The sequence below is a fragment of the Centropristis striata genome, chromosome 23, assembly GCF_030273125.1.
Source record: "Centropristis striata isolate RG_2023a ecotype Rhode Island chromosome 23, C.striata_1.0, whole genome shotgun sequence".
In the NCBI taxonomy this organism is placed as follows: domain Eukaryota; kingdom Metazoa; phylum Chordata; class Actinopteri; order Perciformes; family Serranidae; genus Centropristis; species Centropristis striata.
This window is the reverse complement of record NC_081539.1, coordinates 28,755,774-28,899,952: the sequence shown is the minus strand read 5'-3', so window position 1 is coordinate 28,899,952 and position 144,179 is coordinate 28,755,774. Positions and strand designations below refer to the sequence as shown.

At 38.5% G+C, this 144,179-nt stretch overlaps 2 protein-coding genes across 4 annotated transcripts in view; one reads left to right on the top strand and one right to left on the bottom strand.

Moving 5' to 3' along the window:
* LOC131962384 (WD repeat-containing protein 37-like) overlaps positions 1 to 19,664 on the top strand; it is a 36,501-nt gene extending 16,837 nt beyond the window's left edge. For all 3 annotated transcript variants that reach the window (XM_059327384.1, XM_059327385.1, XM_059327383.1), the window contains exons 7-14: positions 387 to 458; positions 792 to 836; positions 1,027 to 1,103; positions 1,386 to 1,620; positions 4,386 to 4,527; positions 14,258 to 14,392; positions 16,672 to 16,786; positions 16,868 to 19,664. In XM_059327384.1, the coding sequence (XP_059183367.1) occupies positions 387 to 458; positions 792 to 836; positions 1,027 to 1,103; positions 1,386 to 1,620; positions 4,386 to 4,527; positions 14,258 to 14,392; positions 16,672 to 16,786; positions 16,868 to 16,999 (953 nt within the window). In that variant the 3' untranslated portion in view covers positions 17,000 to 19,664. The remainder of the gene's footprint in view (positions 1 to 386; positions 459 to 791; positions 837 to 1,026; positions 1,104 to 1,385; positions 1,621 to 4,385; positions 4,528 to 14,257; positions 14,393 to 16,671; positions 16,787 to 16,867) is intronic.
* A 9,745-nt stretch (positions 19,665 to 29,409) lies between these two features.
* On the bottom strand, positions 29,410 to 133,122 carry adarb2 (adenosine deaminase RNA specific B2 (inactive)). Its single transcript, XM_059326818.1, has 9 exons — positions 133,038 to 133,122; positions 131,186 to 132,138; positions 86,541 to 86,655; positions 67,953 to 68,121; positions 59,826 to 59,977; positions 55,266 to 55,434; positions 45,447 to 45,628; positions 33,034 to 33,215; positions 29,410 to 30,073 (listed from the first exon to the last, which is right to left on the bottom strand). The coding sequence occupies exons 1-9, from the start codon at positions 133,111 to 133,113 to the stop codon at positions 29,897 to 29,899; spliced, it is 2,175 nt and encodes a 724-aa protein (XP_059182801.1). The 5' UTR covers positions 133,114 to 133,122; the 3' UTR covers positions 29,410 to 29,896.
* Positions 133,123 to 144,179: the final 11,057 nt, after the last annotated feature.

Here is a 144,179-nt window from a genome sequence, read left to right as displayed (position 1 = left end):
GGGGGCTTAGAGAGATGTCAGGTTGCTTTTTGTTTTGTTATTTCTATCATCTGCCACTGCAACAAATGTAAGAAGCTCTAGCGGAAATAAATAAATAAATAAGCTGCTCAGTTTGTGTTTCTTATATGTGTTGTACACTACTGGTTCTCAGTTGATCTGTACTGTTTCTTTTATGCATTGAATAAAATATAAACTAGCCCAAAACTTGCCACTTAGTCAGGATTTGTCACTTTACTGACATGATAGAAAAGAGGTCCCTTGAGGAAATAGGTTGTTATACACAATCTCACCATAGTGGTCCAGATCTGAATCTATGTTGTATAACAAGCTTAAATCATAACCTGTCAATAGGAGCATGTTGTTCAGTTCTCCTCTCTAATTCACAGATCACTCAGCTCTGTTGTGGAGTATAGAGACTGGGAAATGTCTGCTGAGATATGCTGGCCATGCAGGATCAGGTAATAAAACATTCATAAGAAACTGAATTAAATACTTGTATTTGTCCTCACACATGTTGACATTTCAGAGTACATGTTGAGATTAGTCTGAGGCACTGTGGCATTGATGCTTTGTATATTAAGGTTACATTTTTATGATATTTTCAGTATCATCATCAGTAGGAATTGGTTAAAATTCTACCACAAAAACTAAAAAAATGGCATTTCTTAAATACTTATAATGATAATTCATGGTGAAAGTTCAGTTCAGTCCTGTCCTGTTTTTTTTGTTCAACTCTAGTAATAGATGTCATGTTTGTACATGTCTCATCATCATTGTTCTCACGCCCACAGTCAACTCCATCAAGTTCCACCCCACGGAGCAGATGGCCCTCACAGGTGTGTATTTAAATGCATGTGTGTTTATTCAGTTGAATTTATTAGATTATTTTTGTATCAACATGCTAATTCTCTTCATAATTTATGAATATTTGACCATCTCTTCCCTGCTTCTGTCGTCTCCAGCAGTTAGGACTCAGTAGATGTGAATGTGCTGTGTGTTTGCTGATGTGTACTTGTGTTTCCACAGCCTCTGGAGATCAGACGGCTCACATCTGGCGCTACATGGTGCAGCTTCCTGCCCCCCAGCCACCACCAGATGTCAGTGTAAGTAGCTCCCCGATCTCCTCTCTGAGTTCCTACTGGAACTTCTTGGTGTGTCATTGAGACTTGAGAGGTCTAATTTCTGTCAAATCTGCCGTTTATTAAATTTGCCAAGTCAGTGAATATTAGGAACATTTACAAATGGGTCACTTAACCCCCATGGTTAATTCATCAACAACATGAAATCCTAGCTGTCACAATTTTTTATAAAAAATAAAAAAAGCATTACTGCAAACATCTGCGTGCAGTAACTGAACTTCTGTCTGTCCTTGTTTAAACCCATAGGCTCTATGTGATGACGACCAGGACTCGTCAGACAGAGAAGAAGGTGAAGTTGATGGTGAAGGGCCTTGTGAGGTCCCCACCGTCCGGGTCGCTACGGCAACCCTGAAGAGCCATCAGGGTGTAGTGATCGCAGCTGACTGGCTGGTTGGAGGCAGACAGGTGGTGACCGCTTCCTGGGACCGGGCCGCCAACCTGTACGAGGTAGAGACGTCTGAACTGGTTCACGCACTTACTGGTATGTAAAATGGCTCACTTATTATTTTATTGTTTTATATAGTATTTATAGCACAATCTGATGTGTTTGTATTAGGGGTGCACCGATCAATCGATCGGCGCCGATTTCCTTAATTTTGCGGGATCGGCGATCGGCCGATTCTTTTACGTCAAACCGATCTTATCTACCTCGATAATAACCCCCCACTGGCGAAGCTGTGCTCCCAACTTTGTTGCTAAATTGAGCAACTTTTCAGACCCCCTTAGCGACTATTTTTCAAGAAAGCGACTGGAGACAAATCCAGCGACTCCTTCTTACTCTTCTTAACGAGCCGTTTGTTTACAACAAGTACAGACGTTCTGTTTCTTCTTCTACAGTTTGTTTCTTCTTCTACAGTTTGGCATCTAGCGCGCCACACTGTATCATCAAATGCTATGCTGCCCCCATGTGGAAGGCACCAGTAATACAACTTTTTTTCCTTCCAGATATGATGAACTATTCGATTTTTTTGATTTAATGACTATATGAATATTGGAAAATCGATGCCCTCCCTAGTTGTCTGTATGTTGTACTATAATGAAACCAAAAACTCAGTTCTTTTGTTAGTTTGTCCTGTAAATTGTTGCTATTTATTTTAAGTTCAGTATTTTATTAACTACCTTAGACATTGTAATTTCCTTTATTTGTTAAAGAAAAATACTGCTGTGTTATTGTTTTTCAATAAAATAAGATTCAAACATTGAAGGTTCAGTTAGTTCAGAGTTATAAAAAAATCGGTATCGGCAGGTCAGGCTTTTTAAAAATCAGAAAATTGCAATCGGTGCACCCCTAGTTTGTATTGTCACAGAGGCCAGTGAGAAATCTGTGAAATAGGTGGAGCAGAAGGTTTTGCCAGTATTCATATTTTTCTAAGTTAGTTTTAATTTCTTCACAAGTACTAAACTCGAGGTGTATACTGTATATTGTGTGTCAACAAATAATGTTGCCTTACTTTAATGTAGGTCTTTTAGTTGGAAATGTATTTTAATTGGTGCAGAAGTTTTGGCAGGTAGAAGAAAAGGAAAACCTTTTTCTTACCTCTTCTTAAGTCATGAACACAGCAGAGAAAACTATTTGAAACAGACTTTTAAAATGGATCACCAGAATTTAGTTTATAGTTTGCATTGATTATTTGTTCTGTGGTTTGGTTCATTTTTGCACAAAGGACAAGTATAATTTGGAATTTGTGTGTCTTTTATGTGATTATCATTTTATCATGTCATTCAACTAGATGTAATCCAGCATTCAAGCAATTATAATCTCACTCCCAGATTAACACCAACACAAAGCAAGCACTTTTTTTCTTATTTAAGCCAAACATGAAAAAAAACAAAACTTTTTTTTACAGGAATGCCTATAGCACAATGTTTTATTGCTAAGTGATTTATATTAGAAGTGCAAAAGGCCCACATCTACTTCTTTTTGTAGCTTTCAGTGAAGAGGTAACAAGTTACTGAGTTTAAATGGCAGACAAAATGGGCTGCCTGTTCATTTTATGGAGCAGTTTGTGAACCAAATTGGCTGTTGTTCTTTTCGTTTCCCAGACTAAACAGGAAGAAACCACCGTTTCATCTACTACACAATGCAACAAATAGTCTGAGCAGACTGTGCTGCAGGAGTTGGTTAGAGAAATTTAATAGACAGTTTGTGCCTCCTGTAGCACTTTAAACATCGTTATTTTCAGCACTGTGCTGTTTTTTGGTTCCAGTAAATGTAGCGAAGCTCTGACTGACATGCTACTTTCTCATTGTAGCAACTATATACAGTCATGGCCAAAAATATTGGCACCCCTGCACTTCTGCCAGATAATGCACCACTTCTCCCAGACAATTGTTGCAATTACAAATGCTTTGGTATTCACATGTTTATTGCTTTTGTTTGTCCTTCAGGGAGAACGTCCTGTGGACAGATAAGACCAAAGTAAAGGTTTTTGGTAAAGCACATCATTGTACTGTTTACAGAAAATGAAATGAGGCCTTCAAAGAAAAGAACATGGTCCCTATGGAAAAACATGGTGGAGGTTCACTGATGTTTTGGGGTTGCTTTGCTGCTTCTGGCACTGGATGCCTTGACTGTGTGCATAGCATCATGAAATCTGAAGACTACCAAAGAATTTTGGGGCGCAATGTAGGGCCCAGGGTCAGAAAGCTGGGTCTTCGTCAGAGGTCAGGGGTCTTCCAGCAGGACAATGACCCAAAGCACACTTCAAAAAACACCCAGAAATGGTTGAAGACAAAGCGCTGGAGGGTTCTGAAGTGGCCAGCAATGAGTCCAGATCTAAATCCCATAGAACACCTATGGAGAGATCTCTAAACAGCAGTTGGGAGAAGGCACCCTTCAAACCTGAGAGACATGGAGCAGTTGGCAAAAGAAGAGTGGTCCAAAATTCCAGTAGAGATGTGTAAGAAACTCATTGATGGTTACAGGAAGTGATTGATTTCAGTTATTTTTTTCCAAAGAGTGTGCTACCAAATATTAAGTTGAGGGTGCCAATAATTTTGTCCAGTCCATTTTTGGAGTTCTGTGTGGAATTATCAGATTTGGCTTTTTTTTTCTCTGCTTGTTTTGTGTTGTTCCAATGCAAACAAAAGCAATAAACATGTGAATACCAAAGCATTTGCAATTGCAACAATTGTCTGGGACAAGTGGTGCATTATCTGACAGAAGTGCAGGGGTGCCAATATTTTTGGCCATGACTGTATCTTGTAATATGGTGTACAAACTAATTTACACATCTGTGTATGCAGGACATGACCAGGAGCTGACCCACTGCTGTACCCACCCCACCCAGCGGCTGGTGGTCACTTCATCCAGAGACACCACCTTCAGACTGTGGGACTTCAGAGACCCGTCCATCCACTCTGTCAACGTCTTCCAGGGACACACTGAGTAAGTCAATTCAATTCAATTCAATTCAATTCAATTGGCTTTATTGGCATGACGTAACAATGTACAGTACAGGCCAAAAGTTTGGACACACCCATCTCATTCAATGCATTTTTCTTTATTTTCATGACTATTTACATTGTAGATTCTCACTGAAGGCACCAAAACTATGAATGAACACATATGGAATTATGTACTTAACAAAAAAGTGTGAAATAACTGAAAACATGTCTTGTATTTTAGATTCCTCAAAGTAACCACCCTTTGCTTACTAGAATATAAGACATGTTTTCAGTTATTTCACACTTTTTTGTTAAGTACATAATTCCACATGTGTTCATTAATAGTTTTGATGAATTTACAATGTAAATAGTCATGAAAATAAAGGAAAAACATTGAATGAGAAGGTGTGTCCAAACTTTTGGTCTGTACTGTACATATTGCCAAAGCAAGCATCAGAAAACAAGATAACAAGATAAGGAAAGCAATATTTACAATAAATTATTATAATTCTGTTATTCATTTTAAAAGAAAAGAAAAACTAATAACAAAAGTCTGTCTCTCATAAACACACACACACTTGGATGAGACATCATTGACCCATGGTGATGAGTTTCTGCAGTATTTATTTAGCCCACAGGGTGGTGCTGTAACATCTCTCTGCTCTGACAATCCCTCCAGTACTTTCTGCTTTTTTTTTTTTTTACCGTTTTTCCTTTTACAGTGCCACATTAATTTACAGACCCTGTTGCTCTAAGCCAAATCCTCCACTTGCCTCTCATTCATTACTGAGCACTTCTCCTCACTTCGACGGTTTGCTTCTCTTTCTCTTCCTACCTCTCTCTCCCTCGCTCTCCTGTTCATTTATCTGTCCGTTTCTGCGTTAATCCCCCACTCTGTGTAATTTGGCACTTCGCTCGCTGTTAACACTCAATTGCAGACGCTCATTTCAAAACGATGACTGTCAGGCTTGTCTGTGGCTTTCAATGGCAGCGCTCCTTAAAAGGCGTAAGAAGAGTGTGTGTGTGTGTTTTTGTGTGTGTATGTGTGTGTGTGCGTGTTTATGTGCATGTCTACATGTGTGTGCTGGCTGGCTGGTACTCTCTGGCTGCCATTGATTGCAAGTGGAGGGATTACATAGAGCTCATTATGTACGACCCCAACATGTATAATTCCTGCAGATCCCACTCTAATTCTCTCCCATAGACAATTGGTATAATGAGATTAAGCACCAGTGTTTCACAGTTAACGAAAGCCCCCCCCCTCCTCTCCTTTCCTTCCTTCCATTCTTCTTTCTTCCCGAGTGGCCGTCGATGGTCTTTAAAACTGCCTCATTTTTCCTTCTGTGTTGCATTAAAAGCAGAAAACTTACACAGACTGCTGTCTCGCCTAAAAACAGATAAAACAGTTTGAGAGAGACTGAAGAAAACTGTTAGAAACTGTTAACTGTTTAGCTGCAGTATGTTAGAGTTAGAGTAGTGCCACTTGACAACTTCTGTCTTCTCAGTCTGAGTGAGGAAGTAATGAGTAACCAACATCAGCTGACATCAGAGATGTTTAACTAACTTGAACAGATCATTTTGTGTCGATCAGCTACATGATTAATCAACTAGTTGTTGCAGTTGTAGTTGCATCATTTAGATCAGGGGTCTCAAACTCAAATTACCTGGGGGCCGCTGGAGGCAGTATCAAAATGACCAAAAAAAGACACAAAATTACAGAAAAAGACAAAATGACTGAAAAAACACTACATTACGTTAAAAAAATTACGTTAAAAAGACACAAAATGACCAAAAAAATACACAAAATGACCCAAAAAAAATACACAAAGTGACCAAAAAGACACAAAATGACAGAAAAAAACTAAATTACTCAAAAAAGACACACAATTACCAAAAAAGACACAAAATTATTAAAAAAAGACAAAATTATTTAAAAAAAGACAAAATTACCCCATAAAAGGGACCTTCCACACACAACACAGTAAAGTGCCATTCATATAAAACTCACATTAAACTTTCATATCAAGGTGGGGGCCACAAAATATCGTGACGAGGGCCGCAATTGGCCCGTGGGCCGCGAGTTTGAGACCCATGATTTAGATCGTTTCCAAAGGCAGTGATGCTGCCATTAGCAAAATGTAAAAAGCTCCTCATAACTTTTCACTTCAGTGTCATTTTGTATTGGCAGTGATGCAGCAGTGTGTTTGTATGTGTGTTTTATTTTTGGATGTGTGAGTGTGAAAAGGCTACAACTAATGATTGTTTCTATTATCAATTAATGTACCGAATATTTTCTCATTACAGAAGTACCAGGTTTAAACAGAATAAATGCAATTTGAATGTCAACATTATGAATGACGCTTCAAAGCTTTGACTTGTTCAGTAAAATGTCCACAGTCGTGTCCAAAATGACCCCTAAAAATCTCTTATTTTGTCCGATCAAAAGCCGAGAACCCACTTTATTGTTTGACCAGCAAATACTAACATTTGGAATCAGAACTGAAGCTGTAGCCATTCAATTGTTGCATAAAACATAAAACACATAAAAAAATTATTTACTTTTTATTTGATTTTTCTTAGTAACATACACATAAGTGCCAGTGGGCACAAGAACATACAACATAACATAAACATAAACATAACATAACAAGGGGAGGATTGTGCATTAAGTAAAACAGCAGAGTCGACATAAGCACATCATACATAAAAATATAAGGATGCTGCTTGAAAATAGCGAAGCTATTAAAAATAAAATCTTAATAGAGGGTTTGATCTTATCTTTGCGATCTACATGAAATCAGGTCTTACAGTGAACACATAGCTGAGCCATTTTGACCAGTTCTCTTCAAAAATATCAGTTTGGTTTCTTTAAATGTAATTCTCTCCATAACATATATATTGTAAATTACATCAATCCAATCATTTATTGTTGGTTTGTCTTTCTTGAGCCATTTCCTGGTCAGAGCCTTTTTACCTCCCACTAACAACACTCTAAAAACATTACTTTTAATTAATAAATCAACAGAAAAACAAGTTGGTAACTATATCAGATAATCGATTGACAGTTTATCATCATTTAAAGTGAAATGAGGACATGACGAGGATGGGTTAGATAAGGGAAAGGAGAGTATTGTTGTGTTGTATACTGTACTGTATGTTTGTTTTTGTTTGGGGTTCCATCATAAAAGGTCACATCAACAATCAGCCAAATTTATTTGACTCCTCCTCCATGCTTTTCCCACTTTACATCTTGTCCTTGCCAGATCATACAACAATAGCAGGTTGCTGTCAACCTGCCATTCCTCTTGCTAATTGTCCAGAATCTCCAATATGGCATAATAACATGGCATAAATGGCACAATCTCCACTTCCCTCCTGTGGAAATGGCAGAGGAGAGGGAAGTGTGAATGGTCTAATAGGCAGCAGAGGCTGAGAGCTGGAGGGGAGACAGCCTCTCCTTTCCACAGTCTTCACCGGCAATTACAGCTAACTCTCCCTGACAGTGAACCGCGGCAGCTAAAAGTGCAGCATACAGCCCCTATCCCACCATCCCGCCATAATTGCAGAGTAATGACAACTGCACGTGAGCTAACAAAACAGCCGAGAGCAAACGAGAAGTGACAGCGGACTTGCTCTACAAACGGAACGCCATGTTACGTTTGTCTCTCCCGCCATCGACGGCTCTCGGAGACGTTTGATTGCAGCTGATAGAAATGCCCATTCGTGTGTGTGTGTGTGTGTGTGTGTGTGTGTGTGTGTGTGTGTGTGTGTGTGTGCTTTGGGGGTGGTGACTGTATGCAGATCTGACATCTTGTCTCTGGAGGAATACACCAGCACTTACCAGGTCCTCAGCGACTTGTCAGTTTTGCTGCAGCACAGCAAAAATACCAGAGTGCTCTAAAACCTCTTAGTCTTCTCTACCTGAATTGTTTCATTTACATTTTTTACCTTTTTAGGCATTTGGCTTTGGCTCTCATCTGCTTGCGTGCATTGTAATATTCCTTGAGATTTTCATAAATTTATACATAAGTCATTAAAAGCACTCATTAGGAAGGAGGATCTGGATCACAGCCAGTGTCAGAACAAACACTCCGGTTTAGCTAGCAGGCTAATGCATGACGATGGAGGAAATGACAGCCAGGACTCAGATCTCTGTTTGTTCTGCAACACTGCTGGTTGTTTACCAGCGTTTCACCGAGATGTGCCATTTGTCCCATGTTTTGTCAAAATCAATAATTTCTCTCATAATTTCTCTCTCATTTATAAATAACATTATTCTGAAAGCCTTAAAAAGTCTGAGAACACTGCAATCATCACATCATACTTTGAAGAACAGCACTTAATTTGTTCTATAAAAGGCCTGTCTGAGGGTCGGCTGAAATGATGTTTCTGCTGCTCATTGTATACTGATTCTTATCTATGATTTACTAAGTTATGCATTGAAAGCCACTGTGCACTTTTCTACAGTAAATAGTTTCCAGTTACACTGACGTTAAATGCTAGAATTGACAGCAGTGTCTGTCTAACGCTACAGAGTCAGATTAGCGCCTTTTGAGGACATATACAATGAAACGCTAACAATAAATATTGTATTTCACCTCCATGGTATGTTGTTTTGTAGTACGTTTTTTTTAGTTAACTGAAGTTATGGACAGTATCTGGTATTTGGTGCTTTTTTTTGGTACCACCTCAAGCTGAGCAGATACTAGATACAGAGTATCATTACTAGAATTGTCACTTGTCATATGATGCAACCATTTTTTTCTTAATTCAACCCAGATTTTTAAAAGTGGCAGCCTGCAAAAGCACACTGCAATCAATTGACAAAGGACAGATGTTCCTCTATAAACTTCATTTGAGAAAAATAAGTAGCACACAGACATATAGACCTACACTTATCTGATATCCTATCATTAAGATCCTGGTTTACCTTTGACATAACAGCAGTTTTCTATTGATGTGTCTGCATGTACACTACTGGTCAAAAGTTTTAGAACACACCAACTTTTCCAGAATTTACTTGAAAATGATGCAGTTTAATGTCTCAGTGTACTCTGAAATGAATGCACATTTGCAACATTTAAAATTCTTTATTGAGCATGATAGTGTTTTGAAAATAAAAAAAGATTCAAAATCACATTTTATGTTGAACTAAAGGACTAAAAAAAGACACAAAATGACCAAAAAAAGACACAAAATGACAAAAAAAGACACTAAAAGACACAAAATGACCAAAAAAAGACACAAAATGACAAAAAAAGACACTAAAAGACACAAAATGACTTACAAAGACATGAAAAGAATTCAAAAATGGACAAAATAGTTGTTAACCCATTTCTTGTTCCCTGAAAAAGGCCTACTTGTATAATTCTGAAATGTACATTATTTTTCAGTTTTGGTTAAGCTTACCTTTTTTTATTTACCTCTGGCAGTTCACCACTTACCTTCGTACCCTTTCAAGCTGTTCATTTGACTTGAACTGCTTGAATTTTAATAGAAAATGGAAAAATTGGGGTGTTCTAAAACTTTTGACCGGTAGTGTATTTACTACCTTTGTGTCACATTCAGCATAGAATGGATACATTTCTCAACACAGACGATTCATTTTATTATATACAATAGCCATTAACTATTATACAAATTATTTCTCCTGTCCGACCACAGCAGTTCATCAACCCCACTCTTTATATTTGTCCTTATAATCCACAAACAAAAGAAAATCGGCCACCATCACAGCGTTAACTAAAGATGGTGGGATTTGTTAATTTGATCTTCGTCTCAAATGCATACAGATGCATGTTGTGAAGCAATGAGCCTCGGCTGTGAGAGCGATCATTTTAATTTGAAGAGGGAAAAACTGACTAAGAGCTTTCGTCTCAGTAAAGATGAAGCGGGGTAATTTTAAGCTGTAATTGCACAAAGTCTTTATAATTGGTGAAATAAGATTTCTGTTCATTGTGGAGGCTTAAGCTTCAGGTAAGACCTGGGTTGTGACTGACACATTGTAACTCTTAACACTGTAATAAAGTACGCCTTTGAAAAAAGGTTTGGACAGAAACAGTGGCGGTTCTAGACCAGTTCTACTGTGGGGGCCAAGCAGGGGCCAGTGTTTAATCAGAGGGGCACATTAAAAAAAACGGCAAAGATGATATTTAAGCATTCAAAAACCTTTATTTTAGCTTATTTAAAAATCTCATTTAAGTATATTTGGAAGATACAAATACATTGATTTAAATAATGAGACTCACCAACAATAACGGTTATTTTTGACATTTTTCATTTTTGTGACTAAGTACGTTTTATTTCATTTTGAAAGTGCAGTACAGTGAGAATTATCTTTTTATTTTTTATTTACACAAGCTTTTATTGCACAATTAAACTATTATACAATGGACACATTCTGGGTTCCTTATGTGTACATTGAGATGTTGTTTGAACAAAAAATACAGTACAGGCCAAAAGTTTGGACACACCTTCTCATTCAATGCGTTTCCTTTATTTTCATGACTATTGACATTGTAAATTCATCAAAACTATTAATGAACACATGTGGAATTATGTACTTAACAAAAAAGTGTGAAATAACTGAAAACATGTCTTATATTCTAGTAAGCAAAGGGTGGCTACTTTGAGGAATCTAAAATACAAGACATGTTTTCAGTTATTTCACACTTTTTTTGTTAAGTACATAATTCCATATGTGTTCATTCATAGTTTTGATGCCTTCAGTGAGAATCTACAATGTAAATAGTCATGAAAATAAAGAAAATGCATTGAATGAGAAGGTGTGTCCAAACTTTTGGCCTGTACTGTACATTTGGAAGATACAAATACATTGATTGAAACAATGAGACTCACCAACAATAACAGTTATTTTTGACATTTCTCATTTTTGTGACTAAGTACTTACGGGAGTAATAGAAATTCTCAGATCTAAGTTGTTTGATGTACTATGGTTGACTAATAAGAAAATAAGTAAATAAATAATGATAATAATAATACATATTTATTTGACATTAAGTGGCTATATATAGAGAGATACAATTTCTTATTTTGAAGTGTTGAGTATCAGGGGAGAGGCCTAGATAAGTATTTTATACTTCAGCCTACTCCCTTTTTTTCCCGAACCAAAATAACATAAGGAAATGAACCAGAAAACTGGTTCTTATTTCTATCTTATTACTTAGACGGGGCAGATGCTGTAGGCCCCTGTGTAGAACTGCCACTGGACAGAAAACCACAAACGGAGGTATGAAGTCTCCTCCCGTCTTACCTCATCTCCCAGAGCAAGTGTAGTAGAAAAAATATCTGACCTCTTGTGCACCACCTTCATGGTGCTGAGGGACCTTTGGGCTTCCTGTTAGGGATTCATTCAGCTCACCTTAACTCCTGTGACTGTAGAAAGGTCCCATGATTCTCTCTCTCTCTCTTCTTCCCAACACAGGGAGTCGTGACCTTGGCTGTCAGGCTCACTGCAGAGACGCCATTAAGTAACAGTGAATATCTCCCTCCCTCCTCACCACCCATTCAACAAACCCTTTAACCTTAATCAACCTTTTAATCAATTACCTTGTCTGATTACGCTCCCCACATTCCTCCCACCTAGCACACCTCCTGTCTTTCCTTTCTTTGTCTCTCTCTCTTGTATTCCCATGGGGGCTGTTCCCCGCAATGTCAGAGGGCGCCTGTAACTATAGAGCAGTTTCCTTGAGCCACAGCCCTTCTAATAGGACAAAGTTTAGTCCCGTAATTAGCCCTTAATGCCACGTCAATTTGAATTAGGAGGGCCGACAGTTTTAGAAAGAAAACTAGATGTGGAACTGTGGACAATGCTTGTGTGTGAGGGGACACTGCTCAATGCTAATCTTAATCAAGAATCTGAGCTTTTTTGTAAAACTTCCCTTCACAGATGAACAGGCACAAAAGGAGGGAAAGAAGAAAAAACCATTACAGTAGTGCCTAACACACAGTAATAGATTGGAAATATTAAAGGTCTATTAAATGAATGGCTAGGCCTGACCATAGTGCTATCATGTGGAGCAGTGCATCACGGCTGGTTGGATGAAGGCCGTGTGAGGACGGGATGCTGTATGCATATAAAGAACATTTCTGCCTCGTTGTGCCAAACACAGCTGATGATGGTGAGAAGAGAGCTGGAAATGGTTAGATACAAGTCAAGCTTAAATGTTGAAACACCAAAAAATATTGGATTAGCTGAAAATGAAGTTGAAATAGTTAGCTGAAACAATAAATAAAGTTGAAATAGTAAGCAATTAATAATGTTGAAATAGTGAGTTGAAGGTAAGGAATAAACAGTTTATATACTCATTTAATAGTAATTCATACTATTAATGCAATGTAACTAACTCTGATTCTTGTCTATTATTATGTATATATATATATATATATACATATATAATATATCTATTATATTATTATTATTGATGTCAGACAAAAAAAGTTGCACCCTGAGATGTTTAAGTATACAGAGCCGGCCCAAGCCTCCATGGGGCCCTAAGCAGAATTCGTTTTTTGGGGCCCTCTATTTCTGCCAATAACATTGATTGATTTGTCAGCCTGATGTGTCTTTACACATTTATGGGGGTGGTCCAGTTAATAACATAAATAATACCAATGCAATAATAATTTATGTAGGGTTGATTGACACAACGATCCAAATGGTAAAACATATTAAAAAAAACTATATTATACGTATATATTTTAGTAAAAGTGTCATCTGGTTTATTATATTTGGCTTCAAAAAACTGCAACAGCAATGTGCAGCAAACAATTTGTGCAAACAACAAATCTCAAACTATATATAGTAGACGGATGCAAAAACAACTAGCTAATTTGCTATTAACGGGTACACAAATGTCTTCGATAAACAATCCATTACCAAGACAACATACCTTTATCTTATTCTTTTCTCTGCCCTTGAAGGATATGTCCTTTTTGCTACAATATTTTGCCTCCAACTACCTGTGATTTGGATGTGCAGTGCACAATAAAATAAAAAATATTGTTTTGAATTGCACTTGGGGGCCCCCTAGTGGCCACGGGGCCCTAAGCAGTCGCTTAGTTCGCTTATGCCTTGGGCCGGCTCTGTTAGTATAGCTACCATGTTATGGAAGAAGTCTGTGACAGTGAACACATTTTTATCATACCAAGATATCTATAGGCATGTTGCCAAACTCTAGCTTGGACCCCTTATTTATTCTTCCATAAGTAATTCAAGTGGCGAGGCAGGATACAACTCTGTATTTCTTGTAGTTACCTGCTAACTACACACTATCATCTACTCCTGACAACACAAATGCCTTTGATGGCGTGATCCCTTTTAAATCATCATTTTAACCCAACAAGTTTCAAGCCTGATCCTGTGAAGGTGATAACTTGTAAGGTTTAAAACTGTGGAATCACAGTGATAATCTTCTGTGGACCTGACTCATCCTCTCTAGGTTCTACTATTGTTAATACCTTTAACGCGTTTTAATAAATCCCTGTGAAAAAATGTGTTAACCTGTCCTATCTTTTAGCCGTATGAGTAATCAGCTGCAGCGTGACGAGACTGACTATAAATAACTACTTCTGAAACTTGAGTATTCGAAGAACTGGAATACTATTCTTGTGTCTCACTGCACCTTAATGTGGAGGACACATGAATCCCTTTGAACACACAAGAGAATGTATAACATTGTATGTATAACAACTGTTGTCTGTCTTTTCAGCACGGTGACGTCGGCAGTGTTCACGGTGGGTGACAACGTGGTTTCAGGGAGTGATGACCGCACCGTCAAGGTGTGGGATCTGAAGAACATGAGGTCGCCCATAGCAACCATCCGCACTGACTCCGCTGTGAACAGGTAAAAGACTCGACGCGACTGGACGAGGCACAAACAGTCGGCAAGATATTAACACCAGAGTATACTATGTCATAACAAAGTCATGGTGAAGAATGTCATGAAAAGTCATGGCATAATATGCCATAAAAGGTTTAGTATGCCATTAAAAAAAAAAAAGTATGTGATGAAGTCAAAATATAGTACCTCATAAAAATCATGAAAGAGTCACGGTAAAGTATGCCTTTAAAATTAAAAAAAAAATGTCATATAGAGCAGTAGTTCTCAACCTTTTTGAGTCGCGACCCCCAATTTAACATCCATGTTGTCGCTCACTGAACAGAATCTCACACGCACAGTTCAGATCACCCAAAAAAGAAACAAAATGACCAAAAAAAGGAAACAAAATGACCAAAAAAGACATAAAATTACCAAAAATAGACACAAAATGACCAAAAAAAGGAACAAATTGACCAAAAAAGACATAAAATGACCAAAAAAAGACACAAAAGGAGAAAAAAAACAAACACAAAATGACCAAAAAAGACAAAATTACCAAAAATAGACACAAAATGACCAAAAAGACACAAATTGACCAAAAAAGACACAAAATGACCCCAAAAAGAAACAAAATTACCAAAAATAGGAAACAAAATGACCAAAAAAAGACACAAAATGACCACAAAAAGACACAAAATGACCAAAAAAGACACAAAATGAGTAAAAAAACAAACACAAAATGACCAAAAAAAGACATTAAGTGACGAAAAAGACTAAAACACATTAACACATGAACACTTTAACACAGTGGAGACAGAGCTGACTTCCAAAATGATTTGGCGACCCCCAGAAATCATCTCGCGACCCCAATTGGGGTCCCGACCCCAAGGTTGAGAACAACTGATATAGAGTATAGAAAGACATCGGGAATCACAAAAAAGTAATTGTATAGTATGTTGTTAAAAATGGCAAAAAAATCATAGTAAAGTATGTTGTTGAAAATAAATATGTATAAATGTAAGAATATCATAATGTCGTTTGCCAGAAATATGCACCATACCTAAAGTCATAATATAGGTTTTAAGTTCTTTATTGTCATTCAAAGCAAAGCCTTCTTCTCCAAGCAGTAAATGTGAAGATCTTCTAGCTGACTTCCTAACAATAGCTCTTACCTTCAGTTGAGGTTTCCCTGTGGAGAAGTGTCTCATGGTGTCCAATCTTTAAAAAAAAAAAAAAAAAAAAAACCCAACCAAATTCTGAAACTTCTTAGATTAATCTTTTGTTGCCAGTCTTCTTGTACGGCCAATGTACAATTGGTGGGGCGACCTCATAGTTAGTGATGGCTGATTGAGGCTTTGTTGAAGCTTCGACACTTTATACAAAACATGGTTCATTACTCGAAGCTTCAATGACACACAGTGCTCCAGTAGGACCTCTAGTGGTCAATAAAATGAAGTGCAATGGAGACATGTCATTGATTGGTTCATGGATTTGTTTTCAACTACACTAGACACTAAATTTGACTATTTTTGACAAAAATTGACATAGTAAAGTATGTAGTTCTAAATCAAATGTAGTCGTAGTCTAGTATGTCATTCAAAATCATACAAGAAAAATCATGTAAAACACTCATTGCATAGTATTTTGTTCAAAATCATCAATATTACTGTATTTTCTGCAATTAGATGGGGAGAACCCATGGTTTCCCCATTTGATGTCCTGGCAACAAAATATGAGCCTGATAGACAGTGAATTTGATCCTCACTGTCCGCTTTTAAAAGGAATCTTAAAACCCATTTTTATTCACTGGCTTTTAACTTAACATGAGCCTTTGCTCTGTTTTATTTTTTGTTTTTTGTGGTTTTTAAAAATTAAGATTAATTTTAAAATTGAGATTAATTTTAAAACCCACTTTTATTTACTGTTTTTTTGTTTTACCCAGCATGAGACTCGCTTTGTTTTTAGTTGTTTTTGCATGTTCTTTGTTTTTATTGTTGGTCTGTCCTGCCATGTACAGCACTTTGTATCAGCTAATGCTGTCTTAACCCATTGAAGCCTGGAAAGCGGATACGTCGTTTTGTAGTATTTGTATAAGCTCTCAAATACTTTTTGAATTTCATTTCTATCTGCTACAGAGGCTGAAAAATCTATTATTTAGTAGGAAGAGTTGACACTTCTGTTGAATTTCCAGAAAAACTTCAGGTTTTAGGGGCTGATTTTAAAATCGCCCAGAGGTTTTACAGGAAGTTTTAGGCGTCAATGGGTTAAAGGGCTATATCAATAAAGTTGATTTGATTTTTCAGGATAAGCGTCTCTGCCAACCAAAGGATCATCGCTCTGCCACATGACAATCGACAAGTCCGCCTGTTTGACATGAGTGGAGTGAGACTGGCCAGACTTCCACGCAGCAACAGAATGGTAAGGGAGGGAAGGTTTGCTTTTGATCAGCCAATCAGAATCTTTTAAAACTTCAACTTTAAATGTGTGTGCACTGTGCAGGGTCACAGGCGGATGGTGTGTTGTACGGCGTGGAACGAGGAGAACCAGTCGTGCAATCTGTTCACCTGCGGCTTCGACCGACAGGCCATCGGCTGGAATATCAACATCCCCGCCCTGCTGCAGGAGAAGTGAAGCCACTGACAGGAAAAGGAGGAGACGGTTCACATAAACATTGTAATCTGTGGCCTCGCACATGCTAGTTTGCTTAAAGTGTTTACCCAGTGAAGCATTTTAGCTGTCATGTATTTAATAGATTTCTACCTGCTGAAATATGTGAAAAATGTTACTTTTAAAGATGCAGCTATAGCATACAATATATTCCCCAGATGGATTACTCTTAACTTATTGTGTACATCTGTCGTAGAAACCTGCAGAACATCTAGTGTTAGATTCCAACATTTTAAAGTGCAAGTGTGTGTGTGAGGCCACAGCGCCGATCTCCTGTATTCGGCCCTTACACTTATTTAGCATGCGTTGTGAATTGTGACCTGGCTCGGCTGATTCTTTGTTTTAAAGTATATATTTGACTCCACAGTCATAGGCTGCTGCCCACATCACTGTTGTTTAGTTGCTGCTGAACAGTCGCTCTTGCATGTAGATAATCTTGTTTTGCAAATGTTACATGTAAAGATGTGAGAGAACAATTATTATGCCAGGAGAGTTTGTAGAATACGATATAAAGAAGTTGTGTATATATTATGTCGTGGCCTGATTAAGTGACCTGTGTTGCAGGTTGTTGCTATTTCATGGATTAAGTGTCTTACAGTGATCTACCTGTTGAGGGTGGCAGAGATAGTGTGGTTCTGTGAAATGTTTTTATCCTTTTAGTCAGACTTGAAATATTTTTCATCATGGAACAAAACATAATATTCAGGGTAACACGTTATAATAACCATCAAAATAGTGAATACACATAATAGTTAGTTAGAACTTTTAGTTAATTTTTGTTTTACTGTAAACAAACCACAACAGTAACAGTTTACTGTTGCTCACAACATTTTATATATCACAAATCAAGTATTTGTTAATGATTACTAAATAAAGATATTATTGCTGCACAAATATTCACTTTTTTTGATGAAAAAATGTAAAGGGGCCAAATTAATGTAAACATAAATAAAAACCGAATGCATCAAATTCAGAATTCAGAGGGTATATTTTCTAAAAAAAAAAAGTTTTTATCACTTTGAACATTAAATATATTGTCTTTGTGAAGTTTCCAATAGAATATGTCACAAAGGAGAAGGAAATTGTCATTTTATCACTATAGTTTTATTTATGTTTCACACAATGGCCAACTTTCTAAAAAATACATATTTTACAAATCCCGTATATTGTTTATAAAATGTGTGCAATACTAAACTGTTAAAATAATGAATTAAAAACCTTATAAATGATCTTTTCATTGTTAAACAGTAACATAACTTTAATAGTGATGGTTATTATTAAGTGTTACCTTATCAGGCCTGCCACATCAGCTGCATTCAGTCTTAAACTGTTTCCTTCTGTTTGACAGTTTCACTCTAATATTTAAGTCCTTGCCTTTCATGCTTTCAATTCAAAGCCAGCCTCCATGTTTTCATTTTCTCGTCATTTTTTTTGAAAGATACTGTAACTTTGCCTTGTTCTGTGTTTACAGTAGGAGTTAATTTTAAAGTGTTGCTTTATTCTGCCTCTCTATCAGACTGCAAAGTTTTAAGAGCATAGCAATAACAGGGAAACGACTGCACTTCTGTTGGGATGTGTTCAACGTGATCATGATCTCGTGTTCCCTACGTGTTGCAGGTTTAGGTGTCACTACTTTTAGCCATAATTACATAATTACTCTCTGTGTGTCGGTGAAATACACACCCATTCTTTTCCGCCTGTTGCCAACTCGGAGCCCTGTGTTGCTGTAGTGTATCATCCCAAGTGAACTTGTTGGTTACTGCTCATTTCTGTGCTTCAGTAACAGCCTGTCAATGTCAAGTTCTACATTGAACCCTTAGCCTTGTATGACCTCTTGGACCTTTTGTTGTAGAAATCTGTGAGAAGCACTCTTTTTTCCAAATTCAGAAGCAATAACCCAGCTCCTTTATGTTTCTGGTGCTCAGATTGAAGCCTGTTTCTGTCTCAGAAGTCCGTGAACATGACTTGAAATACACACTGAATCTCAGTTTGAGAACTAGAAGAACTGGGCTCCTCCAGAATCCTGATAAACTCTATATTTGTTCCACTTGTGCAATATCCTAAACATGAAGTCATGCTGTAGTTTTGGATCTTCAGATGTTTAACTTATTTCAGTGCTGTAATAAACCCCATAAAATGACTTTATGTACTTGTGTGACTGGTGTAGATGTAGCTCAGTGTTCATACTGTAGGTATATGCAGAATTTACCCCAAAGTTGGCTTCAGACTTCACTGCTGTAGAGTCAGTTTGAAGTAGCATGAACCTAAAAATAAAAAAAAAACGTATTGAAATGCCTTACACATTGCATTGAAAATGGTGCATTAGCCTTATCCATCTGAGCATCAATGCACGTTTCCAAATGCTTGTTAAATAACTAGTTGTGTTCCACTGCAACGTGCGATAGGATTTTTATTCCCGTTTCATTCGGGGAACTCAATCTCACGCCCACTGATATCAATGTCATTTTAACCTGCAGGTAGAAAGGCAAGTCCGATTTACACCCCACATATGAATTCCAACTCGGAGGAAATATGATTTTGGATTGATACATTTAATTATTGTGTGCCAGATTGGAGGGGGGTAAAAAAAAAAAGTGGATAGGCTTCGCTTCATTGTCGCGAATCATATTCACCTCAAACTTCATTATGTGATCTACTTTGCATACCTTATTGTGACGGGTACGTGCTCTCTGACACTTTCCAATAAAATGTGTGATTTCCTTTCCCAGTCTCTCATGTCTCTTTTTCATCTTGTTTAACACAATCCCTCTCACCCTTTTATTCAGTTTAATAAGATATATATCAATTTAAAAATCACACTTCATTCATATGGATGTAAATCCGGTAGGTTGGAATAATAGAGTCTGGTGTTAATGAATAAGGAGACCAGAAGGTGCATTAATATTTATACTGAGTGCAAACAGGAACTTTATTTTAACCTGGGGTTATTTTTTTTAGTTTGTGTGAGGTTTTGTTGTTTAGTTTACACTGTTCAACTCAGTTGGCATGTAAAGACTTTCTAACATTTGGTGAGACCTTACGATTGAAATGGGTTAAATCAGAATGGTAGCTTTTGTCTAAGCCTTTTCAGTAGGAAAAACTCAAGTTATAATCAGTGGTGGAGAAGTATTCAAATCCATCAAGTAAAAGTACTAATTGCACTAACTGCAGTATTACTTCACTACAAGTAAAAAGTCCTGCATTCAAAACTGATTCCTCTTCACACTGCTCCACCCAACCAAACCATAAAATCAAATGGCCACAATATACATATATATTTCTACATTTCCCCCCTTTTTATTTATTTATTTTCCTCTACCTTTCTTTTTTGTCTTTGTTTCTATCATTATTTTTGTCAATACTTAATTTGAAAATGAAAAAAACGAAAAATTGCAGGTTTAAAGTTCAAAGTGAGTTTCAGCTCTTTGTTGTAATGTTGCGGTTCACTCTCGCTGCTCTCAGTCAGTTTTGTTTTCAGAGGAAAAGTACTGTAAACTACCTGCTCAATGCAGTAAGACATGGTCAGAGATAAGCTGGTGGAGCATTTATCAACTAAATATTTCCCTCTGGAGTTAGTGGAGACCAAATGTAGAGCTAAAAGAGAGTTACTTTTCAACGTACAAAGACACAAAGAAAATGAAACCTACAACAAACAGGTCACAGGGTATGAAAGGGTTAGGGTTATAAAAAGGCGATGAGGCGACACCAATGAAATAGGAACTCTCTGGTGAGTGCAACAATTCCTCTGAAAAGAGTATAGGCCAAACAGGTGATGAGTTATGAAAGGGGCGTGGCTACCATAAATGGGCTGTAGGATACACGTTCACTCGTTATGAAAAGGGGCGGGGTAATCAATCACCCGTAAAACAGCGACTCTGCTGAGTTCACTGACACCTGATACAAGTCTCTACGACAAACGGTTCATTAGTTATGAAAGGGGGTGTGGTTAAAGCATAAGGGGCAGGACAGGTGAAATATTGTTAAATTTGAGGCAGATTGGACAATGTATGATCAAGTTATACAGTCTCGTGTTTTAAGGAGAAATGCCATATTTTACTGTCATGCCAAACCCATATAGTGTGATGATTGGTAAAGCTTTTAATAACTTTTGATCCCAAAGGCCTTATGATGGTGCTGACCAAGTCTGAAGTCGATCGGATTAAATCTGTAGGAGGAGTTTGTTAAAGTATGCGACGTGGAAATAGCAAAAAAAAATGCCTAAAACGCCATATTCGATTAAAGATGGCTGACTTCCTGTTTGGGCTAGGTGTAAAACATGTTACTTCCTGTTGCCAGTATGGGGCGCTATGACTATGTGTCAATATTGAGATGTGGATGTGTTCAGGCATGGACCCTCATCACATGTGAGACATTTGGGACACATTGGACAAAGTATGGTCAAGTTATTCAGTCTCGTGTTTTATGGAGAAATGCCATATTTTACTGTCATGCCAAACCCATATAGTGTGATGATTGGTAAAGCTTTTAATATCTTTTGATGGTACTGACCAAGTTTGAAGTCAATTGGATTAAATCTGTAGGAGGAGTTTGTTAAAGTATGCGACATGGTCGGACAAAGTATGGACAAGTTATAACAATCTTGTGTTTTATGGCGAAACAACATGTTTTGCCGCCACACCCACACAGTGTGATGATATTCCCATTCAATAGGTGCTTGGGCCCTAATAAGACAATACGTCAATTTCAATAAATGTATAAATTTTTTGTTCACATTTTTGACATCCCATAATATGTTTTTCTGTCATATCTGACCATATTATGCTCTAATGTGTATCAACAGGCTTTAATTTTAAGCAATTTTAATAAAATGAGTAACACTATTGTTAAGTAACTGCTGATGGGAAAATAACTTACTGTTTGCGAACAAGTTCACCATATCATCTAAAAAGTTGAAAATGTTAGTGTTGTGTTTATAACTTGTTTCTGCTGCCCCCCAGTGGCCAACAACTGAAACAGGTTTAAATAAATCTGTATAAACGGAGAGGTTAAGGCAGACCTGGGCATTGGGCGGCCCGCGGGCCACATCCGGCCCGTTGGCTGTCCTTGTCCGGCCCGCATGAGGTTACCCAAAAATTAGAAATCAATACAACCGCAGTGCTTTTATTTTAAAGGCGATTTACGTATAAGTTAACCGAGTTACCGAGGTACCTTGTCAAAAACACCTCAAAAGTTAATAAATTAACAATTAACAAGTTAATAAATTCCTTGGTCACCTTGTGAATTCACAAAAACAATAGCAAACATTATCATTAGCACTTGAGCAAACAAGCACTTTTACCATAGTTAAGACAACAAATATAGCCACTAATATATATGACAGAAGAAAATAAACTCTAACAAACCTTGTGTCCTGTCAGTCAGCCACTATAGAAGCCTTTTCATACTTTATATCAACTTTATATAAATTACAACGCACTCATTATTTACCGTTCGTTTTTCATTTAACCGTTCCACCTGTTACTTCCTGTCACTACCTTTCAAAATTAAAGCACTCGTTTCACACTGGACGGCACCTTTTCAAAATAAAAGCATCACAACAGTGTAAAACGCCTAGAAAATGTACATATATATATATATATATATATATATATATATATATATATATATATATATATATATATATATATATATTTGATTTACTCCACATTAACAGTCTTATCATAACATGTATTGTTATCAGTAGCAGCTCAAAACCAGATAATGTACTGTATTTCATAAAGCGGTTAAATTAATATTGAGCAGAATTTAGTTCAGAGTTTTGGTCCGGCCCCTGTAACCTTTGTGGTATTGGTCATGTGGCCCCTTGGGAAAATTAATTGCCCAGCCCTGGGTTAAGGGGTGAAATCTCTATTTGATAGAACTTATGACAAACTTTTCAATATCTGAAACATGAAAAGAGCCAGGGACTAGACACTGGCTGACTCAATCCCAAAAGGCAGGAATTATTTCACAATGTAATAAATATATTAATCCATAATGAATACATTTTTAAAGTTTAAACAAATATTTCAAAAACTAAAGTACAATCACCTCAAGTACAACACTTATTATACAGGGTTCCTATGGGTGCTGGAAATTCTGGAAAACACTTGAAGTGCTTAGATTTTTAATAAAGTGCATAAAACTGCTTGAAATGTAGGCTACATCTGATTCTAAGTCTATTTTGAAAATAGGTGAAACCTTTTTAACTTTGTTTTCCTTAGATGTGTCAACCTTCTGCAAATTGCTGTCATCAAACACAGTTTGGGTTGTTTATAGCACAATTACAACAAAGTTAATGCTTTTAAGTGAAATAACTAATATACTCTTGGTATATATGTGATTTACCATAGCCGTAAAGTGTCGGAAAAGCTTAAAATTGCACCTTGAAAAATGCTTTGATTGTGCCAAAAAAAGGGGGATTTTTATACAAGTGTTTAAGAATACTGAAGATACTGGACTATTCCAAAAAGCAGTTATGATTCCTGTGTGTCAGTCTAAGCCTACATGGTGAAATAGTGTCATACTTAGTGTGTTATGGCTCTTAGATTTCATTGAGAAGCAGCATGACACTGGGAGAGAATATTCTGTGCAGTTTTACCTCTCTGTCCTCGTCCATTAGATTATAGCTGGCTGGCCGTGACCAGCCACTGGAGCAAATTGTCAATTATGATGTTTATTGTAGAGCGCACAGTCGACTCCATGGCCTTAGGGGGAAGGGTGGATGCTGCTGAGGAGGCATACCTTCTCCTCTCCCCCTCTTCCTCGCTTCATTCTTCCTCCAGGCTAATTTGGTGGCTGGTCTGTGTGACACCTGCCACCGAGTCAAATAGAGATAACCATTTCCTCGTGGATTTCCCCTGGGAGGAGGAGGAGGAGGAGGAGGAGGAGGAGGAGGAGGAGGAGGCCTCTCTAATATTTGTCTGGATGCTCCTGAGGACCAGCGCTGACTATAGACCAAGGTTATAATAGTTTTGGATTTTTCATTAGTTTTAGTTTTAATTTCGTTGTCAATTTTTGTTTTCTAATTCAGTTAGTTTTAGTTAGTTTTTAGAGTGAGTTTGCTAGTTTTGATTAGTTTTATTTTTTGGAAAATGCTTAGTTTTAGTTTAGTTTTTATTAGTTTTAGTGTTAGTTTTAGTTGTTTTGTAATGGGGTATTTGTTTCAAATTCAGATTCAAAAAGGTCACAATGAATGTTCCCCGTTTGTCATTTTTTTCTTGTGAATTTGTCGCTTTTTTCTAGTAAATTTGTGACTTTTTTCTAGTAAATTTGTGATTTTTTCCCCCATAAATTTGTCACTTTTTTCTTGTGAATTTGTCACTTTTTTCCTTGTAAATCTGATAATTTTTTTAATTAGTTTTAGTTTAGTTGTAGTTGTTTTGTAATGGGGTATTTGTTGGGTGCCAGATTCAATAAGGTCACAAGAAATGTTTCCTTTATTTCCTTTGTCTGATCCATCTCAGCCCCAATAAGTTTATTAAGTCATAAAACCAAATAGATGAAATTGATTTCATATCAACCAAAAAGGTTTACATATGAAAAAAGTTGACAAAGACGAAAACTAAAGACATTTTCACTATAATTTTAATTAGTTTTAGTTAGTTTTGTAACCACAAAATACAGTTTCAGTTAATTATCGTTTTTTCAAAAACTCTCGTTTTTATTTTTATTTCAGTTAACGAAAATGTGTTTTCAATTCTAGTTTTCGTTATTTTGTTAACTATAATAACCTTGCTACAGACAGGTGGAAATGGCCCAATATCATGTGCTAATTATTGGATTTATGTATATTTGTTATGTGACATACAAACTATTATACATTTAATGTTCTGACATCAAAATCTGATGAATTAAAAAACTATCAAGACAAAGTAAAATTACAAGATTTTGTGGTTTTATTCACATATACAGTACAAACATTCACTTTTTATTTGTTACTGAAGTGCAATTTACAGACCTTAGCAGCAATTCTTCATATACTTTAATTTACATGATAATTAGACATTTTAGGATCTCTTTCACATCTTTGTCAACATCTTTTATACATATGTACACTCTTAGATACAATATTGCCATTCAGACATGCCTTATATTTATTATCTCTCAAAATAAAATCTGTTTTCATGGCTCATACAGCCATTATGAAACATGGTGTGAAGCAGTGAGGAATGTTGTTACCTGTGTTGACAAACCATGTCATGTGTGAAGTTATGGAGCGTAGGCTGACGATGACCACTCAAACACACATCTGCAACATGTGAAACAAACACTGAACCTCTGTTCTGATACACACAGACAGGACCTACACAACATCTGATCTTAAGGTGGAAACAAAGGAGCAGACAACAAGACTTTCTGACAACTGACCGAAAATTCAAGCTGCCTCAGGTGAGGCTGGTTGACCAACCAGCTCCTGGAAACCTCAACAAATGCAAGGCCTGCTCTATGAACTCATGTTGACTTGTGCTTTTGCATCAAATTCTAGTCTTATGACCCAAATTTAGCATTTTTTAAATTGTGTTCACATAGGGCAGGGGTGTCAAACTCTCAAATTTGGCCCGCAGTGTAATTTTATTTGGCCCGGGAGGCAATACCAAATTATTATATAATTATTGTACTATAAAAGCTGACCCGCCGGTATTATACGGCGCATTTACCGCGAATACTACAAATCCCACAATGCCCTGCTGTTGTTTTGGCGCGTCAATCAGGACAGGACCCAGAAACGCTCCTCTGTGACAGTCGTCATAGCAACCTCAAGCTAGAGCTGTCTCCCAGCTACCCCTTCCCAAAAATGGAGAAAAGAAAGGCAGAATTTATTAACCTGTTGAAAAAGTTTATTTTGATATTTAAATCAGAAGGATGCAAATAGAAAAGAGGCATAGGATTTTTATTTAATTTTTATTTAATAAATTAATGACATTGATGTGTTTTTTATTTGAAATTTGATTTGCATGTCAACACTATTTAGTTATATATTGTATGTTTATAAGCGTTGCTGGTTCCATATTTAATGTTAAAGCAAAACATGTTTGGTATATATTAAAAGGTTTATTTGTTCAATGTTGGCCCGCGATTTTATTCAAGTTTTAAATTTTTGCCCATTGTGTATTTGAGTTTGACACACCTGACATTTTCAAGATTTTATTTTTACTCTAAATACCACAAACTAACTGAAAGACAGAAAATCTGGAGCCAGATACTATTTCAGCATAGAAGTACCATTACGTCTCTGCTAGGGAAGGGCATGTTCTGATTTGTAATTTGCAGCAGGTGCTCTTAGATTTAATGGATATGTGATTACTGCAGCATCTACAGCCCATACATGTGCTGTGTGATGTATTTGACAGTTCAGCGTATCTTGTGTTGTTGTGTGTAAAAATCTTTTGGATTGGGAGGAGTGGTGATGGCATTTTACACAACGTTTAAATCACAAGATGGGTATCAAATATTGTAGAAAAGGGTAAATGAAGTACTTTATTGGTATGGGTATATACCCATATATATATATATATATATATATATATCTGCCCAAGGTTTATCCGGCTATGTTGCAAACACATCCTTTACTGTAATATCTTTAGAATTTTCCCTTTACATGACATAAGAAGTGAATGTCTTCCAGAATTTGAATTGTGTCACAATGAAAAGCCCTTAAAGTGGCATCATGGGACATAAAAATGCCAGTGAAACATGAGATACTAATATATTTGTGGTAGTGTCATTGTTGAAAGACTACGCCACCGTACCTCAGGGTTAGGGTTACCTTTAAAGATATTATTTAAGGGGCCTTGTTTTCTCTATCAGATTCTTTTTTATGAAGTATGACAGGAACAAAGGGATTGCAAACCAGTTTAGTTATTTCAGAAGAGTTTTCTGTATTTGAGCAAATAAATCTGTATGTTAACTCACTGGTTTAAAGTGGGTGTGGCTTTTTTTTTTTTTTTTTTAGAAAAAGTCAAGATAACGCAGACCAGCACATAAAGGTACTGACACAAAGCATCAAGGCTGCTCCCCTTTGGGGGACAGAAAAACAAAACTGGTTTAGATGTCAGATGGCAGTTTTATAGATTGATCAGCCTGTTCGGTCTTGATCAATCCGATCAATCCCTGTCCAACACAGTGGGTGGATAATGCTTTTCCTTACATATTGAACTGAATCACCAGTTAGCTTTGGGATAAGTAATTTGGATTATTCCGTTTATTTGTTTCACAACCCGCAACACAAAAGCTTTACTTTATTTCCCGTTTCTCTCTTTATGTGACAGTGCCGTTCTTTTCTAGCCTCGTGACCAATCAAACTGCAGCACTCTTGTCTTATTTGCTAAGCAGATTGGTCTGGTTCAGACAGATTTCCAGCCATCCTGGCCTCACGACTGTTTATCTCATATAAAGTAGCTGTGATGTGATGACTGACATCCAGCGTAACTGCCTAAACTCAGATCAAAGTGTCAGACGAGGCAGCACTGATCAAATATGAATCAAGATATTTTAGTGACTGTTTAGCTTGAATTTGAGAAAGTTTGTGACCAGGCCGCCACGTGTTTCCTGCTTGAAAAAGGACTGAGCACCGCCCTAACTTGCATGTATCACTCATGCTATGTCACACGATTGGTCGCTCTGATTGGTTGTAGGTATTTTAGTCTTTGACCACTGATAATGCCCTTTAGAAATCAAAAATAAAGAGAGGGGTTTCAGACTAATAAGCTAATTTTGCACCCAAAAGGGAGCACAGTCTTGCCGATTTGGTGCTTGATGATGCGATGCCGATCTGCTCTGTCCTGTTCTGTAAGAAATACTGTAACCAAATTGAATTTTTAGGGACGGTAAAACTTTCAAAATATTACATTTACAGCTCTGCAATGCAGGCCAATATCCAAGATGTATTAACCCATTGAAGCCTGGAAAGCGGATACGTCGTTTTGTAGTATTTGTATAAGCTCTCAAATACTTTTTGAATTTCATTTCTATCTGCTACAGAGGCTGAAAAATCTATTATTTAGTAGAAGCGTTGACACTTCTGTTGAATTTCCAGAAAAACTTCAGGTTTTAGGGGCTTATTTTAAAATCGCCCAGAGGTTTTACAGGCATTTTAGGCATCAATGGGTTAAAGACCTGTGAATGAATGGGGAGCCAGATGTCTCTTGTGTAAATCTGCTGTGTGTCAAAACATCTTCCTCACACACTGACCTCCATGGAAGATCTCTTTCTAAAGGTCAATCAGCCAGACAGACAGTCAACAATTTGGTTTGGTACTGTATCCTCACTGGAGCACAGAATGTTGCCAGAACAGGAGCTCAGCAGGAGCAGGACGAGAAAACAGGAAACAGGAAAGGAAAGCACCACTAGATGTCACTCTCACTACTCAGATGTTACTGCTGACTGAGCCGTGCTGGTGGCTGCTTTGGGTGCCTCGTCTAAAAATCCTTGAAGAGAATACAGCAATGACAGAACAACACAGTCATGGATCACAATGAATATCAACATTTAGTGCTGCATAAAAAACCACACACAGTGTGTATGTTTACATCAGGAAATATGCAGGGACATAAAAATAGTGTGAGGTGCAAATGTACATGGTGTGTATCCACCTTGCAGATTTTTCATCTTACATGAGGGTTCTGTGTGGAGAATGGCTTTCAAAATTAAATCCCTGGGCTTATAAAACTTTCCACCGCCTCGACTATTATCTGTTTAGGGCGGTCATGACCACAGAGTGAAAGCACAAGTCGATCGGGTCAACGAGGCCTCGCTAATGAGTCACGACCCAAGTCGCTCTTATTGGTGACGGGCTTCGATTCAGGTGTAAGAAAGTGGAAACAACAGGCTGATAGCTGAGGTCAACCAGGTCACAAGACAGGAAGAGAAAGGGAAAATATATCTGCTATGAAAGAGAGGAAACAACCAAACCACTCCCCTTCCCTCCATCATCACCTCCACCTGTATTTAGGCACGGCTGTGTTTATGCACCTCCATTCTTCTCCTCCTCTCTTCCCCGTGGGGTGAGGATGGGAGGGGGGAAAAAAGAGGGTGTATTAACCTGTCGTCATGTCGTGTTAACCTCCGCCGCGCTTGAAAGACAGGGGAGGGAAGCAAAGAGGAGAGAGTGACAAAGAGGAGGTGAGGAGGGGGGGGAGAAAATGGAAAGAGGGCAAGGAGTGAGAGATGAAGACAAAAGGAGGAGGAAGTCAAAGGGTGAGTCAGAGAAGGAGGACAAAGATAGAAATGAGAGAGGGAAGGTGAGGCGATGGTGTATCCTTCTCTTTTTCTCACTCTCTCATCCCGTCGCTCCCCTTCCTCTTCTTCTATCACCCGTCACCCTGACAGGGCTGGTAATTGGACGTGGACCTCTCTCTCTCTCTCTTTTCTCTCTTTCTCTGTCTCTCTCCCCCGTGGCTGTACTCCTCAGCGGGAGCCTTGGGGCCCGGAAATAGCTGATGACAAGATAGTGGCTGCCTTTCATTCTGCTCAAGGTTACCCCAGCCTTCCTTGACAGCTGAAGAGGAGGGTATTTAGGTGTGTGTTTGCTTAAAATGTGTTTTTTGTGCGTTTTAAAGAAGGGAAAGTCAAACAAAGGGTCCATCTTTGTATGTCTGTTTCCTTTTCAGCTTGTCCAGGTGACCTTCCTGTTGTCGTCTTTCTGTCGGGCGACACATCCAGAATGACACACACTCACACACACCGTGGTGATAGCCTTGAGTTTAGAGGTCGCCGTGAGACACTTCCAGGTATAAAGGTGTGATGCAGGATGTTGGTAAAGAGCATGGAGTCATCTTACCCTAAAAAAATAAAGGTTAAACAAACACACACTCTGTTTTGCTCACACACACACACACACACGCACACACACACTCTCCCTCAGACTGACAGCAGAAACTGCTCCTGCTCGGGCGGTTTCTTGACCCAGGTACCGAGGCCCGTTTCCTGCAGAGATCTGAACCACTGCTGCTTCACTGTCTGGTAAGGACGTGCCGCCATCTTGGCCTCGCAGTACATAAGCTGGCGGTCCGCAGAGCCGGACACGTGGATCCCTGACTGAAGAGGGCGAGCGGGCAAAGGGAGAAAGACAGAAAGAGAGAGAGAGAGGGAGAAATACGGAGTCAGATTAGACACAGACAGACATGAAGATATGAAGGGAAAACAAAGAGAGGAATAAAGCCGGGGCAGAGAGGCTAAAGGTTTCATAAAGGGGGGAGAGAGAAGAAGAAGAGCGAGCAAAACAAAACGAATGAGCCGGCACAAATGCATTTGGGTGGGGCTGGGAGGTGGCGGGGTGGTGGGGGGGCTTCAACAGCTGTGTAATCTCCCCATTTAAATTTCACAAGCAATTGAACATTCTCTGTGCTTTTTGTGCATTCCTATTGTCGCGAGGGGAAACAATGAAGATCGGCGGAGAGACAAGTGGGGAGAGAGAGAGGGAGAGAGCAAAAGTTTCTTTTAGAGATTAGTGCGACTGCTCTTGCGTGGCCCTTATATACGGCGCGCAGGGAGCACTTAGGGTGGGGGCCTCCTCGAGTACTTCTCCAAATAATTATGGTTTCATAGTCATTATGCTTAACGGCCGCCATTTGGCGATGCAGGCACTGTCTGTTACATAAAGTTTCAGAATGGAAATGAAAGTGCAGCGGGTCTGTGTGCTGACGTTAAAGATCCGAGCTGCCAGTTTTTGATAAGCCGCATAGAGAGCAGATGTTGCCGGGCCGACAAATTTATCTACGGCAGAGAGGAAATTCCACATATCGTTCACAGAGCGCTCACCTGCAGCCGCAGCGCTCTGGGACTCTGGCTTTAACACAGCTGAGTGGCTGTTGGCATGCATCTCTACAGTTAATGTTTCTCTATTATTGTGTCTATGTGCTTTGATGAAGGATTCCATATTGTTTCTGACAACAACTGAGTAATGCCTCTTGCTTTCCAGCAGAGGAGCGTTTACAGGGAGTGCATGTGGAGCCGAGTCGTGAAACAGACATTTATTCATATGAAAATGTGACTATTGTTTTGGCTCGGATTAATTAAATAGCACATCATAATATTTTCCAGCAAGTAAAAGATACACTGTGGAAGGTGGATTTTAATTAACATTTAAATTAGTGTGACTTTTTTCACAGCAGATATTTCGACATGTCATAACAAGCAAAGCACATTGTAATTAATAATATTAATAATGGCTGTATTCCACTGAGTTGTGCCAGTGCCCTTTCTATTGTGCATTCTGGTGCTCTGTAAAGGGACAAAGTGAAAAAAAATCACATTATTTTTCTCACACTCTGTCTGTATATACATGTAATCATCTTCTGCCTGTAACAATTCGTTTTAGAAGCTGGTAATTTAAGCCCATCTCTTGAGAATTTCCATCTGCTTTGATTGGTCAGTGTTTATGTGTCTGGAGGCTACAGACAGTCAGTAATAAGATGGCTCACTAACCAGTTGTTTCCCTTTTTCTGCATCATATGGGTTCAGCCACTGCCATGGCCCTTTAGGAGACAAGTGGCAGGTTCTGTGTCTAATTACTCCAATTGGAGAAGTGACACAAATTATGACCAATTCTTTCACCTCAAAGTCACCAAAGTAAATATTAGAACCATTAGACGTTTTACAACACCAATTTCCTGAGGATTCTGACATTTTTCAGATGGACAAATCAGGAGAAAATCAACTTTGTTTGAGACCTTTCTCTATCTTAGCGACAAACTCTCGCAAGATTTGGCCACACAGATAGCATTAGCATCAGGCAAACTGTGTCAAAATAAAGTGAATGTCAACTAACGTTTCATAGAACTTCAAATACGCCCACTTGGGAAACAGGAAGTCAATACCATTTCATACCATTAGAGCAGCTTGTAATGTATCGTCTTTACTTTTAAATACTTTCAGTGGAACGCTACATTTGTCAAAACTTTTTGGTGTTCACTCACATTATTGACTCACTTAATAAGGTTTAAATCTAAGCTAAGCTAAAGAGTGGGCAAGTCTCCAAATGGAAGACTTGAAGGCAATTTCATTGGATTTTCATCTTGAAATCAAGAGAATCTTTTGATATTAGCCTAAATTTTAAGCCCCCTTCTGACAACCTAGCATGACATGGTTGCTACCAATGCATGTCTTAGGCCAGGGATTCCCAAAGTGTGGTGCGTGTACCCCTGGGGGTGCGCGAGCTGCCTCTAGGGGGTGCGCGATATGAAAAAATTAATGGCGGTCTGATAATTACACAATTACATTTTTCCCCCCACAAAATAATGACGTGTAAATAAACATTTGCTTTGTAAAATCTAAAATCAAAAACTGTAATATTAATTAACTAATAAATGCAGGCTATTCAAAATGCACTTCATTTTAAAATAAAGCGTCGTCCATTTTTCCAGCCTGTGTTATGATGACGGGTTGTTTAGCGCCACGCTCATTTAAACTTGCTGCATTTTTTGTTCAACGCGGCTCAAAATATTATAACAGTTTCCCCAACTCATCTGCTTTCTGCCTCTGATCCTGAGCCTGTCATCATCCTCTTTGCTCTTAAAAGTGGAAGCTTGCACATAACTTTGTTGCATTATATTGAAACTGTGTTTCAGATTAATTCATATACGAGAGCTCATTGTTGTGATCGTGATTATTTTATTATATGTGTGTTCTGGTCATTTGAGCATGATTAAACATGCTGCCTTTAATATGGCTATAAAAAAGCTTATTGCTTTTTGTTTTTTTGAAGGTGTGGGGGATTGGGCGTGCGTCAACATGGTTGGGACGTAGAAGGGGGTGCATGGCTAAAAAAGTTTGGGAACCGCTGTCTAGTTTTATATATGATAAAAGTATCTCCATTCAGTCTCTAAAACAGATATCCTACAGCTACAGGGTTTTAAAGACAGTTGGCTGAGATCTATGTGGACCAGAGGGGGGTCCAGGCTTTATATTACAGGGACACTGGCCGTCCCTTAGAACTGCCATTGCATAGATTATCTCACCCCATTCAAACATCATTCCCTGTGGATGTTTGCCCTCACCTTGCGGTAAAGTCTGTTCCAGCGGGTAAACAGGGCGTGCTTGCAGAGACGTGAGGGTGTCCCTGAGTCCCGTCTCCGTCCGGTGGCTGTGTTGACCACCTCCAACTGTGCATCACCCAGCGTCCAGTTGACACTCACACACGAGGCCTTCCCCGGCTGCTGGTACTCGGCACTGCTCAGCCCTACAGGGGAGACAACACAGGGAGAGGGTTTAATCTCTTACAGTGAAGGTATTCCCTCTGGGTGATCCAATTTTTTTCTTTAATGTGTAAAACAAAACATGTCGTAAAAGTGTTTCAAAATCTAATGCACTGCGTGAGTTAAACAAGTATCTGAGTGGGAATTTGAAAATTTCCCGTCAAACCTCGACTTTGTTGTGTCGTTTAACCTTCCTTCACCCTTCTCCCGCTCTCTCCCTGAGGCTAATGGCAGACATAAAGTTTTGCAGCGCTGCAAAAAGCCAAGTCGACCTGGGTCTGAAACTGCATGGCTGTTAATATGAAGCTTTGATATAGCCTCAGTGAGGTGGGAGCGGGAGGGCTATTGAGCATATAAGCATCGTGTTCCTGTTTCCTTTGTATGAGTGCTTGTCTGCTTTTAAGTTCCAGTAGTTTACAGTGTTTGGATGTTTCCAGTTATGTATGCCATAAATATTATCCTCAGTCACAAAGATGAAGCCTCCCTTACAGTGGACCCTCTGTCCCGCCCTCTCCACCTTCTTTCTCTGAAATAATTAGCATCGCTAGCAAAGCACACAAAGTGATCAGTCGAGGAAAGCGAAAGAGAGAGAGAGAGATAAAGGGGAAGTGGAGGTGAGTGACTGTCACATTGGGTGAGAATTAGCTGTCTGCATGAGGATCCTGGGTGTTGAGACAGTGCTGGGTGTTTGCCGGAGACGGAGCTGACAGCAGAATGAAAAACGAATGAGGGCTCAGGGCAAAAATATCCTTTACAGGCCACCATGGGTGTTTCGTGGAGCCAGTTTACCAATATGTCCTGGTTAAGGAAAATGGAGAATTTGTGATTCAGTATTTGAGGTTTGGGAACACCCAAGTGTACAGCCTGGAGCAGTTGATGCTGAACCACATACTGCTTGGGGATGGAGTGAGGAAACATGCCTGCCAGAGGTCTCCAGCAGTGATAAAGAGCCTTACGATTTTATTTATTTTTACAGGGAAACAGAGCTCTGTGTATGTGCCATGGTGAGCCAAAAGGATAGTTTTCAACTGCTGTCCCAAATGCTAAGTTAGCAATAAAAGGTAAAAGGGTTTTGTGATTAACCATTAACATTTCAGTTCAATCTGAAAGAACAGTAAGACATGTGGGGATATAATCCACTCCCATGCCAAGAGTGAGATGAGAAATGTGATAGCAGTCATGTCTGCACAGTGAGTATGAAGCTAGCTTGGCTAGCTTAGCTTAGCATAACGACTGGAAATGCAGAACCTGTTAGCTTGGCTCTGTCTGAAGAGAACAAAATCTGCCTCGCTAACTAGATAGCCCAACTAATGTTATGTGTTTCATTTTTAAGGTGCCCCTGTTTTGTTATCTTTAAGTTAGCATAACATTAGCTAGCTTATCTCCAGATGAGTATGTAGTTAGCATTTGGCTTGTAGATATGAAGGTCCCGCCTGATTTAAAGCTTCTACATTCTGTAGACGCTTACCAGTTACGCACCGACATCACTGACCGTAATAGGTGGCAAGTTATTAACCATTGTTATTGATCATTCTTCATCTCCTAATTTGTGAGGATCAATATCATTCTATCCTCCAAAAAAGCCACCGCCATCCAAGAATGCTCCACAATTAATCTTCCCTTTAGTGTTAGTGAGCTTTCTCAAGTTCTGTTACACTTCCATTAGACCAGGAGCCAGGCCTGTTTCCAGTAGTTATGCAAAGCTAAGCTAAGCTAAGCTAAGCTAAGCAAACTGCTGAAACTAGGTCCACATTTGCCATAAAAGTGTTACCATGTACAGTCTGTAAAGCCCTTTGAGGCAAATCTGTGATTTGTGATTTTGGGCTATATAAATAAAATTGATTTGATTTATCTATCTTATCTTGCTTTTGGCCGGCAAATATGCATATTTCCCAAAATGTTGTACTATTTCTAAATATTATTAATAAAACAAAACGACTTACAGAAAAGAGCAAATTGCTCATCTGTATGGCAGGCTAGCTAGTAGCTGATGTCTATGTTTCCTTGCTTTGAAGCTGAAACGGTATGATTTAAGGTGCCTATTTTCAATTTGTTACATTGTGTTTTTTAGCACAGATGTGTTGTTTTACTTGCTGAATTGTGAAAAATACTACAATGTAGGAGAATGATGAGTACAACATGTGTAACGGTGGCAGAGGCACACCTAAAATGTAGCATCTAGGCTAACAAAATCTTACAGTTAAGTGCTGCTTGAACATTATATCCACTCTAAATCTGTAAAACTGTCTTCACAAAGGGATCGCTGTCTTGGATTTCACCTTGACTTCCAACCCAGTTATTTATTATATCATGCAATGTTAAAGGTGCCTTCACAGAAAATCAGCAGACGGGTTCTGTGTGACGGGTGAACAACAGTTGCTTCTGATCTCACCGTCTGACAGACAGCTTGTTATAGTACAATACCTGATGTACAATACCGCAATACATGCCTGCAGATCATCTCCCTCCTTGCCATACTCATTTTCCCGTCTTCACTCTTCCATTCACCAATCTCAGCTCTTCTTTTCTGTAGCTCCTTGGAGCTGGAATGAATTGCCTGCCACAGTAACAATCCTCCAAGTCTCTTATTACCCATCTCTTCTCTCTTGTGGAGACGCACCTCTTTGAACAAAAGACTCTCCTATCCATCCTGCCTTTTTCCTTTTCTCTCGCTCCATTCATGGCTCATTTCATCCCTTCAATGGACTTGACTCCTCTGTTTCTGTAATAGCCAATTTGATTTTTCCCTCATTGAAGACTTGATCAATTTCTCTTCTGGGAAGTGTTTGGCAGACATGAAAGAGGCAGAATTAGAGCCTTTGGTTATGGGATTCATAGCTGTAACATAACAGTACACATAGCCGCCGCTTAATATCTGAGGCTTGTGTAGAGCCTCAGCATAGACTGTGTGCTGCTTATGTGTACACACTGCATCCATCCTGCTTTACTGTAGTCCTGCAGGGGTTTAAGTGTGGGGGTGGAGCAGCAGAGGAGGAGTGGTGAAGCAACAGGTATATGAAAAGATGTCTGTGTGATGTCTGAAATGCTTTGCTTTTTCGCCATTTAATATTTGCCTTCTGCATTAAAGTGCAAAAATAACAATTCCATTAAAAAAAATATACTGGCGCACAAAATAAACGTCCCTTGTGTATAAAGTGATCTCTTTTTTGCCTTCTATAGCATTTCAGCACCATCTGCTTAGAGCAAATAACTACATACAACATAATGTACTGTATATATCATTTTGAGCTACCTTCTTCCACAATCAAATATCTACTGGATACTTTCCACAATCAACTCCAAAAACACTTTCTACACACAGCACAAGCTGGTTGCCTGTTCTTTTCTGTGAGTTCTTACAGGACTTAACTGGAAAATCTTATTTTCTTGATACATGCTGCATCCAGGATGTATATAAATATTACATCCTATAAGGTCTAACTCTAGTGAATGTATTACTTGAGTCCCTTTCACACATGCACTGTGACACTGAACGTATCTAGCTGTTACTTGGCACAGCTGAATGTGAGAAGGTATCAGTTGGACTGGACATTTAACAGACTTTACCCTTTACACCATATCTCTAACAAAAATATTGTAATATTTAATGGTAAAATTTTTAATTTATGCAGCATTTATAAAGTATTTTCTTGTCAATTATATGGCAGAACAGCGTTTCTTTTGATGGAAAAACTTTTTAGACAAGCATTTTTACAGTAAAAATATGGAATAAAATGGCAATCTTAAATCATTTTACCGTAATATTAGAAAAAGTTGCACCGTATTTATTACGATAAAGATCTGGCAACCACAGCTGCCGTTTTTTTACCGTAAAAACAGGTTTTTTTTTTTACAGTGTATTTCCAGTGAGTGAGAACGCATCTGACACTGACAATCTCCTTTTGTGGCAGATTTCAGAGAATAAAACAGCTTTCATAAGACTTTCCAGCAGGTTGACTTCAGTAAAGAGTAAGGGATCAAATTTGAGATTGAACAAAGTGGGATTCACCGAGAAAAAACTCAATCAACTGCAATATTTCAAAAGCTGTTAACAACCATTATTAGTGTTTCTATTGTCGTGTAGATTCTTCTTATCCAGAAACGACAAAGCCGCCACAGTTTCTGTTCACGCTGCGGTGGAAGCGAACAGCAGGGCGAGAGTGAAGGACGAGTCGGCCCATCGATGTGTTCGGCCCTCGGGGTTCAGGTGGAGCTGCTTTGGCGGAGCGCGATAAGCCCGGGCCCTGCCATCCCCAGGAATTTCCTCTAGGGGTGTTGCTTTTAAATAACCCTGGACACACAATAGCCAGGGAGCTCATCAGAGCCAATGAAAGGATGGAGGAGGTGGGGGAGGTACGCACACAGACACATGAATGCAACCTCTTTTTCTTTATTCCTCTCCTGCCTTTCTGTCTCTCTCCCCCTCAGCCTGTCTCTCTCTCTGTCCGAGCTCCCTTCACATTGAATGGCTGTCTGATAAAGGGCTGTGATTACATTGATTTGGTGTAGGGCCATCTCCACTGTCTGTCCATCTTCCTTCCTCTCTCCCTTTCCTTTACCCTTCTACCCTTCAACAGACTGGAGCTCCTCGCAGTACTGCAGGTGCAAAGATTTGACAGTGTGCAATGTGTGAACACACAGAAAACACACATCATTGTGAGGCGTGTCAGAGGGGAGGAGGAGACCACCTATGTTCTTAGTAAAGAGGACGTCGGAAGGTAAAGGGCATGTCTATATCATTCATCCAGAGGTGGGCAGAGTAGCCAAAAAATGTACTCAAGTAAAAGTACTGTTACTTAAGATTATAATTACTCAAGTAAAAGTAAAAGTACTCATAAAAATAATAACTCAAGTGAGAGTAAAAAAGTATGCAGTGAAAAGACTACTCAATTACTCAAGAGTACAAGTACTGCGTTTTCTCCGGATTTCTTTTTGAAAGCAACACAAACGGTATAAAATAGTAGCAAACAACATATAAAACAGCAATCTTCAAACTAAAGATACAATATATTGCCATAAGTTGCAAAGGGTGGACCGACATCATATTAAACCCTATGGTTTAAGAATGGGATGTTACTTTAGTTCATATGTGAGTCAAGGCAGGTGACGGGACGTTAAAAAGTGCGCGTTCACTGTTGCTATGGCTATGACCAACATGACAACACTTGTCATCTGACCCAAGTAGCTGCATTTGATTGGCAAGATCATTTTCTAATGTTTTTTATTGGTTGAAAGCTGAAGACGAAAAAAAAAAAGTACCGTTCCTTCTTCAAATATATACTCAAGTAAAAGTAAAAGTATGGTCCAAAAAAACTACTCCTAAAATTACAATTTATCTAAAAAGTTACTCAAGTATTTGTAACGGAGTAAATGTAGTGCGTTACTACCCACCTCTGCATTCATCAACACAAAAAACCCTAAGAAACACTAAGAAAATTGAAAAAAACCCAATCTATATCCACATATTCCTAGCCCCCATGATACCTCGCAGGGGCAAGACTTCCAGCGCATCCTGTCACTTTACCAGAACCTTTTACACTACTTTAACAAAGTGCTATGCTAATCGTCTTTTTAGGAGTAATTGGGAAATTAAATGTACAGTAGGAACTCGAGGACGCACCACCTGTTAAACCTCAAACAGGATAATATGATCAGAGTTCTACCTTCTACTACTGAGCGATGGGGAGACAACCTAAATAGTCTAGACGGATTTCAGAATAAAGGCCTCCTATAAGAAGTGAGGAGCATTTATGGGTACAAGTCGGGAACCGGCCTACCTTACATATCTCAAGGGTGCTGAGTCCAAAAAAAATGGTTCCCAAGCGAAATTTTGAGTTTTTGACCTTCTCATTTGTATCAAATGGCCACCAAATTGCCCATCTTGCACAGTCATTGGCCCATTTCCCCTTAGTTTTTTTGTGAGTAGGCAATCAAAGATGAGGAAATTAAGTTTCTGGATCTATAGTCTAGAGTCAGAGCAAGGATATAGTGGAGGCTCAGTGCCTTTTTTATGTATATATATGTATGCAAAATACCAACTGAACATTTAAAAGTGATATTGATTGAATATTTATGTCGGCCTTAAAAAAAACACACAAATAATGCCTAATTTCACCTTAAAAGTTGGTATTTTGCATATATATAAATATACATAAAAAAGACACTGAGCCTCCACTATATCCTTGCTCTGACCCTAGACTATAGATCCAGAAACTTAATTTCCTCATCTTTGATTGCCTACTTACAAAAAAGATAGGCACTGAGCAAGATGGGCAATTTGGCCGCCATATTGATATGCAAATTAGAAGGTCAAAAACTCAAAATTTCGCTTGGGAACCATTTTTTTTAATTCAGCACCCTTGAAATATGTAAGGTAGGCTGGTTCCTGACTTGTACCCATAAATGCTCCTCACTTTCACTTTTTGGACAATTCCGTCTAGACTAAAATAAGTGGCATCAGATAATGTACACTACCATTGACTCTATTGCTACACACCACAGAGGAGATTGTGCAAGAAGAAGACAAGAGTAAAAAACATTAGCAGTTTACAACCAAAATTCCCAAAATGCTGGGACAATGTGTAATACCTACATAAATAACAGAATGCATCAAATTCAGAATTCACAAAAAAACAAACCTTTATCAGTTTGAACATGAAATAAATGGTCTTTTTACAGTTTTCAACTGAATATATGTCCCATTTTTTAGGGGGATTGGGATTGTATGTGTATGCTATATTTAGCAGATTTTTCACTGCTTTATCTTGACATCAGACAACCCTTAATGATGAGGAACTGAAGCCGTTATATTCATCTGCTCTGTTTAAAGCCACCAGACACCTTTGAAAAAAATGTTTTACCTCACAAAACACTGGAGTTGCTGGAGTTGGAGGTAAAATTACTGTTCTTGTCAAAGGATTCTGGGGGCTTTGAAGAGAGCTTTGATGGATAAAGCAGCTTCTGTTCTGTCGAAAAGGCTGTCAAGGTAAAACAGTCAAAATATTAAAAAAATATTCTATAGTCTAAATATAGCCTAAACTTAAACTGATATTGATTTATTAGGTGAGACTTTTTTTTTTGTCCATGCTAAGCTTCTGTGTCTGACTATGGTTAGTACCTACTGTTTACCCCCCTTAAAAAATCTGGACTATCCAACAAAAACAAAGCAGTTTTTGGTTAATTGGCAGTTAGCCACTAGGGCTAACTAGCTTACTGCTACTTCAGCTATCTCACTGGAAGTTCCACCCATAATACTTTCTACAGTAGCATCCCAGAGAAAAGGGTGAATACAGTAGTATTTAAAATAACTCTGTGCTTCCTGTGAGGTTTATTATAATTAGTGTGAATAATATAGCACTATATGATTGATGAACACATGGATCAACACTGTCAACTTTCAAGTCACATCTCAAAACACACCTGTTTAGACTAGCTTATCCCTAATATATTCATCATTTTTAAATTACAATTTTTCTCTGTACTGTTTCAGTGTTGTTTATTATTACTGTCATTGTTGTCTTTATTGTTCTAATTTGTAATTGTCTCATTGTTGTTTATTATTACTGCCATTGCTGTTTTATTATTATTGTTTTGTTTTTAATTGTTTATTGTAAGGTGACCTTGAGAGTCCTGAAAGGCGCATATAAATAAAATGCATTATTATTATTATTATTATTATTATTATTATCATGCCCTACAATTTTCCAAACATTAACGGCAGCATTAACCCCTTAACGCCTGAATTTATATAGCTGTATATAAAAAAATGTTTTATGTGTGTTTTTGCCTTTAAGTAGATGGTAAATAATGTTGAGATTATTAATTTCACTTTTGCACAAAAAATAAATAGAAATTTTGGTATGTTGCAAATTTGCGACAACAGGCATAATGGTCAATAATAGGATAACAATAACACAGTGATATAACAGTGAAAAAACAATGTTTTATTTATTCACCCTCGTTTATTTATATAAACCTGCAACAGCAGGTATTCAACCGGCATTGGGGGAATGCAGACGCTATCTCGGCTGGTTGACTGAGTCAAACGGTTTGTCGCATATTTGCGACAGCAGGCGTTAAGGGGTTAAATATCTGAAATCAAAGATTCTGTTCAGGACAACTCCAATGACTCCATTCAAAAGGCCATTGAACAAATCATGAGAAATGCTCACTGAGGCCTTGGTCGGAGGATCCAATGATAAATTTGTCCCGGCGATCATCACCAGAGGACAATTCAGTCAAATTATCAATCTTGATGAGGATAGGCCTCACAAAATATTCATCCTCATGGCAACCAATTACCCGGAGCAGAGCCCTGCAACGCAAAGCGCTCCTATGCCCTTCAAGACTTGAAACCTGATAAAAGTATATGAAGAATGTATCAAATGTATCCATTGTGTGCGTTTGAGATGATATATATGACACATTTATAGTTGGTAGTTCTTAATATGTGATTGTCACTGTCTCTGTTCTCATCAGTGATCCTGAGCAACAAGATGTGCCCTACATCGCTGAGCGTCTCTGTCGCTCACACACACTGACTGGCCTAGATCTGAAGTGATGGTTGATGCAGTTTCTACAAGTTGGGTGTCATTCAGATCCTCTTCCAGCATTCATCTTTGCTACAAACGAAAGCCTCAGGTCTCTGTGGAGCCCTGGAGGCAGACGTGCCAGACAACTTCATAGCTGTTGCTTGTCTGGCTGGCACAATGCAACTGTAGAGGAGCAGGGGTACATGAGTTTGTTAAGTGTGTGTGTGTGTGTGTGGGTAGGTGTTCCATGTGTGATCTGTTGCGATTCATTTGCTGACACATTTATTAAAAAGAACCTCTGAAAATAGATACTGTATACATATGGCCCAGGATCTCTGTATGCGATGGCCCCATCTGAGAGATCGTTTTATTTAGCACAGACAGGTATGTCACCGTTAAAGGTGACAATAGAAAGCACAATAAAAAAACGTTCAGGGAACATAACTTTCACGAGACCAAGCAGGTCAATCAACCAACTGGTATAATCCTGGATTCACTATGCAGGACATCCCTAAAAGACTCTCTCTCAATTCTCTCTTATGACCCATTAGAAGTGTGTGGCAGTGTCTGTATCTGCAGAAAGCCTGCACTGTGCCTATATATACACTACTGGTCAAAGGTTTTAGAACACACCAACTTTTCCAGAATTTAATTGAAAATTAAACTCAGTGTACACTGAAATTAATGCACTAATGCACATTTGCAACATTTAAAATTCTTTATTGAGCATGATAGTGATTTGAAAGTAAAAAAAAGATTCAAAATCACATTTTATGTTGGACTAAAGGACTAAAAAAAGACACAAAATGACCAAAAAAAGACACAAAATGACAAAAAAAGACACCAAAAGACACAAAATGACTAAAAAAAGACACAAAATGACCAAAAAAAGACACAAAATGACACAAAATGACCAAAAAAAGACACAAAATGACAAAAAAGACACCAAAGGACACAAAATGACCAAAAAAAGACACAAAATGACTTACACAGACGTGAAAAGAATTCAAAAATGGATAAAATAGCCCAAGACTCCATAGAGTTAAGTTGTTAACCCATTTCTTGTTCCCTGAAAAAGGCCTACTTGTATAATTCTGAAATGTACATTATTTTCCAGTTTTGGTTAAGCTTACCTTTTTTTATTTACCTCTGGCAGTTCACCACTTACCTTTGTACCCTTTCTAGCTGTTCATTTGACTTGAACTGCTTGAATTTCAATAAAAAACTGGAAAAACTGGGGTGTTCTAAAACTTTTGACCGGTAGTGTATACATTTTTTTTATTTTGTTGTTAGGACATTCTGAATGCTTTCTTTGCTTCATGCCCTTTGACACAGTGGTGCAAAAACAAAAACAAATGCTAACACAATTAGGCCTATAGCGTGGCAAAATGCCCCAAAAATGAGAGTGAATGTGGGGTTTCAATTTACTTTTGTTGAGTCAAGGAGTACAAACAATAGCACATAATGTATAAACATTAAGTTACAATTTCTGCATAGTATGCCTTTAAAAAGTGGTTTTCAGCCAAGTTGTTCAAGGGCAGCATATAAGAAAAGAGTAAATATTGGACACAAACACTACTCCATGAATTATAATGTGTTGTGGTTGTGTAAATAGGTGACCATATTAACTTTAAAAGTGATAATATATCAATCTTGTGGTCACAGCTGGTTACTGCTACCCTAAAGTAGCAAAAAACTTTTATCTGTAATAACAGAACAAAGCTTGCAGCTAAACAATGTGATCTGTCATCTTGCAGCTACTGTTTACTTTTGTTGTGCATTGTGCAAAGCCCTCCATTGATGACACATCCTTGATTACAATGGCTTACCAAGGTTGCAAGAATCCTGAACTGAAGCCAGAAACTTTTGAGACACAAATTTGACATTTTTGATTGTTCAGGGACCACTTCAAAATAGAGACGAAGCATTCAGCAGCAGGTGTAGTGAAAGGGCTTGTGAATTCATTTCAATGGCCCACTTTCTTGTGTAAAGACAAAATGTATGTATTCCTAAATGTAATTTGTCTAAACCAGTGATTCCCAACCTTTTTCCACAATTTTACCAATTACCGATCTGCTGTTCTTTCACTGAAAAAAAAATCACAGTAAGTGGTTGTTTTTTATTTGCTTCAAACCTTTTGTATTCCTATTTATACTGTTATGATGCATTTGAGCATGAAATATGTTAAGTTACTGCACTGTAAACATTTAAAAAATTGCAGTTTCATCATACCTGGTTAAATGCACGCTCCTATATGTCCCCTGTGGTAATGTCCATGAAAAATTGTGGCCCCCTCCAGCATTTAAATTGCCCATCCCTGACTTATATGCTAAATTACTTTTGAAAAACGCAGATATTCAAACTTGCATGAAGCCTTGCCATGTGTTGTGAGTTTGTAGATTGGCTTTTTTTCAAATTTATAGGTATAGATGTATATATTTAACCCATCAGATTTATTACACCCTTTAAAATCAAGAGGGCTTCGCGACCCCCCTAATAATATTAACTTTATTGACCTGGACCTCCACTGTAAAAATGAAAAATTTAGAAAAATCTGCAAGAAACAGTCGCGGAGAACTTGACTATGAAGGCATATTAAGGCCAAGTATGAATAAAAATAATAGTTATTTTTCTAGAAAAAAGTTGCAAATTTACTAGATTAAAGTGGCAAATCTACAAGAAAAAAAGTCGCAGATTTAAGAGATTTAAAGTAGCAAATCTGCGCAGAAAAGTTGCAGATTTACGAGAAAAAAGTGGGGAAAAGCAACTTTTTTCTCGCAGATTCACCACTTTAAATCTCATAAATCTGCACATTTTTTCTCGTAGATTTGTCACTTTAATCTCGTAAACTTTTTTCTCAAAATATTACCCCCCTCCCCCGGGTCCGTATATTTTTTTTACACTTTCTGGCTGTATGTAATATCCTCCAATAGGGTTGAAATTTGGAATGTGCAAGTATTTCAATGAGTGCCCTATTAAGGGTTAAGAGGTAAAAATTTACACTTACACCACTGGTCAAAAGTTTTAGAACACACCAACTTTTCCAGAATTTAATTGAAATCACAATTTTATCACAAAATCACATTTTATGTTGAACTAAAGGACTAAAAAAAGACACAAAATGACACAAAAAAAGACACAAAATGACAAAAAAAGACACAAAATGACAAAAAAAAGACATGAAAAGAATTCAAAATAGCCCAAGACTCCATAGAGTTAAGTTGTTAATCCATTTCTTGTTCCCTGAAAAAGGCCTACTTGTATAATTCTGAAATGTACATTATTTTTCAGTTTTGGTTAAGCTTACCTTTTTTTATTTACCTCTGGCAGTTCACCACTTACCTTTGTACCCTTTCAAGCTGTTCATTTGACTTGAACTGCTTGAATTTCAATAAAAAATGTAAAAATTGGGGTGTTCTAAAACTTTTGACCGGTAGTGTATATGCTAAATTACTTTTGAAAAAGCAGACATTCAAACTTGCATGAAGCCTTGCCATGTGTTGTGAGTTTGTAGATTGGCTTTTTTTCCCCCAAATGTATAGGTATAGATGTATATATTTAACCCATCAGATTTATTACACCCCTTAAAATCAAGAGGGCTTCCCGACCCCCCGTGGGTCTTTGGGAATCACTGGTCTAAACCACAGAGACTGGCTGGTGTCTGACTGGGTGTGGCAGTCGTACCGCTGAGCAGGGGCTGGTTGCGTCTGTGCGTGACGGGCAGTGGGCCCAGGCGCTCCTGCCGCTGGTTCAGAACTCGGCCCAGATGGCCCGTGTGGCGCAGGCTGCCGACAGTCACGCTGTGCAGGTACACCGGCTCCACAAAGTGGCTTAGCAGCGCCCCCTGCAGGCCCAGGATGTTCCATCTGAGGGGGGAGAGAAGAAAGATGTAAAAAAATATGAACTAATTAGAGAAGCATATTTCAAAAAATTTGAATCCGTCAAAAAAGGTTTTTTAAAATGGTCAGATGAGGAAAAACTGCCGCTCCTCCTCGGGGAAGAGTCACAGAGCTGTAGATTAGATTAGCAGCAGTCTATGTTTCTGCCTGTCAATTTTGTGTCTTTTTTTTGTCATTTTGTGTCTTTTTTAATAATTCTTTCTTTTTTATATAATTTTGTCTTTTTTTGGTCATTTTGTGTCTTTTTAAAATAATTTTGTGTCTTTTTTGTAATTTTCTGTCTTTTTTGGTAATACTGTGTCTTTTTTGGTCATTCTGTTTCTTTTTAAAGTAATTTAGTTTTTTTCTGTCAGTTTGTGTGTTTTTTGGGTCAATTTGTGTCTTTTGTAATTTTGTGTCTTTTTTGGTCATTTTGTGTCTTTTTTTTTTAGTAATTTTGTGTCTTTTTTGTCATCTTGTGTCTTTTTTTTGTAATTTTGTGTCTTTTTTGGTCATTTTGTGTGTTTTTTTAAGTAATTTAGTTTTTTTAGATTAGCAGCAGTCTATGTTTCTGCCTGTCACACACTGAGGGACAGCCAGTGACACACAGCTGTTGGTTGTTTTGTTTTTATTTTTTTTATTTTATCTTTTCTTCTTTTTTTTTACTGGGACAGTTAGATTGTATGAATTATATATTGATTGTAAATATTGTTCAATGATTGTAAATATTGCTTTCTTTTATTGTTATTAGTTTTTCTTTTCTTTTAAAATGAATGGCCAGGTCATTCTTGAAAAAGAGATTTTAATCTCAATGAATTTTACCTGGTTAAATAAAGGATATTGATTGATTGATTGATTGATTGAATAACAGAATTATAATAATTTATTGTAAATATTGCTTTCCTTATCTTGTTATCTTTTTTTCTGATGCTTGCTTTGGCAATATATACATTGCTACGTCATGCCAATAAAGCCAATTGAATTGAATTGAATTGAAAGTCAGTAAAAAAAGAGGTACCATGGTTTCAAAAGTAGATGAGGAGGGGAAGGTGAGGGACATTTTTTTTACGAAAATGTGAGTGAGAATGAAAAAAAGATTGAGGGATGGCAAAAGTTGGGGGGGAGGGAGAATGTGTAGAAAGAGAGATAGAATCAGGGCGGGAAAGGAGGAAAAAGGGGAGTGATGAGTAGAGAGAGAAAGGGTAAAAAAAAAAAGAGAGAGACAGATGTGAGAGCTTCAATGACAGGTAGAGACAATTTGATCATTATCTTGATGTGGGACGTGATGAATAACAGCAACTGGGCTGACAACACACACACACACACACACACACACACACACACGTAATCTGACAGGCACACACGTCCTCGTCTCCCATTTTCCCTGGTTCAGAGACACAAAGCATCATCACCACCACCTACAACAACACTGCCAAAGGTCAGTCCATCAGCATTCACTACATGGAACAACACATTACCATGTGTGCATTCATCAGTGCCATTGAGGTTAATGCACTGCAGGCAAGCTTCCGTCGATTGCTCAACGCGCGGGGCGATCACCTCAGGATTTGTTTAGGGAGATCCACGAGTGACACGAAATCACTGTGAGGCTAATCCTGCCAGCTGATACTGTAGCCAGCTGGTCATGTGCCACCTACTATTGAAATCTCCTCTATTTAACCAGCAGATGCTAATTTATGGATGGAAAATGATAATTACCGTGTTTATTATCATTCCTGCCCTTCATAGAGAGAGAGAGAGCCTGCTGTGTGCTCTCTGGTGCACTGGACTAATGAACTTATGCGAGGCACAATCAAAGCCTCGACATTATGCTACTAATTTTTAGATCATTGTTCTTTTTGTTAATCAATGTCTCTTTATCATGGATGCAATTACGGCGGCTGCTTGTGTTTTTGTTTTTTTCCTCTTGCCGACTTAATAATCACTCATTACGGCTTCTTCCCGAGCAGTCAATTAACATCAACGGCTTTCTGGGAATCACTAAATGGGGCTCACGAAGCAGCAGCGGCGGCGGCCGCCTGCCTCCGCTTTACCTGCAATCTGTCAGCAAGATCTGTCCTTCCCTCTCAAACAGAAAGGAGGAGCTTTGTTCAAAAAAGCACACACACACACACACACTCACACACAACCTCCACCAAAACAGAAATAGTTTAGCCTGAAATATTAATTTACCCAGAAAGCGACACCGTGAATCAGAAACATCTTCTAATCTCATGCAAGAAAAGACAGCCATCTGGCTTGGGTATGTGAATTTAAAGAGAGGAGAGGGGAGAGACCTCTTCTCTCTCTCCCTCTCCGTCTCTCTACATCTATCCTTTCTTCCCTCCCCCGGTAAACGCCGACCATTAAAGTAATGTGTTCATCTGCATAAAACTGCAGTGGAATGGAGAACATCATCGTTATATGAAAGCCATTTAGGCCCCTCAATTAAATCCAGCTGTCGACTTCAAATCAAATATTAGCAAAAGGAGCTGCATCAGGCCTGGCTTAAGAAAACAAAATGATGATCATCAGGTGAAGCAATGATGGGGTGAGACATTACATATTATCGAAAAAATGTTTATGATAAGAGCAAAGATCCTAAAATCCCTTATGGGCAAAGCTGAACTAACTATAATTAAGTGCTGGAACTGAAGGAAGTGGGGAAATAAAAAAGTAATGGGAGGTTGCAAAATGAGTGTGACAGAGGACAAGAAGAGTATCCAGAGGATCACTTTAAGACTGCAGCACTGTGTGTGTGTGTGTGTGTGTGTGTGTGTTCTTGTACTTCCTACATAGTGAGGACCGGAACACGTTTTTAACCAACAGAGTGAGGACATTTTTGCAAAGTGAGGACATTTCGGCCAGTCCTCACTTCTTTAAAGGCTTTTTTGAGATTTCAGACTTTGTTTAAGGGTTAAAGGTTACATGATGATGATAATTAACTGAAAATGTCGTTCATTTTTGTCTTTGTCCACTTTTTTCATACATGATGAAGATGGATCAGACAAAGGGAATAAAGGCAAAATTTACTGTGACCTCTTTTAATCTCCCACCCAGCAAATACCCCATTACAGAAAACTAAAACTAATAAAAACTTAACTTAAACTAAAGCATTTAAAAAAAAAATACTAAACTAAAACTAGCAAACTCATTCTAAAAACTCATTAAAACTAATTCACAACAGAAATTCACAATGAAATTAAAACTAAAACTAATGAAAAATCCAAACTATTATAACCTTGCAAGGGAATTCACTGTTCCAATGAGGGTCCTCACAAAGATAGAAGTACAAGAATGTGTGTGTGTGTGTGTGTGTGTGTGTGTGTGTGTCTGCGGTCCTAAGCTCCTCTCAGTTCCACCCTCCACCCTGACCTTGATAAACTGGCCCTTGGTGACCCACTCACTTTAACGACGGCCACCCATCATTTACAGCGATATAAAAAAAAAAAAACGGAAAAGAGGAGGCTGTGGAGCAAAGAGAGTGCGTCTGCCGTCCGGCCTGGCGGGATAAAGGGGAGGAGATGGTGTAAGGGAAGAAAAGCAGGGTGTCCCTTCTCCCTCCCCCGTCACTCTATTTTTTTGTAAAGTAATTGCTTTCACCCCCGTTGGTGACCTGGGTAGATTTAATCACACCATCTCCAGCCCTGGCCAACTGAATCAAATTGGTCAAATTAACAGCGGCTCCACAGGAGAAGGGTTCACCTCCCTCTCTCCCTCTATGTGTGTGTTTGTGCCAATCCTTTCACACACACACACACACACACACACACACACACACAACAGCGGCTCAGCTGTGGTCCTGTATGGCTCAGTTGGCACAGTGCGGTGCTTACTAAGCTAAATTCATGGGTTAAGTTCCTGTTGGGGCCCAGTCCTGGCAGTATAACTGGGACTTTATTAAAAATCAATTTCAGATGTGTTAGAAAAGGCAACATCAAGGGTGGAAGTGAAGAATTACTGTTGCGGAGTACCTTGATTGTGTATTTTAAGCTTGGCTGGACGGTTCACCACTTTGATTTCATGTACGCACCATAATCACATTATCATAACTTCTTTTTGTACCTGATTTGTTCAGGTCCTTTCATAGTTTTAAATATGCCCGGTCTTCTTATTTTGAGTTAAACTGCACATGTTTCAGATAATATTATGTCATATTTATTTTATATTTTTTTATTTTTAAAAATGCAATTTCAATTTACAATAATATTATGTTACTTCTTTCAGTCTTACTAGGCTAATGTTATGGCCAACTTGTGGCCATTGAGACGTTGTGATTATTCTTGTGTTCATTTTTTGTTTGTTATGTTTGTGTTGATGCCTGCTGTCTTTGTTGTTGTATGTCTATAAATTGTTTAGTGTTTTGTTTTGTAATGTACTTTAGGACCCCCTCGAAAACGAGAGGATTCCTCTCAAGGGGTTTATCCTACTCAATAAAAATTTCTGAATGAATGAATATCCACTGACCAATGGGCTATCCTGACCTCAACCAGCTGTTAGCGACTTCACAAAGTAGCCACACCCTAAAGCAGGGGTCCCCAAACTTTTTTCGGTGGGGGCCACATCAACTTTTCTTTCTATAACAGGAAATGATATGGGCCAATGATAAGTGACCACCAGTGTTATTGTGTAAATATAACGATAATTTGTTGGCCTTGGCACCACCTGTTGGTTTGCAAAAAAGTAATAAAAAGTATTCAAATGTTTATTTGAAGTACCACATATATTCCTTTTATTTTGTAGAAAATGAAAACACAAGCTGATGCCAGTTCACAATGATTTTGTAACAGGTAGAGGTGAAAATAGATTCTGCATTCAGAATCTATTTTCCGTTTCCACATTTTGTTGTTGTTTGTTAGCTTGCCTTGCCCGCGAAAAGATCAGAATATACCATTGTGTGAGGGGGTGAAAATTAGCTACTACTGTAAATAATTCACAACTAAGGTCAATTTTAATTAGAACGCCTAGCTTAATCATTACATGTGGATATTTTATAAATAAATATATAATAAATGCAATTTAAAAAAAACAGGCCATGTTTAGAGGGATTGTTTGGGATAGTTAAGTGGGCCACTCCAATTGCTTTGGCGGGCCGGAAGTGGCCCGCGGGCCGTAGTTTGGGGACCCCTGCCCTAAAGCATACCCTTGTTATCATCTATTTTACTCTTAATGGGAACATTATTCACTAAATGAACACCATGCTGTATTGAAGACTTAAAAAGACAGATTGAGAACAATAACTCATTAGGAAAATGTTTAAGGAGACAGTAAATCAAGTGAGAATCATTTATGGAATCTGAATTTATTTTGCAGCCAATGGAGCCGCCCCCTGCTGGCCATGACAGAGAATGTATATGATATGGTGTTTTTGAATGTACTGTATTCAAAACTAAACTCATTGTGAAGTTTATGGTCTGCAACTGGACAAGAAACAAATAGTCTAGACGGATTTCAGAATAAAGGCCTCCTGTAAGAAGTGAGGAGCATTTATGGGTACAAGTCAGGAACTGGCCTACCTTACATATCTCAAGGGTGCTGAGTCCAAAAAAAATGGTTCCCAAGTGAAATTTTGAGTTTTTGACCTTCTAATTTGTATCAAATGGCCACCAAATTGCCCATCTTGCACAGTCATTGGACCATTTCCCCTTAGTTTTTTTGTAAGTAGGCAATCAAGATGAGGAAATTAAGTTTCTGGATCTATAGTCTAGGGTCAGAGCAAGGATATAGTGGAGGCTCAGTGTCTTTTTTATGCATATATATGCAATATATATATATATATATATATATATATATATATATACATATATATATATATATATATATACATATATATGCAAAATACCAACTGGAACATTTAAAAGTGATTGATTGAATATTTATGTCAACCTTAAAAAATGACACAAATAATGCTTAATTTCACCTTAAAAGTTGGTATTTTGCATATATGTATAAATATACATAAAAAAAGACACTGAGCCTCCACTATATCCTTGCTCTGACCCTAGACTATAGATCCAGAAACTTAATTTCCTCATCAAAACGGAAAATGGTCCAACAATTGAGCAAGATGGGCAATTTGGCCGCCATTTTGATATGCAAATGAGAAGGTCAAAAACTCAAAATTTCGCTTGGGAACCATTTTTTTTTGATTCAGCACCCTTGAAATAAGTAAAGTAGGCCGGTTCCTGACTTGTACCCATAAATTCTCCTCACTTTCACTTTTTGGACAATTCTGTCTAGGCTAAAAGAGCCTCTGTAAACACAGTGTGTGAACAGCTAAAATAATACATATTTATTCATTCATTAGTTATCACCTCTAATGGTGTCCCCTCACCATTTCAGATTTAGGACCTATGGTTACACATATGATTCAGTAAGGGAGCAGTGTTATGAATATGTGTGTAGATGTTTGTGTAGATATCTCCCTCTGCCTGTGAAGATGTTTCAGTGTGTACACACTGATGCCTTCACTCCTCACACATATAGACAGTGTGAAAATGGAGGCGGGAGAGCAAAGCTGTCCACATTTAGCGTCGCCGTCTGTCCTGCACTGGCTTGCCAACATGCAACGATACATTAAGAACATACACAGGCTCCTTTGTGTTTTTGTTCTATGTGTAAGGTACGAGTGATTCACTGACACAGAGCCGGAATAATGAAATTATTTCAAAACTTTATTTCAAATTTTGATTGTTTCATAGCACCAACATTTTTTTTTTGATACTGTATATTCATATTTATTCTGCACTGGAATTCTATTCTACTCCTTAATACATACTCCTTCTTTAGACACTTTATTTTTTATTGTATTTTATTGTATTTTTTATATTTTATTGCTTGAAGTATGCCTAGGTTGTTCTTTTTTATTTAATTGTGTTGTCATTGTCTCTGTGTGTAATGCTGCTGCTACACTGTAATTTCCCAGCTTGGGGTAAATAAAGTCTATCTCTCTATCTCTCTATCTATCTATCTATCTATCTATCTATCTATCTATCTATCTATCTATCTATCTATCTATCTATCTATCTATCTATCTATCTATCTATCTATCTATCTATCTATCTATCTATCCATCCATCCATCCATCCATCCATCCATCCATCCATCCATCCATCCATCCATCTATCTATCTATCTATCTATCTATCTATCTATCTATCTATCTATCTATCTATCTATCTAAACAAAACCACTTGGTACTTTTGTGAAAGCCTACAGAACATTTTTTGTAAGAAACCTTATACTTCCATTTTTGGCATGTAAAGGTAAATATGACTAATATCTTAGCTTGAGGAGAGTCAGACTACAGACCTGGAGATTAAAACAATGACAAGATTAATATATAAACTCATTAGAATGGGATTACCAGCCAAAGTTACATATGGGAAATCAATAATCACCATGCAGACGTCAAAGATTTCATATACAGCATGGCTCATGAGAACACACTACGCATCTACGCACACAGATGCACCAAGGTAAATATCAGACAAACTTCTACATGACTCCCATTTAAACAGGGATCACTCCTCCTCATAAGGAAGATAATCTCTTCATAAAGTTAACCTTTTAATCAATCCTTGTACCTTTCTTTTCTGACGTAGGCCAGAGACCTCCTGGGTGAAGGATGTGTCCATCACATGGTTTGCTAGGCTTTGTGTTAGCTTCTGGCTTTACCATATCAGCACAATTCCTTTACTAATAAAAACTATATAACTATATCAACTTTATTTATTTATAGAGCCCTTTAAGACAACATTAGCTGATAAAAAGTGCTGTACATGACAGGACAGACCTACAATAAAAACAAAACAAGCAAAAACAACTAAAACAAAGCGAGTCTCATGCTGGGTAAAAACCAATGAATAAAAGTGGGTTTTAAAATGAATCTCAATTTTAAAATTAGTCTTAATTTTAAAATTAATCTTAATTTTAAAAAACCACAAAGAACAAATAAAAACAAATAAAAACAGAACAAAGGCTCATGTTGAGTTAAAAGCCAGTGAATAAAAATGGGTTTTAAGATTCCTTTTAAAAGCGGATATAACTATAATAACTGCAATGCTCAATAGGGGTGGGATTGGAAATGAAGAAATTATATTGAAGGGCTTTGTCAGAACTTCTCTGACTGTTTTATTTACATTCAAAAAAATAAATGACACAAATTAAATATAAAGTCTGACTCAAAATTGCAAAACAGTGAAAAGAAGCATTTTTTTGATATAATTCAATAGAAAACTTGAGTTTGTCTCAGCAAAAAACATCAAGTACAGCATTTTATCTGACAAGAAAGTGATTTTATTTCCAGTTTAACCAAACCAAGTGAAACCGTCTCTAATCTAGTGTTGACCCACTTGACAGATAACAAAATCAACAAGTGAAATGAAGCGGAATATAAAGGGAGAGTTTTGATGTTCTACAGAAAGTGTGCAACAAAGAAAAACAACCCTAAACCCAGAGAGTACAAACATTTTGGTAACACTTTCTATGAAGACTACATCTATAGTGCATTATGAGCGCATTCATAGTGAATTATAATGCTCATTATAATCAATCATAATGCATTATGACTGCATTCATAAACACATATAAAGCTTCATGATGCACTATATCAACAGTTATAAATATAGCTTATAATGACTTATAAATCCAAGTGTCTTATGAGTGCTCTTGACTGGTTATACACTACAGGCTATAATGCAGTATAGCTAATCATGATGTTTCATGATTCATCATGATTAGCTATACTGCATTATAGATGCGTCTATATGAACCTCACTTTACTTAAAGCATACATTGATCATTTATTTATACTTATGGCATCCTATAAGTCCTTATAACAATTGATTGTTGAGGTGTGTGTATAGAGGGGTATGAGTAGTTGTAATGTATTATAAGCCTCATCAGTCAGCCTGTAATTTATAACCAGTCAAGAGCACTCATAAGACACTTGGATTTATAAGTCATTATAAGCTATATTTATAACTGTTGATATAGTGCATCATGAAGCTTCATATGTGTTTATGAATGCAGTCATAATGTATTATGATTGATTATAATGAGCATTATAATTCACTATGAATGCGCTCATAATGCACTATAGATGTAGTCTTCATAGAAAGTGTTACCAATATAGATAGATAGATAGATAGATAGATAGACTTTATTTATCCCAAGCTGGGAAATGACAGTGTAGCAGCAGCATTACACACAGAGACAATAACAACACAATTAAGTAAAAAGAACAACCTAGGCATACTTCAAGCAATAAAATATAAAAAAACAATAAAAATACAATAAAATATAAAGTGTCTAAAGAAGGAGTAGAATAGAATTCCAGTGCAGAATAAATATGAATATACAGTATAAAAATGTTGGTGCTATGAAACAAATAAGGTGCAATGAACAGTGTGCATAAAAACACATAAAGTGCATAGACAGTATGTAATGAACCAGGTTATTATTTGTTATTGTACAGTGTGATGGCATGTGGCAGGAAAGATTTTTTATATCTGTCCCTATGACAGCGGAGCTGGAGCAGCCTGTGAGAGAAGGTGCTCCGCTGTCTTTCTACTGTGTATATGTGTAATATTTTTAACCCTGAGGTAACATCTGACAGCACTGACCTGGTGATCTTGTCCGTGCAGGACATGGTGATGAGCTGCTCGCCCTGTAAGACGCCGTCCCACGTCTGGACGGGCCCCCGACATCGCACCGGCACCGTCCCCTCGCCGGACTCGATTTTGGTCCGCAGGTGGCTGCGGTGTTTCCTCATGAGGTGTCTGCTGCTGTGTACTGCCAACACAACACAACACATACAACCACAGTCTGAGCTTCATCACTCTGCATTATGTCATTTCTTATTACCCGGCTTTGCTGGATACCCAATGTAATTAGCTATTAATGAAGTCTGTTATTCCTAAATAACACAAAGCAGATTCACATTTAATCACGTCAATAAGCTGCCAAGATTCATTTTGTAGACTTCTGATCAAATTTACTGAAAAAGCACCAGGTCACAAAGACACGAGGTAAACTAGTCTGGAAACAGTCCACATTTTTAATGTCTAATGGAAAATGATCCACTATATAAGACACATTAGCTCTTAAGTGTTTCATTCTCTGTATAATTAGGGATGTTCTCAGCTACTAATTATTAGTGTTCACGTGGAACTAGCTGCATGTAATTAGAAAAATGTAAAGGTTGTAATATTATGGTCGGCTGATAAACAATAAAACATCACTGTTATATATTGCAAAAAGATGACAGGTACAGTTTCCAGTGAAGGACAAACATTGCGACTCCTTTCAAAGGAAAAGTTTAAATGAGGTTAACAGCTTCATTTAGGGAATTAAATGTATTATCTTGGGACCGTTGACTGCCTAATTGTTAATGAAGTAATCATTTGACTGGATTGTTGCTGGATGTACAGAGCAGCCTGCGGTTTGGAGGGAAGGAGAACTTTCCTGGTTAAAGCAGTTTTGATGCACTCTTGATGAACTTTTATAACCACGTATATTAGGCATTGTATAACATAGTATTGTATAGATAACAGACAGTACAACCCTTGTCTTTTTAACTCTGTTAGTGGGAACACTTGATCTGTTTAAACCCCTTTAATGCCATCAGTTGAAGTATATGCCATAGTTCACTGCTTTACTTTGCTGTCAGACTGAATCCGTTATCTTCTTTTCAAAGCCAAAATCACTAATGTTACCTTTCAAAACACAGGAGTTGCTGGCCTACTGCTGCCTCAATTGATTCGTTTGTTAATATTAGAACCTGGTCTCACAGGAATCCGTGAAATAGCCACGGATTTGCTTAACTCAAAATCCGTGGAATAGCCACGGAATCACTCAAATTTCCGTGAAACTGACACGGATTTCGCTACAATGCAAATTAATGACAGTCATATCCCGTGGCTATTCCATGGATATTTGTTCCTATTGGTTTGTTCCAAGTCACGTGACTTTCAAGGTTCCGGCGGTCAGAACAAAAAACATGGCGGACAGTTCTCTCATTTTTTGTGAAAAAATCTATATTTTGACTTAGTTTCTGCATAAAAATGGATTTTGATCACATTTCAAGCGAGAAATATAAATGATTTATTTTCTAAATATTCACTCAGTGAATGTACATAATCACTTTGTATGTTGGAATAGCCACGGGATATGACTGTCATTAACTTGCATTGTAGCGAAATCCGTGTCAGTTTCACGGAAATTTGCATGATTCCGTGGCTATTCCACGGATTTTGAGTTAAGCAAATCCGTGGCTATTTCACGGATTCCTGTGAGACCAGGTTGTAATATTATCACGTGAATTTGGTGTTTTAAAGGGTTAGTCTGGATTCAGCAAAGTGCCACAATAACACAAAAAATCTGACCAATCAAGGCAGCAGTATACCAGGAAGTCTTGTGTTCTGTGAGGTAAAATGACTTTACTTCCTTGGCTGACAGCAAGGAAAAACAAAGAAAGTATTTTAAATATGGGGTATACTTAAACTTCTTTTAGGTTGCTAAAATAGGTTTATTGCTGACCCCATTCACAGCAGGGCATTGTTAGCTTCTGTGTTGTTACTATTAACTGGAGGTAATACACTGTCTATGGATAAGTACCTTATGCAACCCCACTTCAAAGAATCAGAACTAGCCCTTTAATATTGCTAATATATGTGTACAAAATTCAACAACAGTCCATTACATAACATAAGAGAAAGAAACAGACTGTCCACACTTTAAGGAAGAAGGTAACAATCAAACAGAGGCACAAGATAAATTATAGATTGTTTCTCTTGCTTTTACTAAAATCACAATATGGAGACTGGTGTACAGAAATAATCACTGTTTTTGTTTTAATAACCTCTCGTTTCTTTCGGCTTAAACTCTCCTTCTCTCTTCCTCCATGGCTGTTGCTTCTGCTGATGTGACAGCAGCTAAAAATTAAGCCCCGACTTCCAGCTCAGAAATGTTTAAGAACAGTCGGGAAAAGGTACTAAGTAATTTTCTAATCTCTGAGAGCGCACTGCAGAACATTTAAGAGGTTTAATGACCACAAACGTCAAGTTCAAAGGCTTCTCCAATGACAGCGTCATCTTTTTTTTCCTCTCTCTCTTTCCATCCTTACTGGTTTCATGGAAATCTCACCATGCACTGCTCTGTAGTGTATATTCATAGAGCTGAATAGCTGCTTCAGTCTGTGATGAAAGCAGGGGGGGTATATACATTCTACTGATGGAAACTGCAGTCCAGATTACATTTCTGAACTCGTAGGGCACCAGAAAAATGCTGGGCAAACCGTCTAAATGAATATACAATTTATTTTCAGTGGGTAAGCAATAAAATGTCATCTAGTCAGCACAGCGTGGCTGAAAGAGGCCAAAGCAGGGATGTGACATGAAAAGGATGCCAGCTTCTCAACATTGTCTGGAGGAGAAAAAAAAGCAGAGCAGTGGCTTTCAAAATATCTGCCAGAGAAAATGATCTCTCTATAAACCTGAGAGACTGGCTGAGAGAATGAGATGGTTTAGAACATGGGTCTCAAACTCGCGGCCCGCGGGCCAATTGCGGCCCTCAAGACGATATTTTGTGGCCCCCACCTTGATATGAAAGTTTAATGGGGAAGGTCCCTTTAATTACTTATTTTGGTAATTTTGTGTCTCTTTTTTTGGTATTTGTGTCTTTTTTAATAATTTTGTGTCTTTTTTTGGTAATTCTGTGTCTTTCTTTGGTCATTTTGTGTCTTTTTCAAATCATTTTGTGTCTTTTTTTTCTAATTATGTGGGTTTTTTGGTCATTTTGTGTCTTTTTTGGGGTCATTTTGTGTCTTTTTTAAATTATTTTGTGTCTTTTTTGGTAATTCTATGTATTTTTTCGTCATTTGGTGTCTTTGCGGCCCCCAGGTAATTTGAGTTTGAGACCCCTGGTTTAGAACATGCCAGTGATTATATTGAAGAGAAATGCATTGTGTGTATTTAACCCATAAGAACCCACGGTGACACCCGTGTAACAAACACTTCAAATCTTCCAGTGACTGGAAACAGAAATGTAAAAAAATAGTAGCTAACTTCAAAAAGCTTATTTTTTGTTCTGAGTTCCGAAGTTTAAACCCATTTAACAATTCTAATCTGTTAATAGGGAACTGAACAAATTAAAGTCACAATTTTGATATATGTTATGGAGATGCAAACAAAAAGGCAAATGGTTCTATGTTTTTATTTATTATTGAATTATTATTATTTAGTTACTTAAAAACAAATCTGAAAAATATCTAGTTGTTAAATAGCACTATTAATGTCACAATTTTGATAAATGTTGTGGAGATGCAAAGAAAAAGGCAACTCTGTGTTTCTGTAAGCAGAAAATGTGTCTATTTTTTTATTTAAAAAATAATAAATATCAGAAACATAAATACCACAAACGCCCAATGTATCATATATATGTCACATCTCAGATCTTTGACATTTAGTTCTATGTGGTCCACTTGCTCTGTGATATATCCCCCATAATTAAAAATTTTTTTCTTTAAGGATAACTGGGTCTGGGTTCTTATGTACGGAAGCCCTGAACCGCAAGTGAAGAATTTTTTTTTTGAGATGTTATCTTGTTATTTCAAGATCATATCTCGTTATTTCAAGATAATATCTAATTATTTCGAGATAATACACATATGTAAAAAAAAAAAAAAAAGAATTAAAAAAAAAAAAATCTTCCAAAATTTTTTTTTTCTTCAGATATTATCTCATTATTTCAAGATAATATCTCGTAATTGGGAGATAATATTTCGTTATTTCGAGATAATATCTCGTTATTTCGAGATAACAAAATAATAATTTTTTATTTATTTTTTTATTATTATTTTTTTTACATAGGTGTGTTATCTCGAAATAACGAGATATTATCTCGAAATAATGAGATAATATCTGAAGAAAAAAAAAATTTGGGAAGATTTTTTTTTTTTAATTCTTATTTTTTTTTTTTACATATGTGTATTATCTCGAAATAATGAGATATTATCTTGAAATAACGAGATATGATCTCAAAATAACAAGATAACATCTAAAAAAAAAATTTCTTCACTTGCGGTTCAGGGCTTCCGTACTTATGGGTTAAAATCACATTAGTTGAATCTTTTCTGAGCATTGTCAACCTGTGTTAAACATAAGAAACAGAGTCTGGTGTCTTACGGTCAGTGGTGATTTCATAGGGTGAGTTAAGCCTCCCGTCTCCACACGGCGACGTGCTTATGTACATGTGGAAATGGACGTTGTCTCTCAACCTGTAGCCGCACTCCTTGTGCCTCACAAATATCGACTCCTCCCAGTCCTCCGGCCTTTTACTTCAAGAGAAAAGGGAAAAAAAACAAGTACAAGGGAGACTGATGAGAAAGGTAGCACCATTCATCACAGCATAGGAAATAGATTTCCACTGTTTCGTTTCTAATGATGAAGTGAGGCAGAGACGGAGAAAGATGGACACTGGCCCTCTCTCTGACCACGGTCCATTCTCCTGATGTCAGACAGACATTACTCAGCCTGTCCAAAACGTCTCAGGGGAAACAGGGGGAGTGAGTTTAACCTATGGTCTATACATGCTTTGCATTTGAGTCATGACAGTGTCACCATGGAGGTCATTAGCTTAGTTATAATAATGGTTGAATATAAAACAGTCAAGCAAGAAAATGAGAATTATGTGCTTAAGTGTTAACTGTATTAATGTAAACAGTTTCACAGCTACTGCCATGGTATCAAAGTCAAACTCAGTGTAGAATACAGGACTAGAACAGTGGCTCTCAACCTTTTTGAGTGGCGACCCAATTTAACATGCATGTTGTCTGCGACCCCCCCTCACTGAACAGAATTTCACACGCACAGTTCAGATCAAATAAAGACACAAAATGACCCAAAAATACATAAAATTAAGCAGAAAAGGACTCAATTGACCAAAAAATGACCACAAAAATACACAAATTGACCAAAAAAGACACAAAATGACCCAAAAAAGACACAAAATGACGCAAAAAAGACACAAAATGAACCAAAAAAGAAACAAAATGACCAAAAAAAGACACAAATTGTCTAAAAAAAAGACACAGAATGACCAAAAAAGACACAAAATGACAAAAAAAGACACAAATTGTCTAAAAAAAAGACACAAAATGATGCAAAAAAGACACAAAATGACCCAAAAAAGAAACAAAATGACCAAAAAAAGACACAAATTGTCTAAAAAAAAAGACACAAAATGACCAAAAAAGACACAAAATGACAAAAAAAGACACAAATTGTCTAAAAAAAGACACAAAATGACCAAAAAAGACACAAATTGACCAAAAAAATGATTTAAAAAAAAGGACACAAAATTACCAGAAAAAGACATTAAATGACCAAAAAGACTAAAACACATTAACACATGAACACTTTAACACAGTGGAGACAGAGCTGACTTTCAAAATGATTTGGTGACCCCCAGAAATCATCTTGCGACCCCAATTAGGGTCGGGACCCCAAGGTTGAGAGACGATGGACTAGAAGACAGCAGCGCAGCAGGAGCAGCGATGTCTGTGTGGACGTTACACGTGTAAAAGCCGTGCAGTACTGTCTTTAACCCTTTGATGCACAACATGGGTCTAAAGTGACCCGACAGAGTTTTTATGTTCTATATCTTTGCAATAATTCATCATTCAGTATTCCAGGTTTTCCTCAATTAGTTTGTTTTTGATCATCATACATCTTAATTTTTATGTTTTCCTTTATTCATTTTTAAATAAAATACGTTTTTCTGTCACTACTCTTCTAATACACAACATGGGTGAAAAATGAGCCATATCCATTTTTTTTTTAGCTAAGTAGCTTGTTAAGCTAACTTCTTGGCTAAGTATTTAGCTAAGTAGCTTGCTAAGCTAACTACTTAGCTAACTTCTTGGCTAAGTAGTTAGCTAAGTAGTTAGCTTAGCAAGCTACTTAGCCAAGTAGTTAGCTATGTAATAATACAAAAACTTTTTTTCTTCATAAATTATGAGAAGCAAAATGATCTGTTGTTATCAAAACAAGATCTTTAAAGAATACTAAGAATATTCAATCATAAAATAAGTTGATATCAAAAGATAGAGCACACAGCAAGCAATAAATAACATGGGGAATGAATGCGGGTCACTTTTGACCCATGTTGTGCATCAAAGGGTTAAGACAGTTCAGTCACAAGCTTAGACAAGTTTTGTCTATCCATCAATAATAACCTGAATGCTTTCAATATGGCCGACTTGGTGACACATAATCTAAATAAAAAACCTGGGTCATTGTTTCTGCTTTCATCACTCACATACACACAAGTATGAAAACATTACAAATAGTATATTCAAACTCAGCTGCACTCTTTATATAACCTCTCCTTCGTCTCCGATGTCCTTTCGCTGAGTATAAATATGGCAGTTGTGGCATTTTGTTTGGTCATTTCATGATGAGTTATCTTCCCCATTAGCCATTTTACTCAGCTGCAAAGTCTCAGTACCTGCCATCCAGCATTGTGCGAAGACAAAAAGTCAGTGCTGTGTATGCAAATATGACATTCAACGATCTAGACTTCTAGCCACTAATCTGATGAATCAGCCTTGCTATCGAGCTCCTCGGGGAGCTCAAAAACATAATATATGCCCACACACTGGAGGCAGTTAGGAGTCAAAACTCATCAAGACGGTCTCTTGATACTGGTGAAAAGCTTGGTGAGTTTGTGTGCACTGGAGCCCACTGTAGATATTGCAATGGTACACAAAGTAGATGCATTTAAAAAAGTGCTAAAAACAAATAGGCCATTGAGACCCTGAGCTGAACCAGTTGAGTGTGTGATGGTATGCTTAGTTAGCTGGAGAGAACAGCACACATATGGCTCGTTGATTATTGAAAAGTCTCTGGTGAACAAAACGCTGCTGTTTCCATGGAGCTTATTATAGAGGGGAGAGCATTCTTTGGCACTGCAGCAGGAGGTCACAACAAACAAGATATTTAATGCTATTAAGTATGCATAATGTAAGGAACTGAATATTAAATAGTTGGAGGCACCTTGAAATCTAAAGTACATTAAACTTATTCATCCTGTTGGCAGCAGTCTAACTTAATGATAGAAGTTAGATTTGCATCAGTGGACATTTACTCAAGCACTGTGATTCAGCAAAATGTAAAGTATTCCTATATTTCTGCCACTTTATATCATATTACTGGACTACAAGAAATGGGTTAACAACTTAACTCTATGGAGTCTTGGGCTATTTTGTCAAATTTTTAATTCTTTTCATGTCTTTGTAAGTCATTTTGTGTCTTTTTTTAGTCATTTACTGTCTTTATGTGTCTTTTTGGTCATTTTGTGTCTTTTTTTAGTCCTTTAGTCCAACATAAAATGTGATTTTGAATCTTTTTTTTACTTTCAAAACACTATCATGCTCAATAAAGAATTTTAAATGTTGCAAATGTGCATGTCTGTCACAGGAAATATCTATTTATATGTTACCATCATACTGTTTCATTTATTGATTAAATATGATTCACAATGCAAAAATCTAAATGGCCTAATGTACACTACTGGTCAAAAGTTTTAGAACACAGAGGCAAATATTGCATTTATTACTCCACTATATTTATCTGAAAGTTCCTAGGTTAAGATTTTTCAGACAAAGAATATGATCATTGTATCAGGTGAGAGGAATTGTTAAAGAATAAACCACCAAACAAGAATATGAAACAGGAATTATAATCCCATTCTATAATATAGAATAATGCCCTAACCCTTACACTGAAATGGACAAATCTGATGCAGAATAAGCGCTTTTATTTTTAATACTAGAGAATTTTCATAATTGAGCCACTATTACAGGCTTATGTTATGACTGAATAACTACTAAAATTAGCTTACATTTAGCAACCTTAAAGTCCAACTGAGATCACATTTATTCATTGGTACTTGCAGTGAAAGAAAATGTCAATGTTTTTAAATGTATTGTTAGTTTTTGATTATTCCTAAAATGAAGGAAAAGGGTATTTTGGGAAATATTAGAATTGCTGCTATTTATCTCAGCCAGCTGGAGGGTGGTGCTCTGTGTTTGATTGACAGTACAGGTGTTACACCGTAGAGCAGTAGTTCTCAACCTTTTTGAGTCGCGACCCCCAATTTAACATGCTTGTTGTCCACGACCCCCCCTCACTGAACAGAATCTCACACGCACAGTTCAGATCACCCAAAAAAGAAACAAAATGACCAAAAAAAGGAAACAAATGACCAAAAAAAGACACAAAATGACCAGTAAAGACACAAAATGACCAAAAAGGACACAAAATGACCAAAAAGGACACAAAATGACAAAAAAAGTACACAAATTGACCAAAAAAAGAAACAAAATAACCCCAAAAAGACAAAAAATACCAAAAAAAGACACAAAATGACCACAAAATGACAAAAACAAGACACAAAATGACCAGAAAAGACACAAAATGACTAAAAAAAGACACAAAATGACTAAAAAGAACACAAAATGACCAAAAAAAGACATTAAGTGACCAAAAAGACGAAAACACATTAACACATTAACACAGTGGAGACAGAGCTGACTTCCAAATGATTTGGCGACCCCCAGAAATCATCTCGCGACCCCAATTGGGGTCCCGACCCCAAGGTTGAGAACAGCTACCGTAGAGAACAAGAGATAAAATACACAAACGTGTGCTGTAGTGTACATGTCATAGGTAGACAACTTGGTGCTAGTGTTACTGAATAGTAAGGACCACACCAACATCTAACTGGACCCAAGTGACATCTGTCTGACCTGTAATCTAGCGTTGGAGGACCACTTTTCCCCAGTGAATGATTGTCTGGTGGCTCATTCAACAAGCTAAGGTGAAGGACAGGACGTGTTGCCGTAGTTACGAGACGAGAAAAATGTTTACACAATATGCTTGGAGTTCAAATGTTTGGGTCGTGAGAACAATGTCGGCTCAGTGTGACCGTCTGCTCTGCCTATGACAGAAACTGTGATGGTACTGGCTGTATTATCAGGTCTGCCTCTATGTAGAGCATGGGTCTCAAACTCAAATTACCTGGGGGCCGCTGGAGGCAGTATCAAAATGGCCAAAAAAAGATACAAAATTACTATAAAAAAGACAGAGAAAAATAAAAATACTAAAAAAGACACAAAATGACCCAAAAAATACACAAAGTGACCAAAAAAAGACACAAAATGACTGAAAAACCCTAAATTACTTTAAAAAGACACAAAATGACCCAAAAAAAGACACAAAATGACCCAAAAAATACAACAAAATTATTAGGAAAAGACACAAAATTATTAGGAAAAGACACAAAATTAACAAAAAAATACACAAAATTAACAAAAAAAGACACAAAATTAAAAGTACAAAGTAACAACAACACGGCAGATAATAAACGGTCCGGTAGCAGCTGCCTTTCTTTTTGTTAACGTCATCATAGAAACAAGTGAAACAAAGCTCCAGCTGGAGCAATAAAGGGACCTTCCACATACAACACGGTAAAGTGCCATTTATATAAAACTCACATTGACTTTCATATCAAGATGGGGGCCACAAAATATCGTCACGAGGGCCACAATTGGCCCGCGGGCCGCATGTTTGAGACCCATGATGTAGATGGATACAGGAGCAGTATTCTGTCAAATTCTGCAAAACTAATGGCCACCATCCTATGAAATAGAAATTTCTCCCTACAGGATTCAGATTGTTTCTCAAAGGTGAACACAGGACAAGTGATTAACAGAGCAGATATGGAAATTCAGCTTACTTTCAGTTGAACTCTAAGCTACTGCAGCAAGCAGCAAAACCTTTGAGTGCACTGAACTGAGGGAGGGTGTGCTTCATTACAAATTATTTCACCTTTTTATCTGTTAGAGGATGTGTTAATTCTGCTTTCCAAAGTTAATTTTGCTTCAAGTACATTTTGCAAGACTTAATACTTATAAGGGAGGGCACGTTATATTCCTACTTTTAAGGGATCTGAATAAGTTTTTTACCACATGATCCAACATGATCCTGATGGAACAACTGTATTATTATTATTATTATTTATTTTATTTGATAGGGACAATGCAGTTAGCATACATACAGGGCATGCATCTGATGTGCTGCATATAGAGATATAGCTTTAGCTAATTTTCAACTCCTGTCCCTCGTTGGGCTTTTACAACTACATATACAAAATCACAATACTATAAAAATCCAATATACAATTACCCCATCTACAAAATAGAATAAAATTACATACTATAAATACTATAAAAATACAATATACATTTACCCTGAGAAAAAAATAAATAAAAAATAAACCCTGTATAAATATAGCTTAGAGTTTAACAGCTACACATTATTCAAATCAACATCAATTTTGGTTTAAGGCCGATATAATTTATTTTTAATAAAGTCAATTGACAGACATTAAATGGGCAACAATGCTCATAATCTATTACTAGCTAAAGTCATTTTTTGACCAATGCTTTTTGTGTTTTTTTTTCCTTTCTTCTGTAATAATAAACTAAATATCTTTGGGTTATATAATCAGCTGATGAATTGATAATAAAATATATTGTCAGTTGCAGCCCTCCTTTGTTTTATTATTAAAATGGGAATGATGGAAGTCTCTTTCTTCATACACTTCCACAATGGATGATTTAAGGCCTATCTTTATCCGCGTAAGGTAAAATAATAACCACAACCATTCAGTGCAATTCTTTCATTAACCCTCTATGGTACGGTGTTGCCCTCAGACAACATTCCCATTTTTGGCCTGTCAAATATCTACAATGCATGTTTTTGAGTGATGCATTTTTTTTAAAAAGAGGGAAGGGCAGTGGCGGTTCTACACAGGGGCCTCCAGGGGCCACTGCCCCTGTGAAGAAGCCTTTGGCCCCTGCTGTGGCCCCTGTGTCAAATTGTTCAAACAATATCTCATTGTACACAAAAGGAACCCAGAATGCGTACATTGTGTAATAGTTTAACTCTATGGCGTCTTATAGGGCTATTTTGTCCATTTTTTAATCCTTTTCATGTCTTTACGTGTCTTTGTAAGTCATTTTGTGTCTTTTTTGGTCATCTGTGTCTTTTTTTGGTCATTTTGTGTCTTTTTTCGTCATTTTTATGTCTTCTGTGGGTTTTTTTTTTGTTTTTCTGTCCTCTCATTTTGTGTCTTTTTTTGGTCATTTTGTGTCTTTTTTTGTCATTTTAATGTCTTCTGTGTTTTTTTTTGTGTTATTCTGTCCTCTCATTTTGTGTCTTTTTTGGTCATTTTGTGTCTTTTTTGGTCATTTTGTGTCTTTTTTTGTCATTTTTATGTCTTTTTCAAGACATTCAAAGATTTTGAATGCTAATGTGCCCCTCTGATTAAACACTGGCCCCTCCTTGGCCCCCACAGTAAAACTGGTCTAGAACCGCCACTGGGGAAGGGTATAGGAAACCAAAAGCAATGCTTTAATTTGTCACATGATCCCCAGGAGGTCATATTAAAACCCTATTTTGCAGACTTTTCCAAAGGAAACCGCTTTGCCATTTTGTGTCACACAGAATCACTCAAAACGTCATTTTGTGGCCCTTTTCCATCTGGAAAAAATATATTCCTACTGATAGGTGAGTAAACCATCATTTTTGATAGTTTCATACCCTTAGACTGTTGAAGACAATCATTTCAATGGGCTGTTGGTTCAATGGTTCAATGTTTCCTACAGGCAACATTCAGACAAGACACCCATTAAAAAAGTTCCTTTTATAATGTTTTTAAATTTAAAATGATATGTATTGTACCCTATTGGAGCTACTGCATCTTTTACAAATGTTTATCAAATGATGTTAAAATTAATTTAAAAAACTTTCTTTTTCACTTGTGTACCGTTATGGTACAATGTTGCCTACGGGAAACAAACCCCAAAAACTTCCACAAATTTTTTTTTAAATACAATTTCTTCAGATTATGTTTATTTAGTCTATTTTAAGACAAAAAAACACTCAAAACATATTTTTCCTAACTGGCATTATAATGTGTACCATAAAGGGTTAATATAACATTCCATTAATGTCCTATTGAGGCTGAAATGGAGTCTGCTAACATGTTTATGTCAGCAGAGAAGCATGAGATGAAGGTGATTGATTTGTCAATAATAAGCCAGCCTTCCAAATGACCAATCGACTAGTTACAGCGAGCATTATCCGGCTATTTCAGGGAATTAACAATGTAAATGCCACAGGGCTTCAAAGCTGCAGAACACTTGAATAACATCTTAAAGAAACAGCGTCAGACAGAGCTCTTACCTCAAGAAGAGTTCTAGTTGAGAGTAGAGGAAGCGTATGAGCGCTCTGCGGGCCGTCACCTCAGCGTGACAGTCGTTGACCACCTGTCCCTGGTCGCTCAGGTACTCCCCGTTGATACACTTGGTGCCCGTGGATAGCGCCACCACCTGGGCGTGCCTCAGGTCCAGACCTGTTGAACAATTATAAAGAGAGTGTTCGCCTTATTTTGCTTGTCATACGTTCCATTGACTACATTGATTCCTTAATCCAAGAGTTTAATAGAGGCCCTCAGTGTTTAATATCCTTGTCCTTTCTTCACCTTTCTGTCTGTGGGAGGCATTTTGTCACCATTAAGAAAGAACATAGTGACATCCACAAAGGAAGAGACAGACTTACATTGCTGAGAAAGCTGAACTTAACTACAACAAACCAAAAGTAAGTGGCAAAAGGGGAAAAGCCAAGCTGCTCAGACAATAAATGTCACTAATATTTCTTTATTTGTGATATTGTATATTTTTAAATTTATGTATAGTGGATGAAGACTCATTTTTGGAAAAATAAATCACATGATATACATTAAAAAAAAAAATCTGTTTAATTTACGGTAAAATACCGGCAGCTGTGGTTGCCAGAACATCACCGTAAAAAATACAGTGAGCGTATGTTAATGTAAATATCAGCAAAAACTGTAATTTATACAGAATAATCCCATTACTTTTAGGATAATTGTGTCATCATGGTATTTCTCCATTAACTTTACATGGAAATTTTATATTTTTACAGCAAAACTGTGTGTTTTCTACAGTTTATGGCGGTAGAATTTAAAGTTTTATACTATTCTTTGATTTACAGTAACTAAAAGTATCTACTACGGTGATGTACAATGTTTAATTTTACGACCTATTTTTGATGCAATTTGACAGTTTTTTGCTGTAATTTCCACAAACATTTTTAACAGTGTACCTTAAACACGTGTAGGCTTCAATTTAAGAATTTCTGGGGAAAAAAAAGCCACAGTTGCCATGAGATCTTTTCCAGACTAAAGACAGAAATCTGGAATAAGGGATGCATTAATCATCAAGAAAGTCATGCTCATCGTACCTCCACACTCTGCACCTGTGCACTTTTTAAGACTTTCAGACATTACCAACTTGGCCTAAGGAAGAAGTGAATGTACATTTGGCATAATTATGTCAAAATGTTCTCACACTACTTTGAAGAAAACACTACCAGACAGTTAAGTGGAATAAAATAAAATAAAGGAATCGGTAAGAAAATATAAGTCAAACTAAAATAAAAAAGCCAAAACAATGCAACCATTACCAGCAATGACTGGATGGCAAAACAGACCTCAGACTGAAGTTGGTCTCTAAGTTGATCAAAAAGCTGGAGGAGTTCCCTTTGCTAATACAGTGAAACGAAAAGGAAAACTAAGAGGACAAGGAGGTAGAAAGGTCATCCTGACAGATAACTTTGGGTTATTTTCATACAGTTCTCTGAGGAGCATGAGTGAGCGTCTCTTCAGAAGCTCCTATCACACCACAGCAGCCAGGATTAGCTGGATCCAAGGAGTGAGGGGGAGAAGAGACCCACCACCTATAAACCTGGCTGGCCCCCTGCTCTGTTCACCTTATAACATTCAGCTGCACAGTAGAAAGGCTTGAGTCCAAGAGGGATACTTTTCATCAAATTTACTCTGAAAACCAAGTTCAACCAATGCTCTGTGACTTTGTGGTTGCTTTAACCCTCTGAGGCCCACCAATGTTGAGTTTTTTTTTAGGTTTTGTAAAAACCCAACACTGGTCTTCAATGAATAACAACCACCAAATAAGAATAGAGTCCTCAGATACAAAAAAAGACAATATGTCCAAACAAATTTCAATATACACTACCGGTCAAAAGTTTTAGAACACCCCAGTTTTTCCAGTTTTTTATTGAAATTCAAGCAGTTCAAGTCAAATGAACAGCTTGAAAGGGTACAAAGGTAAGTGGTGAACTGCCAGAGGTAAATAAAAAAAGGTAAGCTTGACCAAAACTGGAAAATAATGTACATTTCAGAATTATTCAAGTAGGCCTTTTTTCAGGGAACAAGAAATGGGTTAACAACTTAACTCTATGGAGTCTTGGGCTATTTTGTCCATTTTTTAATTATTTTCATGTCTTTGTAAGTCATTTTGCGTCTTTTTTTGGTCATTTTGTGTCTTTTTTTAGTCATTTTGTGTCTTTTGGTGTCTTTTTTTTGTCATTTTGTGTCTTTTTTTAGTCCTTTAGTCCAACATAAAATGCGATTTTAAATCTTTTTTTACTTTCAAAACACTATCATGCTTAATAAAGAATTTTAAATGTTGCAAATGTGCATTAATTTCAGAGTACACTGAGACATTAAATCAATTTTAAATGCATCATTTTCAATTAAATTCTGGAAAAGTTGGTGTGTTCTAAAACTTTTGACCAGTAGTGTATGAACATGGAGAAATTATAGAGAACTGATGTACGCCCATTATAATTCATGTCTTTAAGCCTGAAAATGAAATAAACAGGTGAGTTACATAAAAATGAATCCCCTGTAAAGTTGAAACTAATGGGGAAATTAACTTTTTTGTACCAGGTGTTTAGTATAGGGTTCTATGGGGACTGACTAACTTTTGGAGCAAGCCTCAAGTGGCCATTCTAGGTTGCCATTTGATCTACAGCTACCTGGGAAGCTTTTCTCTGGCCTCAGTAAATGTTATACCTTTGAAAGACAAGACACTGATCAGAGAAGCACACCTTCTATGTCCTTTGTGGGTGATATCCTGGGTTGCAGATATAAGCATCTTGAACATCAAATGCAGTGAGCCAATCAGAAAGGCCTAGAAAACACAGCAGAGAGCCAGACTCGCTCTCCACAAAAAAGTAGTCTGTCAGACCAGCTGCTTCTTCCACCTGAACGCAACAGGAGGTAGCATGGCCACTCCAGGAGCGTTCCTGCAGAAAACACCTTCATTATATACGATAGGTCCGATAGGGAATCTGTGCCACAGCAGTGATGGCATGCACTTTTTGAGCAAACTTAACATCCTCCTTTTCTACTGCTTTGCATCTACTTGACAGCTGCATAAGATCAGGGTCCTGGGATGTTTCGGCAGGACCATCACTGACTCATTAACTATTACGTTTTTTCATTTCTCAGGCCCCGTTTACACGAGGACGCTCGTGGGTAAAAACGACAAAATATTTTATGGGAAGTACCTTTCGTTTAGACGGTGACGGCGTTTTGGGGGCTTAAAAACGCAAAAATCTGAAACCACCCTCCAAAGTGGAAAAGTTAAATCCTCTCCTCCGTAGCGTGTCGTCTACACTGACAAGACACAAAACTCTGATCTGATCTGCTCACGTCACGTATGTGTTTACGTCACATACATGCTCCAGGACAGGAAATAAAGAAACGTGGGATTATTTCCATGGTGGGACCTTCAAGCTGCTCTGGCAGCTCTAATAAACTTACAGGAGTCTTTCCACCAAATGTACAGGATATGTACAGATAGTATTAGTGAACAGAGAAGGATCTGGAATTACCTCCATCACATTCTGGATGCAGCAATTGGTCGGAGGCGAGCCAGACGGCTGTGAACGAGACCTGGGAGATCTAGTGATGGTGGAGAACTTTGTGGAAGGAGTAGCTGATGAAAATGTGTGGTGTGAAAACTTCTGCATGCCCAAAGATGCTCTTATGGCTTTAAGTGATGCCGCCTGGCTGCATACAATCCAATTTCACACACTTTTGTGTCATCGTATGCACGCAGATTTCCTCCCGAAAACGCTCGTCTAAACGAGGAATAAAAAGTGAAGACGCGACGCCACTTTTGCATCTTCTGTTCAGACCGTCCTCGTATAAACCGGGCCTTAATTTCTACCAAAGAGCAGATTTTCAGCAAGAATGGGGTGTTAGGGCTTGGAAAGCCATCATTGAGTCTTTACAGGACAAATATGTTGTACCAGTCAATAATGGAGCATCTTGAGGAGGAACCAAGTATAGTAGAATAAGTATCCAAACTGGATATTTGCCACAGTCTGCTACTTGAAGCTGGCTATCTGGAGGTTTATGGGAAAACGGTCTTTACCCTACCTGACACTTAAGGCCTTGGTTCCACCTGATTCTGTCTGGATAGTGAAAGAAAGCTCTAAAGAGGTCACTGTAGCTGCATTCTCAATGTCAGACATGAAGCAAACGCTATGAGGGAGATCACAGACCAGAGTCATTCTGTCTCCTGTTGGTTTTCCTTTAAGAAAAAGACACTTTTTTCAGTGAGGATTTGAGGCCAGTGCAGGGCCATGTGAGAACCCGACTGACTGACAGATAGACAGAGGTGGTGCAGGGGTGGGGGGGGGGACTGGATCAGCACGTTAACGGCATGCCATTCCTTCCTAGGCTGCCACAAATCTCTCCCATCGCCTCTGAAAGTCAGGCTTCACTGGCTCCTGGCAGACCTGCAGGCATCGCCGGCCCGGCACATGAGCTTTTATCAGCCTCGGCCCAGATGGCACTGCGGCAGTAGAGTCCTGACACCTCCACTGATGAGGAATGGGAAGGAGGGCAAGGGAGGAAAAAGTTAAGGGAGGGAGGAGTGTGTGTGGTGTGTGTGTGTGTGTGTGGGCAGTTGAGGTAAAAAGAGCATAGAGAAGAAGAAAGGAAAGTCTAATGCAAGGTGGAACAAGTTTAAATTTACTCTCAAAACTAGAGAAGAAAACTTCAAATAATATTCATCTTAAAAAAGAATATTGAATGGACTTTTAAACTCTCAAATAAATGTGCTGGACTATTTGAATAATAGCTTCAGTATGAGACGAAACCTGATTGTCTAGAAAGTGTAATTTTTAAAATTTCCTAGACAATAAGTGTCTGTAGACTGAAACAATTTCACTTTTTTAATGGAGAGATTGACTTTATTTCTCTGAGTTTCAAGTCAGTGAAACACAAAATGAATCAGGCTTATTCATCACACAACTTAAATGGTATCACTTAAATCTGCAATAATGATTGTTTTCGCTACTCGGAGACAGAAGAACACTGACACATCTTTTCAATTGATATGGCAACATTATTCACCAACAGTTGCTTATTTAGACATCTAGCAGCAACATTAGCATTCATTCAGCCATGTTTTGTTGTGTTGAATTTAAGTCTTATTCACTTGTTTGGTCTTCATCAACTCCTGAGGAAAATATGTGTCCCTTAACCTGCTAAATTCTCCACTATATTCACCAGCTAGGCTCTAACTAGCCTTTGTCACTAGCCTTTTTGTTACTTAAGCCAGTAGTTCTCAACCTTTTTGAGTCGCGACCCCCAATTTAACATGCATGTTGTCTGCGACCCCCACTCACTGAACAGAATCTCACAGTTCAGATCAGACAAACTCAGATGATATGATGAATTCTGGACAAATAATGAAGCAGACAACAACTAAAACATCTCTCTGTCTGAGCATTTATATGTATTTTTGTAACAGTCAGCTTCAAGCCAGAGACTCCTTGTGAAGTAATAACTTGCTACTTTGGGATTCGTCAGAAAAGACACAAAATTACCCAAAAAGTAATCAAATTGACAAAAAAATTACATAAAATTAAGCAAAAAAGGACTCAAATTGACCCCAAAATGACAAAAAATGACCACAAAAAGACACAAAATGACCAAAAAAAGACACAAAATGATCAAAAAAAGACACAAAATGACCAAAAAGACACAAAATGACAAAAAAAATAAAAGACAAAAAAAGACATTAAATTACCAAAAAGACTAAAACACATGAACACTTTAACACAGTGGAGACAGAGCTGACTTCCAAAATGATTTGGGGACCCCCAGAAATCATCTCGCGACCCCAATTGGGGTCGGGACCCCAAGGTTGAGAATAGCTGACTTAAGCCACAAAGTCTGTAGGTCTCTGTTCAAGCAGTGCTAGGACATCATTCCAGTTGAGTTCTCACCAAGTTGTACAAACAGAATACCTAACCAAAATAAAATGATTCAATAGCCTCAAATCTGTTTACATGAATGGAATGTGGCAAAAAAAATAAAATAAATACAAAGGCATACTTATCTATTAGCAATGCGGAAGGAGTCAGACCAACATGTCTCTGGATAGGCACACAACCAATCAGAGCCATGAAGCATGTGACCCAGTGATGCTGAGTGACACAAGCAAGTTGGGGCAGTGCTTGGTCTGTTTCAGAGCAGGAAACGAATGGCAGCCTGGTCACAAACTTTCTCAAATTACACCTTAACAGGGCGGCTGTGGCTCGACTGGTAGAGTGGTCGCCTACTGATCGGATGGTTGGTGGTTTGACCCCAGACCATGGCAGCTACATGTCGAAGTATCCTTGAGCAAGATTCTGAACCCCAAATTGCTCCTGATGCTGCGTTCGTTGGTGTATGAATGAATTCCCAATGGTGGCAGGTGGGACCAGTGTGCCCTGGTAGCCCCTAACACCAGTATGAATGTAAGTGAATGGGTGTTTTGGATAGTTTTGGAATTTTCATTAGTTTTAGTTTTAATTTCGTTGTGAATTCTTTTCTTCAAATTCAGTTAGTTTTAGGTAGTTTTTAGAGTGAGTTTTCTAGTTTTAGTTTAGTTTTTAGTTTTTGAAAATGCTTAGTTTAAGTTTAGTTTTTATTAGTTTTAGTGTTAGTTTTAGTTATTTTGTAATTGGCTATATGTTGGGTGCCAGATTGAAAGAGGTCATAATACATTTTTCCTTTATTTCCTTTGGTTTATCCATCTCAGCCCCAATAAGGTTATTAACTCTTATAGTTCCAGGTGTTTTGAATATTGGTTGGAGTGTAGACATCCAAGTGAAATGAAAAAAGTTGACAAAAACGAAAACTAAGGACATTTTCACTATAATTTTAGTTAGTTTTGTAACCACACAATACAGTTTCAGTTAGTTATCGTTTTTTAAAAAACTCTAGTTTTTATTTTTATTTCAGTTAACAAAAATGTTTTTTCAATTCTAGTTTTCGTTATTTCATTAGTTTTCGTTAACTATAATAACCTTGGTGTAAAGCGCTTTGGATAAAATCGCTATATAAGTGCAGTCAATTTACCTAAAAAATACTTTCTAAATAGGAAACGCAGGAACAGAATCTTGATTCATATCGCCACTTTGTTTAACAATTTAATTTGAGTTTTGTGAGTTACCGTAATGATGGAAATCTGTTTGAATCCAGGAGCAAATACAACATGACCTCGGCAGATTCGACTGGTTTCCAGGCAGCACTACCACCAGCAAGTAGAGGCGTCATGGCACTTTTATCATTGTTAATACAAACATAAATATGTTGTTACTTTGTATGAGTGGTTTAAATGGTTAGGACTGTTTTTACGAAGAGTTTTTTTGAGTATAATTGAACCTACATAAGAGACTGGCAGTAATACAAATGATGAGAATCCTCTTGTCATTTGTTTACAGGTCTCCATATATATCCTTTTATAAATCAAACCTTGAAACAGGCTTCGAAGCACCAATTGAGGATACCGAGATGAGAAAAAAGAAATGCTCTTGTTGTAAATAATACAAGTTCATGTCTACCACTCCTCTTGTTAGTCACTGTACATTTATTCACTTATCTGTTCGACGAGCATCACACCTTTGTTGAGGTGCAGACAAGTCATTAACATAACAATATATATGCGGTAAACACTGCTTCAGAAACACATCCTGTGCCTGCTGCTGGGCAGAATGATTAGTTGAATATGTTGAGAATGTGAGATCATTTCCATCAACACTTGGACCAAACTATTAAATCATCTTTTAGCGGGTTTGGTGGAATTATCACTCATGGAGGAATAGTAAATTAAGGGCTAGAAAAGAGCAGGTTAAACCTACTGCACAATAAACATACAATATTTATGACTGTACAGCACCATAAAACTCTATATCATGAGTTCAACTATTCCCTGTAAGCAGTGCACCCCAATTCCTTCTCGGTGATAAAGCAAGTTCTAAAAGGTAACAGACTCAACCAATTTCATTCTCCTGCTTTTCCTTGCCGTTCCACTTTGCGATTGTTTAGATCAATTTTGCAGTGGATAATTTCTGCTGCGCTGCTCACTACCCTGCCATGAAATTGGCACTGAGGTTGCCTTCAGTTTGCAAGAGACAGGAGAGGAGGAGGAGGAGGAGGAGGAGGAGAGATGAATGGAATAGAGATAGAGAGAGAGACAGTGAGAGAGGTAGAAAAAGAGAGACGCACACACAGAAGAGATAGAGAGCCCCACAGGCAGTGTGCTGTTTTTAAACCAGGAATAATCAGCTGCATCACAGAAACACAAAAAAGAGAGGGTCAAAAGGAACAAGGTAGAGTGGAGTCAAAGGCCTGAGGCTCTCTTCACACACAAATACATCTGTTACTGGTGATTCAAAGATGTCACACCCCAGGATAACAGCACTGTCAAAAAGCATGTACATCACAGACTGAGACCTGGAACTACTCACTATGGCAACTGCACTATACTATTCAGTGCACAATAGTCAATGGCCTTTAACAGGAAGACAAAGCACACACAGCCTCACTATGGCAACCGAGGAGGTAAACACACTTTGTGACAGCCCATGGAACAGAAATGCACATAGGTATTTATTTAACACTGTATTTTGATGGCTGCTCCAGAATCGGCTGCACCTAAGTGGAGGGAAAAGTGAGCTTGGGGTTGTGGTAACAATCAAGCAAAGCTGTGCAATTTTCCTGTCAAATATTAAAGGGAATTTGTGCAGGCATTGCCAGGTCAAAGGTATGAGCAAATTGCACTTATATTCAAGTGATTGACACTGAGAAAAATCCTATTCACGATATTACCAGCCTTCTTTTGAGGCTCAGCTGGCCAATTTGAACTGATTTGAATGTACATTAAATTCAGCCATGGGGATTCTGGTTTCCTCTTGAGAGAAGCTTTGGTAGCAGATCTGTACCAAACTGCTGCACCCATTAGAGAACTGCTTGATTAATTGACATAGAAGAAAGAAAACATTTCATTGGTCATGACTGATGTAAACACTTACACAAATTATATTCTTCCTAAGCAACCCTGCTTTTAACTGTGACACATAACTATGTGCACTTGCACTGTGTGCCTTTGATTGCAGTCATGAAAATAGATTTGAGTTTCCTTTCACAAAGCAGGGCATTACGACCTCTCTGCTCTGAAAAATAAAGACTAAGGTAAAACTGGAAATATTTGTGCTGAACTCTTTGATTTTTTTTTTTTTTTACTTCTGTTAGAACGTGAGTCATCATATTTATCAAACAGCTACAGCATATGTATTATTTCTGTGATTCTGCTTAATGTTGCATTACTTCCACCACACAACACTGGTTCTCCACTTGCTCTGTCTGCATGTTGGCACCAGGCTGCATCACACTGCATTACACACTCTGCAGCAGACCGCTCATTTAGGCTGTGAGACCAGACACACTCACCTAAATGTATATGTTGATTTGAGAAGCCAGGCCTCGGATTTTCTTTGGGGAAAACAGAGTATGGTGTAGCGAGGTCATTGGTGTCAACCAGGGACAGTGGTGGTAGAAGTATTCAGATCCTTTACTTAAGTAAAAGTACTTATACAACACTGTGAAATTACTCCACTTCAAGTAAAAGTCCTGCATTCAAAACTTACTGAAGTAAAAGTACAAAAGTATCAGCATCAAAATGTACTTAAAGTATCAAAAGTAAAAGTACGCGTTGCAGAGTGGACCCACTCAGATTGTTTTGTATATTCCAGATATATTATTAGAATATTTGGACTGATACATTTATGTGAGAAGTATTTTAATTTTGTCAAGATAGGACTAATTTTATGTACTTAATATACTGTTATGAGGTTTAATTAAAAAAATGTCTAATCACTTTAAATGTATCGTGTTTTTTGTGTTAAATCTTAACCTGAAAAGTAACTAAAGCTGTCAGTTAAATGTAGTGGAGTAAAAACTTCAATATTTGCCTCTAAATGTAGTGGAGTAGAAGTATAAAGTTACATAAAATGGAAATACTCAAGTAAAGTACAAGTTCCTCAAAATTTTACTTAAGTACAGTACTTGAGTAAATGTACTTAGTTACTTTCCACCATTGACCAGGGACACACAAGGGGAAAAGGAACAATCAATGACTACGCTGCAGGCAGGATGTGTCCTGGGTTGAGGTGATATATCCAGACTTTTAGTCTCCTATAGGTGTCAAGCTCCTAAAACACTGGATCCTACAGTAGTTTGACATTAACTTTTTTTCAGCCACTCTGCATTTGAAGTGCTACAATTTTATTTTTGGAAATTATATTTTATTTGAATAGTTGGCTATGATGTGCTTCAATTTAATCAAAGAATTTCATGATCACTGTAAACCAGCTATTCTCAACCTTGGGGTCGGGACCCCAGTTGGGGTCGCAAGATGATTTTTGGGGGTCGCCAAATCATTTTGGAAGTCAGCTCTGTCTCCACTGTGTTAAAGTATTCATGTGTTTTAGTCTTTTTGGTCATTTTGTGTCTTTTTTTGGTCTTTTTGTTTCATTTTTTTGGTCATTTTGTGTCTTTTTTGGTCAATTTGTGTCTTTTTATAGTCATTTTGTGTCTTTTTTTATCACTTTGTGTCTTTTTTTATCATTTTGTGGCCAATTTGTGTCTTTTTTGGTAATTTGTGTCTTTTTTGGTCAATTTGTGTCTTTTTTTAGTCATTTTGTTTCTTTTTTGGGTGATCTGAACTGTGCCAGTCTGTGCTAACCCTATGTCAGATTGTGTTCAGTGAGCGGGGGTCGCGGACAACATGCATGTTAAATTGGGGGTCGCGACTCAAAAAGGTTGAGAACTACTGCTGTAAACAACCAGATCACAACTTATTTGACTGCTAGTTAGTTTCCAGATTAATATATTTATTACAAATAAGAAGAAATAATTCCTGCCTTTTGAGCATGAGTCAGCCAGTGTCTAATCCCTGGCTCTTGTCATGTTTCAGATATTGAAAAGTTTGTCAACAGTTCTATCAAAGAGAGATTTCACCCCTTCACCTCTCCATTTATACAGATTTATTTAAACCTGTTTCAGTTGTTGGCCACTGGGGGGCAGCAGAAACAAGTTATAAACACAACACTAACATTTTAAACTTTTTAGACGATATGGTGAACTTGTTCGCAAACAGTAAGTTATTTTCCCATCAGCAGTTACTTAACAATAGTATTACTCATTTTATTAAAATTGCTTAAAATGGCCCAATTATAGTCTGTTGATACACATTAGAGCATAATATGGTCAGATATGACAGAAAAACATATTATGGAATGTCAAAAATTTGAACGAAAAATACATTTATTGAAATTGACCTAGTGACCTATTGTCTTATTAGGGCACACTGTGTGGGCGTGGCGGCAAAATATGTTGTTTCGTCATAAAACACGAGATTGTTATAACTTGACCATACTTTGTCTAATCTGTCCCAAATTTCTCACTTGTGATGAGGATCCATGCCCGAACACATCCACATTTCAATATTGACACATTGATTTTCGAACATGGTCTCACAGAAATCCGTGGAATAGCCACGGAATCACTTAAATTTCCGTGAAACTGACACGGATTTCGCTACAATGCAAGTTAATATTTTTCCTATTGGTTTGTTCCAAGTCACCTGACTTTTAAGGTCCTGGCGGTCAGAACAAAAAACATGGCAGACAGTTCTCTCATTTTTAGTGAAAAAAATCAATATTTTGACTTAGTTTCTGCATAAAAATGGATTTTGATCACATTTCTAGCGAGAAATATGTTTTATTTTCTAAATATTCACTCAGTGAATGTACATAATCACTTTGTATGTTGGAATAGCCACGGGATATGACTGTCATTAACTTGCATTGCAGCGAAATCCGTGTCAGTTTCACGGAAATTTGAGTGATTCCGTGGCTATTCCACGGATTTTGAGTTAAGCGAAATCCGTGGCTATTTCACGGATTCCTGTGAGATCATGTTGTGATTTTCACTTTTAACCACACACATTGCAGCCTTTTTTCCTCTCACAAAAACACACACACACACACACACACACACACACACACACCCTCTTCCTCGTCTTTTTCTATCTCAAACACAAACACACACCACTCAATATTCCATGTCTCTTGGTGTCTTGCTCCCTGACCGACTTCTCGGCAGACCTAGATATTTAGCAGGCTAGATATCTGGAAAGTGTTGGTGATGCATTGGCGAGGCGCTTGGCTTGTGTCTGTGAACAGTTCACACAAGGTGATCTCGCTCACCGAGCCAACAGGCCAATGATTTGCCTCTGATTTGTTGGGGAATTCCAAAAACTGTTGGCGAGTGGATAATCAGAGCTAAAGTCTGGTAGTGTGAACTAGCTTCAAATGTCTACAGCTTTAAGACTCTACACCTCCAGTTTGTATTGCAGGCAATCTGCTAAATATTTTAGTCTCAAACCCATGACATCATCATAAAGCTTCCTGGAAAGCTAGAGAAGACATTAAAAACTGTTTTCACAGGCTGAATAGTAATGTTCATGGCGTGTTAATTGAAAATCATGTGCAAAAGTGGTAAGGTGCCCCTTTGATTTGTCACATACATTAATAAAGTTACCCTGGATTTTCCCACATCTCTCACAGGAGAGAAAACTCAGTTTGAGATTGGTGGTGATGATTTAAATTTTAGGGTGTTAAGGCATGTAACATACTGTAACAAGCAGTGTACAACAGGAATGCTAATAAGGACATTAATTATCCACACTTGTGGGGATCCACTAAAAATAGGCAGGGATTCCAACACAATGATGCCTGAAGTCTTCTATTGCCAAGTTCCTCCTGAGAAAATGTGTCCTTTTGCACTTGCAACCCCTCCAACTATTCATTTTTTTATATTTTCAGGTGCTTCAACTTTGCTTGAATATTTCCATTAAAGGTATTTAATATGTCTGTTCCGACACGTTTCTTAGGTTTAAATGCACTTCTGTATTACTTCACTGCATTTATTTTACTGCTTCTGGTATTTTAATACATTACTGAATAATATACTGCACACAATCCATTTCACTAATTCATTTTTGTCTTTCTTCAACTTTTTGAAACCTGTTTTAATGGAAGTGTTACACAATTTCTACTTTTACAGTATTTCATGTACATATGTACGTATGTATATCTTTTTATTTCAGTGAAATCCCTTATTATGTCTTTTTCAGATCCTCACACTTATTTCTTGAAGATATCTATAGGAAACTGGCTGAAATAATCTTCCAAGACTGGCAGATTTTGTTTATTTTAAAAAATGTCTTTGAGAGTCAATAAGTACTTTATAATTACTTTGTAAGGTTTAGTGATATTTTGCTGTGCAAAACATTAAAAATTGGTCAAATAAAATAGTGGATTTGTCAAACATTATTTTAAATTAACTTGATTTAACTTGTATTTTCTTAACCCTTTATCAGGCAAAGAACTATATTTGGTAACTTCAGGTAATATTTCGAGAAAAAAGTTGCAAATTTACTAGATTAAAGTGGCAAATCTACAAGAAAAAAAAATCGCAGATTTAAGAGATTTAAAGTGGCAAATCTGCGCGAAAAAAGTCGCAGATTTATGAGAAAAAAGTGGGAAAAAAGCAACTTTTTTCTCCCAGATTCACCACTTTAACCCTTAATAGGGCACTCATTGAAATATTTGCAAATTCCAGATTTTAACCCTAGATAATATTGGAGGGTATTACATACAGCCAGAATGTGTAAAAAAAACATACGAAAATAATATTTTGAGAAAAAAGTTTAGGAGATTAAAGGGGCAAATCCATGAGAAAAAAATGCGTAGATTTGTGAGATTTAAAGTGGTGAATCTGTGAGAAAAAAGTTGCTTATTCCCACTTGTTTCTTATAAATCTGCGACTTTTTTCGCACAGATTTGCTACTTTAAATCTCTTAAATCTGCGACTTTTTTTCTTGTAGATTTGCCACTTTAATCTAGTAAATTTGCAACTTTTTTCTCGAAATATTCCCCGAAGTTACCAAATATAGTTCTTTGCCTGATAAAGGGTTAATAATTTATGTGCAAAGTTTTCATGGTGGATTTGAGGCGGATCGATGACGCTTCAAATAAATAAGTACAAGAAACTGACTTGCATGAAGGGAGTTACACTTTTACTTTTGAAACTTTTTGGTGCTGGTTTTTAGTTTACAAAATAATATTTCATAAAGAAGATTTTTCTGTAAGAGGTAACCTCTAAACCCTACACAGCTATTGAAAACCAGAATGACTCATATTCAGAATTCAGAGTTTATATTTACAAAAAACTAAAGTTTTCAATTGAATATATGTCAAAAACAAAAGGAACCAAATGATGGCGTTTTGTTTTATTTACATTTTTGACAACAGCCAACGATTTTGGAATTGGGTTTGTACATCTTTCAAGTAAAAAGTGATTACAAATCGCTAAGACAATTTTACTGGCAATCATTATTAGGAACGACGGAAAAATCCATAAAAATGACACGACCATGAACTTCATGAACAGTGATCCATTATTACACAAGGAAACTGCAATTGACAGACGCTGCGAATCTATTATCTGAATCCCTTTATTCTCTATGGTTATAAAACAGGGAAATGTTTCCTAATAAGCCTGCCATTATCTCTGAGCACCATAAAGCAGATATTAAAACATTTTCTTTTAAAGCAGAATGAGCTCTCAAGGTCAACTTTAGTAAACTCGATTTTTATGCCATTTAGGTTAAGCTCCATAAATCCTATCTTTCTTCTTTCATCACAAGATGTTGGATGATTGCACTGAATGTCATCCAGCGTGTGTCGTTTGAATAACAGAAAATCTGTGTAAAATGCTCAGCACTTGCAGAGAATATAAAAAACAACTTGGCGAGAGCAGAGACTGCACCCTGTTGAATCTTTATTAGCTTTAACAGGCAACTGCTCTGAACATATAAGGGTGTCTTTGTGAAATGCTGCTGAAGCTCTCAAATCTCTCTCTCTGCTGCAACACACCCTGGGTACATCTCTGCTAATTTTTTTGCCTCTTAGCAAGCTGTTTTGTTGCCGGATGTGATTATTGAACGTTAAAATTTGCGGCAGCCGGAAAACCAGATAAAGAGTAGAGAAAAATCCCTGTTTGAAAATGGATATGCAGACTAAGAACCATAGCTTAACCGTCATTTGTAATCAACTTGTTTGAAACCCTTTGCTCTCATCTCTTTCTTTGAGCCCCTGTGGTATTTTTCCCCACTCGGAGTCTCATCACCCTGCTGAATAAAAAAGCCTCAGAAGAAGCTTCTCTCATCCCAGCCAACAAACATTAAAAAAAAAAAAAAAACAGTAGGAAAGGGGGTCTTTTTTAGAATTTTCCATGTGGACGTTCCTGATTTTTCATGTCTCTGAGCACATCTGAACACTGTTTACCATCTCCACGCAACCCAATGCTATCTCAGATCGATTCAAATGAGATTTTCCACACTATTTGACAATGTGTGCTGGAGGTTTATTTTGGCGGTGGTCTCGCAGCTCTCAGCCTGGTGGTGGCGAGGCTAATCTCACTCAGGTTTGGGCTCAACTGTCTCGGCGGGACTCCAAGAAGGGCGCGGGGGGTTCGCTGTCTGTCTACGGTTCAAAGACGGACCCTGATTAATATTCTTGAGGGAAAAGCAGAGGCATGAGACAGAGAGAGAGAGAGAGAGGGGCAGGGTGGGGGGAGACAGAACAGGACTCCCCAGTGTTCCTGTCAAGTTTGGTGTCTGACTGCAGCGACGCCGGCCACCACACCGCTGCTGCTGCTGCCTCGCTGCAAATACTTGGCAGCCCTACGTCTGGATATCTGAAGATAACGTGTGCTATTAATAAACAAACAGAAGCAATTACTGGGAGGCAGAGGAGAGGAGAGGGATTGGATTAGGTCAGGATGAGCGCCGGTCTCACTGAAGTCTAAACTGATGAGCTGCAGCACTCCAAAGACAGCAGAGATACCAATCCCTCCTCACTGACCCCTGCCCCCCCCACAGCCTGCAGCCACACAGGGAGATAACACTCTGTGTGTGTGTGTGTGGATATGTGGCTGTGCAGGACTCCACACTTGCAGACCTGTGTGCATTTGTGTGTGTATGGTCATTTTCTGTATTTGAACCACAGAAAAAGAAAAGGCTCATGTTTTGTAGTATTACTCACACTGTATGTTTCTATCAAACAAAACTGCTTCACCTGTTTATTTTAGTTGTAGTAGTTCCATTTGTTGGGGTTAGGTGATTATTTTGGATTGTGTTAGTGTATTTTGGAATGTGCCAAATGTTGTGTGAGCATTACTTTTAGAATTTCACAGTTTATGTTAAATGATGATTGATTTAGGCCCTGCAGTGGGTATCAGGCTCTTAGGTTTATTTAGCCTTCTGGCGGGGAAACCATTCTCTAGCAATGATATAAAATACATTTAAACTGTCTTTGAATCAACTAAGCAAAGAGCAGGCCAACAACTAAGTCACTTGACCAGTATACTTGTATTCTATCTGCTCAGGCCAAACTACAATGACTGGCCCCTCTGGCTCCACAGGCCTCTTCTGAACGCCTTGGCCCACGCAGCTGTCCAACCACTAGTTCCACCAGCCTTACAAACAGCCAACGGTTATCACCGCCTCTGTTAAATATTGTGTACATGAATCATGTCCCTTGACCCGTCTTGCAAAATGTAACAGAAAATTTGTTTCAATATGAACTTCTGCGTGAGTGTGCAGGCAAGTCTACAGGGTCATTAGGTGGGCACCCTCTCATAAACGGGTGTTTTCATTGAGTTGGGCCCACGACACTGACTCACTGGCTCTACAGCGTGTTCCAGCATCCCAGAACCACCCCCAATTACCTGCACCCACACACTCCACACAGCAAGCTACTCACACTACAGTTTGTCAACAACATTATTAGTTTACATCATCACCTAATATTATGTCCGCTAACAACATGTTAAGCTCAGTAGAATGTTGCAAACTATGGTGGCCACCAAACACACCAAACAATCCTCCTCAGCCAGCTACAAAACATTCAGGTCACCAGCTAACAACAACAGCTAACACCATGTTAAGCTAGCTAACACCAATGACTCATAACAGCAGTTAACAACAACTAACGGCTACATTTAACAGCAGCTAATAACATGCTAAGCTAGCTAACTCCAATTACTAATAACAAGAGTTAACAACAGCATTTAACAACAACAGCTAACACCATGTTAAGCTAGCTAACTCCAATGACTCATAACAACAGTTAATAACAACTAACGGCTACATTTAACAGCAGCTAATAACATGCTAAGCTAGCTAATTCCAATGACTAATAACAAGAGTTAACAACAGCATTTAACAACAACAGCTAATATAACGCTAAGCTAGCTAACATCATTGATAACAGTTAACAACAATAACTAAAAGCAATGTTTAACAACAGCTAATCAGGTGTTCAGCTAGATAAATCCTATGACTAAGGTAACAACAACAGCTAATTAAATGTTAGAATAAAGTGCTGCAGGGATGAGATTTCTTTTTATAGAACAACCCAGAAGTTAGCATCGACCTGGTTCCCTCAATAAATCAGAAAATAAGCTTTGTGGCAAACAAATTTATATAATAATTACACGTCTTCCCAAATGAACACAACTGTTTTCTTAAAGCGGAAATGCAATCGCTGGAATTAAAAAACGTATTTCAGATTTACTGTTTTGTACTGATTTTTATATTAAACAAGTCTAAATTCTAGGCCTAATTGTTTGGCAAAAACGAGTAGTTTGCATAATACATGTGACATTGATCTGTGTCTGTTGTGAATACGCCGGCAGGATTTTTTCCCTTGGATAGCGCTACAGTCTGCAAGCGCTAAATGACTGCAAAACTAAAAAGTTAACTTCAAATGCATGACAGTGTTCCATAAACAGCAGATTAGAAAAACATGACGGCTTGTTTTGCACAAATGTCATGTGAGATGATCGTGGGCTTTATGCATGCATCAGTGCACATATTGTGTTAGGAGAGATGTGAAATGTGCCAAGGTTTGTAAATACTGTATGGGTCTGTGTGTGTTGTGTATATGTGGGGGGCCCTGTAATGTGCAACAAACACCACACATGAAAAATGAATGTGTAGTAATAACTCATTGTTTCATGCTGCAGGAGAACAGCAGTGTGAAGCTTCCTCCTCCTCACTGTTCCTTCAATGTGTCACTCAGTTGGGTTTCAGATTAAGTTTTAAGCTGATCTAGTTAAGATTTCCACTGTGGCATCTGGAACTCCTGTCAACGCTGCCTGAGCACAGCAAGTCCAGCATGCAGTGGGGATGACTGACACTCAGAACCGTGTCTCATTCTCCTCAGAGGCTCTGAATAGTCAATAATTCATCAGGGAAGGTATATTCTCCTACACGAGTGCAAGGTACAGCAAGCAGTGGAGCCTCTCTCTCTTCCCACCCTCAGTTTGTCATTTCTCTCTCAATCTAGAATTCCTTCCCCTTCCCATTTCTTGTCCTCTGTCTCTCTCTCTCTTACCTCACTCACTCTCTCTATATTGCAGCACTTCAATAATGCAAAGGGATATATAAAAGTCAATGAAATTTGCCATACCTCGGGTCATTACGATGCCTGCCAGGGATTTGTGTCGAGCGTGCGCAGGACTGCAGCCGCCCACCAGCGACCGGTACTTCTCCCTCACCAAGTGGAATATTGAATCGGCAAAGTCCTGAAAAACACAATCGCTCCCTTAATTTCTACTGGAAACAATCTATGGAGACTGACTTCACAGGTTTCATTTTGCTCTATAATATTCCATTTCCCTAATCTTTTCAGGTGATGCAGTGAGTTTTTGGGAGACTGGCCCGAACTTACCTTTAGCTATAAGTAAATGCATAAATTAGGCAACATTCGGTAACACTTTCTATGAAGACTACATCTATAGTGCATTATGAGCGCATTCATAGTGAATTATAATGCTCATTATAATCAATCATAATGCATTATGACTGCACTCATAAACACATATAAAACTTCATGATGCACTATATCAACAGTGATAAATATAGCTTATAATGACTTATAAATCCAAGTGTCTTATGAGTGCTCTTGACTGGTGATAAACTACAGGCTGACTGATGAGGCTTATAATACATTACAACTACTCATACCCCTCTATACACACACCTCAACAATCAATTGTTATAAGGACTCATAGGATGCCATAAGTATAAATAAATGATCAATGTATGCTTTAAGTAAAGTGAGGTTCATATAGACGCATCTATAATGCAGTATAGCTAATCATGATGTTTCATTGTTGGCGTTAAGTAAAGTGTAACACATTTTCATGCATTTAAAAGAAGCTATGCTGCATCATAAGTCATTTCGTCAGATACCAAATATAGAGAATTACACTTATGGCATCCTATGAGTCCTTATAACAATTGATTGTTGAGGTGTGTGTATAGAGGGGTATGAGTAGTTGTAATGTATTATAAGCCTCATCAGTCAGCCTGTAGTTTATAACCAGTCAAGAGCACTCATAAGACACTTGGATTTATAAGTCATTATAAGCTATATTTATAACTGTTGATATAGTGCATCATGAAGCTGTATATGTGTTTATGAGTGCAGTCATAATGCATTATGATTGATTATAATGAGCATTATAATTCACTATGAATGCGCTCATAATGCACTATAGATGTAGTCTTCATAGAAAGTGTTACCCAACATTCTCTGTACATTATTGTCATGATGTTTCCACACAACCATACAGCACGGTGAATAATAGTAGCATGACCAACAGAAAGAACACGAAGGTTATTGGCATGACATTTTGCCAAATGCCACCTAGTAACAAAAAACTACACTTCCTATACTTCTACACATATTGAAAATACAATCTGAATCATTTTATACAGGTAAGATTACTGGAGGAACGACTGGAGGTGAGAAATGTATGTATTCCTCTAGAGCTTACCGTCTGCCCTTGGGAAACACTTTTTACTTACATATATACAGTGAAAGTGCACCCCTGGTATTCTCACAGCACAAAACTGCCAATATCCTACTATCACTCAACATAGTGTATCTGTAGGGGACACATAGAGTGGATTTAGTGTCTCATCACTTAAAGGTTAAGGTGACCAAAGGGACATTTACTCTATTATCTGTATATTTTATCTTTCTTGATATAAATAGATAGATGAGAAGAGACTTGCTTTTAAAGGATACATATGATGCAAATGTTTTAAGCCTAGTTTGCTCTGATTAGCTTGCAAGACAAATATATAATATTGTTCTAAATATGGGCAATGTGCATTTTTCAGTGAATTTATCATTCTAGTACTTTCACAGAATGAATATGGCCCCTAGAGCTCACTTTTTACAATATGAAACATTTAAAGGGGCACTCCATTTTGACTTCCTGGGAAAATGTATTTGAATATTTAAATCTTATTTGAGTCATACTACAGACTCAAAGTCATGATCTAACCCCGGTACTTACATTTTGACAATTCCATTTGTATTCTGTCTCTTTTTTCCATTATACATATGGGTTTGTACCAAATACTTTAATGAATAGGGGGACAAAATGACTTGCTCCCCACAGCCAAATATTAGGGACTCTGACTAGCTTTTATTTTTTACATAATCTCCACCAGTATCATTCTCTTTAACTGCCCTAACATGGCCTCCGAACCAAACAAGCTTGTTTATTCTTACCATCAAATATGACACCTACCACTGGCAACACCTTGTCGTAGCTAAATATAATGGTTGCTTTTTTTAAAAACACATTAACGTTGTGAAACAGGTGTAGTAAGGTTAGGTTTAGGCTACAAAACTGCTTGTTCCAGGTTAGAGAAAAAGAGTAGATGGTTAGAGAGCCACTAGAGGGCGCCACTACCACCAAACGTAAATATGGGGGTGTTTTTGGGGTATATCGGCCTCAATAAAGTGTTTAAAATTGCTTCTATTTTGGTGTCCATTCAGAATTTTATTTTCATATCTTGAAACTTTCAACCTGAAATGGCAGGGATACACTGACGGAAAAAAGATAGGAAAAATTAAGAAATGAAATGAGGAGCATGCGATAGATGTTGCACTTTATGTACAGAGCAGAAGTACGATGATGGCATGATGATTATGATTAGATTACAGTATGGACAAACTGTTTTCTGTATTGCACTTACAGATTGCCTATTGCTGCGACACACATTATCTGACTGTGTAGTGTAACTGCCACTTTAGAAAATTACCAAACCCATGCAAATGTAATATATTTTTCAGTGGAGCATTTAAGACATCAACATCGACATAACCATTGTCAAGGGAATGGTGACTCTTTGGCGTAATAGGTAGGCTCATTTTCTTTATATATTTCTACATAATCAAAGAGGATGTTGACAGTTGTCCCCGCTCAGTCTCTCTGATTGTTCTGTCTCTGGCTTCACTGAAGTGGAGGAACATGTTGGACATTATTTTTACATCAGTTTTTGATTTCCACTACCATCTGCCGTCTGTAGCTCCCTTTCTACTGAAAGAAAAGTACAGTGTTCCACTGAGCTGTTGTAAACAACCTCTATTTGTACCATGAAGAAACCCAGAGGATGTACAACCAACTTGAACAAGACTTTCACAAAATAAAATGCAAACTATTATAGATTTACAGTCCATCTCTCCAGCCAAACCAGCACTTCTCGCCACACATCCACTAAATCCACACTGTTTAAAGGAACACTCCACCGTTTTTTCATCTTAAAACATGTTATTCGGTCAAGTAAGACAAGTTGATATAGACCTCTTGCGTCTCAATGCGTGCACTCAATCGCCCTGGCGCGCGGAGCTACTTGGCTAGCACTTAGCTTAGCCCAGTTCATTCATTAGGACCCAAACAGATGGACAGTTAGAAGCGACCAAACTCCTCCACGTTTTCCCTATTTAAATACAGCTACACGAGTAGTTAAACGACCAAGTATGGCGACACAAAATAAAACGTGGCGCTTTTCGAATGGGATAAAAAGGAGAACTATAATGTATGGCGGAATAGCACTTGGGAGCACTTCAACTCGGCGCAGTAATATCATCACTCCTGACGGAAGTGAGAGGGAGCGGAAGTGATGATAAGATGATGAGTCGAAGTGCTCCCAAGTGCTATTCCGCCATACATTATAGTTCTCCTTTTTATCCGCTTCGAAAAGCGCCACGTTTTATTTTGTGTCGCCATACTTGGTCGTTTAACTACTCGTGTAGCTGTATTTAAATAGGGAAAACGTGGAGGAGTTTGGTCGCTTCTAACTGTCCATCTGTTTGGATCCTAATGAATGAACTGGGCTAAGCTAAGTGCTAGCCAAGTAGCTCCGCGCGCCAGGGCGATTGAGTGGACGCATTGAGACGAAAGAGGTCTGTACCAACTCGTCTTACTTACCCGAATAACATGTTTTAATATGAAAAAACGGTGGAGTGTTCCTTTAACAGATGTTGAAGGCACGTGGATCATCATATCCAGCACTCTCCCAACCTTTAATGCTCTTTAGTCGAGTGGTAATTAAAGGCTTAGTCGCAGAGCGGCCTTCACGCCAACTGTAGAGCATAAATGGATCTCGGGGACATGGCAACAGAGTGGCAGCAGAGTGGGCCTTTTGGACAGATTGAGCCCCCAGCAGCTAAAAGGACATCAACAGATGCCACGGTGACGGACGCAGGGAGTGAGTGAGAAGGAGAGAGATTAAGGGTGAAAAAAGACAGAGAGGATGACTGAGTTAGTGAGCATATTGCACATTATATCCCTCGTCAGGACTGTGAAATACTCTCACAGTTGGAACTGACGGTCGAGGTGCTCACAGCGTGTGGCGTGTGTTCATGTGTATGTATGCACATATTGTCTGCTTCCAGCGTTTTGGAAGGAAAACAACAGAAAAGCAGTGTGAGGTGTTGTGAAAAGTCAACAATAACTAACTTTTAGCACTTTGTTCCAATGATGCCTTATCAAGCTCTATAACAGCTACACGACAGGCCACTTCTGAGATCAATGCACTTCTTTTTAACAACTGGCAAGACGGACAGGAAGAAGAGGGAAGTTGTTCCCTGAACTTTTTGTCTCATGTTGTTTACTTTATGCTTGAATAATCAACCGCATCTAAGAGCATGTTTGTTGAGCCCTAACTCTGCGCAGGTCATGTTGCAGTGAGGGGACATCTTCAGGAGATTCAGTGTGACCAAGGGCAGTTAGAAGTCAATTCATGTTACAAAGACCTCCATTACAAAAAGTAGCATTGAGCTGAATACTCATACCGAGTAAATGTATCAAACCCTTTCACTTTGTGATGAAGGAGAATCCTAATTTCCTCAATTCTGTCTGTTCAGTAAATATCAGGCGGCAACCTCCGGGTCTGAGCAAGGAGGCAAACCAGGAAGTGTCTTAAGCTGCATTCTACTGAAAATACCAGCAGGGGGCGCTAAGTTCGGCTGCAAAAAAATCTTTCCATTAATTTCAGTGCAAAATGAGAAAACTTTTCAATTGATTTATTACCTAGAAACACTAGAGTCTCAATCACTAGTAAAAAATCTTCTTCAAGAGAATTTGATGTTAATAGTTCTAATAATGGCCCCATTTAGAAGAAAATAGAAGATAAAGAATCGTATGATTGGCTACCTTTGATTGACAGGTCACTAACAAGGCGAGCCGTCATCAGGAGAGAAAGAGGACAATGTGTATCCACGGCAATGTGTCAATAAAGTTATATATAACGTTATATAGATATAAAAAAGGACGTTTACCAGTTTGGTCTCATAACTTTGCCCCTTTCACTGTATTTTCACTTAATGACGGTTTATTTGAACGTTTTGTTCAGTAAAAATGTCTTGTTCAGTGTTTGGTTGGACTAACAGACACTCCAAGGAGTCGCTGCTCAGTTTTCTGAGGTCAGTAACGTACATTTAGTTTTTGTTTTTTTGCTAGCCAAAACTAACATCCCAGTTAATGCTCCAGTTAATGCTAACATGAATTAGCAGCAGCTTCTCTCAGTCAGGTTGAGGTGTAGAGAGGCTGTAGTCAGTGATCAGATCCCTCTCCTCCTCCACAGTCCAAATATGGTCTGCTTCCTGTATCAGAAACAAGATGGCGACGAGTGTAACACTGAACTCGATGCTTCCAACGGGCCACAAACCAATGGGTGACGTCACGGTGACTACGTCCATTATTTATATACAGTCTATGGTAAATATAAAACCCCAATTCCAAAAAAGTTGGGATGTTGAACATAAAACATGAAATTCAGAATAAGCGTAAATGTTTACAAAAACAAACGTTTCCAAGTTGGAGCATTCAATATCTTGTCTTTCTACTTTATTCCACTGAATATATGTCGCAAAAAATTAGCAAATCATTGAATTCTGTTTTAACTCAGTTTTTCACAGCATCCTTACTTTTTTGGAAGTAGGTTTGTAGTGGCTTTAGATGAATTCATATCAACTTCTGTTGAATACCACCCACTTCCAGTTTATGCTCCATTGACTTCCAAATGAAACCCTGTCCATTCCAAGTACGGATACAGATCATTTAGTTGGTATGCACATACAGACAGAGATAATGGTGCACTTGCTCATGCCTAGCAGAATGTACAGTACAGGCCAAAAGTTTGGACACACCTTCTCATTCAATGTGTTTCCTTTATTTTCATGACTATTTACATTGTAGATTCATCAAAACTATTAATGAACACATGTGGAATTATGTACTTAACAAAAAAGTGTGAAATAACTGAAAACATGTCTTATATTCTAGTAAGCAAAGGGTGGTTACTTTGAGGAATCTAAAATACAAGACATGTTTTCAGTTATTTCACACTTTTTTGTTAAGTACATAATTCCATATGTGTTCATTCATAGTTTTGATGCCTTCAGTGAGAATCTACAGTGTAAATAGTCATGAAAATAAAGAAAACGCATTGAATGAGAAGGTGTGTGTCCAAACCTTTGGCCTGTACTGTATGTACTGACAAAATTACTGTTATTTTGAAAGTAATTTAACCTTTTTTTTTACAGTCTTGAAAATCTAATTTTGTTCTTTTTGGCGACACCTATGGTGATAATCTAGGCTCTGAGCCGGAAATGGTTCCCAGGGCTTGATGCTTACAGCTTCTGTTGTTGCGCAAAAAACGTGACGCAGATCTGCAGCCTGTAGGAGGCCCTGCAGCTCCCATTATTATTATTATTATTATTATGGCCCACCCACAGAGACAAGGCAGAGGATTTACCTCCGGTTTGGTTGGCTGAAGGGCTGACTAAAGAATATACTCATAGGCCAGAAAAATCAAGTTTTTCACAATAGGGGACCTTTAATGTGGTCATAAGAACCGTTGACTTGTAATGCTAGCAGAGACTGGAATAAAACATTACACAGCTTCACAGACAAGTGAGTTGAAGAGCAAGTCTGTTGCATTAGCTCTGCCTACTCTTTCTGGCAGCCAACCAGGAATAGAAAATCAATTCATTGTTTTAGTTGTTTATCAAGCAGAAAAAAACCCCAACACAAAGCATTTACTTGTTTGTTTGCAAGTCTTTTGCTTTTGCCTTTGTTTAAATTTAATTTAAAATGCATATCTCTGAGTTATAGACTATTATTGGGACAATACAAGACATCTGAAGACATCATCTTAGAAATTTGGACAGACTGTTTTCAGTTGTTTGTTTATTGTTTTTGTTTTTTACTATTCATAGACTGAATTAATGATACAGTTAGACTATTAATTTACTCAATTTGCTTATAAAGTTGGAACAAAATATTTTTTAACCTCTTTCCATGAAATGATTGCGACAATGTGCTTTATTTTTGACAGATAAAGTGTATATCTTCTCAAAACCAATTTCTTCCAAACATATCACAATGAAAATTAAACCACAATTAACAACACATTAACAGAGGATTGTGTCTGAAAACAAAATTATTCCATCTTTATTGGCGACTGTTTATTAGTTGGAAAATAATCATATTTATCAGTGATGAGAAAAAAAATAGTTGCAGCCATAATATTCACTTAAGCAGCAGCAGTAGTTCTTGTTTGGGCAGTGTGGTGAGGTTATTACAGCCTTGACTAGGTGATTAATTGATAACTCCTTTATATCAATCCCAACACACCAAGAACATCTTTATGGTGTTCAGCTCTTTCATTGCCTGCATTTTGCAAGCTAAGAGCACCAGGCCTCCATTGAAACCTATTGTCCATGTATTTTGAAGGGATAGGCTTAGACTTATTAGGTATTTATGGAAAAAGCATTATATTATGTCAGGATTACAGTGTATCATTGTTTTCAGCACAACCTCACCTATATGACCTGACTATTATTTTGTCATACTCAATCGATTAGTTTTCTTTTATGATATTGACTAGAACATGGGTCTCAAACCTGCGGCCCGCGGGCCAATTGCGGCCCTCATAATGATATTATGTGGCCCCCACCTTGATATGAAAGTTTAATGTGAGTTTTATAGGTATGGTACTTTATCGTGTTGTGTGGGGAAGGTCCCTTTAACTACTTTTTTGGTAATTTTGTGTCTTTTTTTTGTGGTAATTTTGTGTCTTTTTTTTTTATAATTTTGTCTCTTTTAAAAAAAATTGTTGTATGTATTTTTTAAATAATTTTGTGTCTTTTTTCGTAATATTTTGTATAGGCCTATATATATATTTTGTAATTCTGTGTTTTTTTGGTCATTTTGTTTCTTCTTTAAGTAATTTAGTCTTTTTTGGTCATTTTGTGTCTTTTTTTGGGTCATTTTGTGTCTTTTTAAAATTATTTTGTGTCTTTTTTGGTAATTCTGTGTATTTTTTTGGTCATTTTGTGTCTTTTTAAAGTCATTTAGTGTTTTTTCAGTCTTTTTTTGATTATTTTGTGTCTTTCTTAAGTAATTTAGTTTTTTTCTGTCATTTTGTGTCTTTTTTTGGTTATTTGGATACTGCCTCCAGCGGCCCCCAGGTAATTTGAGTTTGAGACCCCTGGACTAGAACATCCTGGACCACCCGATAGTCAACTTTTTGGAAGAAAAACAGCCTTGTTTAGAGATTGTTCAGTGGATTTCATCAGCCCAAATGTTCTGACTCCGTAGGAGTCACACAGATGTGAAACAGACCTGCCTTGTTCTCTGCACCTGAAAGTGACATCCAATTAATTCTAACAGAATCCTGCTTGGCTTGGCAGCGTCAGCTGGTGTCGGTCACATTCTGAACCCAGAGTCAAGTCCTCCATCCCTCCTAAAGGCCTTTTCATTGATGACATTACAGAGGTGAGAGAAGGTGGCAGCTCAGAAAGGCCTGGAGAGCAAAGGTGGAATAGACCCTGGCACACAGCCCAGCTTTCTCTTCCTCCCCTCTGCTTCCTCCTCCTCTTCTTTTGTTCTCTTTCCTCTCTCCCTCTCTATCAATCCACGTTTCCTCTTTTTCTCTTCCCATCTTTTTTAGATCTGACTCTTCAGATTCTGGTCTTGCCTTGTATTCCTCCTCTCCTCTTCTCCCTTTAGCCACCCTGCCTCCTCTCCCTCCTCCTCCTGTGTTGTCAGGTTTCTCTCCCTCTCTCACGCTGCTTTATGATAGAGGGCAGTGATGTGCCAGGACTAAGAAGCCAACAGTGAGTCAGAGCCTATAATTTCCTCATCCTGGGAGCCAGAGTGGGGAAACAACATCATTTACATCACCTGACACAAAAGGAAAATAGGCTGCGATTTACAGCTTTGGTTCCCTTAGTAACACATAAACTAGTTCCACTTTCTCTCTCTGTCTCTGTTTATACCAGCTAATATCTAAATGCATACATCGGCCTCTACCTGCATTTCTCACCTATCATTTTTCTTCACACACACTCTCTCTTCCCTCAGCGGGGGAGTTGAGTGCCACCTTCAGTGTGGGCCTAATGTGGCAGAAAAACGGGGCCAAGGATCTCGCTCCTCAGTCAGACAGAACATCAGTGCGACCTGCCACACAGCGAGAGAAAGGCCGGCGCCCGTGTAGCTGGCTGGCTTCCTGTTGGATGAGCATCAAGGTTAACGCTGCTCCATATAGCTACATTTGGGAATTTGGTTTTCGAAATGCATCTCAGGTAACTGATGCAAGCCCCGCTCGGAATACAGCTGAGGTAGAAACCGCTCGGAGTGGAAACTGCTGTCGTGGCTGCTGTCTTGCTCACCCCACCTGGTGTCTTTTCCTGCATTAGTTCTGACCAATTTACTTAGCAGTTCCTCTGGGCCTCCTCAGGGTGAGAAAACAAGCGGCAGTAGTTTCAGGAGCTGCTATGGCTGCAATGGATGAGATTTATTGCAGCAATACCATAATAAGCCCAATCAGCAGCAATACCCAAAGAAGAGGTGTTGAAGTATTATTAAAACTCATCAGCTGACCTTTGACCCCATTTACATTTCATTTCACGTCATATCATGCATCTGAGATAGATCGGCGAGCTATCTGGAGCTTAAAATGCAAGGAAGTAGCATTCGAGACGGATTAAAATGATCTGTCATCTTAGTCATTAAAGGACTGTAAAAATGGATTCAGTGATTAAAACACATATGCTCATACAGAGGATACCTGTTATCTGCTACCTGATCAGTTGAACCACTCAATAATGTGTATGGGTGAAGACGGGGGTGAATGAGAGCCCATGACGGCAATGAAACGTTTGTTTTAATTGTATTTAATTAATCTGATAAATAGATTTGTTCATAGTTTATGGATAGTTAGCTGGAGTAAAGCAAATACATATTGTTACTTTCCTGCTTAAGTGCAAAAATAATTTCTCTTATGGTGTTTTTGGTGCTTAACAAACAGATTAAGGTGCATTAACAGATTAACATGTATAAGATATTTAAAATGATATAAATTATGTGTAAATGTTGTTTTTTTCTATTTGGCCAATTCTCAAGATACTTCAATCAGGTGTGTAATCATGTGCAATATAAATATTTTTTCTCTGTGTAATGGTGCAATTTAAGCTGTTGAGTCTGTCTATGTTGTATATATTGTTTCCTAATTTTTATATTTCTTTCTTGTTTAAATTAATAATGTTATATTTCTGTTAATGTTGCTTGTTTACTTGCTGTTATTTTATTGATGCTTCTTTCTATTTTTGCTGCTGTAACACTGAAAAATTCCCCATTTGGGACTAATAAGGAAATATCTTATCTAAACTTATGTTAAGATGAGCTGAAACTAAACTAAATGCCAGTTCTAGAGGTGAGATTATTGTACACAGAGTCAATTAAAGCAATGAGTGAAGGGAGCAGAGACAAATTCCTGATGACTACATGTTTCAACTTCATCAAAAACAAACAAAAAATAAGATGATAAAAGTTTTCACACAGTCTGCACACACAGTTGCTTTATAAGTTGCTAGCTGACTAGTGCTAATATACAGATTGTACTTTCTTTGTTGTGAACAAACATGGCCTTGGAAATCATTTTAACTGATACATTTGCATAAATATATCAGGGCAAAAAATTGGCTTTGAATTACATTTGAAAGCACCTTAACAGTTATAACATTTATTTAACTGTAACTTGCAATGAAGGCAGCAAAACAAGTTGTCAACACAACACTGTTATGGTGGACTTTAGCAAACTTTTGTTAAATCCCCACACAGCCTTGTGCAGACATTAATTACAAATGTATTTGTGATCAGTCTAAAACAAATATATTTTGGAGAAAATCTATTTTCCTCAAAACCTAATTGATAATCCAGTTGGGAATGTAATTTTTAGGGAGACCAGGCTGCACTGCATGAGATTTCCTTCAAATACATGTGGTCATGTGAAAATCTATTATTTAGTAGAAGCGTTGGCACTTCTGTTGAATTTCCAGAAAAACTTCAGATTTTAGGGGCTTATTTTAAAATCGCCCAGAGGTTTTACAGGCGTTTTAGGCGTCAATGGGTTAATATAAGAATAGTAATTATAGCACCTTTAAATCAAACAGAGTAAAGAGCTTTGGGTGTGCTCTTCTGGTGGTAAAAATATCATAAATCAAAGTTTAAAATAAGGCGATAAGCATCTTAAATGCATTGGCCTACTTTGCTCATCTGTCCTTCATTTTTTTATCCGTCCACCCTGCCTCTTCTTTCCCCTCTCCCCCTCCCCAACTGTTTGTGCACGTAAACAGTTCAGCATCTATCTCCAAGGTAATATGGAATGTCACCAACAATCCTCCTGCTGCCGTCCCTCTGAAGTCAATATTGTGCCAGAAACACAAAATGTCAACGGGGAAATTTTCTCTGCTGCGGCCTGACCTAGAAGTGTGTGCATGCTGGTAGGGGCGATGCTATGAGTGTGTGTGTGTTGTGAGGAAATACTCAATTGTATAATACATTGTTTAGCGCGGAGGCCCCAAAGGGAAACGATGACTGAAGATTCATCAGTGATTATAGTCAGGCGGCTTAGCTAACCCTAACCACGCTGGACAAAAGCACCACATTTTTTCCACATGCTCTCTATCACCATAGGTTTCAATTTTTGGTAGGAGCCACTTCATCAAGATGGCCGATCCGAGATGGCATCCATATAAAGTCTATGAGAACCAATACATCTTCCAAGCCACACAGAAGGTCAATCTTGGTGTCAAAATCTACATTTTCTGGGTCAAGGAATCATTTAAAGCTGTTGAGAATATCACTAGATGATTATTTGATCAAATAGAAATGTTCATTTTCACCCAGACTGGTAGGCAACTCGCTTCAAGTGCTGCAGCAGAGAATCCTGAGCTGAAAATGTTTGGAATCTAATAATTATGTAAATACATGGCGAAAATGAACATATCTATTTGATCATCTAGTGATATTCTCAGTAGCTCTAAATGATTCTTTGACCCAGAAAATGTATATTTTGACACTAAGATTGACCTTCTAAGTGGCTTAGAAGATATATTGGTTCTCATAGATTTTATATGGCTGCCATCTCCGATCTGCAATCTTGATGAAGTGGCTCGTACCAAAAATTGAAACCTATAGTGATAGAGAGCATGTGGAAAAAATTTGGTGCTTTTGTCTAACGTGTCCCCTTTCTTCCCAAATCTGGTCCTAAGCCGCCGGACTATTACATTTAAAGGCCTTTCATAACATTCTCCATATGCTTCTGCACCGTTAATTTGGTGAAACGCCGAGTGTAAAACGGAGGCAGCCATGTTGATTGTGTGTGTGTCCATGTGTGTCGCTTCTTCGTGAACATCGCTGCTCGTGTTCGGAGTGGCAGGGGGTGGATGTGGGCTTGATTTTTACCCCACCCTCAGGAAAAACACACACACACACGCTCACGCTTCAACCCACCACCCTCACCACCTTATCACCCGCCTGCAGAGCAGCCCAGGCAGCATAAAAACCAGGCCATGTCTTATATTTCTTTATAGAGGTATTTAACAATTCATTCTCCCGAGTTTTAATAGTGTCTGCCCTCTGCCTAGATATCTCCCCCCTGCACCACCACCAGCACACCCTTCCCTCTTCCCGTCCCTCGCCTGCCGCCAAGCATGAGGCTTTTGAAAATGGATATCTATTCATTTGGTGGAAGCGTTGCCTCTGGGGGCTTTTTAGATTCTCAAAAAGCCAGACTCCTCGCGGCGAGACAGATTTCCCTCTTGTTTGTTCTCCATATGACACATAGCATCACTCTCACTCCTAAATCTTTTACTCCTTCTCTCTGTCCTCCAGATCTGTATCACAAGAGCAAAAAATGTCAGTGCTTGTACTGGGATCTTCTCTCAGTGGTTGTTCTGTTGTCTCGCTTTTCTATTGACAGTAAAAGATGCCGTTGTGTCATGCGATGACAACAAAGTGCAACCCGGAGAAGTTGAACTGTGTACAAATTTGTAGAGTGCTGTGAAACACTCCAGCACCTCGCCTCTAACTATATCCAACCTTTTTCTCGTGTGATGGCCAGATGGCCCTGCAGCCCGTGGAACAGATTTCTCTCGGTGTGTGTGTGTGTGTGTGTTTGTGTGTGTCAATTTTTTTTGCTTGAACAGCGGGGCCGTGTCAGTCAGATCAGGCAGCCGGGCTGCACCATGCGGCCGTCATCATGAGAAGAGGTCTTTCCCTTTCAAACCACATGCTTGATGTTAGCGAGCGAGAAACAAAGGCACATGAAGGAGCACGAGAGAGAGAGCAAGTGACAGAGATGGTGCAATTGATCTGTCTTTGCCACAGCTCGCCCTGGCTCCACTCCCCGTCGTGGGTGAGGAGGGGGAGATGGGAGGCTGCACTACAGGTTCCCAACAGCAAAGCAGAGCTCAAGCAGGGATTCCTCATTAGGCTTGAAAAGGTGGAAACCAAGACGACAAGCCTGGTGCATGTGGTAAGGATCAGAGTCTAGGATGAGCTACCACAAGAATGATGGCCTCATCCAAAAAGCAAGGACACTGCTTCCTAGTGATGATGCTAAACATAGAAGTGGATCATTATTTCTCTCCCATTCTCCACTTGGAGCCACAATCAATCCCTATGGCCCAGTTCTTTTATAGGGAACCATCCAAACTGTAAATCTAAATACAGACAAAGAAAGCTTTGAATATGCAATGAGATTTTTAGCCATGCTAGCAGTGTAGCTCACCAGCTTGTCTGCCACTCTGGTCAAGACCAAAAGATCTCCACTACTAGTGGATGGATTGCTGTCAATTCTTCTACAGATATTCAAGAATCTTGCTGACTCAACAATCTACTTGATGGATTGTAGTGAAATTTGGTACAGCCATTTATGTCGCCCTCAGGATGAGGTGGAATAACTTTGGTGATCCACGGACCTTTAATATAGTGGCACCATCAGGTCTAATTTGGTCTAAGGCGTAATACCTAGAAAACGAAAGACATTCCCATCAGCTGCAGTTGTCTTTTGTGTTTAGTGCTAATTGTTAGCATGCTAACAGGCTACGCTAAAATGGTTAACACCGGCTACACATCAGCATGTTAGCATCGTCACTGTGAGCATGTTAGCATGCAGCTGCTAGGCTCTTTGGCTACAACCAAACCACTGCATTTTCGTTTCAAAACTAAAACAATCTAGCACAGTGACAAAAACTAATCTCAGTCTATACTAGGGCAAGCATAACCCGGGGATTTAACACACCTCATAACACATAACACACGCACACTTATCGTGCACCTGCAGGTGTAATAATGCCTGGACAGGGTTTGGAATTGTCGCAAATCGCTCAAATAATAGCTTGTCTCTTGTAGCATTAGCATTAGTAGCATTAAAACACAGTATTTTACTGCACAACAACTGGACAACAAGACCAGAAACGGCTGTAATTCGTTATCAATGTCAAGGCTGATGTTTTTTCTTCTTTCACATGATTAGGACATGAAATATCATGGAAGGACAGTTCATGACTGATAATTTCCAATCAGGAAGTCTCTTATCTTTAAACGTGTTGAAATGACTGTCTCAGTATCCAAACAGTATCTCAATGCCACAGCATTGAAAAAGCATAACAGACATGCTTTATCTGTAGAAAACATCAGAATGTATATATATATATCTTTTTAAATGTCCAGTAACTCATAGATGGAATAAAAGTAAAATAAAATTGTGTGACCAAACTTTGGTCACAGCTCACTTCATATGTCCCCTGATTGGTTACATCTGCTGAAAGCCACTAATGCTCTTAAGCCTAAATCCAAACATTAATTTGGGAAATGAAACCCCCAACATTCAAGCCAAAACGAACTGAAGCCACTGAATCATAACCACCAACCGCAGATGTTAAGCGCGACTGACTCTAAAACTCATTATCAGTCTAAATTCTCTTCATCTGATCAAACAAGCACCGCCAGTTATGACAACATAGACGCTATCAGGGCCTGGTCCATGTGTGGAGCCATGTTTGGTGTGGTCGTAACCTGGAGAGCGTGCATGCCAGATCCACAAATAACCTTCACCAACCCCTCCCCCTTTCTGAGTGGCTTTTCTCTGCCTCAGAAAGACAACAGCATCTTTACAGTGTTTATTCCACTGAGCTATCACTGATTCAGCTGCAGGTTTCAAACACAGACATTAGCCAGAGGGCCAAATGTTAATTTGGAGGTTCAGACATGAGACACAGTGGAAGGAATAAAAGTACCAGTACAACAAAATAAAAACATACCATACAAGTAGAAGTCATGTATTTATAATCCTACTTAAACAAAAAACAACATGGTCTCACAGAAATCCGTGAAATAGCCACGGATTTTGCTTAACTCAAAATCCGTGGAATAGCCACGGAATCGCTCAAATTTCCGTGAAACTGAAACGGATTTCGCTACAATGCAAGTTAATGACAGTCATATCCCGCGACTCAAAAACGCAATAATTACTGTAATTGATCACTGAATATCTTGATATCTTTTAAGATAGTCTCTTAGACCGGGGGTCGGCAACTTTTAATAACAAAATAATCATTTTGAGCCTTATAATAAAGATAAAATTAAGTCTAAATTAGCTTACCAGCATTACTAATAGGTCATAATTCGCATTAATTCATATGATTTTGTCAGAATGCAGCAAGGACCCAAGTGCAAATAAAAGGCTGGACACGGAAGAAAAATATCTCAGGAGACGAAAGCTAGCATAGAGAGGGAAACACAAAACTGGTCTTGTATTTCGCTGTGGACTTCTGTAAGCTGTGATGCACATTTTAGTTGACTCAGGTGTTACAACATTCTTTTTAATGCCATATGAACGCTACACATTTTTACAGTTGAAGAATACAAATTGTTTTTGGCCTACAGCAATGATAAATGAAAATGAAAATGTTTCCAGAAGAGCCACAGGTTGCCATATATTACTGATGGGTTGCCATTATGCTATGTCATTTCTGTTTTACTTGACAATTCAAAGTTTAAAGTGAGTGAACAGACAAACATCCTGTTCCCGAGTCTGTCTTTAAAATATGCACAGAGCAGAGGAAGCAACAGAGAAAGCGAAAGAAAAAAGAAAAAGAGGTTGGGGGTGACGACGGTTGGAGCGCGTCTAAGTCGTTTCGGTATAAATCCCCTCTGATTAACCTCCACGCTGGAGATAAAAGCAGCGATATGCCTGAAACGACTTAATAATGTCAGGCACAGTGTAAAACACACACCAGCGGCTTTATACATTATGCACCAAAGGCCAGCAGAGGGACTCCTGCGAAAAGATAACATGACCTACCCCCGAGAGAGATGGAGGGAAAGGAGGAGAGAGGAGGAGAGAGAGAGGAGAGGAGAGGAGCAGGCAGGCAGGGAGACAGAGGAGGAAATGAGAGGGTCAGTGACGAGGATTTAACAAGTCTATCATCTACAGTACGTAGTTGACTAAGGGAGGATGGAGGAGGAGGAGGAGGAGGAGGAGGAGGAGGAGGAGGAGGAGGAGGAGGAGGAGGCCACTCCAAAGGCCCCTGAGGGCTGTTCACACAACTCCCATTAATCTGCACATGATTCAACAGAGAGAGGGAAGAGAGAAGAACCTGTGTGGTCTGCTGAATCATTCAGGGGAGAAACTTTATACGTACGGATTTCACAGTGAGTATCAAAGTCGTGCACATTAGCATTAATATAAAACTTGTTGTGATATTGAACAGACGTCTACTTAGAAGGGACACGCTCTCCAATAAGTGCTTATCAACTGCAACTAATTGTCACTAAAAAGTCAGCAGCTATGAATGCTGGGGGATTTCCTGTGTGTCTGACTTCTGGGTTGATTATTAGCAGTGAAAGAAAGAATATATATTTTTTATACTTTATAATAATTTATTGTAAATATTGCTTTCCTTATCTTGTTATCTTTTTTTCTGATGCTTGCTTTGGCAATATATACATTGTTACGTCATGCCAATAAAGCCAATTGAACTGAATTGAATTGAAAATTGAAAGAACAGAGATTACTTATGTATTTATTTACTAAGTTTGTTACACGATAAGAAAGTGAGATACAAGCATGTCATTAGGCATAATGTACAGTAGCCTGCTATATAATAGAAAATAAAGCTAAAAAGTAGCCAAGTAAATGGACAAGGTGGACAAGCACAGCTTAAATGCTAGTAACGTCAGTGTTTTAACAGAGGTACATACACATAAAACTGTTGAACAAATCATTTTTCCATTCACTTATTCATTTAAGGAAATAGATTTTGTGAACAAAATCATTTGTTCTTTGTTATAGAGCATATATATATATATATATATATATATTACTAGCACATATAGTTGGAGGAATAAAGCTCAAGTGCATTGAAGTCAGGTGTCATTTGTGATGCAGGCATGTGAAGCAGAGCTGACTCATTCATCTGTTGCTACCGTCAAACAGAACTTAGAGCATCTGTAGCGTCATTCACAGTTAAACTAAATATTTGAGCGTTGCAAACTTACAAGAGGGATTTAAACAGAATCTGGAGCTTTAATTGGACCGCAAAAAAGTGGGTGAGCTGAAAGTTTAGCACGATACAGAGAACAGTTGGCTCCACACATACCACCTTCACCTGTTGTTGGATCAGGAGGAGACGCCACAGTGTTTTTGCCCACAAATATCATTCACACACACACACACGCGCCAACGGTGCCAAGCCATTGTTCTGACGTCCTATTAGTCAGACGGCCCAACAGTCTGAAGAAGGGATCTTTCTCTAACACAAAGTGATTTTTGTGCCTAAACCTAAAACCTCAATTCCCGAAAAGTAGAAATGTCTTTAATGGAAAATGAACGTGAATGGCTGAGACCGCAGGCCCCCACAGTAGCACAATAGAGAGAGAAAGTTAAGGATGTTTAATATATGGAAAATATACAGTACAGGCCAAAAGTTTGGACACACCTTCTCATTCAATGCGTTTCCTTTATTTTCATGACTATTTACATTGTAGATTCATCAAAACTATTAATGAACACATGTGGAATTATGTACTTAACAAAAAAGTGTGAAATAACTGAAAACATGTCTTATATTCTAGTAAGCAAAGGGTGGTTACTTTGAGGAATCTAAAATACAAGACATGTTTTCAGTTATTTCACACTTTTTTGTTAAGTACATAATTCCATATGTGTTCATTCATAGTTTTGATGCCTTCAGTGAGAATCTACAATGTAAATAGTCATGAAAATAAAGAAAAACGCATTGAATGAGAAGGTGTGTGTCCAAACTTTTGGCCTGTACACTTGAAAACTGATGTATTCCTGACTAAATGGTCCCCAATTATTTCACATTTTATTAACTGATATGACTTTTGATCTGATTGATGTGTTCTATATGTTTTGCTTTTGTTTAATTTATTTATTATTCTTTAACTATTTAATTTTTTCCTCCCTCGCCATTCAAATATGAATAATGAATGTTTGTACCCTGTATATTAATCTTCTCGCTTAATGAGCACCACTGCCCACTTTCAAATACGGACTCTGTCTGGATATTGTTGGGATGCCAAACTCCATGGACTACCTCTACCACATGTACACCTGTGCTGTTTCTTTGAATTTGTGAATGTATGACTGCACCTGGAAAAAAGGAAATAAAAAGAAGTTCAAAAAAAAAAAAAAAAGAACGTAAAAATGTGCTAATCCCTCGTGACATAGATTCAATAAAAAAAGTACAAAGACAGTATATCGTATGTTCAAACTGATACTTACACAATGTTGTCAGACCTTTCTTTTTTAAGAGGCTTTTCGTCAACCACTGCACTTAACCCCACAAATGGTCAAGTGTAGTTTTATATGACTTATTGGGTTGGACGGACTTTTGCAGACTGAGTGCAGGATGAGTCATCTAGCATTTGAAAAACTGTTTTACAGGAAGAAAAATGACGGGGATTATGATCTGATACTGATTTTAGAAACTAGAGCTAAATGAACACATGGATACAGGAACCATTTTTCTTTCAGTGCACAAGGCTTGCACCCTGTCGTTTTGACTGTGTGAGTGTCAGAAAAGCTGTGGCGAAGCTTTCAGCTGGGTGTGGGGACAGCGTTTACACTCTAACTTCACAATAAATCATGGAATTATTTTCAGAGAGAACCTGGTTTACAGATTTTCTAAATACTAAAAATGAATTCACACTTTCATTTGGGCATGCTTAGAGCTGGCAAGTCAGAGGGAACCAGTCCCCAAAGTCTGGTCCAGTGTGTTTGCTTCATTCTTGATCATAAAAATGTTGGGTAACACTTTCTATGAAGACTACATCTATAGTGCATTATGAGCACATTCATAGTTAATTATAATGCTCATTATAATCAATCATAATGCATTATGACTGCACTCATAAACACATATAAAGCTTCATGATGCACTATATCAACAGTTATAAATATAGCTTATAATGACTTATAAATCCAAGTGTCTTATGAGTGCTCTTGACTGGTTATAAACTACAGGCTGACTGATGAGGCTTATAATACATTACAACTACTCATACCCCTCTATACACACACCTCAACAATCAATTGTTATAAGGACTCATAGGATGCCATAAGTATAAATAATGACTTATGATGCAGCATAGCTTCTTTTAAATGCATGAAAATGTGTTACACTTTACTTAACGCCAACAATGAAACATCATGATTAGCTATACTGCATTATAGATGCGTCTATATGAACCTCACTTTACTTAAAGCATACATTGATCATTTATTTATACTTATGGCATCCTATGAGTCCTTATAACAATTGATTGTTGAGGTGTGTGTATAGAGGGGTATGAGTAGTTGTAATGTATTATAAGCCTCATCAGTCAGCCTGTAGTTTATAACCAGTCAAGAGCACTCATAAGACACTTGGATTTATAAGTCATTATAAGCTATATTTATAACTGTTGATATAGTGCATCATGAAGCTTTATATGTGTTTATGAATGCAGTCATAATGCATTATGATTGATTATAATGAGCATTATAATTCACTATGAATGCGCTCATAATGCACTATAGATGTAGTCTTCATAGAAAGTGTTACCAAATGTAGAAAAGAATTAAAGTCAATACATACTGTACAAACAGTAGGTTCTGAAGTCATATATGTGATATAAAATAATAATAATAAAAAAACAATATTCACTAGCCGTGGTCAGAGACGGACTTCTATCATAACAAAGTTTTTAATAAAAGTCATATATTGGCGTGATGTGTGCGCTCACAGATTTATCAGTCTGACTCTATTCTCTATCTCCCAGCAGAGACGTCCTGTCTGGAATGTGTAATACTTAAGGCCGGTCAGAGCAGAGTCACAGAAATAATAACCAACAACAAAACGCTGTTTGCTGTTTCGACATGTGGAGAGGCTGCAGCGCCGGCTTTAAAACATTTGGGAGGACGGCAGGATCTAGCATCGCCTTTCATGTCTTAGAAGAGCCGAGCCATTCAAATGGCTCCTCTGAAGCGCTGCGATGGCTCCCTCCAAAGGGTGGGCGATTGTGTCGGCCTCCGCCCAGACTCGCCGGCCGCGCCTCCATCTCTGCTGCTCTTGAAGATACCGCTGTGGCTCTTTTGGCGGGCTCGACCCTGGCAATCAGCGAGACTTCAAACCCTGTCGACACCCTTTGAACGGTGCCCGGGAACGTCTGTTGCCAAGCACCGCTTTCCTCTCGGCGCCGAGATTAGAGACGCAGACGAGGGGGAAACACTAGTGATTTCAGATGCTTTTCTGTCTCCTTGTCAAGCAATGCCTGTAACATAATGTACTGTCAAGGGTACAATGTGCTGCTAATAACAATGGAGGAATAGACTCACTAGTCAAATACATCAAGCCCAGCTCAATGATGCCAACAATAATATAAATTACCACAATTAATTAAGTATTAACAGTGGAAATACACTACCGGTCAAAAGTTTTAGAACACCCCAATTTTTCCAGTTTTTTATTGAAATTCAAGCAGTTCAAGTCAAATGAACAGCTTGAAAGGGTACAAAGGTAAGTGGTGAACTGCCAGAGGTAAATAAAAAAAGGTAAGCTTAACCAAAACTGAAACATAATGTACATTTCAGAATTATACAAGTAGGCCTTTTTCAGGGAACAAGAAATGGGTTAACAACTTAACTCTATGGAGTCTTGGGCTATTTTGTCCATTTTTGAATTCTTTTCATGTCTTTGTAAGTCATTTTGTGTCTTTTTTTGGTCATTTTGTGTCTTTCTTTAGTCATTTCGTGTCTTTTGGTGTTTTTTTTGGTCATTTTGTGTCTTTTTTTAGTCCTTTTGTGTCTATTGGTGTTTTTTTTTTGTCATTTTGTGTCTTTTTTTGGTCATTTTGTGTCTTTTTTTAGTCCTTTAGTCCAACATAAAATGTAATTCTGAATCTTTTTTTTACTTTCAAAACACTACATGCTCAATAAAGAATTTAAAATGTTGCAAATGTGCATTAATTTCAGAGTACACTGAGACATTAAACTGCATCATTTTCAATTAAATTCTGGAAAAGGTGGTGTGTTCTAAAACTTTTGACCAGTAGTGTAGGTATCACAAGTTGCATTTCCATCAATGAATTTATATGTGCATTTTGAAGATTTGCATGAAAAAAGCTTGATGGAAACACCAAAATTTGATAAAACTTTTGAAAATGTGCATAAAAGTTTTCACCCCGGCTTCAGGTGGTTTTTGTCTTTTTCAAACAACAACCTCTTTTTTTTAAATTATTTTTTCTCTCTTGGTCAATCTCTGTTTCTTCTTCTTCTGTTTACTGTAGATTAGCCTGCAGCAATACATTACACTGCCATATTTTGGTGAAAGTAGTTTAGGCAGCTTTGTTTATTCACTCCAAACCAGTAAATGGAAACGTACCTAATGCACATTTTCATTAATGCAACATTTCAAATTTTTGCTTCAAAATTCGATTAGGGCTTTAATGGAAACACAGCTATTGGATCTCAAATCTCTTGGCTGACTTATTATTCTGTATTAAGAGAAAAAAAATAGTTTTGATGACTGAGTACAAGACTATTTGACTTTTTTCAGTTGTTGAGCTTGTGAAGGAGTCATTTATCCAGCGGCCTTCCCTCTGCTGGTGACTAAGTGTGGAGCAGACTCTGTGTCATGTCTGTGGGTGCTGCTGCGGCCAGAAGGCCCTACAGCCAGCCATACATCATCAGATATTGATACGCTTCCACCACAGCGCCACAGCTGACATTTGATTCATAGCTCTGGGTGCTCTTTTTGAATTCCTAACAGTCAACAAGGGATCACTGGGAAATGTCAATGTTGTGTTGGTTTGGGGCGCCTCAGTGACATGAGGGAGAATGGTAAAAATAATGGAGTAATGGAGGCGGGTGGGACAGGTAGCCAACTTTGTTTTGAGCTAATGGCCCTTTGGTGTGTGACTATGTTTGTGTTTATGGAGGCAGGATTTAATATAATTACCTCCACAAAGGAGGTGGTGCTTTTTGTTTGGTTTGTTTGTCAGCAGGATTACAGGAAAACTACTGACCCGATTTTGATTAAACTTAGTGGAAGAACCCATTAAATCTGAAGTGAATTATAATCACAAGGCAGATACAGAAAATATTTTTCAAGATGGGACCTGGTCTTGCTGGGAGTCCACACTTTTTGAGTGCCCTTCTAGTTAAAGATTGTATCTATTTTTATTCATTGATTTAAATTCTGCTTTATCACTTCTGCTTTCCAGAACCTGCTTCAGAATTTTAGCATAGCTGAGTAAGAAAATAAACCAAAATATGTTTAAAAGAAAAACAAGAAAAACTGATAAAGCTGTTGATAAAATTCTTAAAAGTTGATACAGCCTTATGTGCATGTACTTTTGAGACAGTCCCTAACTTTGTTTTCCACACAGATTGTATGTAAGAAACGCCAAAGCCAACATGACATCACACACTGGTTTGTGGGCTACGGTTCAGAATCAGTTAGTTTGGTGTTTTGGTCATCACCATCTTTTTAAAAAAAACAGCATATACACTGAATGAATTGGGAGCCTGAAGGCTGCTATGTTATCAGCTAACAATTGTACCAGCCAATAGCTTGGTTAACAAGATGCATCGAGTTTCTGGTTTACCAATTTTGTCAAGTCTTGTAAGGTGTCAAACAGCAGTTCAGCTGTATCCTGCACTGACAAGCAAATCTGTTAAAATCTTTATAATTTGGATATTAATATGGATTATCTGTTTATATCCTAAAAAAATAACCATATTTGTCGAGATCCTGACTTAGGCATTGTTGTGGAACAAACTACCTGTAGATCTGAGGTCAGCTCCTTTAAATCAGGACTAAAAACACTATAGTTTACTGCAGCGTACTCTAAACTTTAACACTTATCTGCTCTACTCTACTGCCCTTACTTTTTAACTACACGTTTGACTTGTGCTTTTTATTATTTTATCTATTTTCCTATCCTGCTGTATCTTATTTCATATTATTTGTATTTTTATTTCTATTTCCCTGTTTTAATTGACTGTTTTTACTGTTTTCAATTGTGTCTTGCTGTTTTTAATTTTTTATGTAAAGCATGTTGAACTGTGCTATACAGATAAACGTGCCTTGCCTTGTGAACCAGTGTGAGGTTGAATGAGAAATGTTGGGTGAAACCACACAACTTCAAATTTCATTGATTGTCATATTTCAGCTGAAATATGCCATGCTCTCTGTGGGGTGAGAAAGTTCACCTTAAGGAGCTTATGACAACCTTTCAAATCCACCAGGAGAAAGTGAATGCATGTTGTTACAGAGCAGTTCTCCTGACATTTTGTAGATGCAAGGCGACAATAGTGATATGTTTATCCTGCAGACAGTCGCTATAAGTTTACACCTGCCCTTTGGAGAAAACAGCGCTGCTTTTTCTCTACACTGATGAATGTGGCTTCTAACAAACATCCCCCGACAGAAGAGGCTTAAACAGTGCATGATCCCTCTCACCGCCAACCGCTGTGCACACACACAATATAATATGCACTTCACAGCCCGCGGATGAAATGAATGCAAATAACGGCGTGAGAAAGGCTTTTGAGCGTGCCAGAGAAATCAGTCTGTGGCCCCTGCTCTTTTAACATTTACTAAAAATCCATCACGTGGCGTTTGCAGAGTAAGCAGAACGCCAGATAGACTGTAACAAATGCACATGCTCTCTTTTGTCACCTTTTCTTTCCTTTCCGCCAAAACCTTTCAAGTGCACGCACATACTTCATAAGCTCCTGCAGCAGGCCAGCACAGAGAGCAAGAGAGGCATGACAATAGAGTGAAAGGAGAGTCAATATCGAACTGAGCAGGAAAAGAAAGGCAAAGAACACTGAAGGTCTAGACTGACTGTGTGTGTATGTGCGTGCCTGTTTTAAGTCCTTTTAGGAAAGTACACATCACTGCTCATGCTGTCTCATGTGTCAGACGGTTCTCTAATGAACGCGTGTCAAGCTACTAAGCATTGTACAGCAGATTTAAATAGCTTGTTTCTTTGTTCTTTTCTTTGTTCTTCCCTGCAGCTCATAATGCATTCTGTCCTATGAGAGAGGGCGAGGTGAAGAGTGATCAGAAAGAGAAACAGAGACAAATGAGTGGTTTACCTTAAGACAGGGAGATCATCGTCTCTGCACCTCCACAATCTGTGGGCACATCTTCTTTCACCGCTTTAATAACACTACTGAGAGAAAGCACGGTGTGTCAGCTCTGCTGAACCCGCCCGGCTGTTTGTGTGAAGAAGCTGCCACATCTTAACAAGCCAGAGCTGTAAATGTGTTTCTATGAAGTGGTTCAGAGGGGAAGATGCTTGACATTAGGGTTGTTGTAGGAAGGAGAAAAGAGAAAGCAAGTGGGAGAATTTGACAAAAGGAGAAAAGGGAGAAAGGGTAGAGTGGAGAGTACATGTCTTTGGGTGACAGCACAGTCTGTGTATACTGTAGAACTACGTGTGCTCATGCAAAACCTCTGAGTGCCACCTGTTTATGGGCGAAATGGTGGGAGACTGAGAGGACTCAGGTGAGCCAATACAACACGCAATGCCACCATGCTCGACGGTGACATTTCACGCTGCTGTTAGAAAAGAAAAACAGCAGGTAAAATTATGCAGAAGCCCTTGTGAGAAGAGAATCTATTTTATTTAGTTATGAGAACGCTGACAACAAAATCTCAATGTTTCCCTAGTTCTGGTCCTGTGAAAAATACATATCTCTGAAATGTCAAGCTGTTTTCAGTTGTGACAATGCCTTTTCTTGGGTTTGTAAGTGGTTAATTTAGTTTAAAGTTACGATATATATTTATTATTTTTCTAATGAAATCAAATCCAGTTCTGACCCTTTATGGTCAGCCACAGCCATTTATGTATCTATATATTCTCAGTGATTTCCCTTCCATCATTTGGCCCAGGTGCAGCACCCAAGCAGTTTTGAGAACAACCTTAGCTAAATAAATGTTAAATCTATGACTACATGACTTTCAACAGATCAAATAGTTGTATTTTAGCAAGTTTTGTTTCAGCTTGTTGGATGTTGTTTATTTATTATCTAGTCCAGCTATTCTCAACCTTGGGGTTGGGACCCCAATTGGGGTCGCAAGATGATTTCTGGGGGTCGCCAAATCATTTTGGAAGTCAGCTCTGTCTCCACTGTGTTAAAGTGTTCATGTGTTAATGTGTTTTTGGTCACTTAATGTCTTTTTTTGGTCATTTTGTGTCTTTTTTTGATCATTTTGTGTCTTTTTTGGTCATTTTGTGTCTTTTTTTGACATTTTGTGTCTTTTGTGTCATTTTGTGTTTTTTTTGGTCATTTTGTGTCTTTTTTGATCATTTTGTGGTCAATTTGTGTCTTTTTTGGTCATTTTGTTTCCTTTTTTGGGTGATCTGAACTGTCCATGTGAGATTCTGCTCAGTGAGCGGGGGTCACGGACAACTTGCATGTTAAATTGGGGGTCGCGACTCAAAAAGGTTGAGAACTACTGATCTAGTCTACAGTAGCTTTTCCAACATTTTATACACAAATGTGGTAATAATAATTATCCAGAATGATGTGAAATTACATATTTTCTATTGAAGAATGACATTTTTCCTTGGAAAAATCCAAATTGTCTACCTACGTACAAGAAATCAGAGGAAAATATGCATGTATGAAGTGTAGCATTGCTGTCAGTCATGTTATCTCACGGAGAGCATCTCATATCAGAGCTGTATTGAGTTACTGCTAAAGCTAACCTAACAATGCTACTGCCATTTCACAATCATCATAAATTGGCAAAACACAAGGTGGCTTTTACTGTGAAATAGTCACAGGAAACACATTTATCATCATCATTGATCAAAAAGGCAGCTACAATTTAACACGACAAATTTCTGTTTTAAACATTATTCAATATTTTAGGTAATAAAGCAAGAAGGAGCAGCCTCAGTGAGCGCTTCGTTAAGTAACTGACTCCTTGTGCTGCACCCTGCTGCTGTGTGGAGAGCTACTTGTGCCATACACAGCATGAAATCACATTTTTGGTTCTTGGAATGATGGAAAAGAGCCAATTATTGACTGACTTCTTCATTAAAACCACATGTTTTGGCTGTGCTGTTAGCAGATACACTAAGACTGTAGCAGCACTTACTACCTATAGATAGTATAGCTCTGACATCACAACCTTACAGAAGTTCTGACGGCCTTTTAAAAGGCACAGTAAATAAATATGGTCTGTGTACAATTCTGTGTGTATTAAGCATTTTGATATAACACCTTGACCTTTTTTACCTTAAAAAAGACATGGAAATCTCTGGTTTCACAATATGAAACCTTTAAGAAACAGGACATTTCTTCAGTCAATAAAGGATCACTTTGACCTCCAGTTTTATTGAAAAATTTACCAAATTTGGGTCTGTCTTTCCCCCCCGCCCCCTATATTAATATAATTCTTTCACTGTGTTTTTGTTGCTTCTTGCTTTCACCTTTACTGCAATATCCCATGCTGCATACACCTCTATATTGCATGTGAACCTGTTGTGGTGGGTGACAAGTGAAGAAAATGTGAAAACATCCTCACACAGAGGGCTGTTATGTCACAGGACACTGCCCTGGCACTTTTTAAGTCTTTTGTTTATGCATTTGGTGCAAACCTGTCCTTGTCAACCTATATATGTCTGACTGCGACTGTGGTGTTTCATTTCTCCATCAGCAGGAGCAGCGCTAGTTCATCATCCTGCACAGGAGAGTGCAATGCAGGCCCTGAAATTCAGCCGGGCTGCGTAGATGGGAGACAGGGCAGCAGGAATGGATTTGTTATGTACCTGCTGACGTACAAGCAGGCGCTAAAGCAACAGTCGGGAAATATTAAAAGTCAGAGCGTGTGCATTCTGCACTGGCAGTTAAAGTTTTGTGCAACTGTGAGGACAACTCTGCCAGCGCTATTAGTAATTCATCATCTTTTTACCGAATGTGATGGATAAGTGCAGCGAGCTGGGTCAAACTCTTCTTAGTCTGAAAGCTTAAAAGTCACCAGGACTAAAAACTTCTCCTTTCAGCCTCTGACTAAAGCATGTGATAACTATTCATGCTGTGAGCCGTGGATTTTTTTTTCTCTCCATATAACAAAATCTGTCAAAGCTTTATCACTGCTGTGTGAAGCCAATCGAATGGCTAATCAGCCCATCTACCCAGAAGACTTTGTTCTAAAGTTCACGCTGCTTAGATATCTTGAAGCTATATGTAGGAGCCACCTCTGTGATAGTGTGAATGATTGCTACAAATGTGCTAAGGGCATGATTTGCTCTAGCCTCCAGAATGGCTCTTATTTGATCTGCTAAGTGCTTTACGAGGGGAGACGGCGTCTGGCGAAGATATTATGACTCATGGCAACCTCGCCTGTCATCTGTATGCAGAGTTCAGCACTTCCTGTATCGGAGGGGAAGAAGTGCCATCAAAGGTCGCCCCAGAAACATCCCTCTGTGACAATGACAACGGAGTCGGTATTAACAGGCAGCTTCGGGTCCGCCTCTCAAATTTAGAGGTGACGCCTGTGACCCGAATCGGCAATTCAGCTGTTCTGGAAGCGATTGTTACAAAAAAAAAAAAAAAAAAAAAAAAAAAATCAGCTGATAAGAGCAGAGAAAGTAAAAAGTTCAGTAAGAGTTCAGCTGCATCTATTTTGTGCATTCATACTGCTCTAATTTGGCAGGGCTCAGCTATCGCGAAGGGGGGAACTCGGGCACGGAGAAATGCTGCTATACGCAGTGAATACTATGAAAAATTGCACCTATTTCCCTGCAATTTTACACACACATACATGCACGCCTTATCACATTTGTGGGGAGAGCCCTACCCTAACACAGGAGGTGGAAACCATCATGTAAACATTATGTGTTCCATATATGACCTCTGTGTTTCCTCTTATTGCCCAGTGGGATAACATAAAAATACATGAAGATGTAGAAGGGGCTCCATCCATAACCCAATGGACAGTGGTTCCAGGCACAGCGCAGGCCTTAACTAGCTGGCTGTTGTATACTCATGGGCAGGCAGGTTGAAATATGAGGGCTGAGGACATGAGGTCTTCCCAGAATGCTAAACTCTCTCTATGTCTCCCCCCCCCTCTCTCTCCCCCTGCTGTGCCCTGCAACCAATCTGACGCCTAATTAATCCTGAAGGTCTTTTGTTCCGCTGAGGTTTTCCTCTCTTTCCCCCCACTGCACTCCATCCATCCTCACCTCCCTCGCTCCCCCCACAGCCTGCCTCTCATCCCTCCCCCTGCCAGCTTGGTTTTCACCCCTCCTTCTCCTCCTCATACACCTACACACACACACTCATACATACACCTTATTCCAGCCTCTCCCATTTTGTTTCCCCCCCAGGGAGGCAGGGTACAGTCCCAGAGAGCAGGACAAAGGTAACAGATGTTTCTTTTTATTCCATCTTTGGGGTAATTTAGTCGGGACATAAATGTACGACTGTTGTTACATTTATTCCCAGTATTCTGCTAATTATGCTCACTTGGGACTTTTTCATGGGTTTCAGTATGCAGGTAAGCAAAAAATGTGAATACAGTGGAGACAATAAGCAACAGAATAATGCATACTGCAACCTTAAAAGGAACAGTTCCACATTCTGGTGAATATGCTTCACTGCCGAAAGTGAGATAAAAAAAAAAAATCAATGCCACACTTGTGTCTGTATGCTAAATATGAGGCTACAGACAGCAGCTAGTTAGCTTAGCCACGCGATTCATAAGTTATCACACTAATGAATTTGTGCTCATCAGCCCCATAAGTTTGGGCGAGTGGGGGCTTCCTCCACCTACTGGTAGGTCCAGCGGGTCAGCCATTCAATGGGCCGCTATATTAATGTTTATTGTTAGGCACTGGCCTGAAATATCACATTCACAAGAATTAGACAGGCATGATTGACCTTGACCTCTGACCTCCGACCTCCAACCTCCAAAATGTAATCAGTTAATCTCTGAGTCTTTGGAAGTTTGTGCCAAATTTAAAGGAGATTCCCTCTCGGCGTTCCAGAGATATGATGTTCACGAGAATGGGACAGACACAAGGTCACAGTACAGTGACTTTCAATTCAATTCAATTCAAACAACTTTATTAATCCCACAAGGGGCAATTCATTTTGAGCAGCAGGTTGTCGTGGTTCATATGGCCCACAACAAATAGTCAATACATAAATAGTCAACACAACACACATCAGACAACATAGACTTTGACCTTTGACCTATGACCTCCAAAATCTAATCAGTTCATTCTCAAGTCCAGGTGGACATATGTGTCAGATTTGAAGAAATTCCTTTTAGGTTGCGTTCAGACTGCCAGCCAAAATCAGATTTTTAGCCCATTCAGATTGGAACTGGATGGCTCTTTTGAAGTCTGAACAGTCAAAAATCACATGAAATCAGATTTTTGCAGACCGGATCAAAACCACCTTCAGGAGGTAGTTTCAGATCGCATTTGGACAGTCTAAACCGCTCCAAAAACTCAGATCGGTTTGACTGTCTGTGACGTCACTCTACGCGGCACGCGTAGCGCGGGCAGTGCGGAGACGAGGTGTCCACCAGCAGCCGCGCCCGACTCATGCGGCCCGACGGGGGCGTCCATCCGCCCGGTTTCTCCCCTGGTGCGTAGATTTATACACTTATTATTTATTGCTAATTGGTATATGGAATTGTTTGTTTTATTGTTGATTTTATGTACAGCACTTTGGAGACGTTTGTGTTGTTTAAATGTGCTATACAAATAAAGGGGATTGGATTGGATTGGATTGGAATATACTGAGGTGACCTGCCTCCATCATGTTTGTTGTTGTTGTTGTCGCTGTCGCAATTATATGACATCTGACGCCTTTACTATAGCAACCTGTCAGATCAGTCGATAATGTGGCCAGTCTGAACAGAGCCATATCCGATTTGGACACATGCTAAAAATAGCGTGTACAGTCAGCTCTAAAAATCGGATTTGAGTTGGAATCTGATTTGAATCAGATTCGCCTGCAGTCTGAACGCGTCCTTAGCCATTTCTGAGATATCACATCCACAAGAATGGTACAGACGGATGGACGGACAACCCCACGACATCATGTCTCCTGACACGACTAATGCTGGCACAGAGGCTTTTCTAAAGTGTAAATGTTTAAAATAATACTGGTCACCAGTAAAAATGTCATCAGGAAAGAATGGTTAAGCCATGGATCACTCATATTAGCAGACCGAATCACTGTGGTACAAGAAATTTCAAAAATGGAAAATTTAACATTTGCTTTTGCAACTCGAGACAGACATACACGACAAATTCTGTAAATAATGGATTGAGTTTATTAACCCATATAAAGAATGACTATTTCGTCTGTTATATTCATGTGTATTATTTTTGCTTTGATTAAAAAAAAGTGTACAATGTATGATGCTTGTTAACTTAAAACTCCAATAAAAAGGTTATAATACACAGGTTATAAAAGATAATGCAGAGGTGAGTATTTTAACATAACAGCCAGAAAAAAAAGAAAAAAGATTCCAGCTTATTTTCCATCCGTCAGCCAAGCGAGCATATCAACAACACAAGCCATGTTGGCTCAGCGATGGGAGCGAGGGGAAGAAACCCTCGGGAGAACATCTACAGAGGTTTGGGAGGCCCCGAGGGCCAAGTGATCAGCCAGGCATGTGAGTAGGTGGAGAGGGACAATCGCTGGCGAGGGATGTGTGTCTCTGTCTGTGCAGCAGAACAGGACTCATATTTTGGACACTCAGTTTTGAGGATAGAATCTGGTTTTATGGCTGATTATTTTTATGTGAAAACCTTAATCAACTTTCAGTATCTGTGATTCAGGAAGCCTAGAAACATTAACAGTATGTTTGTAGACTAATTGTTATAGCTAGATGAACCAATTTATGATCAGAAGAAAAGCTGCTCTGAAAAAAGATACTGTATGTGTGCTTGCAAATATGAAAATGGATTTTCTGTTCAAATAAATGATAGATAATTGCTTGTCTGTAGATGCATTTGTTGGCTTACTCCTACTCTGTCTCACGTTATTAGAATATTTTACATTGTTGGCTGTAGAAAAAATGATCGAAAGTTAACAGTTGTTCTCCAGCATGTAGCCCATAGTCAGCCTTAAGTTTCTCATTCCTCTTTCCACAGATACATCATACTCTAAGAAGTCAAGAAACTCCCCACAAAAACACAAAGGTGCTTCAGATAATATCATTAAGAATCCACTTACTAGATTAATAATAAGAAAAAAATGCTTCTGTCACAGATCACATTCTCATGGAGTCTGCTGCTAGTGTAAAACTCATTTAAACTCTGTTGAATAATTTACAAACAGCCCTTTTAAACTAAAGCGCTCCAGAAACTGGTGGACCAGAGGAACCACATCCAGGAACTTAACAAGGAACTAAAAGTCTTTCTTGTGCATTCCTGTTTTAAACCATTGATGGATAAAACCCTACAGCTGTGTTTGAAATGTAATTGTTACACACAAGAACATGTGTTGTTGTTTCTATTTTTACTGTGATGTCTGCTGAATGCTTATTTCTGATGACTGGTACACAAGTTAGAGCAGCCATGATGTCTATGTGTGACCAATCAGCGACGTTTAACCCTAACAGGGCTAAATCGTAGAAAAGATCACGAGAAAATACATCTTATAAGGTTAAAGTGAAGTCTCAGAACCACCAATGGTCCAGAGCAGCATCCTGTGAGGAGCTACTGGTGGTGGCCGTGGTTTAGTGTGTGTGGCGACATAGAGAGGACTGTGTGTTCAAAACAACAATGATGGCTCCTATAATAATAAGACGTCGGTCCAATGGCAAAAAGGGAAGCCATGCAGCAGTGCCAAAAACTGCAGTCCCTCAACTGCACTGTAAAAAAGCCAACTTGTATTTTTTGGCCTAAAACAGTGATTTAAGTTGATAAAACTTGGAAATATAAATTATTGACATTTAGGGCAATAATATAAGTTAGCACAACAAAGGAAGCCAGTTGTCTGCTCAAAAACAAGTTGGTGAGTTGTTGTTACTTATATCTTTAAGTTGGGGTTCAAAACAAGGGACAATAGTTCTGATAACTCTTATTTCTTTGTTGTGAAATGCGGGAAAACGGTGAAATTCGGTCATTAGCGAAAGCTAGCGGCTAACTGATGCTAGCGGCGCTGCTTGTTACAGCTACAAGAGTAGCCATTAGCAAATCAATGCTAACTCAAAATTGTGGTCGCAACATTAGCTGACATTTCATAGCGGCGTTACAATCGTGCCAATTCAGCACATTGCAGAAGTTAGCAGAAGTAAGGATTAAAAGTTATTATAACTTATAATGTAAAATTATAAACTAGTACAGCTTACAGTTGAGTTGACAAAAATCTGAATTCAGAGTTGAGCAAACTCAAAAACAAAACTTAAAATATTTAGTTTAATTGTCCAACTTAACATTTTATTGAAGTTTGTTGCCTTGAAATTTTGAGTTCACCTAACTTTTCTTTTTTGTGTGACCACTTCAGGCTGGCTCTAAAAAACAGTCAAACCCCGTAGACCCCCATGTTAAAATGCCCGACTCTACAGCAGAAATAAACATGTCTGCAGCCTGGTACGAATAATATATTGGTCTTATAGTTTAGCTCCTTCATGACACCTTTACAGTGGGTACATTTGATATAAATAATATACAATGGTCCAGCCTTGTAAAAAAGCCTGCTAAAGATAAGATGAAAATAAAACAGCGGTGGTGCTGGTAGCAGCGTGTGTGTTGGGTTATAAACTAATACTATGCTGTCACATCTGCTGATCTGCTTACTGTACGTCACCTTCATGAACAATATGATCTCCCAGCTGTGAGTGATGCGTGCAGATTTGGGCGTGTGCTCGTTTCCATTCTCCGTGTACGCTCCATTGCTCCGGGCTGGAAGGTCATTTAAAGGCCAGACATCCAGACCTCTCCCCTCCTCTCCTCTCCTCTCTTCTCCTCCCTCCTCCTTCCCTCGCTCCTGCCTGAGAGCCAGAGATAAACCTACACATGCCAGCCACACAGGACCAATAGTCATGATTTATCGGAAGCCATTTGGTACCTGAACGCCTATGAAATTGTAATGAACTTGATTATGCTTTTAATGAAGTGTGAGAGGTTCTTCAGAAACGATTATAGCCATGCTCTGGCTCACAGCTAGGGGCTGTGGAGGGGAGGAGGAGGAGGAGCAGGGAGGAAAGGAGGACTGTCACAAACAATGAAGACTTTGTAGGATAGTGTAGGGCGAGCACAGGTGCAGACAGGAATAGATTACAGGGGTGTTTTACTGTATATGTGCGGTGACTTGACCCGACCAACCCCATTTCACTTCCTCCCTGCTAAGGGATTTTCCCTCAAAGCTGCATGCTGACGCGGTACATTAGATTCAACAGCCTGCAGCCTCATAGGTCATATTTTGCATACATATTAGACAGTTGAGGATGATTCTAACCTTTCCATGTACAGGGTGCTCCCATTCAGACAGGGAAACATTATTGTTCGGTAATTTCACACACAAATCTCCACTCTCCCATGCTGCTTCTTCTTTAAATACCACATGATGAGGTAAGTGGCTGCTGAAAGGGCACACTGACAGTCCAGGAGCAAACAGTGGCTTTTTGCTCACATTATCATTGCACGCTAAGTGACAAATTGTAATGAGATACTTTATGGATGCACATAAGGAATTCCCTTCTCGCCCTCATTTACAAAGGTCAGAGATCAGAATTAGTTTGAAAACACCTACTGGCATTTTTAAAAGATAATTCCACTTTATTACAAAGAGGCTGATTTACCCCTTTTTTCAGTTATGATAAATTGTACTTACTAAAGTAATTGCTGAGTTCTGGGAGCATGGTGACAGTACTCAGGCTGCACTTACTGACTGTTCTCATTATCCTTTAATTTGGTGACTAGTTTCTCATTCAGTAGATGCATTGTGAATACAAGAAACAATCAGAAATCAGTAAAAACTGTTCATCACAATACATAAAAATGAAATGTGACATTTTCACATTTCAATTGCTCGTAATGTCCTTAACCCCAAAAAATATTTGAGCTGATTTTCTGAATAAATAATTATCTTTTTCTGTTTTTCTGATTTAATGAGATTGTTATTTTTATTAATTCAAACAAGATTTCTTCCCATGAAAACTTTTCTCAGAAGTCTGAGATAATGATCTTGTTAATTGCCAAATTTTTCTCTAATTAATCTGTTACGATTCCATATAAAATTGAGATAGTTGATAAAACAGATAACAATAGCACTCATGAGGAGCTGCCTTTAGTAATGACTCACTGTTATCCATCTGTTGCTAAAACCAAGCCAGCATTTACTTTCTGTTGTGTATCTATATGTGTGAAAAACCGTTAAATACTGATTCATAGATGCATGCATACATATGTATTGTTCCTGTATTCGTTCTGGTGTCCGTGTAAGTTTCTAGAAAAACATGCTTTGTTTGTTTGTCAGCTGTGCTGGTTATGGTCCTTTGAAAGCTTCACTGTTTTGCTACATTATTAGATATTTTATGATCTTTTGCACATGGAATGAGCTCATTCTTTTTGCATTTGAATAGCCTCTGCTGCTTTTTTTTGTCAGTGAGATGGGGCCGTTGATTTTGGCTTCACACATCTTTTTACAAGTATTTATTTCATAACGAGGCAAATCCTTAAATTGGAGAAGCCTGTTAAGAGATTGCTTGGCATTCTTTCTTGAAAATGAATTAAATCAAAGGTGAAAATACTCCCATTTAAACCAGACTATGATAATCATTTTACACATTTGTCATTTGTTTCTGACATTTTACAATCCATCCATAATCTATAACATAACGCATCCTTCACTGCCTATCTGGACTCGGGTCGCAGGGGTCTGGAGCGGATTTAGAGTCACCAATTATACCTAAGCAGCATGTTTTTGGACTGTGGGAGGAAGCCGGAGAACCCGGAGAGAACCAACGCTGACACGGGGAGAACATGCAAACTCCACACTGAAAAACCAGCAACAAAAATGTAAGTTGTTAAATTGTGAATGTAAAAAAATGTATATGTTTATTATATGCCACTGTGCAAGAAAACAGTAAAAGTGCTGAATCAAAGTTGAACGAAGGAGTTACAAAGTCAGAAAACTATCATGGATGTTTATAATGGCCAATGGGCCAATGGGCCAATGGGCCAATGGGCAGCGAGCCAGACGGCTGTGAACGAGACCTGGGAGATCTAGTGATGGTGGAGAACTTTGTGGAAGGAGTAGCTGATGAAAATGTGTGGCGTGAAAACTTCTGCATGCCCAAAGATGCTCTTATGGCTTTAAGTGATGCCGCCTGGCTGCATACAATCCAATTTCACACACTTTTGCGTCACCGTATGCAGCAGATTTCCTCCCGAAAACGCTCGTCTAAACGAGGAATAAAAAGTGAAGACGAGACGCCACTTTTGCGTCTTCTGTTCAGACCGTCATCATGTAAACGTAGCCTTAGATGATAGTTTTACTCTTCGCCTTTGTTTTGTCTTGCAAATGAGTTCAGTTTCACCTTGAGGTTTGGCTAAAATATGTATTTTATTACTGATAGAATGTATATTAAAACCACAATAAGACCAGAAGTATCCTCTATCTAAAGTATTAGTCTAGAAACATCCTCTGCGAGAGGCCTTTTGTCTGAATGCATCAGCAGAAAGGGATGAATGCAGATGTTGTATCAGTCTATTTGCACTGCACCACTTGATAACGGTGCTAATGGCAGCTGATCCTGTGGTACAGTCTGCTGCAGGAGCTGTCACTTTGTGTGTATCTGTCGCCGTCACTGTCCACATGCTGAGGCTGTAACACTATCTGCAAGGTCTCCCAAGCTGTTAATCAACTCCTCTCTAATGTGTTGTTCACACCTTCTCTCTCTCTCTGACTTGGTGGATTTCTATCTTAGACAGGGTGCTTGGCTGGGCGATCGCTGTCGCTAATTTGTTGTGGCAATATTAATTAATGATCAGCCTGTCACAGCTGTTTATATTGAGACAGATTAGAAGTGGGAGAGATTAGACAAAGAAAACAATCTGCGAGAGGCTCAGCGGCTGACAGGGGTCACCTTCACGTGTCTGAAATCATATTCAATTTGCCGAGGCGGAGGCAGGGAAATTACTCCACTTGACCAGACTGTATCCTTCTCTATCTGTGATGCTTCACATTTAGAGATAACTAAATCAATTCATTTTGAAGCGCATTAAACTAAAAGACAATTTACACTCACATTTGATCTCGGCTGACAAATTAAAATATTCTGTTGCATTTTATATGTTTGTAATAACCACGGGACAAATACACTTTCTTTTCATGTGCAGCTCTTTCATGCTTTCTCTCCTCCATTAAGACTAATTTTCATTCTGCCAGCACATTTCCCTATTCAAATGGAGCTTAATCCAAGGTGGCAGAGCGCGGCGTCCTGACCACTGACCTCCGTACTGTCCTTCCTCAGGGACCTGCTGACTCTGTGCCTTCCCACTGCTGCACACAAGTCTCAGGCTCAGTTCACTTGGCAACAACGCAGCGCATTGTGACGGCGAGGGGAGATTAAGTGGCCAATCAAGGCCTGAACAGTGGGGTAATCATTCCACTTGGTAAAATGGGTGTCAGGATTACTCTGGCACTTTCTCACTTCACTGTGCAGGCTTTAATAGGGCAAAGACATTTTCCGGTAACTAGAGTGCTGTGAGTACGATTAAAGAACAGCTTCCTACTGACTGATTAATAATAAAGACTCAAAGTTAGGTTTAAGAGGCAAATTTACCCTTGAGGTTAGGGTTACTGTAGAAAAATTATTTAGGGGCAGAGGTGCAGGCCAGAACATGGGGAGAGTATTTTATTTCAGCTCAGGGAGTCATTTATTTTGTCATATCTCATATTTCTGTTTTATTTTATATTTTAGTTTGTAAGATTACTTGTGAAAAATAATAATGATTGTATGAAATCTTTCAATTAACTCCTCATTTTAAATAAAGCAATGAATCAGATTTATTTGTTGCCGCCTGCCACAATATCATCGTTGACAGCCACATACTGATTTTCAATATTTTTACTATTTAAAATGGGTAAAATATTACTTAATTGTAGAGGTGTCCACAGTGCACTGATTCACTCAACCCCAGTAGAGACTTCACCGGAAGGAAAGCGGACAGCAGCTCCAGAGATAAACCTTCAGTTACTACTCAAAATTTGATGTCAACATTATAAAAGTTTGAAGCTGTGAACTTTTCGGTATGGGCCTAACTATCTGCCATAACAAATACATTAAAGAGGAAACTTAATGCTGATGAAAACGTATTTTTCCTTAATGCATCAGTAAGATGTTCACGAATGACACATTTCATTTGTTTTCCGCAAAAATACCCAATCATGCAATATAGTATCTGCAGCAACTATAGCTTTTTTTAAACTTTTTTTTCTCCATCAGTACAAGCATATAAAGGGTGATGTCTGGAGTATTTACACATATAAAATAAGAATGAGCCATAAGGAAAACAACAGGTACATGGCATTGACCCCCTGGGCTCCAGTTAGAAAAATAAAAAACATATATACACACATGTTACAGATCTACATGGTTATAACAGTCCCATGTTTTCCAATAATTATCTCCCCTCTCTTTTTGCAAACAAATAGTGAAAGTCATTTTCTCCATGACATGTATTGAGTTGATTATGTTGATAAAAAGGGAGATGGCTGTTCCTTTGGAGGCAGCATTTTGTAATTGTCTTTTTGCTGGCGGCCAGGAAGATCTTCAGAAGGTATGAGTGGCTCCTATTGAGATCCCTCGGAATATGTTCAAGATACATTGAGGTGAAAGAAAAGTCAAGTCTCAGATCCAGGATCTCTAAGACTCATCAGCTCACTTCTCTCCAGAAAGGTAGAACAACTGGGCATGACCAGAAAATGTGAGCGTGGTCTGCTGGAACAGATCCAAACTCCCTCCAGCAGGAGCGTTGAGCTGAGCTATTGAACTTGGATTTTTGGTTAGGGGTAATAAAAAAACGAATAAGATTTTTCCAACAGAATTCCCTCCAGAATAAAGAATTTGTAGATGTAGACTGGGTTTCCCATATTTGAAGCCACATATCCTCTGAGATTGTTGTACTAGTTTCCTTTTCTCAGCGCTCCCTGATATAGTTGGTTGAGCCTTTATTCATTAAGGAGAACCCTCTGTTTAATTTACCTATAACACCTTTCCTGTTCTTTGAATTATAAGCATCAACAAATATCTGAATAATTCCCGAGGGCTCTGTCAGATCAGAGGATTTTATCTCCTTTAAAAAAAAGTGGCGTATCTGTAAGTACTGATAGAAGTCCTCTTTGCCCAACTCATACACCTCGCATAAGTCCTCAAAACCATTAAGTCTGCCACTAGTTATTATTCGGCAGAAGGCAGTAATGCCTCCCTTATATCTGTCTATAGCTGTGGTCCTGTGATAGCAACTATAGCTGTGTTATAGTTTTTTTTATGGTTATGTTTAGGCGCTAACCTTATCCAATGAGCTGTTGTCAACATGTTTGTTGTTGGAGCCTAACCACAGACAGGACTGCACTGCAAAAAAAGAAAAGTTGGGTGAACTCAAAATTTCAAGGCAACAAACTTCGATAAAATTTTAAGTTGGACAATTGAACAAAATATTTTAACTGCTTGTACTAACTTACAATTTTACATTGTAATAACTTTTAATCCTTACTTCTGCTAACTTCTGCAATGTGCTGAATTGGCACGATTGTAACACCGCTATGAAATGTCAGCTAATGTTGCGACCACAATTTTGAGTTAGAATTGATACGCTAATGGCTACCATTGTAGCTGTAACAAGCAGCGCCGCTAGCATCAGTTAGCAGCTAGCATCAGTTAGCAGCTAGCATCAGTTAGCCGCTAGCGTCAGTTAGCCGCTAGCGTCAGTTAGCCGCTAGCGTCAGTTAGCCGCTAGCTTTCGCTAATGACCGCTTTCCCGCATTTCACAAAAAATAAATAAGAGTTATCAGAACTATTGTCCCTTGTTGTGAACCCCAACTTAAAGATATAAGTAACAACAACTCACAAACTTGTTTTTGAGCAGACAACTGGCTTCCTTTGTTGCGCTAACTTACATTATTGCTTAAGTTTTACCAACTTAAATCACTGTTTTAAGCTAAAAAAAAATACAAGTTGGCTTTTTTGCAGTGTGTGCTTTAAACATGTTCCTTAAACTTCTGTGTGTTTCATGGATGCAGCACTTTATTTAATCAAAAGAACGTTGTATGTGAACATGGTTGTATTTGAAAAGAAGTGGAGGGTCTAAAGAAAATCTAGTTAATGATAGTGAGGCTTTTGCTTTTTAATAAATATGTAATATCATATTTAATGGCTCAATCATTTTCTAACAGTCCTTTGGATAATATTCTCTCACAAAGCTTCGACAATGAATAAGAATATCTCCCTTCCCTGAGCTCCTAGTGAAGATGATCTGTTGAGCAAGGCAGTTAACTCCCAACAGCTAAATGATGGGGTTGTAGTTGTACTGGGTATCTCTCAGCTAGGAATAAGTAGTAGAATAAGAAGTCAGTGTTGGGCAAGATATCTCTGCAGCATGCATTCTCATTTGATTTCCCTGGATAAATAAAGGTTAAATGAAGGAATAAAAAATGAAAGTACTTGCCGGAAGATAAATAGCTCTTTAATGTCAAGCAGACTGTGGCCTAATGCCTCATTTCTGATATGATTGTTAAAAGTCAATTCCCATAGACATAAGCGTAGGAGGGCTGCAGGAAGGTATAGGCTCCATTACTGCAGGACAGAGTGTATTGCATGTGTGGATGTGCACTAGTATGCTTGTCTTGTCACTCTTGCTGTATTATTCCTTATGTATGTATGTGAAGCAGGATACAGCACCATGCAGTTCCCGTGAGTTTAAATATTTCATTGGGGGGATGAAATCTGGAGCTGCCAGCCTTCCTGTTCAGCTCAGCCCAAGTCTGAAGGACTAATGCTGCTCCTCATCCTTATGTTCCACTCTGCTGAGTTAATGCAATATCCTCATATTACTGTCTTGTCTTCCCCTACTTACTTCCATTGTCCCCATCAATATATTCAGGTGTTGGAGCCCTCTTCTCCTCTCATACGAAAAAAAGGAAGTAGGACTTCTGTGCTAACCCTCTGCTTTACCTCTGACCCTGCCTTAGATGGTATCATTGGTGCTTTACCCTCTGGGTCTTTATGTAAGTAAACCAATCAATCAAGAGCTTGTGTATGAAAACTGAACGCCACAGAAGGAAATGCTAACGATGGCCCGTTGGCTTCTTTGCCAGGAGGAATTATATTGTTTAAAGGAACACTCCACCGTTTTTTCACATTAAAACATGTTATTCGGGTAAGTAAGATGAGTTGATACAGACCTCTTGCGTCTCAATGCGTGCACTCAATCGCCCTGGCGCGCGGAGCTACTCGGCTAGCACTTAGCACTTAGACTCGGCGCAGTAATATCATCACTCCTGACGGAAGTGAGAGGGAGCGGAAGTGATGATATTACTGCGCCGAGTCGAAGTGCTCCCAAGTGCTATTCCGCCATACATTATAGTTATCCTTTTTATCCGCTTCGAAAAGCGCCACGTTTTATTTTGTGTCGCCATACTTGGTCGTTTAACTACTCGTGTAGCTGTATTTAAATAGGGAAAACGTGGAGGAGTTTGGTCGCTTCTAACTGTCCATCTGTGTGGATCCTAATGAATGAACTGGGCTAAGCTAAGTGCTAGCCAAGTAGCTCCGCGCGCCAGGGCGATTGAGTGCACGCATTGAGACGCAAGAGGTCTGTATCAACTTGTCTTACTTACCCGAATAACATGTTTTAATATGAAAAAATGGTGGAGTGTTCCTTTAAACAGAGGGAATGTACATGGGTACATGCTGTTAGAGAGATAGGTCAGAAGTATTTTTCCAGTGTAGTGGGCTTGTATTAAGTTGATCAACAAAGTGATAATAGAATTAGTGTTCAGATCACCATTGGGATTAAATAACAGCATGTATTTTTCAGCCACACTAAATCATTCAAAAGATGTTCTCAGAAGTTTTTCTAAAATATCCTTTTTTTGTGAAATACTGGAATGTGAATAATGGATTGCATACAGAGAATTGTAAAGATACTATTAGTTAATAATAAATAAAACACATTTTAATAGATTAAAGCCATTATTCCTGTCCTCAATAAAAACAACAATGAACCAAATGAATTGCTGATATTCAGGAACGTGGTGACATTGTTAAAAAGAAACAAAAGCAGTCATAGCAGTTAGCATCAGAACACAAATGTTCAGCAACTAGCTAGCTAGTAACTAAAATGTATCTCACGTTACAACATTTTGGCCTCATGTGCTGCCATCCTTTAAGTAGTCACGTTAACTTTAAGTAACTAATAATTAATTATCTAATGATTTAAAGCTAACATGGGATAAAATGAATCATGTTATTAAAATGAGCAAGCAGAATCTCTAGCAAGCTGTTGAGCATGAAGGAAAAAATAAAGTTAAAATCAGCTTTTTATCAAGTTTAAACAAGGTTAAAGTTTCGCAACTTAGTTGGCAATTGTTACAATGTCATTCATAAGGGCTCTGATTAAACTAATAATTTGAAACACAGGTGGAGGCTGCGTAACTGCGTCAGTAATAGCAGCTAGTCCCAGCTTTCTTGAAGCTCCATGCTCATTTTAGCATTAGCAACATGGCTACCACTAGCAGCCTGGCAACTGTCCAAAGCAAGAAACAACCATTTCCACTACCTGGGGATAGCTACTGTAAGCTATTTTTCTGAGCTACTAAGCAAATGAGCTGTTGAGGTGCTTCTTAGCAAAATGATCTTTGTTAAACTCTATAGTGCCATCGTTCTGTCTTGGTTCAAACTACGGAGCCTCTGTGTTGTTGTTTTATTACCTTCATAGGTATTGGCTCAACTTAGAAGTGCTTTGTGCTATAAGGTAAACTGTCAGACCAGTCTAAACACTGATGGTGTCATTATTCTACAGCCATTGCATTGTGCAATCAACACTTTCTTCATAATACCATACTACAAGGACATTAATGCATAAAACTAAATGAAAAACAATGGAAAATGGAAATAACAAATAATAAAATAAAATGTCAGAAGCATATGTTTTTCAGGCCATGAAGGGTATGATGCTATATGCTGGGTAACACCTCTACAAAGCTTTATCCTGCAACAGGTACAGCCAGAGGGAATTCTGGGAAAAGAGAGCGGAGCAAGGTGGCACACATAATTTGGCATACCACCATAACATTTGCATTACCCACAGGCTACAGCTGGCAACCAACCCCACATTACGCTTCACATCTGCAGTGTAGTCAACCACTGCCCATGCAATCAGTGCTTGGCAGGAGGATTGGCTCACATGTGAACATAGAGAGTGTGTATGTGAGCTGGAGGCTTTTAGCATTAACATCACGCAACAGTTCAGACATGTACACAGCTCACACACACACACATGCCTGGTCACATGTTTATCCGCACATACATGCATACATTTTTTATGTGCGCTTTTGTCCTTTACCAATGAAAATAAAACGCCTCTAGAGCCTGGCAGACAGCACGGCTGACTTTCAAGAAATTCCACAAGCAAGTGCTTTCTGGAACTAAACGGGTGCGGCAAATCCTCTTAAAATCCTTTTAGACACCGTGGCAGCGGGGAGAAAAAGAAAAAGTTTCTCCCAGGCAAACGTGCAGGTTTGTTGGGTTGATGTTGTGCTCTGGGGAAGGACACTCTCGCCAGTTTATTTCTTCAAGGCTGGAAAAGAATGTTAATATGACACATAGCCTACAGGATGTGCAGACGCACAATATGGTGGCGTGTGTGTCGACAGAGGGCTTCAAGGAAAGACTTTAGGGAAAGGACGCTTTGGATGTGTACGGCTTAATTCTTCCATTCAAGAGTGTGGTGCTTTGCACATCCCTTTGTGTCGTATTAGGACTGTAGAGGGACAATTTACAGTTTCACTTTCAGCTGCCAATAAGCCAGTGACCTGGACAGCTTGGATAGGAGGTCTTTGTCTATGCAAACAATCGTAAACAACTAAAATCAGTGTGACTATCTACTCAGGGCAGTTTTCTTTAGATGAAATTCTTCCGCTGAAATGAAGTTTTAAATGGCTGTCAACAAGTGCCAGCCAATCCAACCACCATGTCTTTAGGCTCTCCAATTTCCTCAAGTTTCTCAAAAACTAGTTTCCTGGCTCTGATTGCTATTTACATATTTGGGTAAATGAGCATGGGATTGGGCTCGGTGGTTTGTTTGTCGATTTGCTCTTTGCTTTTCTATCTCCTTTGGGCAACAGATTGAATTAATGTTTGTAGACACTGTGATGCCACACATGAGGAAACAGGAGATCTTGCAAAATTACAAAACTCCCCCAATTACAGCTCTACAAACACATAAGGCTGAAAAAAAAACCTCATTTTGGTGGCGATGCAGATTTCTCTGGTGTCACAGGCACAAGGACAATAATTAGCTTCATTTACATGCTTTTCTATTTAAATAGACCAACAAACAGATATTGTTTACTCAAGACTCAGGCTTTGCAGAACACACACAAATGCACCCCCAAACTGAACTGTATTTTCACTATATGTGCTATTTTTTGACACAAGGTAAATGCCATCTAACTTACACATCCTGTATCTTTATCAGCTCTGCCACATTCTCCTTGTGTCCCTGCTCTTTTTGAGCTCCTATCTCCTTTCCTCCTTAATTACTTATTGGAAGGTGTTTGGCTTTTCGCTGCACGCCTGCTGTTTTGGTCATTACAGGCCCCTGTAGGAAGTGGAGTAGCTGCCAAAGAAGCTTAGCAGAAGACAGGCGCTGGGGATGTGTCTGTACTCACCTGGGGTAAATGAGGACAGCTCTTCCTGCTGGCTTTGAGGCCTGTCCTCCCCTCAGGGGCCGTGCTGATGTTGAAGAGGGCCTGAAGAGCACACTGCGCTGCCTGGGTCTTGGCCAGCTTCTTGCTGCGACCGCAGCCCTCAAATATCCGCCCGTCCACGCGCACCGCCATCACAAAGCTACGCAGCCGCCGGCCTTCAGCTCGCTCCGACAGACAGGCGTACCGCAGGCCGGGCCGGAGTTCATTGAGCAGCGCCACGGGACTCTTTGGGGCTTCTGGCTCTGGAACAATCCCGCCTAGCCTCTGCTGAGCCTGCACCATGAGGTCCAAGGTGTGTCGAAGCAAGCGTCCGTGCCTCAGCAGCTCGCTCGATAGCAGCTCGCTCTCTGCTGCTGAGTCGCAGAGCGAGAGGCCATCGGAGCACGGCGAGGACTCAAATTCCTTGAAGAGCGTGTCAGGGAAGTCAGCCTGATCTGAGGTGAAGTCGGCCGAAGGGTTTGAGATGTTTCCCATGGCCAGGTGCGCCTGAGGAGCGTTGGGGAACTGGATGAAGGACTTGAGGGCCAGCTCGGCAGCCCTCATCTTTGCTTTCTTCTTCGTGGGGCCCGTGCCCTCGAAGGTCAGGCCGTTCACCTCCACAGCGATGGAGAAGACCGGAGCGTGGACCGGGCCCGTCTGAGACACCATGCGGTACTGCAGGCCCGGCCGGAGCTCGTTGAGCTGCACCAAAGCGTTCTTTGGTGCCTCAGACCAGGACAGTTTCTTATAGATGAGGCGGAGCTGACACAAGTGCCCGTTGTTGTCCTCCTCCAGCGGCCGTTTCCTCTTCAGACCGGAGCTTCCACTTCTTGCAGAGTCGGAGCAGAAAAGCGATTGGCACTCTGCAGGTCCTATGGAGCGATCCTCTAAGTTACCAATGTTACGGTTCTCCTTTACTTCAGCACTGCTGGTACCTGCAATAAAAACAGAAACAGTGTAAAATGTCAAAGCAATAAAAAAAAAAATGGTGAGAAAAAAGATGCATTACTGTGTGATACACACATTTTTCCTGGCTGAAGAAAATGAATCAAGAAAAATCTCCCAGGCAAGATTGAGCCACTTGATACACAATGAAATGGTAATGAACAAATCTACAATCATCTCGCTGAGCCGAGCCCACTTCATACCACAGGGCTCTATCATATTTAAGTGTTTTAAAATCCAAATACAAATCCCCTAAAAATGGCGATGTTATCTGCCAAATCATTCTGTAATCTGCCTCCAAATTGGTTCTGAATGTGTGTCGTCGAGTGGGAAACATTGGTCCCTGTGGCCAATGCAAAGCATCAATCCTATTTGTAATGGGGGTGGGGATCACATCGAGTGGCAGACATTCCAAGAAAGGATGAAATGTCTGTAGCCCGCTTTATTTCACACTTCTATCCTCTGTGAGAGCAAAGTCTGAACAGCTGTGATACGCTCTTCAAACCTAGTTACGGGGAAGTGGTGGTGTATTGCATTTCTGATGGGAAATGAACAAAAATAGGGAGTTCAGATCTCGCCACAAGAATGTTAATGGTGGGATGGGAGGCTGGGATCAAGTGACATTCACTGGTGAGCTGAGGCAGATTGTAGATGACATGTGCTATCTAATGACTTATTTATCTCAAACACTAAAATATTAAAAATCTCACTTCCATAAGATAATACAGATTTAAAAAAACACAAGCTGAAACCCGTGTGTAATCAAATAGCCCCTTTCCCCAATAATTAATTATGTGGGTGACAGAGAGATGATTTCCATATTAGGCCTGCCACTGAGAGAGTGAGCGCAGCGGGCTGACAGAGAGAAAGAAAAAAGGCAGCAGCTTACTTAAACTGTCCTCGTCCTCTGTGCTGCTGGTCCCAGGGCTTATGTACTTGAAGGGAGCGATCAATGCTGACAGCATACTGACTTTCTCTGGAGGAGAGACAAGAGACACGCAGAGTCAACAAGAGGGCAGCGGCGGAGATGTTTTGATAGTTTTATCGATTAAAGGCGAGAATCAGCGTCGGCCCAACACGGGGACAGAGACGGGACATAAGTGATCGGCAGTATGCACACCAGGCTGTCTCTGTCGCCGTGCATGGATTACAATGTACACATAAGGAAACAAACTCAGACCTGCACATGCACACGCACATGCACACACACACACACACACACATGGGAGATTTGAAATGCTCCAATAACAAAAATCAAGCAAAGATTGAAAAATCAATCACAAATCTGATTCACCAAACTCTCTTAACTGGACAAACTTGTTGTCAATCACTAGTCCGTGGCCTAGAGGTTAGGAATCGGGCTTGTAACTGGAGAGTTGCTGGTTCGAATCCCGGCACCTGACAGGTCAAGGACTGAAGTGCCCTTGAACAAGGCACCTACCCCCCTCCACAGCTCCCTGGGTGCAGTAATGTGCTGCCCACTGCTCCTTGCATGGTGTGTTCACTTGTGTGTTAAAAAAAAAGGATGGGTTGAATTTCCCCATTGTGGGATTAATAAAGTAATCTTCTTCTTCTTCTTATGCTGATGGATGTCACCTGTTCACACAGAGGTGTATGCTTGTGAGACTTAATCATTGGCATGATTAATGCCCCTAAAGTTGGCTGTTCCACTCAGTTTGTGGACATGCCAACCCTACCCAAAGCTGTCAATGATGTTTCATATTGTGTTTATGTCTTGTAACACAGATATTAAATGCAAGAATAAAATAGCCTGTATTATGATTTAAACACATTAACATATCCTTTACATCCTATATTGAATTGAATACAATAAAAAAGAGAAGCTATGTAATAATTATTTGGGGATTGATATGCCATAGTAGTTATTTGATCTTATATTCATGATTGCTGTTGTTTTACTTTATTGCTGCCTTTTATTGTTTGTGTTGTTTTATGACTAAAATGTATTTTATGTGACCAGGGCGCCATTGAAAATGAGATCTTGGTCTCAATGGATTTTCCCTGTCCAAATAAAGGATAATACTTTAAATAATAATAAAATATACACTTCTAAATTTGATGCATTCTGCCTTCATTACATTTTACACGACGTCCTTCGTTGGAATCAGGGTGGAAAGAAGAAATGGAAATGTGAGCGGTTCTTCCATTAACACCATTGTCATATGTATTTCCTTTTTTATATATGGATTTATCCTGTCACAATTCAATGAAAAACATGTTAAAAGTACAATTATTCAACTTCTATTTAGCTGATGGCAGCTCATGTAAGGGACACAAAGCTCCGCCCACAGTCCCAGCCCTGAGTTATGATTGGACAGTTTTTCATTTTTGCTATGTTGCTCTCTGATGGACAACATTGAACTGCTACACACCTCTTCATGTTGTTTAGATTTAGTTGTGGCTTGGAAAATCCATGTCACAGTAAAAAAAGACTTGCTGTAGTGAACACAAAAAGCTAAATATGTTTGATTTATTTCCAGCAATTTCATTTTGTCTGCTTCTGAATATTATTTCTTAGTTTCTTTTGTTCAGACAAGGTAAGTAGGAGATGTTTTTTTTTTTTTTTTTTTAAAAAGACACGTCACAGCGATCAGCTGACACCTCTGAAGAAGACTGAAGTTGTCAGTTGAAACATGTCAGGTAAAAACATCTCCTACTTACCTTGTCTGAACAAAAGAAACTAAGAAATAATGTTTGATTTAACTATGTTTATCATCTAACTACGATGCAATAAATGCATTTATAAAAAGAAAATACACTCATCAGTGTGTGCCGTCTGTCACTCTTTGTTTTGACATTTTTAATCTTCCATACGCAGACAAACATCACGTCTGTGGTGATAAAGTTCTTTTCTTTATCAGTGCTAACTTGTGGACAGAGTCTTTCTCCTGTCTCTCCCTGGGGCCTGCTGCTGTCCAGGTGTGCGTGTTGTTTACAGTATGAAGCCCTATTAGGGCCATCGCTTGGTCTGGTGCTCTCCATGCAGCACTGAGCAGAATTGACAGACCGGTCTGGCTCTTTAATTACACCCCCTCTCTCTTCCCAACACCAGCTAATGATCAATAAAAGAGAGAGGTAAAGGAGAGGCAACAAGAGGGAGGAGCCAGACGGAGGTGGACAGAAGTAGTGGGAGGTGATGAAGTACACTGCAAAAAAGCCAACTTGTATTTTTTGGCCTTAAACAGTGATTTAAGTTGGTAAAACTTGGAAATTATTGACATTTAGGGCAATAATGTAAATTAGCACAAGAAAGGAAGCCAGTTGTCTGCTCAAAAACAAGTTTGTGAGTTGTTGTTACTTATATCTTTAAGTTGGGGTTCACAACAAGGGACAATAGTTCTGATAACTCTTATTTCTTTGTTGTGAAATGCGGGAAAGCTGTGAAATTCGCTCATTAGTGAAAGCTAGCGGCTAACTGACGCTAGCGGCTAACTGACGCTAGCGGCTAACTGATGCTAGCGGCGCTGCCTGTTACAGCTACAAGAGTAGCCATTAGCGTATCAATGCTAACTCAAAATTGTGGTCGCAACATTAGCTAATATTTCATAGCAGCATTACAATCGTGTTGAGTTGACAAAAATCTGATTTCAGAGTTGAGCAAACTCAAAAACAAAACTTAAAATATTTAGTTTAATTGTCCAACTTGAAATTTTATCGAAGTTTGTTGCCTTGAAATTTTGAGTTCACCCAACTTTTCTTTTTTTTTGCAGTGTAGGAAAAAGCAAGAGGAAGAAAATGAGGTAGAATGAGTTAATGAAGGTGTGTGCAAGGTTAGAGGGTGAGCCTGAGGTCAAGACCCCCTCCACCACAGAGCTGGAGCCCATCAGGCCTGCAGCAGCAACACACTCAGAGAGCTAACTGCTGCATAAACGGGCGCTACATTACAGTGCAATAAACATGTTTTGATAAGAGCGCAAGGTTGTGAATGAGCTCGGCCCCCCCGGTGCTTTCTCTCTCCTCAGCTCAACAGCACTAGAGGGGCTCAATGAGTCACTCTGACACACATGGATACACTCTAAACACCGAGGCTGGAGCCGTGCTCGTCCTCCTGGGCCAACATCACAATACAAGCATTTGCATTCTGACCTAATTACGGACTAAAGCCCAACACAAGCAGCAATTTGGCCCTAAATGACTCCCTCGGCCAACGGGGTCATTATCCAGGCCATTTTCAAATCAGTCTGTATTGTTTTTAAAGCCCCTAAAGCCTATTTACAGTAGAAAACATGGCTGTCTAGTGTGTTTACAAAAGTGGCAAAATTAGAGGTGTTAGATTGGGCTATTGGCTGGTACAGATTAACTCTTTCTTTGCATTTATACACAAAATGTATCCACTTTCTTTGTTAAAAAAACAAATGTTTACATCAAGCATGAAATCATATGGAACTAGCTTTCACACTGTGGCCTACAATGTCTGCAATGTATATTTAAACTGGAATAAAGAAACAAATTACTTGTCCATTGTTGCAGAGGAGAAGCATGGTATTATTGTGACCTGAACATCTAACAATCTAACTAATACTGCATTGTTTACATCTAGCAGTCTTCGGTTTAACTTTCATTGTTGACATGTTACTGACCCTGGGTCACACTGATTGTGCCTGTGTGAGTGTTATTGTAAAAACATAGTTCCATAATACTACTAGTAAAGCCTGACACATTTATCCTTCAGCTAATTTTATCAACCGAAACTGGCCTATCGGAGAAGACTCTGTATCTGCTTGGGGTAATTAGCTAAAGCTATTCTTTTTATTCTTACATTAAATGACTAGCAATTAAGTATACATGTTCTACTATTTAGGTATTTATTTAATTTGTATTTTTTCTTTATTTAAGTGGTCTAGCAACTGACCTTATCATACAGCACTGATCTTTAGGTATTTACTTTATTTATTCTTTGTTTTCTCAGTGGTCATTTCCATAATTGGTTGAAAATGTAATGCCCAGGACGTATACTAATGTTAAATATTCTCTAATAGTTACTTGTTTATGAAAAAAGAGCCTTCTGAGTGGCATTGGTGCAAAATTGGTGCTCTGTCCACAAAGAAAAGGTCTATTTTCATCCCAAATAAAATAATTCACTTTAAATTTAAAACGCTATCAGCCTCAAAAATCCAATTTCGTTGAGGCTCTAGTTACCAGTGTGAAAAAGTCCACTGATTACTTTGTAGAATAATCATATCTCCAGCCTGGTATGAGCTCGGTCCTAACAGTTGTTGATATTGAAACATCTTTGGCTGTGGTGGAATTTGTGTTCATGCTTTTGTTAACACCCATTCTACAGGTTTACAGCACAAGAGCAGGGGCGAGCAGTTTGAAATTTTATTAATCTCTTATGTGAATACAGATCTGAGAAAAGAAGTAACAGAAATCCTGTTCACTCAGGTAACAGCTACAAAAGCCACTTTATCTTTTCACCCAGTACATTAAGTAGCTGCTGTTATATCTGTTTGCCAAACATGAACAGAGATGTTTTACCATTTCCGCTTTGACTGTTTTCTCAGTTGTCATTGTGCTTAGTTGGCAGTGGTGGAATGTAAGTACATTTACTCAAGTACTGTGTTGTACTCAAGTGCTTTCAATTAGTGCACATTATACTTCTTCTCCACTACATCCCAGAGCTATATATTGTATTTTTTACTGCACTACATTTCTCTGACAGCTTTAGTTACTTCACAGATTTACAGTTTTTCCTCCCATTCCTTTCCAGTGAAAACCATGTATCTGGCTGATAATACCTACATATGTTTACAGTGTGGTATTACTTAAGTAAATTAGTTTATCCCCCATTGTTAGTTGGCTCTAATGCAACCACGTCGTTTTTGAACCTGCCAGTGAGAATCGTTATTGTATGGAACACAGTTAGTGTATTACAAAAGACTTCCAGTACGTCGCAAAGATAAGGCTGCATTTTTGCAAAAAAAAAAATCTGTCCATTCATTTCAATGCAAAATTTTAAAACTTCTCTATTTTTTTTTTAGGACAACACTAGAGTCTCAATCGCTAGTAAAAAATCTTCTTCAAGACAATTTGATGTTAATAGTTCTAATAATGGCCCCATTTAGAAGAAAATAGAAGATAAAGAATTGTATAATTTGGGGCGTGGCTACCTTTGATTGACAGGTGGCTAACAAGAGCAATGCGTATCCACGGCAATGTGTCAATAAAGTTATATATAACGTTATAAAGATATAAAAAATGACGTTTACCAGTTTGGTCTCATAACTTTGACCCTTTCACTGTATTTTCACTTAATGACTGTTTTTTTGAACGTTTTGTTCAGTAAAAATGTCTTGTTCAGTGTTTGGTTGGACTAACAGACACTCCAAGGAGTCGCTGCTCAGTTTTCTGAGGTCAGTAACATACATTTTGTTTTTGTTTTTTTGCTAGCCAAAACTAACATCCCAGTTAATGCTCCAGTTAATGCTAACATGAATTAGCAGCAGCTTCTCTCAGTCAGGTTGAGGTGTAGAGAGGCTGTAGTCAGTGATCAGATCCCTCTCCTCCTCCACAGTCCAGATATGGTCTGCTTCCTGTATCGGAAACAAGATGGCGACGAGTGTAACGCTGAACTCGATGCTTCCAACGGGCCACAAACCAATGGGTGACGTCACGGTGACTACGTCCATTATTTATATACAGTCTATGTTTTAAACCCTATATCATGTGTAAATGGAGTGTAGAAGTCTACAGCTACACCAGCAGCTCTGTGAGTGTTTTGGCAGAGCGGTGCTTTGAGCTAAATGCTAACGTTATCATGCTAACAAGTGCACAACTGCAATGTTAACATGCTGATTTTAAGTGTAATGTTCATGGTCACATTTTTACTTTAGTGTTTTAGCATGCTAACAAATGCTTATAAGCACTAAACAAAAGTACAGATGAGGCTGATGGGAATGTCATTAGTTTTACAGGGATTCAGCCATTAACCAAAGTATTAGACATTGTTACACTTTTACCTGATGGTGACTGAAAAGCTGTCAATAATATAAAGAGGAAGCTAATTATATATACTTAATGCTTGCTGCTGTCTAAGGTGCATCACTGAACTGCATAAAAGGCTGAATATACCTTTTGATTCTGTATTCAGATCATTTTTTAGTCTGATGACAAAGTTCACAGTGAGAGTAGAGCGTTTCTGTATAGAGCTCCTCAGGTCGGTATAATTTCAAAGTAACAAAAAAACAATTCTTCTCACTTTCAAAGGGCCGCAGTTCATTTGAAATGTCTCGGGAAGTAGCTATTGAGTATAAAATATCATCATGTTTTCAATAACTCTGGTGCTGAATCAACTGCACAGTGGTAAGCAGTGCAGTTTAGAGGTCATCCTCAAAATGCCACCTCTGATCGTTTTTTGATAGGTTTATGAAGCACCGGCACAAACACACTTCACTCTGATTTATGACTGAGCTGTGTATAACGTCAGAGGCAGTTTGTGTTAGTCCTTTACAGTATGTAGTGTGATTGATTTTCCCATTGAGATACAGCATATTTTCAGCCTTTTAAATGGGAATACACTGCAGAGAGCTCGTACAGTCTGATGCTGTTCAAATAAAATGAAGGTTTCCCTTAACTCTTCTTCTTGGGATATTTCCTAAATGCTTTCAAGTATTTATTCATATGTTGTTTTTTTTTCATCTTAAATAATTCCTCAAAATGGGCTACATGGTGGTGTAGTGGCTAGTACTCTTGCCTCACAGCAAGATGGTCGCCAGTTTGACTCCTGCCTGCGGCTCTTCTGTGTGGACATGGTCTCCGGGTTCCTCCCACAGTCCAAAACCATGCACTTGGTTTATTTGGTGACTCTAAATTGCCCGTAGGTGTGAATGAGAGCGTGATTGTCAGCTCTGTCTGGAGACCTGTCCAGGGTGTACCCCGCCTCTCACCCAATCCAATCCAATCCAATCCACTTTATTTATATAGCACAATTTTAGCAAACACAAGGTTTCCAAAGTGCTGCACAAACAATAAATACATAACACAATACAAAGAGATGTAGTAAACAATAGAACAGTAAGATGCAATAAGGTAAAATAAATTAAAAATGGGATAAAAAGAAATAAAATAAAATGTAAAATGTACTGCCCGCACAAAATAAAGTATGCATGAATACAATAAAAAACAAAAAATCATAAAATCAACATAAAATCAACACTCTACGTGGTGTTAAAAGCCAACGAGAAGAGGTGGGTTTTAAGAAGAGATTTAAAATGAGACAGTGAGGAGACCCAATGTCAGTTGGGATCGGCTCCAGCCCCCCGCGAAACCAAGTGCGGATAAGCAGTTAATGATAATGAATGAATTCCTCAAAATGAGTTAGGTATTGCACAATCCTCCTCAACAACAACTTAATAAAGAAACTAGTACGCCTGACTCATCGGGGAGGACAAAGTTCAACGCTGTGGATGCTTTGCAACCTACATTCGATTGACAAGATATCACACTGCGAAACTTTTTCTTTTTGTAAATAGGGGCTACACGGTGGTCTAGTAGTTAGCACTATTTCCTCACAGCAAGAGTGTCGCCGGTTTGACTCCGGCCTTTGGCTCTTCTGTGTGGAGTTTGCATGTTCTCCCCGTGTCAGCGTGGGTTCTCACCAGGTACTCTCACTTAGGTTGAATAGGTGACTCTAAATTGTCCGTAGGTGTGAATGAGAGTGTGAATGGTTGTCTGTCTCTATGTGTCAGCCCTGTGATAGTCTGGACCTGTCGCATGCCGCTCCCCAATGTCAGCTGGGATCGGCTCCAGCCCCCTGAGACCCGAGTGCGGATAACCGGAAAAGGATAATGAAAGAATAAGGTTTTTTGGAATCACTTGGTTGTACTGACTGACGATCAGGCCTATATATTTGACCAGCACTCAGATTACCTGTTGGCCAACAGACTCACCCAACACAGTGCAGCTACGTTCTCCCTGCTGTCCTGCAGATACTAATTACACATCTTTGCCTCTGTTACTGGTTAAGTTTATGGAGCAAATAAATGCACAGTATGCAGGCTTGTGCTTATTATGAAATTTCCCAGTGGAGAACGATAATTTAGATACTTTATTTTATCTTTTTTTCCCCTTCCCACATTCGCTGTTTAAGGCCTGATATAACTCCTGGATTAAATGTACTGATAGAACATGTTTCCTCTTTGCACATTCATCAGGTAGTCTGGGCTTTTCTTCCTCAGTCCAACTTTCCTTTTGATTTTCAGACATGAACAGTAGATTTTGGGTTGGTGTTCTGTCATTATAGAAACTGTGGAGTATTCATAACATTCATAGGCATATGTAAATAAACGGCTTAATTCTTTTTTTGTTATTTAAGGATTCAATTTTAGATGTTTTTTTTACAACTGTCTTTAACAATTAAATTCTAACTTGTTTACATTAAAGTGGTTCTGGGTATTTCATCAGCAGATCAGTAGTCCTGAATAATGCCAACGACCTGTTGGAACTGTGAGGGCTTTAGTTAAATGAGGAAATAATTAGAAAGGTTCATACTAATTAGTGGTAAAATACAGACTCTGTATAAGAATGGCACCATTTGAACCCAAGGAAATACCCATTTATTTATTATTGTGAGCTATATTCATCATAATGATTTGATTGTTTGCTTGACTGTGCAAAAAATACACAATTTGGCATGAATAGCTGACCTACTGTGCACTGAATAGAAGTCTCTGTAGGTTAGTAATTAATTTGAATTGATTACATGGAAATGCCCCAATTATTGCCCTGTCTGTCTTTCTCCTATAATAAGTGGAAACATTAGTATTATTATTATATTATATAATTATATTATATTTTTAGGAAATGTAAATAAAGCCAAAAAGACAACAGCCATAAACATTTTTTTAAACTAGCTGTGAGTACAATAAATCCCTCACTTTAAACTGGTTATCTGAACTTTAAGGAGGCTATTATGATAATAACAAGGCCAGAATACAGAAAATATCAACCTATTTTCATGTGCGTTCATTTATAATTGTTATTCTTTTAATTCAATTTTTAATTTTACACTGAATTATTTATTTTGATTTCCAATTCTTCCTGTTCTCTTTTTCATTCTAGTTTGTTATGTTAAGATTTAATACACTCAAACAACCAGTGACCTTAGATAATATCAGAAATGTATTTGATCAGTCTCCTCTGTGGGAAAAAACTTGTTCTCCTCCATTGGAAAAAAACGGAGACACCTACTTTCAAAGCATGGTTAACGGCACTGACTGAAACATTGCACCTTGAAAGGATTCGTTACTCTCTTAGTGGTAGGTTAGAAGACTTCAAGAGGATGTGGCAACCAATTATTTCTTTCTTAAAACAGGATGTAGGACAAATTGAGTAGTACTGGGTGGGTCAGGGAGGGTGTTATTATTTATTTATTTTCATATATGTATTTGTTTACATATTTTTGTATACTTTTTATATTTTTCTCCCATTTATTGTTTTTCATTTATTGCTTATTTGTAGGACACCTTTGTTACTTATAATGAAATTATGAAACATTGGACAAACCAGAGATGGATGTATTTTTGATATACTGTCTGCTTCACAATAAAAATATTTGAAACAGAAATGTATTTGATCAAATAAAGTGAATCCACAAACTTCCCTGTTGAAGCTTCACTTTGAAGCTGAGAGGAAGAACCCAGCACCCTGGTGCAAAGTTCATCAAAAGTGCCGCCAATCACCAGCGCTGATGTTACCTTACATGCCCTTCACGCTATCTGTCATCCATCCCTTCTTATTCACCAGCCAGCCGAATAGATGAGACAATGCATGCCAATAGTCTCAGCTCGCCACGTCCATCCCCCACTGCACCAGGACACGGTGAGTGGAGACGCCGCTCATTTGTTTCCACCGCACAAAGGCGGGGAGGCAGAGGAGAGCCAGGTTAGATAGGGAGAGCCTTGGCAGATGGCCATACACTCCTGATAGTGACAACACCGGTGATGGTGTCCATTCACAATGAGCCCCCTCTCTCTATCCTCCTCTCTCTCCTTGCACTTCCTGTATCAGTTCTGAGGAGAGGGTAATGAGCCCAATCAGATTTCCCCATGGCTCAGCATAACCAATGGGTCAGATGAGCGACAGGAGACACTATTGAAACAGGCGCTGGGGGAAATCATTGACTCTCTCTCTCTCTTTCTCCGGTTACCACCTGCCCCCCTCTTTCCTCTCCTGTCTCCATCTTTCTCAATGTCTTCCTGCGAGCCTTAGATTGAAAGCCACTGAGCCACTAAATGAGAGGCTGCATTGTTTCTCCACAGCACTTAAAACCTGATTCCTGTCACTTCTCTCGTCTGATCCCTGAGCAGAAAGCAATAGACACCCAGTTAAGTGTCCTCTCCACCTTCTGTCTGCATACTCGTGTGAACACGTACATCTGGGGCTTACATAAAAATAATAAGTCCATGCATGATATCATTTCATCCTGCCATTTTGCCATCAGTTCATTTTATGAAAAAAAACATGCAGACTGATTCATCCTCATGCTTAGATGTGGGAGGACATTAAAAAAAAGCACTTGCAGCAGTAACTCTGCAACCTATTTATCATTTATTTATCATTTATATGGACAGTACATCGATGTAACAAAGTCCAAGGCATCAACAAGAAAAGTTTCCTTGATTCTTCTGTACATGAGTCTTGAGTGTGATGGACTACGATATGAGGAAATGATGCAAGTAAGTGAAAGGTGGATGCTTTTAAAGTATCTGTAGGTTACTTCTATAAAAAATATTTTTTGTAAGATTTGCTGAAAAAGTCAATACATCCTGACAGTGGTACATGGGAGAGATGACCTGTGGAAAACTCAGGTTCTCCCTGTGCTTGGTAGAATGTACCGTAACCGAAGGTGAACAACCAATCAGAGGCAGGAGGATTTGTTTTTATTATTTAACATAAAACATGATTTCAATTGCAATTTTAAGAGGACGTGTTGTTTTGCTCGGTTTAGAGAAATAAAAAAGGGATTCACTGTTATGTGTTAAAGATAAGAGAAACTATATCTTACAGTTTT

Coding starts and splice junctions, on each gene's coding strand:
- adarb2 (XM_059326818.1), bottom strand. CDS start 133,113: ATGCTGTCAGCATTGATCGCTCCCTTCAAGTACATAAGCCCTGGGACC. Junction 59,978..67,952: donor CAACTAGAACTCTTCTTGAG/GTAAGAGCTCTG, acceptor TTTCTCTTGAAG/TAAAAGGCCGGAGGACTGGG. Junction 45,629..55,265: donor TGCACGGACAAGATCACCAG/GTCAGTGCTGTC, acceptor CTCCCCCCTCAG/ATGGAACATCCTGGGCCTGC.